Below are 144,179 nucleotides of genomic sequence, written 5' to 3' on the forward strand. Positions count from 1 at the left end.
GAAAAATCTCAGGATGAAGATGATTTTAGGTAGTGGTAACTGCTTAAAAAAGATAAGAAGGAATGATGGGGTGGAGAATGATGGGTGGTCAGGGAAGGCTGTCTGAGCAGGTGACATCGTAGCCGAAGCTTAAATGCTGAGAAGTATTATTCCAGGCACAGGGAACAGCACGTGCAAAGGCTCTGGGCATGTTCGAGAACCATATGACGGCTGGTGTGTTGGGAGTGTGGTGAATAAGGGAAGATCAGTCCACAGAGGCAGGTCAGGCCTTATGGTGGGAAGACTTAACCTATCTTATTCTTGAAGGATCACTATGGCTGCAGTATGAAGAATGAGTCACAGGAGGGCAAGACTGGAAGCAGAGATGCCCATTAGCAGGCTGATGTGTTGTTCAGGCAAAACATGATGGTGGCTTGGGCCAGGGCAGTGCCATGGGCTGGAGGAAAGAGGACAGATCCCGTGTATACTTTGGAGGTAAAGTGACAGGGCTTGCAGATGAATATGAAGCAAGAGGAAGTGAAGATGCCCCCCAGGCTTAGGCCTGAATAACTGGGAAGGTGGCGATCCCATTGGCTGAAATGGGGAAGGCCTGGGGAGGAGTGAGTTCAGACGGGGTGCTGGGCAGGGGACATGCGTGCAGCATTCTGCTTTCCATATTTTGGTTTCAGATGCTCATTATGCATCCAAGTGGAGTATTAAAACTGGCACATGGATACATGATCCAGAGCACAGGGTGGAGTCGGGGGCGAAGATGGAAGGAATGCTTTCCATCTCGTGAGGGGAAGAATCTGAAGCCCAGGGAAGTGGGGAAGGGGCTTGCCTGGGTCACCTGTGGCTGGGAACTGCTGCAGTGCAGACAGGAGCCCTGTCTGATCCTAACACCCAAGCTCTCTCCGCAGCACTGTTCCGGGAAGAGGTACTAGGCCCAGGGTTAGGGGAGGCGGCTTCATTCTCACCAAGTTTGTCGGGATGCGGACACCTAAGTAGACAGGCAGGACCCTTAGTAACTGCACGGGAGCCCCTCAGAGTCCCTCGGTACAAACGAATGAGTGTGTGAGTGAGTGAGTGAGTGAGTGAGTGAGTGGAAGTAGAGATTCCCATTAGCAGGCTGTTACGTTGTTCAGGCAAAACGTGATGGTGGCTTGGGCTAGGGCAGTGCCATGGGCTGGAGAACAGGGAGGAAGATAGGGAAGGAGGGGAAAAGGGAGGGGGGAAGGGAGGGAGGGAGGGAGGGAGGGAGGGAGGAAAGAAGGAAGGAAGGAAGGAAGGAAGGAAGGAAGGAAGGAAGGAAGGAAGGAAGGAAGGAAGAAGACAGACTGTCTAATGACCCAAGGAAGAGTTGGCGTCACAACATTTGGATTCCTGCTGGTGCTCACAAGTCAATGAGGTCATTGCCAAAGTCTTTGTATAAACCACATGGTACCTGGTTGCACTTTCAAACAGGGAAAGTGCTGGGGGTGGAAGAGACCCAGGTGAAGGCAAGTTTGGGCCCTTCTTTGCTTGTACCAGCAGCACCTCCATCCTGGCCCCTTCCCAGTGGGAAGTAGTAGCCTACAGGTGAGGAGGTAAAATAGAGCAAGGGGAGCAGGGAGGCACCCCAAGGTCTCCGGCCTGCCTCTGCTGGCCAGAGAAAGTTTGAAACCTATTTAAAAATGCCCTTGAGGAGTGAGAAGAGGCAGGTAGGGGGCCAAGCCAAGTCCTCTCTAAATGTGTCATACGGAGGAGGAAATGGCATGGAAGAATGGAGAGGATTGCTCCTCCACACTGCTGCTCACAATTGCCTCGAAGTGCTGATGATGGGAGAATGAAGGGGTCCAGGTTTGAAGCCCATCACAGGTGCACTAGGAATGGGTCTCAGATTTCATGTGATGAATATGTGTGCAATCTCTGCTCTTTAATTTATAAAGAGCGCCTGCCCTTTCAGCCTGCAACTCTAGCTTTTTTCACAATAATATTACAAAGCATTTTAATGTTGAGTAGCATACTCATATTTCACCTTTATGGCTTGCATTGTTCAAAATGCAGTTATGAAAAGTATGCTTTTAATAAAGTCACTTCAGTGTTTTTTTTTTCTTCTGCGGCAGCTACAAGCCATATATATATTATTCAGGACTAGCTTGCCTTTGGACCTTCTCCCCTGAGGTAGAAATTCATTTCACCCAGCTGTAAATCAGGCGCGGAGCTACCTTTCATCCAGAGAAGCAGATAAAACATACTTGATAACCCTGGTGTTAGAATACCATAGCAGGAAAATAATTTTCTCTGCAGAGTACAAAGGGGAAGCGTTTCTGTAACCTGTGTGTGGGTGCGCGTGTGTGTTCTACAGCTGCAGGTAAACCTTCCTTTTGATTAGAAATATCACGGCTCCCTTCCCCAGAGTGGAGCAGAGGTGGCGTGATTAACTGGCCTGTGTAAACGCTAAAGGGAAGCCAAGAGGCCAGGCCATTTTTCAATCCAGAGAAGAAGTGGTGCTTGATCACATTTGCATAGAGCCTCTAACAAGATTCCGCTGGCCCCGGTCAGAAAGATTGAGTAGGGATGCTATTTCCAGGACAAGCCGGTCCCCCCAGCAATAGGCATTTTAAACTGTGATCCACCTTTCTAAGCAGCCAAGGACAAGCAATATTTTCTGCTGGGAAAGCCTTAGCTGTGCCTGATACACGGAATGCATTTGTAGGCAAACTGTCGGGAGCTCCAGCCCAGCTGAGTAGCTCGGAACCCGCCACTTAACGTCTCTGGGCCTTGCTATCCACATCTGGGCAGTGAAAATAGGTTGTTCTCTGACAAACACCTCGGCTCTGAGTTCCTCTGTAATTCCCAGTTCTTTCTGAGTAGTTTTGCCTGGAGGAGCCACCTTCTTTGTTTCATCTGGTTAATATGTGACCTGCGGTTGGTTGGTTGGTTGGTTGGTTGTTGGTTTTTTCTTTCCATCTCCACCTGTGGTGCCAGCAGCAGGGTGTGGCCCAGCACGGGCCTCAGCACCGAGGGCCAAAGCTAAAGCTCTTTACCCCCTGGTCAAACCATGGAGTGAGGAAGCTGACACAATGTCCCTGTGACGGGCCAGGGCCATGCAAGTGAGCAGATCAGCCGCCATCCGACTGTTCTTCAGAGTCCGGGCCCTTGGACAGCGTCGGGTGGTGGATGTGCAAGTGTGGCCCACACATTTCACTCCAGACTGGGTTTGACTGAAACAGAAAAGGCCAAGGCTTGGAGGCCAATGTGCGTCAAATCACCATAGCTCCTTGGCACTGTGTAAAGCATTGTATCATTATTTTAAGTGAATTTTTACCTTAAATAACTGTGAGGTAAGCCATCTTTCCCCCATTTTACTGGAGAATTTACAGGCATAAAGGGGGTCAAATATGATTTGGTGCGGGACTAAGAGCTTAATGATGTTCACAGCAAAGGAACACATTTAGCAACCCCAGACCTATCCTCCGTTTCTAGGTTGATTCCACAAAGATAGCGCCCTTTTGGCTTGAAGGATGGATTATGTGTAACCAGAGGTTAGCAAGGAGGTGCACGCAGCACTTAGCTTTTTACTGTAAAGTACAGAGCTTGGGAAATGCAACACTCCATTGAAGGGCATGCTCCCTTTTACTTCCTAATGGTCTCTAAGAGATGAGTAAGATTTCCGTTAAAATATCAGGACAAAGAAAAGCTGTAGATGAATAAATGCAGCAAAATATTGGTAATTGTTGAATCCGGGTGATGAGTGTAGGGTTCCTTGTACTCTCCTCTTTACTTTTGCTTGTTTGAAATTTTTCATAATAAAGATATAAACAAATGGCCATCTTTTCCTTAAAAACAATGAAGCAAATCTCAAAGCAAGTCTTTTCTGAGTGTCTACAGCAGCGGTTGCTAACCGGTGGTGCTAGGACCACTGGTGGTCCGTGAGGCCCGACAGGTTGGTGACCGCTGGTCTACAGTATCTGGAGCACACTTAAAGCTGCTGAGGGAGGGAGAACAGCCTACATAAATAAGCTCCTAATCTGCTTTAAAAATGGAAGTTTATATGTACCCTTCCGTGCTTGTAGACAATAACAAATTCCATCTTTGCCTATGATCTAGGCTGGTGAGTTTTAAACAGTCTTTTTTCTTTTAAAACATGAAGTTGTATGTTCAGCAAACTCTTCAAAAGAAACCCAATATGTCAAATAAGTAGAATGGAGCTGCTGTGGTGGAGGGATATGTGTGTGTGTGTGTGTGTGTGTGTGTGTGTGTGTGTGTGTACATGAATGCATATTGGAGAGTTGCAGCTCAGGCACGACCCTGCCTGCGACCTCCCCCTGCCACCAGGGCTCCCCAACAATTGACTGAGCTGCCCAAACTGGCCGGGTGTAAGACAACTCTTGTTTCCTGCTTAGGCAGAGAAATGGGGCCTGCCCTGCCCTGTGTCTCCGGTCCCGATTGCTTGGCCTTGTTAAAGAAATGAATGAGTCTGGCTGAGCACATCAGAACCTCCACCACTCCCTTTGCCAACAGATATTGATTTCGCCACCCGCAAGATCGCGGTCCGCCTGACTCAGACCAAGATCATTCAGCAGGACGGCGATAACTTCAAGACGAAAACCAACAGCACGTTCCGCAACTATGACCTGGATTTCACCGTTGGAGTGGAGTTTGAGGAGCACACCAAGGGCCTGGACAACCGCACTGTGAAGGTACTCAGCTGGGCGGGCGGTGGTCAGGCGCACACTCTGGAGGGGCCTCCTGTTTGGCTTCACAAAGGGAAAATGACAGCAACAACCTGGAAGGGGGACCAGAATGGACTTAATGATGCCGGCACTAAGCAACATTATCTTAGGGAGGAAGGGGCAAGCTAGCTTCTGCACTAAGCTTATGAGCAAAGGAGCGATTGGAGGGTGTGGCCCCTCAGGGTCTGGCATGGGCTGGCAGGCAAGGAGAGAGGGCCCGGTGGGGTGTCGTCGGGAGGACTCCGCCCTGTGAGCTGAGCAGGGTAGCTTCCTCAGGGGGCAGCCTGCTCAGCACCAGCCACACATTGCCACGAGGGACTGATACCTCATGTTCACAGATTTTTTTTCCCCAAGAGATGTTGAGAATTCATAGGTTTTCATATGAAATATCTCCATTTTAGATGAGCCCCACTGGTTTATTTTTTAAAGAAGAATGAAGTGCATAGCAAACAAAACACTCAGTGTACTGAGTGAAGTCAGGGTTCCCCCGTCCCAGGAACTTCCAGAAGTCTCGGGCAAGTCTCTGGCTCTGGGTTAGCGTCACTCTAACTCCCAGGACCTAATGGAGCAAATCCCCAGGCTTCCGAAGGCCAGACTGCCAGGTGCTTGAGTGGCGTGGGTATAGGGAGGATTCTGAAAGCGAGCAGCCCTGAGTTCACGTGTTATCTCCAAGCGCAGGAGCTGGAGTGCAGAGGAGGCCGGCCCTCACCCAGAGGAGCAGTTTGTAAATAAGGCAGAGAGTGGAAGCAGCAGGGGGCAGTGGGTGGAGGTGGGGAAGGCAGGGGTAACAGCAGGTCCCCTCTCCTCCAGAGTCCACCATGTGGTATCACAGCCTGGTGAGTGATTGTCGCAGTGTTCACACTCACACTCCGTGCGCCTGCCTTTGGTTTTCCAAATCCAGTTACACCTGGTCAGTCCCCACACGTAGGAATGGGGAGAAAGTTAATCTCAGTCGAATTGAAGGATTCTCCCACCCCAACCTTAGCATCATATAAGGACCCCAGGGGTCACACAGTCCAGGAGAGGGTTTCTGGTTGGTCATTTGGTATGACCGCCATTGGCTACTCACTGTCCGTGCCCATGTAGTTTGCATGAGGATGGGCAGCTTGAATATTCATAGCACCCACCCCATTTCTGCCAATGCAGCCACCGGAACTCTGCCCTGGCTCCCAAGCTGGGGAGGTGAGCTGGGTGTCCTATCGCCAGGTACCCATGTTATCACCCCCAGCAGAGGCCAGCCCCTCACAGTGCCAGGACCCTCCACCCTGCCCTTCCTCATTTGCCAGGCACCCCACTCTCCCCGGAGTCCCCCTTCTCTCCTGCTTCCAGAAGCTCTTTCAAAAGTTGGAAGACTCAGCGCTTCCCCAAGTCATGGGCCATGAGCTCTGTCACCTCCCTGGGATTGGAGGGGAAGGTTGTCATCCTTCTTTGCTACTGACATCCAAGCCACGAGAGCGGGCCGTTTTATTTCTCACGCTGTCCTGCGGCACTGTCCTCTCAGCCATCACGTCGAGGCTGAATTATAATCAGTGCCCTCGCTAAGGAAGTCGGACATGAAAGGCACTTTGGAGATGCTTCCGTCAGAGCGGGCCTGGCATGAGAACCTCAGCGTCCGAGCCTAGGATGGCCCCTGCGAAGCCCCACCCGCGTGGTTGAGGGATCCACAGGGCTTTTCTGAACTGCGTGGCTGGGGGGCCCATGCATCAGACACCAGAATTCACAGGAAGATTGGCGCAGGATTTCAGTTGAAAATGATTCATTTCCCCTAGTCTTTGCGTTTTGGTTGAGAAAGAGACCTGTTCTCTCTGACTAGTCCTTGCATCACCATGGATGGCGGAGAACGCCCTCTTCCTGAAATGATCGGCGTCCTATCAGCCCTTTCTGACTCAAATGATTCCCTGCGTTAACACCCACTTTCCTTCTGCCTCTCCGCTTCCCTCAGACCCCACTCTCCCCAGGATCAGTTCTTAGCCCTGCAGGGAGAGGGAGAGAAAGAGGGAAGGGGGGGAGAGAGAGAGAGAGAGAGAGAGAGAGAGAGAGAGAGAGAGAGAGAGAGAGAATGAATATGAATGAATCCCCTTTTCTACTTTTTGTCTCTGCTTGCCCACAGCAAACAGTTGGGTCTCTCTCTCTCTCTCTCTCTCTCTCTCTCTCTCTCTCTCTCTCTCTCTGGCTCTGGCTCTGGCTCTCTCCCTCTCCAGTGGGGACAGAGAAGTACCAGGACAGACTGTGCCCGGCCTCCCGCAAGGGCTGTTCCCGAGAGAGTCAGCACAGAGCAGGTGCCCTCCGCACTACCTCCTTCCTGCGACTTGACTGGAACCCTTCAGCCGGAAGGGGCGACAGGGGGTGGGTGAGCCAATCAGCCACAGAGGGTGCCCGCCCCTCTGCAGTGTGCTATCACTCTTTTATCTTTGACTGTGAGATTAATTGTATCAAAAAAGCCTTCATTTGCATTTCTCTTATCATGAGTGAAGTTGATTGTCTTTTCTTAGGTTTAAAGGCCATCTGCTAGGGTTGTGTTTTTCTTTCCTTGTGTCGGGGGAGGGAACCATTTTTCTGGCCGAGAGCCATCTGGATATTTATAACATCACCCGAGGGCCATACAAAGTTAGCACCTTAAAAACTAGCTGCTCTATTTGGTCAAGCATTTAATTAACTCACTCCTAATGCCGTGGCAGGGCCAGCCCAAATGATGTTCCCCACCCCAAATGTAAGCTGTGGGTTGGCGTCTTCAGTTGAATTTCCTATTAGGTTAATGATCTTTTTCTTACTGGTTTATGGGAGCGCCTTATATAGAAGGGACGCGGGTCTTTTGTCTGACATGTGTTACAGTTATTTTTCCCAGTTTGTTATTCATCTGCAGACTCCGAGGTGTTTTCCCTCCCAGAAATGTTACATCGTGAGACAGTCACATTCATCATCTCCCCCTTCTGACTTGGAATGCTATCTGTCCCATAGGATAAAATGGAAGAGTAGAATTCCTTAAGAGGACAGAACCAGCCACAGCCAGCCGGTTTGGCTAGAATGGCAGGTGTGTGCGGAAATGAGCCTGGAAGGTCTCGGCCGAGGCTGAGGGCTCTGCCCGGTGGCCAGGCGGGAGCCTGGGCACAGCGTCGGGACTGCAGCCGCAGGTTGACGTTCGTCTGGTCCCAGTCAAGGCCACACGGTTGATTTGCTGGAACTTGTCATTGCAGTCGCTGATCACCTGGGAAGGCAATGTCCTCGTGTGCGTGCAGAAGGGGGAGAAGGAGAACCGTGGCTGGAGGCAGTGGGTTGAAGGGGACAAACTCTACCTGGTAAGTCCTGGGTCTGCCCAGCTCCCTGCCTCTGTGCTCACACCAGCTGCCTGTTCATCCAGCCAGGCACCTTGACAAGAAAAATGGCCCTGCACTCCCCTGCTGAGCTCCAGCCAAATGTGTGTGGTCATAGAGTCAGAAAGCCATTCCTGTCTGGCTCAGGGGTCTCCAGGAAGAAATCTAGACGGCCGTTTCTGTGATGGCTGCCGTTAAAATGAAAGTTCAAAATGCTGAGCTAGGGAGCTGAGATCCATGGAGAAATGCAGGGAACCTGTAAAGAGCAGCCGGAGAGAAATGTGAGGCTCAGAATTAAGATGTCCCCAGAGAGGGTGGGCCCAGGCCTCCTCGCAGCTATGTGAGCTTGGAAAAGAGAGGTTGGGGTGCAGGTGGAACGGACAGGGGGCAGCTGAGCCCATGAACTGCTTGTAGGCCTCAGGCATGGACCTCCCATCATAAGCTGTGTCCACCGGATGCCAAACTAAAGCAGTGCAGTGGGTACCATTGCTGATATCCTTGAATTATATCTGTGTAGGTAGCTTACTTTTTTATTCTTCAATCTTCAAGGCAATGTATGGGTCAAACATTCAAACAGTGAAAAATTCTTCACTCCTTCATGCATTCAGTCACTCATTTGTTAAATAAATGGCTCATTCAACTAATGGCACTTCATTCATTCATTCATCTGTGGAGTCAGGCAGGTGCCTGGCCCCAGTGTCAGTATTCAAGTCACCACGTGCCCTTCAGAGCCAGCCTTGCCTCACCTGGGATCTTTATTCCAGAGGCACTGTCAGCTGATGGATGACCAATGGGAGGCATGCACTGTTTTCCATGGAAGGTTTTCCCTACCTGCTCCGGGTTGGATGATGGATCGTTTTAATTGTAGTGCAATACCCAAAGGTCGCTGTGGTGAAGACAACGGATTCATCGTCAACTGCGATGATTTCCTGGCGCTCCCCACACCCATGTTTTTCTCTCCTCCCTTAAAGGGTCATGAGTTACAGATAAGGCTTGAGGGCTCCCTCCATCTCAGTGGTTCTCAACCTTCTGGCCCTTTAAATACAGTTCCTCATGTTGTGACCCAACCATAACATTATTTTCGTTGCTACTTCATAACTGTAATGTTGCTACTGTTATGAATCATAATGTAAATATCTGATATGCAGGATGGCCTTAGGTGACCCCTGTGAGAGGGTTGTTCAACCGCCAAAGGGATCGCGACCCACAGGTTGAGAACCGCTGCTCTATCTGGATGAAAAACTGCATCTTACTGCAGCCCACACCCTTTCATTGCCTGGGCCAAGACCAACCAACGTTCTGATCTCCCAAGGCCAGAAAGCCCACAGGGCTGAGCAACACGGGTCACCAGCAGGCATCTTCCTAGGCCCTTGCCTTCCGAATGCTTCTCCCCACTAGAGCCTTCTCTTCTTCATGGCTTTGCTGCCTTTTATAAATTAGGTGATGTTGCTTTAATCATGAAAGTAGGAGAAATCCCGCCCAAGAGGGTAATTTCTTCAAATTTTTTGTTCTTATAGTTGCTCAAGCTCAATTCAAGGGTCAAAATCAAATCAGGGCATGTCAGCTGATTGGATCCATGAGATGCACTTTGCCCAGAATACGTGTCCTCTTTGTTACAGTCAGCCCCCCCCCCTCCCCCACCTCCCACCCAAATCACAGACAACACGAAGGCCAGGGGCCGGGCAGAAGAAAGACCCAGCTTGTTCATCACTCACCCACTTTCTGATGTTGCAGGATCTGACATGCGGCGACCAGGTGTGCCATCAAGTGTTCAAAAAGAAGTGATGGCCATGAGGGGCCTGCTCCACACTCCCAGTGAAGGGTTCTTCACCGGCTTTGAGACGAAGCCGTGGGGACCCTCCCACTCCTGACAGAGCCTGTTAAGACATCTGGATGGGTTTTACACGGAACGAATGTGTACCAGTGACAAACATATTCTCCCTTCGTTGAAACCTGGCATTAAATGAAAAAACAAAACTCACTCCCATACTTTGAAATCCTTTATCTCTCTCTCCCTGTATTTGTAGAACTGTCAGTTTTACCCCCAAGCAGAACAGGTGACTGCCTGCCTGTGGTTTTCTGTGTGGCTGTGTATTTTAGTTTAGCCTGTTCGTTGGTTTTCTGTTAGTTCATTTGTTTGGCCGGGGAGGGTGTTTGTTTTATCTGGAAATGTTCTCTGGCCAACATAGTATCGCCTCCTAATCCTTGAACATTGCCTGTTTGAGATTCATTCCTTTAGATAGCACATTCGTTTCTCCAAGATTCTATTTTAAGATGCATATGCCTTCTAGTTTGTACTTTGCCTGAGCAGCCATGACAGGGGCCTCCCGGAAAGCTGTGCTCCCCCACAACCACGCATGTTCCTGCGGCAAGAAAGCCAGGGAAGTGCCCGGCTGGGGCCTCATGCTGGCTGGGGACCCGGGGAGGTTGGGGGATCTTCCTGTGGGCTCTGGGGAAGAGAGGAAACTCCTGAGGAGGTGCAGCCCATCCCCTGTGGCAGAGCAGGAATCCAGTGGAGGGGCTGCTGAGGTGGGGCCGCTGAGGTGGGGCCTTTGTCCCCAGCTTCCCTGGAGCTTCTCCGGGTGCCCAGGTCCCCCTGTTGGTGCCCCCGGTCTTGCCCACCACAATCTCAAATGACCCTCTCCTTTGTCCCTGGAGAAAACCTTATTGAATGACATCGTCTGAAAGTTCATTGGGGACCAGCTGTAAAGTATTCCACACGTGTAGGGGGTTGTATTCACTAGTGATTTTTGACCCTAGGGTTTACAAACGTACTCTAGGGTCTGCTAGCCCCCCAAGATTCTGTGACAAGGTTCATGGTCAAATAAACCTCAGGAGTGCTGAGAGCATATCCCCTCCTTAGACATTCACAGTAAGAACTGGTGTCCCGTGGCTGTGCACAGACCTGCAGCAAGCCCAGCCTTGAGCCCTGGGCCCCCTTCACCCTGAAGCATTTCACGCCCACGGGTGTTTTGAGAACACGGTCCTCATGCCTTACGCGTGCACAGCACTTCTTCAATTACAGAGAACAAACAATGTCATTTAAAACTCCCGTTTCCCACGGGGATTTTCTCTGTGTATTTTTCCACAAATGAAGAGAAACGGAACGGGTTCGTTTACATACAGCGTGAAAGGCCGATGGTGGCTGTATTCATTCCGCTGACCATTCCTTTTCAACAAAGATGCATCTGAACCTAGAAGCGGTCCAATCCGAGGTACCTGTTTCAAAGCCGGGGCCGATGTGTGGGGGCCAGGCCTGCCTTTCAGCCTGCGCTCACCGTGGCTGAGGGAGGACAAGTCGCCTCCTATTTCTATTCCCTCAGCCAATTTCAAAACCAAACCATGACAGGAGTGCTCCCCCCGGGCACTGACAAGGCTGGTGGGGACAGAGTGAAAGTGGTCAACCTTTAAAACCCACTGAGGCCCTGGCCAGAGCTGCTCAATGGTCAGAGCACCCGCCCTCTCACCAAAGGGTCTCGGGTTCCATTCCCGGTCAAGGGCACTTGAAGGAGCCCCACTCTAGGCCATGTTGCATGAAGTTCACACGGGAGGTGGGTCGATAACGATGGGTGTGAGCTTGGGGGAGAGGGAGGAGAAGGATACTCCACATGGCTTAGCAGTGGGAAGGGGAAGGGGGTGCGGAGGGATCTGGGTTAGGCCTAGCACACCAGGCAACAGAGCAACAATTGCAAAGGCCACATGCCCTCTCCCCATCACCCACGTCACCCTCCAATGGCTACATGTCACCCCCTTCGGGTTCCCTCCCCTGGCTGGGCTGGGGAAGAAGGAGCCGCCAGGCCTCCACAGACATTTTTGAGGCCAGGAAGCGATGATGTCATCAGGGGGGAGGGGAGGAGGAGAGGGAAAAGTGAAGAAGAGAAAAGAGGAGAAAGGCGGGGAGCGGGAGAAAGAAAAGAAGAGTAGGAGAAGGAAAGGGCGGAGCAGGGGGAAGCGATGGGAGGGGTGGGAGAGGAGGGGAGGGAAGAGGAGAGACGGGAAGAGCCCACACTCACTGCGAGTAAATGCAGAGAAAGGCACTGTCCAGGCGAACCAGGCTGCACAGTCCGCAGCCAGAGCAACAGCAGCCGAGACTCGCCCAGGGGCTTTCTCTAGTTTGAACCCCTCTTCCCCAAAGCACAGGCAGGTTCCTTTAAAGGACTAGCAGGTCAGCGCAGAGCAACTAGGCTTTCAGGCGCTCAGGAGGCTCGGCCTGGGTCCTTGCAGGGTGGTCCAGGTTAGGCTCTTTGTGGAGCATTGTTTCTGTCCTGGAGCTCTTTCTAGGACTATGACAGAGGAGCCCATTTTACAGATGAGGAAGCTGAGGCTCAGACCAGGTCCAACATTCACCCTGACCCCACAGCTGGGTCTGTCTCCACACTCTGAGACCTTCCGCAAAGGAGGGGGCCTGGGCAGGAACAGGGTGGCCCTCCAGACCTACCCTAGAACCGTGGTCGGCAAACTGTGGCTCGCGAGCCACATGCGGCTCTTTGGCCCCTTGAGTGTGGCTCTTCCTAAGCCTTAGGAGTACCCTAATTAAGTTAATAACAATGTACCTACCTATATAGTTTAAGTTTAAAAAATTGGGCTCTCAAAAGAAATTTCAATCGTCGTACTGTTGATATGTGGCTCTGTTGATGACTGAGTTTGCCGACCACTGCCCTAGAAGGTCCCAGAGCCCTGGCACGTTCAGGAGACCACCAGTGCCATGCCCGCCCAGGCATCTGTAATCAGGCTGTGTTTTTCTTAAATCAGTATTCCCCGTGAGTCTCCTTCAAGACTAATTTGGCTACAGGCAGGACCTATTGAGAGTGACTCATTTGCCGTTCCCCAGCCGGGGGTGAGGTCCTGCCTCTGGGCCGAGCCTGCCAGCACTGACGACAGAGCTGGCCTCCTGGAGCCGACCCTTCCACTTGAACCGGCTCTTTATACTCGTGATCTGTGACGGACGAGAAGGGCAGAGGTGGGGTATTTAATTTTGGCTCACTGATTACACTTGTTATGTAGATGGATCCAATTAGAAGCTGGGGCTTGAGAAAACGAATCAGCAATGACCCAAATAGAATCTCCAAGAGCTTTAAAGATTTGGCTGTAGGTTTTCCGGGGCTGGCCCTCACTTGAGTTGCTCCTCATGCTTCTAGATTGCTAAGGAGAAGGCCTGGAAAAGGTGGGCAAAATCCACCTTTTCTGGAATATTCTATCAGGAAATGCGCCCAGACCATAGGAGCGCAGTGAGCTCTTTCCGTGGTCAGAGGCTGGGGACACGGAGGCACCCACAGTCTCCTGTCAGGGAAACAGCCATGCGAGGCCGTCCACGTGGAGGGAATTCACAGCAGGGAAGTGCTCACACAGACGGAAAAGCTTAGAAGCCGCTCAGAGCTTAGCCAGCAGGAGGCTGCCAGGACCACCCACAGGGCACAGAGGATGCAGGAGGAAGGTGGTGTGGTCCGAGCCTCGGCCAGGCAGGGCTGGACCATGGCGATCAGAGGAGACACAGCCACCGCCAAACAAATACCCCCACACAGAGGAGGGAGGGCTCGGTGAACACCCTGGCTCCTTTCTTTCCACTGTCCAACCTCCCAACAGGGCTCCCATTGGTAGACACTCGCCAAAGCCTGCTGCCCGTGAGCCTGGGAAATGTCGTTCTGGTAGTGCCAGCGAGCAGGACAGGGAGGGGAGTGGTCTGATGGCACTCAGGGGAGGGAGCCCAGCCCTGGCCCTCCAGGAGCTCCCAGTCTGACTCAGGTCCGGGCAAGGATGCCCACCAGCACCAGCACTGTCACCTGACCTCAGTGGGACACAGAGAATATGACTGGGAGGGGCAGTCTCCGGGGTAAAGGGCAGAAGGAAGAGGGGGTCGTCGTGAACTGGCCCCTCCTTGTGCCACACAGTACACCAGTGCTTTCCCTACACAGCCTTGCACGGCAGTGCCATCCCCACTTCTCAGGAGAAATTGAGGCTCGGCAGGCAGAGAGGGAAACGTGCCCGGGTTCGCACACAGCCTCACGGAGCCCCGGCTCTTGTTGGCGTTGCCAGCGCAAGTGGCTGCCTTAGTCCAGTCACCCATCCGTCGTTGGGCAAACGCGCCCTTTTCCAATTGCAGACAAACCTCAATCCCAATCTTCAAGGACAGTGAAGTTAATAAAAGAAAGCACTTATCGAATTAGAACCAAACAGACTAGCTAATTACTTTTAACTCCTATTAAGTCTTTACAAGCCCAATGGAAATGTTTTCTTTTATTAAAGTTCATTGTTTTAAGCTTAAAAAGCAATGAAAACCTCTCTAAAACTTCTGCGGAGCCCAGATCCTTGGCGAACCACAGTCCCGCAGGCTAGACCCCGGGAGAGATGGTCTCGGCGGCCTGTGTGCTTAAGTGGGAGTGTGTGGCACCTGGCTTTGCTGTGGTTTGCACGCTGGCAATGATTTGATGAGTTGTGACATTGTGTTAACGTCCTCCTGGATCACAAATTCCACAAGGACAGAGGTGGCTGTAGTTTGCGGCCTGCTCCCCAGAGCATCTGACGCCGGCTGGTGCCTCTCTCCTCGGCCCGTCTGCGCCACAGACACAGTCAGCCTGGCATTTATTGGGCACACATTGGTGCCAGTGCCTGTGACAGAGGCCCAACGTTCTCTCCATCAACCTACTCATCCAGGAGGCATGTATTGATCATCGACTCTGAACCAGCGGCCGGGCACGGAGGAGGCGGTGGTAAGCAAAGCAGATATGTTCCCTCTCCTCACGAATTTTGTTCCTAAGCCTCACAGCCTTGCAAGGCAGGGATCATTCTCCTCATCTTATACGTGAGCCTCCGAAAGGGTGAGGAGGATTCTAAAAGCACATTCCTAAGAAGAGGCAGGGCCAGGCCCCTGGGGATTTTCCCCTGCTGACCCTCGCCCTCCTCCTTGCTGGGTAAGGTGAGAGGCAGAGGGAAAACCTGTCATTCCAGGAGATGGAAAGGCCTGTTGTTTTGTTTCTCATAATAAAAGAAGAAATAAAAGGCCCTTGTAACCCACTAGTCATGGTAAACAAAATGCTGTCTGTAAGGCCCTTAACACGCTGCCTGGTGTGTAGCAGTCACACAATCAATAGTGGCTAAAACAATAGTCCTTAATGACTTTTTCCAAAAAACAAAACGTGACTTTGAAAACAAGACAAAACACCAAAATGGGACAATTCTGACCCCAGGGGACGTCCAGGTATGTTTTTGGTTGTCATCACTGGGGGTGGGGTGCTGCTGACGTCTAATGGGAAAGGCAGGCATACTGCTACACATCCGACAACACACAGGGCGGCCCCACAACCAAGACGATCGGCCCCAAATGTCAATCGTGCAGAAGAGGAGAAGCTGGTCGAGGGGGTCCTTGCCTTGTGTCATCTTGTTCTCTGATGGCATTATTTCCAGGGGATGCAGAGCAGTTGACCACGTGACGATGACCTGGGATATATAGGAAGACTCATTTTTGTCTCACAGTATAGGATTCATCTGCTTCCCCCCCACTTTCCAGGACTTCAGAAGAGTTATAGCTGCCCGCGAGGTTCCTTCACAGACCGGATGTGGGGTGTTGCCACGGTGGCTCCTCATTCTTGTTGGTTCTCTCAGGCACATGGAAGACTTGGCCGAAACCTACTTCTTCGCAGAAAGTCAGGATTCCAAAGATTTAGTCAATATTATTAAGTGATCGCCCTGTCCACGTTTCTTCTCTCCCATCACAGACCTGGAGGTCCCGTCTTGGCCCCACCGTGGCATTTGGGCCATGGGAACCCTGGAAGCCAGGAAAAAATAGTGCTGCTCCCCCTCGTCAGGGTGAGGGTTGGGAGACTGCAAAGGCGTCCGCTGGGAAGCGGGAACGTTTTCTCCGAGTCAGGACCCCCAGTTTATTCTATGCCAAGTGCACCTCAGTAAAGCCCTTTAACGTCAAGACCACAGTGGGAATGTGGTTATAACCCTGACTATAGGGTAAGGACGGAGTTTATAACATTCACAGAACCGGAGCCAGGAGGGGCTTAGTGCCATCGGATCGCCCTCCCCCACTTCTAGAAGCCGGAGAAGGAACCTGCGAAGGTCACTTCCTTAGTGATGGAGGAAGCTGGGGCTCGGATTCAGTGTTATTGACTTCCACGCCAGAGCTCTTCAGTGATGATGGGGCCTAAGGAAAATAACCCCTCACTGAAAGCCATCCCCCCCACCAACGCCCCGGTCTTATTCCCAACTGGGGAGAAATGACAAGCACAGCATTGGGTCAGGGGTCACTAGAAGAGTCACCTTTGCATTGATAACGCGTCTTCCGGTTTGCATGACGTCTTCCTACTTGATATCATCTGTGATCTTCGTAAGAACCAGGAGAAAAGACAGAGAGTATTAAAGTCCCCTTGACAGATGAGGAAACTGAGGCACAGAGGGATTGCTTGATTTCCCGAAGCCACCCAGGTAGCTAAGGCAGAGCAGGAGCTCAGCCACAGTTCTCCCCAACCAGCGGACAAGGAGAGTGTCCCACGCTTCCCCCACAACTCCAGGGCCCTCATTCGTTGTAGACCCAGGAGTCCCTAAAGGCAGAAAGAAGTAGGGTATCCAGAAATCCCTGGTGGGGCCACCCCAGTCTGGGAGACTCCCTTTGAAAAAGGAGAGAAGCAGCCCTGGAAAAGAGAAAGACGCTCCGGTGACCTCTGACTCATGGGCATGGTGGGTGGGCATCACAGAATATCTATCCACACACATATTGATTGATTGATAGGTTGATTGATTGATTGATTGATTTCACAGAGGAAGGGAGTGGGAGAGAGAGATAGAAACATCAATGATGAGAATCATTGGTCTGCTACCTCCTGTCCGCCCCCAGGCATGTGCCCTGACTGGGAATCTAACCGTGACCTCCTGATTCATAGATCTATGCTCAACCACTGAGCCACACCGCCAGGCAAGGGAAGCCTTCTTGACTCTTGTTCTCCCATCAGAAGAAGAAGAAAGAGAAAAAGGCCAATTCCCCCCCATGTCCCTGAACCTCTATAGGAATAAGGTTTAAGCCCCACCAGTCAGCAAGTAGACTCTGTCCCTTGGCTACTTGGAAAACCAGCTTGTCTGAAGTCCTGTTTCCGACTTCTTAGTTTGCATTCAGCATCAACAGAGAAACTTCTTGGGAGGAATCCAACCTTCCAGTGGACCAATGAGTGTGTTTGCCCTAATGGAGTTGGTGTTCCAGCTGGCAACACCTGGGCCAGTCCACACAATCTGCTCAGATGGCTTCCCTGCCATGGTGCCAGGGGGAGCAGCCGCCACCCCTCTGCACAGGCGTGTCCTTCCTCTCTCTCTTCTCCCTGTCCCCTGCCTGTCACACCCGCACGGGGTGGCGAGGACTTTGTCATTCTCTGATAATGGGGAGTCTTGGGACAAAGGTCCCAGGGAGGCAGGAAGGGAAAACATGAACAAGCAGGCCTGTGGGCAGGCAGCAGGGATGGGGCAGGGAACGCCGGTGCCAGAGAGCAGGTGGTTGGCGGCTGAGGACTGAGGGCTGCTGGGAAGTCAAGCACATTGCGGGGTCATTCTTTCTCCTGTTTTAAAATATATTTTTATTGATTTCAGAGAGGAAGGGAGAGGAAGAGAGAGAAACATCAATGATGAGAGAGAATCATTGATCGGCTGCCTCCTGCACGCCCCACACTGGGGATCGAGCACTCAACGTGGGCATGTGGCCTGACTGGGAATCCAACCATGACCTCCTGGTTCATAGGTCGACGCTCAACCACTGAACCACACCGGCTGGGCCAGGTTGTCCTTGAGTGGATTGTTACATATCAGTCCAATCGTAGACAGAACAGGCAACTCAATCACCGCGGGCCTCCTGCTTGCCCTGCAGGCCTCCATAGGACGCTAGACCACAAACAAGCTGTGAGGGGGCAGGCGGGGAAGAAAGACCTGCTGCGGGGCCCCTGCCTGTGTGGGCCTGAGTCCGTTTCTTAACGTCTCTGAGCCCTTTCCTTGCCCACCTCTCAGGGTTGCCGTGGGTCTTCAGGGAGCTCGAGGATGTCACAGTCCCGAGGACCTGGCGTGCCTCCCGGGTGCAGTGTGGGGTGTGTGTTTGTTAGGACCTGCGGGGAGGTAGCTTGGGTACCCAGCCCACAGTCTCCCTGTTCCACTGAGTCTCACACTTGTTCTGGGATCCACCCAGCTCCAGAGGGAAACCATGGTATTGGTCTGAGGGCCCTAAATAGCCCGGCCAGGCTGGAGGGCAAGACTGACACGCATGGTTGCCAGGGGTCCCTGGTGCCCATCCTCCACTCGCCAAGGAAGCAGGTACTTGCCGTTCTCCCCGGCAGCCGTCTTGAGACTGAAGAAAAGCGTCGTAGGAGGGTGCCCACGGCTAGGACGGCAGAGCCGAGACACAGGCAGAGCCTCATTCCTGATGACCTCGCTGAGCCACCTACAGTCCCTCACCCGCAGCCTGCCTCGCCTCTGACCTCTAGAATTGTGAGGGGGAAACCCTATTTTTCAAGCCCCTCTGAACTGGAGTTTCTCTAACTTGCACCCAAAGCATCTTAACTACCCATGGTGAGGGCTTCTTTCTCACAGCAGCCACTGAAGCCGCCACGGGTGCTGCCACACTTCTATTCCCCACTAATAAGGACAGCAGCCATGCGGGGATGGGACAGAGAGAGGCCAAAATCTCCCCCCACCCAGGGTCACCGGTCACTCCCAGCTCCGGCCATCACACAGGCCCCTCCTCCCCGCCTGCCTCAGCTCCTGAAATGCTCACCCCAAACCAGCTTCCTTTCTGTTCCTGAGTCTTCCCTAGACCAGGACGGAACCCTGGCCCCTGGCCCTCACAGACCCCCAGACCCTTTCCAGCCTTACCTCTGCCAGGTGGCTCAGGGGGACCCTCGGCTGCAAGAATCCCTGCCTATGTCCTGTGGTCAGTGGCAGCCACTGAAGGGCTTTGGGTACTAGGAGCCCCATTTTTAGAAAAACCTCACTGGAGGCCACGTGCAGGGTGGATCGTACAGTGGGCCCATCAGCCTGTGCCTCGGCCTCCAGGCCCCAGGTCTAAGCAAGGCGGAGGGGCTGCTGGACCTTCTCTGGAGGCCCAGCCTTGACCCTGAGCCACCCTTTAGGAAGAAATAATCAATCTGTAGTAATAAGAGCTACCAGTTCTGAGTACTTACCAGTGGTAGGCCCCTCCCATGCATGTCCTTATTTCGTTTCTACAGCAGCTCTCTGGAGCAGGTACCATGTTATTCCCCTTTCACAGACAGACTCCCTGCTGCTCAGAGCCTTTAAGTAAGCTGCCCAGGTTCCCACAGCCGGGAAGCAGCAGAGCCTGCAGGAAGCCCAGGTCCCGAAGCCCCCCTGGCTCTTAGGCAAGTGCTGGTTCACGTCCTGCCATGACCATCTGGAACACAGTTCACAGTGCAGGAGAGAGGACGTGCTGGCCGTGGGTGTCCCAGGAACAGCCGTCAGAGAGGCCTGCATCTGTGAATGCTCACTGGGTGCAGCGCCTCCCGGGCTCTGGGATCTGAGCTGCCACTCACGGCAGCAGAGGGCTGTCCAGGAGTGCCCAGTGCCCCCCAAAATCCTGATTCCCCTTTCCCCCTTTTCTGAGCTCAAGGACGTGAAAATGATATGTGAGGGAACCACGGGTATTGAGGGTAGTGCTGTCTTTCCGGGTTGGCAGTGGTGGGCATGGTACCAGGAGGGGAGAATGCCGGAGAAAAGCGAGGTTCTTGCACGTCCTGGAGCAGGTCAGTCCGAGAGACCAGAGACTTAAAGGAGGGAGGGTTTTCAGGTTCTGTCCCCTTCTTGGATTTCTGGATGCCAACAGGAAATGCTGGTAAGACTCCAGCCAGACCTCAGTAATGTTGTTGCATCTCTGGGACCGGAGACTTTGTTCATAGTCACTTGTCTTTCATTTTTGTCCATCCACCAGCTGCTTAGGAAAGGGACCTTTAGCTGATTGCACAGCAATGTCCTGGCTGGAGTCAGTCTTCCCGGCCTGGCCTGCCTCCCCCGGCAATATTTCCTCAGATGGCCCCCCTCGGGCCGGAGAAATCACTGAAAAGGTTGTCTAGCTGAGCCCCCAGTTCCCAGTCACACCCCAGCCCCCTTCAACTTGTTAATTAAGAAAGCAGACTCCGGCTTAATGGAGGGAAACTCTTGTGCCTGCCTCTCAAAAGCAAAGGCACCACAGTCAGAACCAGTTGGCATCGCAACCGAGCCGGGAGGACGCTTTCAAAATGGGCAATTTAACTTAAAGCGATCATTGTGTATTTAACTGAATGTCACATTCCCGTAATTGCGAGGACAGCTAATTGGCCAATTAATTGTTTGGAATCTTTTATTTCTGTTCCCTTTTTCCACTGAATGTGTGTGCACGCCTGCGCACATGCAGGCGCGCCTGCGCAGACACACAGAGTCATTCACAACGTGAGCCAAGTGACTACTAATCCCATGGCTACCAGTGACGAACGTTAGGAAGAGCTTAGTTTTAAGGCTTGACCATTTGGAGGTTGTTAATTCATCAGCATCTTCACTTGCTAATGGTATTCAACTTCATACCCAATCCCTGGAAGCTCCCTCCTCCCGCTCCTCCCACACAGAGGATGTTGGTGAAGGTCAAGATGTTGTCAAGCCCCCTCAGATGTACACCCACCCGACAGAGGTGAAGTTTCTTCGGTCGAGGAACTCTGACTTGAGAAAGTTATGACATGGACCTTCGTGCATTTAAAAATTCTGAAGCCCCTGGCCTACGCACAAGGTTCGTGAGTGTATCCATCTTTCCTATACATTAACCTCAACGAGAAATACAGATGTCCCACAGAATCACAGATGTGATCCGAGGGAGAAATTGTCTGGACTGTGTGCAGATGAGTTCCTCATTCTGCTTAATTCCTGGATTCCACAGCCACACACTGGGGGCCTGAACTGGAACCCAGCTCTTTCAGTTCACTGCTTTGACATACCAGTTGCCATAAAACATTTTTGGTTTTAAACGTTGTATCCAAGCCTTACACAGGAGCAACCTCATTGTGCTGGGTTCCTGTGCTCAGCTGACTTTAGAGAGAATGTTTCCGTCCTACCCTAGGACAGACGGTCCCTCCAAAGACAACATGGAGGGCTGGTTCACTCGTCTTAATTACTCTTTAAAATCCAAATTGCTGGACTGAATACCACAGAAGTAACCAAATGTGCTCAACTTGTGTTTCCGCCCAGGGCAGCAGGCTGACTCTGCTGTCGAATGGAGCTGAAACCCAGAGATGAGAAGCTGGAAACCGAGTCTGTCACCCTGCGGGGAAGTGAAACCCTCCTTCCATTTCAGGAAACAAACGGCATTCTAACCTTTCCTTGCTGATTGCCAGCCTTTTGAGTGCAAAACATTTCCTTTCGTTCTGATTTCCTGACGACTGTTTAATCACATTCTATTCATAGAAATAACAGTAGAAGTCTCTTGTTTCCCACAAATCAGATAAGATAATGCACCAGGAAATCAAAGTTCTTGAAACAAATAGTTGAGAGGTAAGACTCCCACCACTAGTGAAATTCGAATGTGCCAAAGGCTAGATGTGTGGGCATAGATGTGTGGGCCAGGGAGGGTATTTATCTTTCCATAAACATTTCCAAGTAAATTTGCCCTCCACCCAAGGCTCAATCATCACTAAAACGAAAAATCTAATTTTAGCCACACAATGGAAAGACTTTGAAGAGGAAAACGAACAGTTATTGAGTATGTTACATATATTACTTTATCTGATCCTACAATAACCCTATAATGTAGGTTCCATTAACTCCGTTTCATTGACAGAGAAACCGAGGCTAGCGAGGAGAAATAATCACCTAAGATGGTCTAGCCCAGGGGTGGGCAAACTTTTTGACTCGAGGGCCACAATGGGCTCTTAAACTGGACCGGAGGGCCGGAACAAAAGCATGGATGGAGTGTTTGTGTGAACTAATATAAATTCAAAGTAAACATCATTACATAAAAGGGTACGGTCTTTTTTTTCAATAGTTTTATTCATTTCAAACGGGCCGGATACGGCCCGCGGGCCATAGTTTGCCCACGGCTGGTCTAGCCAATAACTTGCTGGCCCCATTCTGCTTCCCAAATCAGTTCATCGGCCACGCGTTCAATGTCCCAACAGCTGCCTGTCCAGCTGGTCATCTGTAGCTTCATGTCAATCAGCTGCGCTGAGACATCCCAAGGGCTTGGGCTGCAGAACTGACTCGAGGGCCAGCAAGGTGTTTGGCCTCTCATTGCAAAGCTACTGGGACTTGGGTTCATTCCATCTGGTCTACCTCACCCGGAGTACTTCAGGTACTTTGCAAGTCCCCTGAGCACAACAAAAGGCAAAGGGAGATACAAGTTTTTTTGGATTTTGTTTTTAATGAAATCAATACATATATGATGTGGTGTGTGTGTGTGTGTGTGTGTGTGTGTGTGTGTGTGTTTAAGTCAACTCAATATAGAAAAGTGTGGAGAAGGGTGAAAAATTAGAAATCCTATCAAAAGTTATAGGAGTAATTGCTAACATCTTGAGAAAACACCTCTTCCAGAACTTTTATGAACAAAAGCACATAATCACAGGTAAGCAGATCAAACATCAAAAGGGTTTTCCTTTACAAGTTGCTCCGTAACAATTATTTTTACTCAGAAATAGAAAATGCAGATCCCAATCTTCACTCTCAACACTGCATTGTATGTCAAGGTACGAATTTCTATGATCTACTCGACCAATTTCTGACTGTATAAATCTTTTTGTTTACTATTGTGAGCAATAGTAGAACCAATATCCCTGAATGTATATAATTTTTTTAATTGTTTGGGGCACTTCTTTGATTTTCTCCTCAAGCAGCCATTCTCAGAAGTAGAGAATTAATCAAAGATCCAAGGCTGATTCTTTCTGTTCTTTTTCTTTTATTACTATAACAATCTGGTGCATAGCCAACTAGACAAAAACATCCTCAAAATGACCGGAGGAAATTTTCTTTTATTCCTTGGGTTTTTTTCTCAGCAGGGTTCTTCATCCACCCTTTATCTTCTACATATTGCTTGCTTTCATGCTTGTGATATGTTCATCTTTATTTTGCTCACTAGAATGTAGGTAGCTCTGAAAAAATTTTTCTTATGGACTCTTTCCTACTGTAACCTAAACATACTTGTCTTCTCCAAGCCCTGGAAGCTGGAGTAATGGAAGTCTTTCCAATTTTTTATATCTTGAGGGTGCAGAAGGGAGAAGTATAAGTCATGTGAAGCCTAGAGGACTTGGGCTCTCTCTGCTGGGATGTAATTAAGCCACAGGCAGCTCCCACAGGTGTTAAAACAATGCTCACCTTCAGGAAGGAGCCGAAGGAATGGTGAGTCCTATTGCCAATGAGACCTTGCTAAGGTAGTTAGAAGCTTCTGCTTGAGGCATTTTTGTTCTGTGTGTTTAAATTTAAAATATATATATCTGCTTAGTATCTCAGTCTAGTGTTGCCAGATTTAACAAAAACAATAATACACTAAATGCTTGATTTTGAGTTCCTCAATTTAATGGACTTCAGATTCAACAGACAAATTTTCCGATTGTTATGTCATATGTGAAAATTAACACCTGCTAATTTTAAAATGCTTTTAACCAAGATTTGCTTATAATTAAACTAGAAGTTATTTTTTGTTATTAATTCACTGTTATGTTTAACAAATTTTAGCGAATAGGCCATATGTTAGAAAAAATACTGTAGTTATTTCACCAACATAAACAAATATTGCATATTAACAACTATAGCCTACATACTTAAATCCAAGAGTCAGCACTCCTAAACAATGTACAGCAAATGATTAGCACGTGATCACACTACATCTGGCGAGGTAATTGCTTCTGTTGTCACGTGGCATGACTTTCTTCAGTTGTTTTAACAGGGGCTGGACAATGTTCGATGTGCGCTAAAGCCATGAGCATTTGTTCACCCTCTGTGACTGGCGAATGCAGGAGATTACTAGGCCTATTCAGTATACATTTAAAATTACTGTAATATATACATATAAAACTTTCCTGTGAAATTAAACTTTCATACATACTTAATTTTAATTACATTGAAGAAAAACAGGTAAACTTAACTAATTTGTCAATTTGTTAACATACTGATTCAGAATACCTACTATCCTATATAATAAAGAGCTAATATGCTAATTAGACTGGACAGCAGCGGAACATCCTTCCAGAGCAACCTTCCAGAATGACCTTCCAGAACAACCTTCCAGAACGACCTTCCAGAACAACCAGAGGGTTGAGGCCAGGGCTTCGAGGGCCTATCCTTGCACGAATTTCATGCATCGGGCCTCTAGTATTACATAACAGACTTTCAGCTTTAATGGACACTCCCTCGCCTGATTTAGTCCGTATATCCAGGTTTTACTGTAATAATAATAAAAAAAATACCAGGACTCCCACATATGTAAAACTTTAGACAATAAAAAAAAAGAATTAGTTATTACTAGAAAAAAAAATACCAGGACTCCCAGCTAAATTTGAATTTCAGATGAACAACAAATAAATTTTAGCGTAGATATTCCCAAATATTGCATGGGCATACACTAAAGAAGTATTCATTGTTCCTGAGAAAATTAATAATTCTCTGGTGTCTAATATCTGGTCCAAATTCACATCTCCTTGACTGTCCCCAAAATGACTTCTATAACTTTTTAAAAAGCAGAATTCCCATTAAGGATCAACACATGTGTTTGGTTGTTATGTCTCTTTGGCCTCTTTTAATCTACAAAACCCTCATCCCTTTTCTTCAATGTTTTTATGACACTGACTTTGTAGAGTCCAGGACAATTTAAAAAAATATATTTTTATTAATTTCAGAAAGGAAGGGAGAGGGAGAGAGAGAGAAATATCAGTGATGAGAGAAAATCATTGATCAGCTGCCTCCTGCACGCCCCTACTAGGGATTGAGCCCAAAATCCAGGCATGTGCCCTTGACTAGAATTGAATCCAGGACCCTTTAGTCAGCAGACTGACACTCTATCCTCTGAGCCAAACAGCTAGGTCCAGGCCAATTTTCTTGTAAAGTCTTCCACACTATGGAGATGTCTTGGTGTTTCCTAGTATGGCCTTTCAGTTATTCCTGTCTCTCTGTAGAAAAAAAAACATTTTCTGCATAAATGTTCTGGCTCTTTTAACAAGCCTCATTTGCTTTCAAACCAGTACTGCATGAGTAAGAAATAAGTTGAACCCACGCTTTTAAAATTTTTTTAATTTATTTTAATTTATTTTTAATTACAGTTGACATACAGTATTATATTAGTTTCAGGTGTACAACATAGTGATTAGACATTTATATACATCGTGAAGTGATCACCCCGATAATTCTAGTGCCCATCTGACACCATCCATAGTTATTACAACATTATTGACTCTATTCTCTATGCTGTACTTTATATCTTCATGCCTATTTTTATAACTGGCAATTTGTACTTCTTAATCCCTTTCACCTCCACTTAAAAAATAAACAAACAAAAAAAAGCCCTGGCTGACTATACTAGCTGAAAAGTGAGATGCTAACTCTGACAGTAGTAGAATAACATCGGTAATAATAACCTAAAGATTTCCCGTCCCTGAGTGCCTGCCGGGTTAGGGGAAGAGGTAAAGGGCCCCAGCGAAGCCCCTCCCCCATGACAGAGGCTCCAGGAGCTGCTAGGCAGAGTGGGGAGAGGCCCTGCCCCCTGGCCTGCCAGCCAACCAGTGTCTGGCTGAGCCCTGGGGATCAGAGCCACGTGTGGGGTTATGTGAATTTCTTGGTAAATAAAGACTCTGACGTGTGGAGAGGCAGCATGATGCCTTAGCAGAGAGCAGAACAGGCGTTCAGACATTCTTAGCCCAACCACTCCTAACCGCAGTGTGCCCCCTGAGCGCGTACACGGGGGAGATGCCCAGGTGACCTCTGTGGTTACCAAAAGGACCTTATGAAAGAGCTCAAGAAAGGATGAGGCACATGACAAGACACACAGCCAACTTGAAGCCAATTCCGTTGGCCAACATGAGAACAAATTGAGAAATAAATTAAATAGTGGATTATAATCATACAAATAATATAAATATCCATGATTTTATACTGATATAAATTTTTACTTGCATAAACATGTGGGGAGGAAAGGACAGCTCTTCTTTACAGAAGAATTTCAATCCATAAATGTAGATGAGAAATATAAAAGAAAAAATCACCACTAGGCCAACATCACAGTAACAATTATTACAGGCAAAATCTACTGCTGGATGCTCAAACTGGTGTGAGAAAGTTTGAGGAGAAAGAGAATATTTGCATAGTCTCAAAGGGTCTCTTTCAAGGTAGTTATTAATTATAAAGGGAAAAGAGCAACTTTACAGTAAAGAAACCCAGCCAACACCACCTTAAACAAGTGATCAAGGTTAATTATCACCAATAATAAGACATATTGACATCAAGTCCCCCCGGATATAGATGCTGAGAAGGTCACAGCACTCTGTGGTATTCCTGCCAAAAATCCACAACTCAATCTAATACTGAGCCACAGCCAACAAAACCCAACTGACAGACATTCTACAAGGCATCTAACCGGGATTCTTTAAGAGTAGCAAGGCCACCAAAGATGAGGAAAGACTGAGGGAGTGTTGCCGATTGGAGGAGACCGAGGCAATTAACTGCAGCCTGGGTGCCACAGTAGTGGAAGAACTGGTAAAATTCAAATTAGGCCTGTAGTTGAATTCATTAATAGCATTAATAGTAACATCCATAGCATCCATGTTAATTTCATGGTTTGGATCACTGTGAGTATGTCAGATGTTAACATGAACATCCAGGGAAGCTGGAAAATGGACACTTTCTTGGCAACTTTTCTGTAAGTCAAAATTCATTTCAAAAGAAAACGTTTTTTAGAAATATAGGTGCATGTGTATGTGAATTAGGAAGGCCCTGGCACTATGGTCGGAGGGACACAGGTGGAACACCCTGCCTTCAACATGTTCCTCTCCGGCCTGTCAAGATGTGTAAAATCCCACCATTCAAGATGCATCACTTTCAACTAAGGCTTGGTGCTCCTACAGGCCCAAATGGCATGCCACAGCTGTTTACTGAGCCCTTTTACGTTCAGGCACTTGCTAGGTATTAGGAATAAGTCATGAAGAAGACCAACAAGACTTCTGGCCCCTGGAATGTATGTTCAGCCATTAGCATCTTCATATGAATTTGCTGGTTTTTCTCCATTTCCTGCAGCAGCCACAAATCAGGGTACGAGGAGGGCAAATTTGAATAAGTAAAAGAGGGGAGGATAGCGTGGTGCAGGTGCCATTTGGAGAAGGTAGGCCTGCATAGGGGCTTCTAGAAGTTCAAAAATCTGAGCATGGCACTGAGACAGCAGGATGGGGTTTGTGGGGGCAATACAGGCCCCTCTCTGGGTGTGAAGCCAGCCAGCTAAGAGTTGAAGACACATGAGGACTGAATTAATCTGAAGTAATAATCATAGCCAACACCTGTATAACAGTCCGAGGCAGGCACAGGTATTTTATTGTGCGTCTCTGTATTACACTTCACAGGTGTTGTTTTTTTTTTACAAATTGGGGGCAACACCCTCTGCCTTAAAAACAATCTCGACTCGAGGCTGGCTTTATCACAGTGCTCAGGAGCGGAACCGGCAAGGTCTCCAAGGACGCCTGCGCCGTTCTCATGAATTTATATGATGACTCAGGTGACCCTCACAGCACCGCTGAGGGGTAAGGTACTATTATTATTATTCTCCTTTACAGATGAACAGGCTGAGGCACGGAAAGTCTCAGAAACTTGCCGAAGGTCTCCTAGCTGGGATGTGGTGGAGCCGGGCCAGGGACCGGGGCAGGTGGGCTCCTGAGCCTGTGCCCCTAACACCCACCTCCCAGAGCGAAGGGAGAGCACCTGGGCGCAGGGAAGAAGAAGAGTGCCACAGGGCCAGGGCCAACGCCATCGCTGGCTCTAAACAAACAAACAAACAAACAAACAAACAAAATCCCGAGGCTTGAGCCTGCTATGTGTTAGGCACAACACCCAGTGCTTTCCAAGTGTTAGACATGTAAAAGCCATACTTCCGAGGGACTGTTTTTCTCACTTCACAGATGAGGAAACTGAGGCTCAGAGAGGGTAATTATTGTGCCCAAGGTAACATAATTCGGTAAAGGTGAAGCCAGGATCGAGCCGACTTGTGGAAAGCTTTAGATTTGGCTCATCCGTTTCACCCTTGGCCTAGCACTAGAGAAGGTCTCTCCCTCTCTCCCTTCCGCCCTCCCTCCTTCTCCCGCAGTAAAGTTAAGGATTTAATATATAATATATGTCTTGAGCAGGGCATTTTGCTGCACCGAGCTTTAAACAGTGCGCATTTAAATACATTTAATCCAATGAATATCTCAAGGAAATTCATCTCTGCAGGGGAAGGGCAGGCTCAGGTTTCCCAGCACATCAGAATACATCGGAATCAGCTGGGAAATGCTTTTCACACTGGGCAGTAGGCTGAGAAAGAATGATTCACTTAAAGGCTTTTAGAACTGACTCCTGGTGCTAACCAGCAAAAATGCTGCCGCTGAGAAGAACGAAGGCACCGCCTAGTGGTTGAAGGTTTTTATGCAAGGAGGGACTATGGCTACCAACTACGGGCAGGCAACACACCTGGCTGGGTGTTTGGAGGGAGTGCCCTGTAAATGTGTGTTGTGTGCGCACTATACTAGTACATATATTTCTATATAACCCAGGGAATGACCTCTCTCACTGCTCCCTTTACCTAGGAATCCTTTCCTAATTTCAGAATCTGGAAGCTTCCAGATGGCTTCCTAGAGCAAGAGCTCAATCAAATCACATGAAAACACCAGACAGGTCTGGAATAAGGAACAGTCACTAAAACAACTGATCTTTAGCCATGACAAGGTCATGAAAAGGCAAGGAAAGACTAAGGAACAATTGGAGCCGGTCAGAGAACAGGGAGAAATGACAGCTAAATACTGTGTGGGTTCCTGAATGGGATCCTAGAACAACAAAAAAAGGACATTAATGGGAAAACGGGTGACGTTTGAATGGGACTTGAATTTGGTGACTGGTATTACAACAATGTTAACTTCATGATTCTGATCATTGTGCTATGTTTATACAAGATGTTTACAATCGGGAGCATAGAGGTGAAGGATATATGGAAACTCCACTATTTTGCAGTTTTCCTATAAGGCTGAAAGTAGTTCAAAATTTAAAAAAAAAGTTAAGTAAAAAACTACTTGCTTAAACTTCTAGGACAGTAGTTCACAATGAATACAAGTTGTTTTACAAATATAATAAAATACATTCTTTGAACCAAGTACTGATCATTTTAATTAAACCTTTTCTTTTAAGGTAATTGTAAATTCACATGCAGTTGTAAGAAAGATGACAGAGGTCTCATGAACCCTTTGCCAGTTTTTCCCAATGGTAACATCTTGTAAAACGATGATCCAATATCACAACTAGGATATTAGCATTGATACAGTTAACATACAGAACTTTACCACAGTGATTCCTAAGGGTGCCCCTTTTAGTCACACCCACTTCCCTCTCACCCAGGATCTCCTTAATTCCTGGTTTCTCTGGGATAGAGCCTAGAAATACAAAGGCTAAGATGTATGGTAGATGCATGTATAGTTTTTAAAGAAATTAACAAACTTGTTTCCTGAGTGGCCTTCCTCTTTGTTAATGCAGGCATTTAGTGCTATAAATTTCCTGTCGGCACGCCTTTAGCTGAGACCCACATATTTTGATATGTTTTCTTTTCATTTTCATTCCATTCAATGTATTTTTTTTAATTTCCCTTGAGACGTCCTCTACGACCTTTTGATTATTTAGATGTGTATTATTTAGTTTTCAAGTGTTTGGGAATTTCCTTCTTATTGATTTGCGGTTTGATGCCATTGTTGTCAGAGAATACACTCAGTATTTCAAATTCTTTTAAATTTTTTTCTTTAAAATGTTTGTTCTGTGGCCAAAGCTATAGTCAATATTGGTATATATATCCTGTGGGCCTTTGGTAATAATGTGTGACCTGGTTTTGTTTCATGGAATAGTCTATATGTTGACTAGATCCTGCTTGCTGTTGGTGGTGTTGACTTCACAGAGTTCTTCTGTGTCCTTGCTGATTTTGTCTAGTTGTTTTATCAACTGTTGAGAAAGTGGGAATGAAGTCTTCAACTACAATTGTAGATTTGTCTAATTCTTTCAGTTCTATCAGTTTTTGTTTCACATGTTTGTGGCTCTATTGTTTGGCACATACACATTTTGGATTGCTGAGTCTTTTTGATGGATTGATCCTATTATCATTATAGAATGTTCCTCTCTGCCTCTGGAAATTTTCTTTGCTCTGAAGTCTATTTTATCTGATATTATATAGCTATTTCTGCCTTCTTTTGACTAATGTTAATATGATATATCTTACTTTATTCTTTTACTTTTAATCTGCTTATCCTATATAATAAAAGCCTAATATGCTAAGTGTCCAGTCAATCAGTAGACCATTCAACCAATCAAAGCGTAATCCTGTATAATGAAGAGCTAATATGCTAATTAGACCGAACAGCAGAACAACCATCCAGATGACCTTTCAGATGAAGTCAGGGCTGCGAGGGCCAAGCCCCTTGCACAAATTTCGTGCATCGGGCCTCTAGTATGCTAATAATACGCTAAGGCCGCTCAACTGCTCAATGCACTGACTACCAGGGGGCAGACACTCCAACTGGTAGGTTAGATTGCTGCTGGGGTCCAGAGGATTGGAACTGAGTGAGACAGGCCGGACATGCCCTGGAGCCCTCCCACGGCCCCTCCCCGGCTGGCTAACCTCCCATGTCTCTCCCCAGCCCCAATCGTACACCGGTGGGGTCCCTCAGCCTGGCCTGCGCCCTCTCACAGTCCGGGACCCCTTGGGATGTTGGAGAGCCGGTTTTGGCCTGATCCCGCAGGCCAGGCCGAGGGACCCCACTGGTCCATGAATTTGTGCACCAGGCCTCTAGTATCATTATATTTGACATGAGTTTCTTGTTGACAGCATATTACTGGGTCAGTTTTTAATCCACTCTGCCAATCCTTGTCTTTTAATTAGTATATTTAGACAATTTATATTTAATAAAGTTATTGATCTATCAAGACGTAAGTTTTCCATATTATTTTTTGTTTTCTGTTTGTTCTGTTTTCAGTTCTGTCTCCTTTTCCTGTCTTCCTGTTGGTTATCTCAACTTTTTAAAGAATTTTATTTTGATTTATTTATAGTGTATTTTAGTATATCTCTTTGAATAGCTTTTTAGTGGTTGGGTTAGGTATTACACTATATGTACATAACATCACAGTCTATTGATATCATTATTTTACCAGTTCAAAGGAAGTACAGAAACCTTATCTCCCTTTACATATTTTTATCCTCTCCCACCTACAATATAGTTGTCTTAAATAGTTCCTCCACATTTAGAACCACATCAGACAGTGGTATAATTTTTGCTTTAATTATCAAACATACTACAGAAAACTTAAGAGGAAAGGGAAAGTCTATTGTATTTACCCATAATTTTGCTTACCACATTCTTTTTTCTTAATGCTTCAAGTTTTCTTCTCTTGTCATGTCCTTTCTGTTTAGAAATGTGGAACAGCTAGTCAGTGTTTAAAGTAGATGACAATAAGGAGAAGGCTGAGAATGGCTGTTGGGTCCATCACCCTGCAGGTTTGCCGGACCCATGACTGTTAACCAGGGCCTCTTCCTTATACAGTCTGACCCAAATCTCCAGGAAATCTTCATTTTTATAAGGCATAGTCACTATGCTTCCATATTTGGAAACTTTAACAATCAATAAGTTTAAAGAAAATTAAACTTAACATCTACTTCATAGCTGGGAATCTGTGAAAGATGTAATATTCAGTATATGGGATGGGAGATTTTTTTTTGAATCCTCATTTGAGGCTATGTTTTTATTGATTTTAGGGAGAAGAAGAGAGAGAGAAACATCAATGTGAGAGAGAAGCATGGATTGGTTGCCTCCTGTATCTGCCCACAACCTTTTGGTGTATGGGACAATATTCTAGTCAACTGAGCCATGAGGCCAGAGCAGAATGAGAGAATTTTTATATTTAAGCGAATGATTTTAAATAGGTTTTTTTTAAAAGCATGATATCATGGACACTATTAAGAGATAATAACCTATATTAGCAGGTTTTTCATGAAACAAAACCATTATAGAGAGATTTGTTAGGAGGGATTGGCTCATGTAATAACGGAGGCTGAGAAGTCTGCAGGCTAGAGACCCAGGAAAGCCAGTGGTGTCATTCAATCCGAGTCCAAAGGCCTGAGAACCAGGGGAGCTGATGGTCTATAGTAAGTCTCACTCTGAGGGCAGGAGATCAGTGTCCCAGCTCAGTCAGGCAGAGAGCAAATTCTCCCTTCTTCCACCTTTTTTTTTTTTCTATTCATGATGCCCACCCACATTGGGAAGGGCAACCTGCCTCATTCAGTCCAATTCAAATGCTAATCTCATTTGGAACACCATCACAGGCACCCCTAGAAATAATGTTTAGATAAAAAGCTAGGGGCACCCCATCATCCCATCAAGTTGACATATAAAATTGACCATCACGGTACCCAACACCCTGAAAATTACAGGAACTCTAACAGTCACATGCAAAGATGAACTGACCACATTCTTTGTTAACTTCAACTAATCTGTTGGCAGGCCAGTGTGTTCTCTGGCCTGTCTAGAGTCAAGTTGCGGGTAGGGAGAAAGAGAGACACACGCCGCCAACCATGGCCAGGGCTATGTGCCTTATTTGGCTGTGTTTTCTTCAGTTACCTGGCATCCAGAGTAGTCAAGCTCAGGTAATTTGACAAAAAAAAAAATCTTCACTCCACGTGGTTATTAATTGCTCAGGGAGTGAGGCACAGTAGAAATAGCAGGCAGGTGTGAAATTCCAAATGTTGGTGAAACTGTATTTAACCTTTCCTAAAGGAACATTAAAGATGCTCTAATACTTTGGTTGGGGGAACCCCAATGGGTGAAAAAAGAAACAGCAGTTGCTGACAGAGTCACTTTCCACCGAAGGAACCGAGCCAGAATCAATCTCTAATAGGAGGGAAGGGTAACGAGAGTGCATTGTGCATTACAGTCACATTCTACATCACATTCTACATCTCCGAACGCTTCTCCAGGCAGACTGTAAATTACCCTGACCTTAAAGAAATGTGCACACGAAGGCTTTGGTTTTTATGAACATTGCACCTGGACGCTCTGACCTGGCTTTAGATAAAATAAGAAATGAGCCAAGAAACCAGCTGAGCCACACAGAGCCAAGGGTCAGGCCTTGTTTGATTATTGATTTTGACTGTTTTCTTGCCACCCATATATCCAGACAGAAAATAGTATTATTTCCATAAAGGACAACCAAACCCCAGGCCAATGGGAATGGTTATTTGCTCTCTGAAACTTGCTTTGACTATGATTAACATCAAGGTAAATTTGTGGCTTTCCTTCAGGTTTCAGAATGACTGTTGAGAGCACCACACCACCTTTTGTTTGTGGGCAGGTTAGTGGAGACTGTGCTAGGCAGGGCTCTTGACTGAAAACAACAGACAGCACCTCCAGGTATGATCAGAAGCATATTGGCTGGGGAACAGGCCAGGCCCTGATCCCACACAGTATCATGGGCACTGCAGGCACCACGGGGATCACTGCCCCAGGACCCTCTCCATTGGCACCACTGCTCTCCATGTCCTGGACATGCCCTCTGTGCTACTGGACTCCACTGCAGGTTATCACCAGCTGCCCTGCCTCTCGAGTTCAGTTCAAACAGCAGCACCTCACAGGCTGTATTGAGGCCATATGGCCATGCGTAAAGGCAGCTGCCAGGGGATAGGGAGTTTTTTCCCATATAGGAAAGGTATACTGCTATACTGGGCAGCCAAAAACAACACCACCCACTGTAGATAAATTAGAAAAAAAAATAGCTACCCCATGGGTAGTGATAATACAAAGTTATATGTGTTTGTGTGTGTGTGTGTGTGTGTGTGTGTGTGTGTGTGTGGATTAACAAATATGTGTAGCAGTAGGTTTGGGTGTCCTGATGAAGATCTTATTTTCAGCTCCTCAGTAATAGGAGACTAGCTACACATCTTTACATGGGGTCTGCACTGGCTCCTCTTCCAGCCAGTCAGGCCGCAGTGATTTCCTCCAGCTCCCTACCCTCCACCCCTCCAGCCCACTTCTGTCTGGCCCTTCTATTAAACATTGACTGCTGAGCTAGGCGCTCTAGTGAGATACAATATAGAAATAAGGGAAGAGAACTAACATTTATTGAGTGCTCATTGATTATTGGGTGTTCTGGGAGCCTAGTTAACATTATCCTTATAACAGGCAGTGCTGTTACTTTAAAACAGTGATCTGGGTTCGAGGCCCAGCTCTACCACATATTGTGACCTTGACCAAGTGACTTAACATTGGTGACCACCAGATTTCTCTTCTGTAAAACGGAAATACTTCAGGGTTGTTGGATGAAGCACCAAACTCTGTGACCACAGCCAACTGTTGTTACTACTGGCGTCAGCTGAAATCCAGCCTACTCTAAGTGTTTCCTCCTCCAAGAAGCCTTCCTCAATCTTCTAAAGGATGGTGGCCCACCCTTCTCCTTTTGTCTTTGGTTTTCACCTTCTTCCTAGAGCTCAACACTGGCAGGAGTGTTGCAAAGCAGGAGTCTTCATTGTATTCTCAGAAGCACCTAACAATTCCTTGCACACAGTAGGTCTTCTATAAAGTCACTGAATGGAAATAGCTACATGGGCTAACTACCCATTTAGCACCTTACATTTCCTAGCTAGTTGTCTAAATCGCCCTTCCTCAACAAAGAACACAATATTTTATATTTAAAATAGAGTTCACACAAGCAAGGTTTGGGTTATACATTTAACATATTATACAAAAATCATGACAAAATAAGCCTTAAAACATTCTTAAGGAAGGAGCCATGCTGGAGACTTTTACTACCTTTCAGTAATTCCAACACAGCCCCTTTCCCTTTAATTATTGATTCCTGGGTTGGTACTAGATGACACAGATGGATTGCACGTAAAGGCATGTGATAGGAAAATCACCTCTTTTTAAACCCCAGAATCTCATTCCGTGAGGGAGCAGGATCTCCTTATTGATGGCACAAGGGAAATGAGGTGTTTTGAAGGAACAGCAGATTCACTTCTACTTTGTGTTCATTCCATGAGAAGGAAAAAGGTACTTTTAATATTATTTAAACAATGTCTTTATTTCTGAGCTCAAATCACTGAATTTGTGTAAATTTAAATATAGGATGTGATTCCACTATGCAGTCACGGGTTCGCTGGTGAATCCCACCCAGGGTTGTGTCGTACACACTAGCTTTTCAGGAAATTGCAAATGCGAGTGCTGAGGGATGAGACAAGGGGAATATATTTGATCTGTGGAAAATGTTCTAAAGAGGCATTAAGAGCCCCCTTCCCTGTAATCTTGACTATTGGAAGATTTCGCTAAATTTCTGGTCTTTCTGGCTTTTCCCCTAATGCCAAATGCAAGGCTGATCTTCCTCCTTATTCAGGGCTCTTAAACGGCAGTGTGCAGCTCGCATATCTCTATGGTATCCTGCAAATGCTTTCTTACTGCCATTGGCCCAGCTCCCTGTGGGAACATGGCCTTCCATGTCCAGGGCCCAGGAGAGGGGCCTCTTGTGTAAGCACTGCTGACACCTGTAGGGTGATCACTGCACTGTGTCCCTCATTCTTCACTTGTTTGGCCATGCGGCTATAGGCCACTAAGATCTGTAGCTAGTCCCTGGCTCTTTTTGCTGCAATTGGAATTTGTAGTTCATCCAAACTTCTTGGGGGTTTCGGTGGTGGTGGTTTTTTTATTTTTAAACATGCAAAATAATTTCATGCCCTAGCCAGTTTGGCTCAGTGGATAGAGAGCGTTGGCCTGTGGACCAAAGGGACCTAGGTTTGATTCTGGTCAAGGGCATGTACCTTGGTTATAGGCTCTACCCTAGCCCGGGCCCTGGTCAGAGCTCATACAGAAGGCAACCAATCGATGTGTCTCTCTCACATCGATGTTTCTCTCTGTCTTTCCCTCTCTCTTCTACTCTCCCTAAAAATCAATAGAAAACTATCCCCAGGCAAGAATTAAAAAGAAACAAAATACTTTCATAAAGTCTCTTCAAAGAGTAATCACTGTGGATATGTTTGTGAGGACAATGTTTTTTTATTATTATTATTATATTATCACTACAGGCCCGGTGCACAAATTCGTGCACCAGTGGGGTTCCTTGGCATGGCCTGTGGGATGGCTGAAACCAGCTCTCCATTATCCCCTGGGGAGTCCTGGATTTCAAGAGGGTGCAGGCCAGGCTGAGGGACCCCACTGGTGCATGATTGGGGCTGGGGAGGGGCAGGGGAGGTTGGCCATCTGGGGAGGGACTGCAGGAGGGCTCCAGGGCATGTCTGTCCTGTCTCACTCAGTCCCAATTGGCCGGACCCCAGCAGCAAGCTAACCTACTGGTCAGAGCATCTGCCCCCTGGTGGTCAGTGCATGTCATAGGGAGCGGTTGAGTGCCCTTAGCATATCATTAGCATATTACACTTTGATTGGTTGAACGGACAACTGGATGACCGGACACTTAGCATATTAGGCTTTTATTATATAGGATAATAAGCTCAGCACTTTTAGGATAGAAATAGTGTCTTTATCTAGTTCTAGAATTCTACATGATTCACAGCACATAATAGATAATCAGGAAATGTTAATGAACTTAATTGCATTGTCTACATCATAGACTTAGTGCTTGGGTTTTTAACATGAGTTCCATGAAGTCTGAAAATTATATGGAAGAGTATGTGCGTATGTACCTATTTTACCCGGGGCGGGGGGGGGGGGGGAGGGGATCCTGCTCTGATCTTAGAATACTGGTGACTGCTGTGAACCTTCCGTCACATTCTGACGCAGGTTCAGGAGGCAGCCGTGGTGGAGAGAATGGAGGGAGAACTTGAGACATGATTGGACAGAGGCTGGTTGGGGAGTCAAGGCTGAGAGATGTTGGGAGAAAATAGGCATAGGAGAAAAATAGGAGGAAAAAAGGTTGGGAAAATTCTTGCCAAATATGTCAAAATGTTATCCTACTATATCACCCATGGACAGGTTCAATTTTCAGGGGCACTGAGACATCTGTCTCACCTCCTATAAAAAATGTAACTTTGGTGTTCTGTTGTGCAGCTCCTTGCCAATTCAGCCTAGGCCTCTTTTTTATTCTAAATCAGAATACCTCATCACCATGATTGTTTTTCACGCTCAGAATGCCTTTATTAAGACCCAGTTATAAATTCCCTACAGGCTTCTGGTTTCTGGTAACAGCAAGCTAGGTTGTTCAGATTAACACACTTGTTAAAAACAACAAAAATACTGCTAAAATAGATGTTTTAAAATCCCCCTACCTTTTCAGATCAAAGATCTGAAAGCACAATAAAGAATTTTCTGGTCACTATCTGGATGAGAGAGCCTGCTACCAAAATGGTAAGAAGGCTATTGGATGATTAAAACCCCAGGGGCATCTGTCAATACTGTTGTGGCCACTAGGGGCTAGATGGGCAGCCAAGGGGCCCACTGAAAATGACGTCTTCCCCAGGTTAATGCACATGTAGATTAATGATAAACCAGATCTAAATCTGCCCCCCTTACCCTGCAATCTCAGGAGACTGCAGGAAGGCCTGCCTTGGCAGTGAGCAAGGCGGGAGAATTAAAGAGAAAAGGAACAAAAGCCTTTGAGAAGTTGTGGCCACAGACCACCCCCTTGTGGGTTTGTATTGTGGGTACACTCAGCCTGAATTACGCTATGAATTTGGTGCAACAGGATCTCAATTGTCATTACTCCAAAGTTCCTGGAAAAACCCAAAAAAAGCCTCTCTGGAAGGGGGCACATCCAAACTAGGCTTAGGAGTACCCCCATAAATAATTTAAGAACAGTGACCAGTCCTTGCATCAAAGATAACCAAGTATCAAAGGAACAAGAACCAGCAAAACAGCAGAAATAGACCCAAATGGATGTCAGCTATTAGACCCAAGTTTAAAAGTAATTATGCTTATATGTTTATGGGAATTAGTGACAACCTTGAAAATAACTATAAGGAATCTATCAAAAGTTACATGCCATATCTGAAAAGGAGCTAAACTAAAAATAAAGAAAAGATAATTGAAATTAAAAACTCAACAATCAGCCTTAGCCAGTTTGGCTCAGTGGATAGAGCATCAGCCCTCGGAATGAAGGGTCCTGGGTTCCGTTCTAGTCAAGGGCATGTACCTTGGTTGCAGGCTCGATCACCCAGCCCTGGTCAGGATGTGTGTGAGAAGCAACCAATTGATATTTTTCTCTTTCTGTCTCTCCCTTCCACTCTCTCTTAAAAAAAAAAAAAATCAATAGAAAAATAACCTCAGGTGAAGAGTAAAAATAAACAAACAAAAACCCGTCAACAATCATATTTGTAACTATTAACCCTATAAGGGAGAAATAATGAACTGGAGAGCAGGGCAGAAGACCTAAGAATGCAGTACTAAGAGAAGAAAATGGGGAATACACAAAAGCATGCAGGAGATGTGGAGAATATGGGTCCAAAGTTCTAACATTGGCCTGTCAGGAAGAGCTGAAAAAGAGAATAGGATAGAGAATTTTTTAGAACTGGTAGACACCTATTCACAGATTTAAGAGACTCAGTGGATTCCGAGCAGAATAGAATGAAACCCGTGCGCAGACAACTCATAATGAAATTGCAGAAAACCAATACATTGAGGAACACTGAAAGCAGCCAGAGAAAAAGAGATTATTTTCAAAAGAGCAACTGACAATGGACTTCTAACAGCAAGTCAGAAAAGGGTAGACTGAGACGGCTTTAATGTGCTCAAGAAAATCAGTGCTAACTTAGAATTCTATGCATCACCGCACACACACACACACACACACACACACACACACACACACACATTCGAAAATGAATTTGGTCCCTTTTCTTGGACTGTGGTCCCCTATAAAATTCTAGGCGCTCCGGGAGAGGCTTGAAACACCCATGTTGATTGATTGCACTTTAAAGTGATGGGCTATGTGATGAGCTCATCAGGCTGGTGTCTGAGAAAATTATAGAACAAGGCCCCGGTAAAAGCTCCGGAGTGATGGGAGAGAGAGGAAGTACCTGAGTTTGGAATTGGCTGCCAAAGACCAACCAGGCCTACCTTATAAGCTGCCCTACTGTGAATATAGCTTGTTGGTGGAAAATGCTTGCTTTCTCCTTCCACTGGTTCCTCACCTAGTGATGATGCGTCGAGGACCTGTTCCTTATCCTTACCTTACGGGTTGATGGAATATTTAACCGGGCTAAGGCACCTGCACTCATCAATCAAAAACCATCCCCATCATCAGACCAGTTGCTGGCTGTTGTACAAGATCTGGACCCTGTGGGGCTCTGTGATATAAGTTGTTACCCCTTCCAGTGGTCGGCAAACTGCGGCTCGGCAAACCGTGGCACACGAGCCACATGCAGCTCTTTGGCCCCTTGAGTGTGGCTCTTCCACAAAATACCGGCTCTTTTACAAAATACCGACTTCTGCGCATGGGCCACGAAGTCTCAATCGCACTGTATGTGCCCTCCCGTACGTGGTATTTTGTGGGAGAGCCACACTCAAGGGGCCAAAGAGCCGCGTGTGGCTCGCGAGCCGCGGTTTGCCGACCACGGGGCCACTAGACTATGGACAAGCCCAGAAGAAGGACCTGATCGGCGTGGGTGGTGGAGACATTCCAGGCAGCAGCTATCTAACCAGTGGTATTTTCATACACGTTAGCAGAACTAATACATACCAGCGAAGATGAGCCCTGCTCACAGCCCTCCCACAGGTTCCTTCTGTTTTCATTCCTCCTCTGCTCCCTGGTCACTGGTCACCTTTCTGAGACCCTTGAAAACTTAAACCTTCCAATAAAGCTATTTCTTTGTCTGGTTCTGCCAGGAGAGTGCCTTCATGAAAAGCCACAGGACAGCGTCCCATCTCAAACCCTGGCTCCGAGCTCCCCGGGAACACTCAGGCAGAGAGGGGGAATTCTCTTTTGCATATTCGTTCCTGGGGATGACGATATCATTTTGTTGCACCTTAAATGGGCTTTATAAAATGAAAATCCAGATTTATGCAGGAAAAAAAGAGGTATTTCTTTGCTTTATAGTCAGATTCAAAATATGGCTTCCTTCAAATGACAAGCTTCTTTGCTACATTTTATAGTTATAAAAGAATTTATTTTCTTTATTACACAGTATAAGTTGATAATAAAAAGCTAGAAAACATAAACAAAAGCACCTGTAATCTCCTTCCACTTCCTTCAGAGATAACTGACTTTACCTCTGTGTGTGTGTGTGTGTGTGTGTGTGTGTGTGTGTGTGTCCCAATTAACTAACATTCACTTGATAGAGAAACCTTTTCAGGATAAAGTTATATGTTCTAAGATACAGCCGTATTTGGCAAAAGAAATAAGTATTCTTCCTGGAGACAATACCTTTATTGGATTCTAGTGAATGGATCAAACACTATCAATGTAAAGTTTCTTTGACATCAAACAAAAACCAATCCTGTAGTAGTGCAACTCAATATGCTTAGGATTATCATCTTCAGTTACAAAAATGTATCAGAAGTTCACAGCCCAAGGACGTCATTTTTAAACCTTGGGGCTTGAGCTACATTTGAATTCAAACTCGGCAATGCCCTTAGATCAACTTGAGCTGACAAATTCTTCAGAAGAAAGTGGAATAAGGCAATTGGATGGAAATTATACTGTGCAGTGCCTTGTCACTCCAGATATTTCACTTTTACATCACATTTTTTTCAATTAATTTGAAAAAAAATAGCCAGATACACAGGCTATTTGTCATTATTATTCATTTATTTATATGCGGCACTGTCATTTGCAAGGACATAATTCTCGAGGGAACATAATTGCTCTAAACCTATCAACTTGCTTATGTAAAACTTTGTAAAACATTTTCTCTAAAGAGAAAGTTACGCTTTGCTTAGCGGAGAATGTTCACTGAGGACTCCTGCTTCAAATGCGCGCTTGGGCCGCTGCTCTGGTCTCTTCACACTCACCAGGCTCTTTGTCCTGAGGCCCAGGACGGTCAGGTTGACACAGTATTGTTCGAAGCATAGTGAAGCCTCAACAAAAATGTGTTGATTTAAGGTGGCTTCCAGAGAAAGAGAGCAATGCACGAAAGAGAATATGTGGGAAGAACAACTGTCAACACATGCACGAAGTAAAAGGAAATGTCTATTAATACTAGTATATCCTGCAGCCACTCCCCGTGCCCACTCCATGTAACCAGAACATAGAGTCACTCAAAAGTCTGAAGCTTGGAATAGCAAGGGATTTTAAAGTTATTTTATCCAACACTATTTTGTAGATAATGAGACTGAGACCCCGAGAGGTCATTCCACTAGACAACCCTGGGACCGAGAAGTCTCCAGAGCCTGCTGGTCATGATGTACCATGGGTGGTCTTCGCACCTCCTGTGTGAAGAGCCAGGTATGGAATGTCTGGGTGTGTGGAACACTATGGAGGTCCCTAAATGACAAACTCCCCAAGCTGTACTGCCTTCTTTACGTGTCTCATAATTCCCATCTGTGAAATCACCTCCATATCATTCAAAACTCACGTTACAAGATGCCTCCTCTGAAAATGTTTATTAAAGCAACACGAACTTCGTACAATTTTTTAAAAGGTAAAACTATGCCCACACCAAAAACATGACTAAAAATCTGGATTTTTAGGCTTTCAGGTAAACAAAAGTGAGCATTCCCTCCATCCCAAATCCCACATCAAACTCAACCGAAGTAAATTTGTGTTGACGAATTTTAAATTCTTTGAAGGTAATCACATGCAGTGCACAGCACACTGTAGTCGATCGGTGCTTTTGCAATAAGTCAAAGCTTTTGCCTCTAAGTGTCAGGCAACTACAAGCTTCATTCTTCTTGGGTGACAGCTTAGGAGTTCTCCAGCTCAATTTAGTCTGCTGATGGTTGGTATGTCATTATGCGGTCAAAATTCTCACTTTCATTCACTGTATGCAGAAACCTGGCTGATAGCGTTAACATTTCCTTTAATGGGAAAGTAACTGACGTGCGATGATGAATCAGTCATGGAGCATAAAGATCACCCGACTTCATTCTTCAGGGGCTCCCTAGAGCCTCAGGATAGAGTGCAGACTCCTTAAACTGACAATCCTGGACCTCCAGGATCTGAGCTTCATCTATCTTTCCAGTTCCATTTCTCAATCCTCCCCTTCCTACTCTCTGGCCCAGGCACACTAGATTACTTTTAGTTCTCTGGAAATATCGAACTCTCACTCTTCCCTCTACTCAGAATGCCCAGCATATACCCTCATGACATCTGTCTGCTTAGTTCCTACTCACACTGTAAAGGTTCATTTAGTTGTTTACACCCATTTGGAGTGTTTTCATAAAATAGTTAATGCAAACTGTACCTAAATATGGGAATATCAATCCACTTTCAGTGAGGCACCATTTGCCTTTTTATTACGCATCTTTTGGTAAAATAGTTTACCCTCACCACCTTCACTTCTTTATTATTTCAATCATTTCTTAATCCCTTGCAATCCTGCTTTCCCTAGCATTAGTCAATTAATATTTTGAAGGCTACTGGTGTCTTCATAACCGTTTAATTTATTGGCAGCAGGTGTTTTTTTTCCATATACCAAGCCCCCTGAACTTCTCTAAAGCCATCTAGACTTCTACTCACCCCACAGTGTCCTCCCTCCCTTTTCCTTCTGTGGCATATAGTTCTCCTAGCTGTCCTACTCTAATTGTCCCTTCTCTGTGTCATTTACTGGCTTCACTTCTTTTTTTTTTTTTTTTTTTTTTTTTTTTATTGTTGTTATTATTATTTTTTTTTTTTTTTTGCTTTTTTTTTTTTTTTATTATTAGTTAAGGTATTACAAATGTGTCCTCATCCCCCCCCCCCATTAACCCCCAACCTCCCCCCCCACACACAAACTCATGCTCCCATCCCCCCGTTGTCCATGTCCATTGGTTTGGCTTATATACATGTATACAAGTCCTTCGGTTGATCTCTTCCCCTTACCCCTGCCCTCCCCTACTTTCCTTCTGGGGATTGATAGCCTGATCGCTGTTTCTCAGTCTTTGGGTCTGTCCCTTTTCATCAGTCTATGTTGTTCTCTATAATCCACAAATGAGCGAGATCATGTGGTATTTATCTTTCTCTGACTGGCTTATTTCACTTAGCATAATGCTCTCCAGTCCCATCCAAGCTGTTGCAAAAGGCAAGAGTTCCTTTTTTTTTACCGCAGCATAGTATTCCATTGTGTATATGTACCACAGTTTTCTAATCCACTCATCTGCTGATGGGCACTTAGGCTGTTTCCAAATCTTAGCTATGGTGAATTGTGCTGCTATGAACATAGGGGTGCATATATCCTTTCTAATTGGCGTTTCTGGTTTCTTGGGATATATTCCTAGTAGTGGGATCACTGGGTCAAATGGGAGTTCCATTTTTAGTCTTCTGAGGTAGCTCCATACTGTTCTCCACAGTGGCTGCACCAGTCTGCATTCCCACCAGCAGTGCAGAAGGGTTCCTTTTTCTCCACATCCTCTCCAACACTTGTTGTTTGTTGATTTGTTGATGATAGCCATTCTGACAGGTGTGAGATGATAACGCATTGTCGTTTTGATTTGCATCTCTCGTATAATTAGTGACTTTGAGCAGGTTTTCATATGTCTTTCTGCCTTCTGTATGTCCTCTTTCGAAAAGTGTCTATCTAGGTCCGTTGCCCATTTTTTTATTGGATTGTTTATCTTCCTTTTGTTAAGTTTCATGAGATCCCTGTAAATGTTGGAAATTAAACCCTTATCGGTGGTATCATTGGCAAATATGTTCTCCCATGTAGTGGGTCTTCTTGTTGTTTTGTTGATGGTTTCCTTTGCTGTGCAAAAGCTTTTTATTTTGATGTAGTCCCATTTGTTTATTTTCTCTTTAGTTTCCATTGCCCTAGGAGCATTATCAGAGAAGAAATTTCTTCGGCATATGTTTGCGATTTCGCTGCCTGTGGATTCCTCTAGTATTTTTATGGTTTCCCGTCTTACGTTTAAGTCTTTTATCCATTTTGAGTTTATTTTTGTGTATGGTGTGAGTTGGTGATCTAGTTTCATCCTTTTGCATGTATCTGTCCAATTTTCCCAACACCATTTATTGAAAAGACTGTCTTGACTCCATTGTATGCTCTTGCCTCCTTTGTCGAATATTAATTGGCCATAGTGGTTTGGGTCGATTTCTGGGGTCTCTATTCTGTTCCATTGATCTATATGTCTGTTCTTGTGCCAGTACCAAGCTGTTTTAAGAACAGTGGCTTTGTAATACAGTTTGATATCTGGTATTGAGATCCCACCTACTTTGTTCTTTCTCAGGATTGCTGCAGCTATTCGGGGTCTTTTTTTATTCCAGATGAATTTTTGGAACGTTCGTTCTAGATTTGTGAAATATGCCGTTGGTAATTTAATGGGGATTGCATTGAATCTATAAATTGCTTTGGGTAGTATGGACATTTTGATGATGTTGATTCTACCAATCCATGAACACGGTATATTCTTCCATCTGTTTATGTCTTCCTCTATCTCTTTTTTCAGTGTCCTGTAGTTTTCAGCATATAAGTCTTTTACCTCCTTAGTTAAGTTTATACCTAGGTATTTTAATTTTTTTGGTGCAATAGTAAATGGGATTGCTTCTGTAGTTTCACTTTCTATAAGTTCACTATTGGTGTAAAGAAATGCCATGGATTTCTTAGCATTAATTTTGTATCCTGCTACATTGCCGAATTCATTTATTAAGTCTAATAATTTTTTGATGGAGTCTTTAGGGTTCTGTATGTACAGTATCATGTCATCTGCAAATAAGGACAGTTTTACTTCTTCTTTTCCAATCTGGATGCCTTTTATTTCTTCTTCGTGTCTGATTGCAATGGCTAGTACTTCCAGTACTATGTTGAACAGGAGTGGTGAGAGGGGGCATCCCTGTCTTGTTCCTGTTTTTAGGGGGAATGGTTTTAGTTTTTGCCCATTGATTATGATGTTGGCTGTGGGTTTGTCATATATGGCTTTTATTATGTTGAGGTATGATCCCTCAATTCCTATCTTGCTGAGAGTTTTTATCAAGAAAGGGTGTTGGATTTCGTCAAATGCTTTTTCCGCATCAATTGATATGACTATGTGGTTTTTTTCTCTCAATTTGTTTATGTGATGTATCACGTTTATTGATTTGCGGATATTGTACCATCCTTGCATCCCTGGGATAAATCCTACTTGGTCATGGTGTATGATCTTTTTGATGTACTGCTGGATCCGATTTGCTAGGATTTTGTTGAGGATTTTGGCATCTATGTTCATGAGGGATATTGGCCTATAATTCTCTTTCATTGTATTGTCTTTATCTGGTTTTGGGATTAGGGTGATGTTGGCTTCATAGAATGAGCTGGGAAGTGTTCCTTCCTCTTGGATCTTTCGACATAGTCTGAGGAGGATAGGTTTTAGGTCTTCCTTGAATGTTTGGTAAAACTCCCCTGTGAAGCCATCTGGCCCCGGGCTTTTGTTTGCTGGAAGCTTTTTGATTACTGCTTCGATTTCCTCCATAGTTATTGGCCTATTGAGATTTTTAGATTCTTCCTGGTTAAGTTTTGGAAGGTTGCATTTATCTAGGAATATGTCCATTTCCTCCAGGTTGTCTAGTGTGTTGGAGTAGAGTTGTTCATAGTATTTTCTAACAATCCTTTGTATTTCTATGGGGTCTGTTGTTATTTCTCCTCTTTCATTTCTGATTTTGTTTATTTGGGTCCTCTCTCTTTGTTTCTTGGTGAGCCTGGCTAGAGGTGTATCAATCTTGTTTATCCTTTCAAAGAACCAGCTCTTGGTTTCGTTGATCTTTTGTATTGTTTTTTTGGTCTCTATGTCATTTATCTCCGCTCTGATCTTTGTTATTTCCTTCCTTCTGCTTACAGTGGGCTTTTTTTGTTGCTCTCTTTCTAATTCTTCGAGTTGTAGAGTTAGGTCATTTATTCTCATTGTTTCTTGTTTCTTGCAGTAGGCTTGTAGAGCTATGAACTTCCCTCTCAAGACTGCTTTTGCTGTGTCCCATAGGTTTTGGATTGTTGTGTTTTCATTGTCATTTGTTGCCATGATGTTTTTTATTTCTTCTTTGATCTCACTGGTGACCCAGTCATTGTTTAATAGCATGCTATTTAGTCTCCATGTGTTTGATTTTTTTGGATTGTTTTTGTTGTAGTTGATTTCCAGTTTTATGCCTTTGTGGTCTGAGAAGATACTTGATATGATTTCAATTTTCTTGAATTTGAAGAGACTTTGTCTGTGACCCAATATATGGTCTATCTTTGAAGATGACAAATGTGCACCTGAGGAGAATGTATATTCTGTGGCTTTGGGGTGAAATGTTCTGAAGATGTCAATTAATTCCATCTGATCTAGTGAGTCATTTAGGATTGATGTTTCTTTGCTGAGTTTCTGTTTAGTGGATTTGTCCAGTGGCGATAAAGGGGTGTTTAGGTCCCCTACTATGATTGTATTGCTGTCAATCTCTCCCTTGATCTTCTCCAGAAGATTTCTTACGTATTTGGGTGCTCCTATATTGGGTGCATATATATTTACCAGAGTTATTTCTTCTTGTTGGACTGCTCCCTTTAGTATTATGAAGTGGCCTTCTTGATCTCTTTTTATGTCCTTCACTTTGAGATCTAATTTGTCAGATATAAGTATTGCTACCCCGGCTTTTTTTTCACTTCCATTGGCCTGAAAAACCTTTTTCCATCCCTTCACCATCAGTCTGTGTGCGTCTTTTTTTCTGAGGTGGGTTTCCTGTAGACAGCAGATATATGGGTCATGTTTTCTTATCCACTCATTTACCCTATGCCTTTTGACTGGGGAATTTAATCCATTTACATTTAAAGTTATTATTGATAGAAACTTGTTAGTCGCCATTTTTGTTCTTTACCGCTGCGTTCCTTCTTTGTTTCCTGTTTTTTCTATTTACAGCAGACCCTTTAGCATTTCTTGCATTGCTGGTTTGGTTGTAATAAACTCTCGTAGACCATTTTTGTCTGTGAAGCACCTGATTTGACCCTCAATTTTGATTGATAGCCTCGCTGGGTATAGTATTCTTGGATTCAGACCCTTCCTTTGCATGACTTTGTATATTTCATTCCATTCCCTTCTTGCCTGATGTGTTTCTGTTGAGAAATCGGTCGCTAGTCTGATGGGGGATCCTTTGTAGGTAACTTTCTGTCTCTCTCTGGCTGCTTTTAAGATTCTTGCTTTGTCGTTGGTGTTTGCCAATTTAATTATTATGTGCCTTGGTGTCGGTCTTTTCGGGTTCATTTTGTTTGGGACTCTGTGAGCTTCTTGGATTTGTGTGAGTTTTTTCCTCCCTATATCAGGGAAATTTTCTGTTACTATTTTTTCAAACAGGTTTTCTATTCCTTGCTCAGTTTCCTCTCCTTCTGGCACCCCTATTATTCGGATGTTGTTTCGTTTAGCATTGTCCCAGAGTTCTCTTAGGCTCTCCTCCTGCTTTTTAATTTTTTTTTCTAGAAGCTGTTCTGTTTGGGTATTTTTTTCTACCTTGTCTTCTAGCTCGCTGATGCGGTCCTCTGCTTCTTCTAGTCTACTGTTGATGCTTTCTATTGAGTTCTTTATGGCAGTGATGTCGTTTTTCAATTCTTCATGGTTTCTCTTCATTTCCTCTTGGTTCCTCTTCATTTCCTCTTGGTTCTTCTTCATTTCCTCTTGGTTCCTACACATATTGTTGAATTGGTCTTCCATTCTTTTCATCCACCTTATGGCCATTACTCTGAATTCTTTCTCTGACAGGTTGCTTGCCTCCATTGCCTCTATTTCGTTTACTTCCTTTTCTGATGATGCCTGTTTTTCTTTCATATTTGGGTTGGTTCTTTGTTTCACCATGATTTCTCTTCTCAAGGTGTTTGGTTATGTAGTTCTCTCTCTGCTGCGCTGATTCAAAGGCACAAAATACAACACAACAAGGCACAACGTACAAGGCAACAAACTAAATGCATTCACGATATTAATAACCCCAAATAAAGGTGACCCCCTGAGCGAAGAGAATTAGGGGACAAAGAAGAAAAAAGAGAAAAAGATTAAAGAGAAAAATAAAAAACAAAAAGGAGTGCTGAAATGAGATTGGGAAAAGGGAGAGAAGAAAAAAACAAAAAGGCAAAAAAAAAAAAAAAAAAAAGAAAGAAAAAAGTAAGAGAATGAAATAGAGGTGGGGAAGAGGCTATTTGTATGGGGAGAGCGAGGGATTGGAAATTAGATATAGAAGTAGGGTGAAATTTAGACAGTGGGTAGAAAGAAGGAATAGGTAAAATCCAAAGCAAGAATAGGGCAAGAGAAACAGGACAACAAAAGGGGAAAAGTGAGGAAGAGAGTTTTGGCTTAAGGGTAAATGTGAGATAGAGAGAAATGATGCTAAAGGAACGATGAAAATAGAGTGTAGAACACTAATCCCAAAATAAAATAAAGAAAAATAAAAAAAAATATTAAAAAATAAAATGACACTTGAAAAAATGGTAAAAGGATTGCAATAATATTGGTTAAAAAAATGTAGTAATTAAAAAGGTAAAATCAGGTGATGAAAAAAATAAAAAATAAAAAATAAAAAAATAAAATATGTTCTTAATGAAATGGTGAAAAAAGAATTAAAAAAAAATATATATATAAAAACATTCGGAAGTGAAGGTGCTTCAAATCTTCCACTCTTCTTTTTGGCACGCCTCAGTCCTGCCAGGCATTCAGGGGAGTGTTGACCTTCCCTGCGATACACTGTCCCTCCGTGCAGTAAACCACAGACCTGACTTTAAGGCAGGTTGTATTTTTTTTACCAGACTGCCTTTATTTGTGATCGCAAAAGAGACAGTTCGTGGCTCTGCCTCTGGGTGGCAGTGTGTCTGGATTTACCTCCAAGGCTCTAAGTCCTCTCTATCAGTAGGGTTTTTTTTTTTTTTTTTTTTCCTCTATGGTATTTGGAACTGATTCGGGAAAGACCACTGCCCAGAGCTGGTTCCTTGCCACTGTCCGCTGTTCCCAGGCTCCCCAAAAAGAGCTTTCCCCTACAGGCTCTGCGAATGACCCCAACTGGGGAATCCCATGCACTGGGTTTAATAATCAAATGCACGGATCTAAGGGGGACTGTAACAAGAGCCTGATAGTTGTGCGAATTCGCAAGCCTCCACCTTCCTGGTCTGCGCACAGTCTCCGCGCGCAGTCTCCGCGCGCCCACTCGCCCCTGGCACCAAGCAGCCAGCAGATTGGCAAAGTCCAAGGCTGCTCCTTTACATCCAGTCCAGCTATGGGCTCATTTTTCGCGTTCCCTTCTGCCAGCAGCCCTGTGGGGCCCCTTCCCCACTCACGGGTCACGCTGGTCCCAAAGGCTGCGGACTCTGTGGGGCGCAGATTCCGCCCCGCGCTCGCGCGAGCTGGGTCCTTCCTCCAACCCGAACTGCAAACCGCACCTTTAGGGGATGTCCAACCTTTCCGTGAGAAGAAGCAGTGCTCGTCTGAGTTCAGGCAGTCACGCGGCTTGAGATCCCTTGTTTCCAGGTTAGTAGCTGGTCTCTGGATGCCGGCAAAGACGACCCAAGATGGCGCAGTCTCCGCTGCTTAGCTGGCGCACCAGGAGAGGCTTCAGCCGCAGTCTCCAACCGTCCTTTTTTTTTCCTGGGGGGTTCTCGGTCTTTCCTAGCTGCAGACAGTCTCTCAGCTGAAAATCCTCTGCCTATTCGGGCTGAATGTTACCCGTTTCAGCTGCTCACCCTTATCTGCTCCAGGACAAGGCACAGGACACGTCTGCTTATACCTCCGCCATTTTCCCCTTCTTCACTTCTTCCTCTAATCCTGTACAATAAAAGTCCAGCTACCATAAGTGTAACAACCGGAATGACCAGAGACCAGAACCACCAGGGCCCCTCGCAGGGCTGGCCCCACCCCCAGCAAGCAGTTAGGGGTGATCAAGTAGGCAGAAAAGTGGTTAGGGGTGATCAGGTAGGCAGGCGAGTGGTTAGGGGCAATTAGATAGGCAGCCGGCCCCTTGCTGGGCTGGCCCCGCCCCCAAGCAAATGGTTAGGGGCGATCAGGCAGGCAGACCAATGGTTAAGGGCTATCAAGTAGGCAGGCCAATGGTCAGGGGTGATCAGGTAGGCAGACGGCCCCTTGCAGGACTGGCCCCACTCCCCAGCAAAGAAAGAGGGAGGCCCAGGCCACCGGCGGTGGTGACTCTGTGGCAGGTATGCAGCTGGCCAGCGATCACCCCGCAGAGGGAGGCCCAGGCCAGCCAAGCCATCGCACCCCATGCCTGTTGCCTGCAGAGGGAGGCCACCAGTGGCAGGGAGGGGGCGGGCAGTGTACACAGATGACAAGCAGTGTCAGCGGCAGGGATGGAGCCAGCTGCCTGCAGCTGGGGGAAGGAAAGCCCGAATAGGCCCTGATCTCAGGCCACGCCTAGCGACCCTCCCCGAGGGGCCCCAGATTGTGAGAGGGTGCAGGTCAGGCTGAGGGACACCCCACCAGTGCATAAATTTTCAAGCACTGGGCCTCTAGTCCTATATAATAAAAGCCTAATATGCTAAGTGTCCAGTCGCAGTCAGCCGTTCAACCAATCAAAGTGTAACATGTTAATGATATGCTAAGGTGGCTCAACCGCTCGTTATGACATGCACTGACCACCAGGAGGCAGATGCTCCAACTGATAGGTGAGTTTGAAGCAAGGGTCCAGCCAATTGGGGACTGAGCGAGACAGGCCGGACATGCCCTGGAGCCCTCCCGCGGTCCCTCCCCAGCTGGCCAACATCTCATGTCCCTCCCTGGCCCTGATCATGCACTGGTGGGTTCCCTCAGCCTGGCCTGCGTCCTCTTGCAATCCGGGACCCCTCAGGGGATGTCAGAGAGCTGGTTTCGGCCCGATCCCGCAGGCCAGGCTGAGGGACCCCACTGGTGCACGAATTCGTGGACCAGGCCTCTAGTTAAAGATATTCTTCTGGGTTCATTAGAGTCAAAACATTAGCATTAGGATGCCTTCCAATCCTTTAACTCACAACAAATATTTGTGTATCCTGTTGATTCTAGCTTCTCAGTGAACACGGAAGAAATAACATTCTAGTAAAAGAGCATTCGTTTTGGAGATAGAATTGAGTTCAGATCTCAAGTCTGTCACTCATGCTAGAGCAGTGTGGCAGGGAACGTATTACTTAATACACTTGGGCCTTAGTTTTTGTATCACTAAGTTGGAGAAAATGCCTATCTTTTGGTGTTACTATATGAAGTGCAGCATGAAAAGTGCTGTTGGGTACCAAAGCTGGGTACATAATAGGCATTCAATAACAGTTATTATTACTGTTATTTCCACACCTACTTCCCCAAAATTTATATAAAGTATTTCACTGTTCCAATCCATTTCTTCATACACATCAACAATAAATATATTTTATAGGGCACAGATATGAACAGGTTTCTTTTCTAATAGTACCCAATTATTTACTGAAGCAAAGCCCAACTCCTCCCTAGGTTAAAATCTTCAGGACCTAGCCCCATCTTTCCTCTCCAGCCCTCTCCCTCACTGCCCTTCTCAATGAATACCATTCTCCAAATGAACTGGACTTTTTCTGGTCTTCAAACATATCACATATTCTTTACCCCAAGGATCAGCGCAAGTTCTGTCTCCTTTATGAAAATTGTTACTTTCCAACCAGGTATTTTGTCCTCTATTATTGCTCGCTCTCTCTCTCTCTCTCTTCTTTCTGGTACTCAGTTATTTGTGCAAAACTGACCATTCCTGCTTATAAAGTGTAACCTCTTCGAAAAGAGAAACTAGGTTCTTATGCTCTTACCATTTTGCTAAATGATGTGGCATGCATATATGTATTTTTCTTTCTTTATTTTATTTATTGATTTATGTATTCACTGGTTGATTGTTGTATGTGCCCTGACCAGTGATCGAACCCACAACCTTGGCATATCGGGACAATGCTCCAACTGAGCTACCTGGCTAGGACTGTATATATATATGTATTTTTAAATACCAAGTAGACATTTCCTTAGAAATTCTTTTCACTTCCTTCTTATGAAGAGGTGGAAATAGAGTGAGGAGGGAAGGGTGTATATTAGGTACTGATATAAACATTGCTGGCTGAACTTCCACTTGGAATTCTCCCAGGAGCAGCAGAAAGGCAGGGTTGAAACAGTCATCCTAGAAATTGATCAGGTAAGACTTTAAGATCTGTTGATCAATTGCAATCAACCTCGTGGGAAACCCTGTACCAATTTGTGAAGCTTGTCCATATTTCTTTTTTTCCCCAGAGCTATTTTCCTAAACTTCCAATTTCCTTTAAACCAAAGAATAATCAAAAGAGTTTATTTTAAACCCACAATTGAACACATAGGAATATACACACATATATGTAGTGCTATTTTATGTATTAGTTCATATTTGAGAATTTTATTTCTTTAAAATGGAATTTCTTTCAACCAACATCCAAGACTAGATTTTTATAGGTATAATTTTCAGGTGGCACCTAGCGTAGTGCTTTGGATATAGTACAGATTCAGTATGTAATGGTTTAAAGAAGAATGGATTTTCAGTGCACAACTGCAGGGCTCAATGATGGTTAACTGCAGTGGGAAAAAAGATACAAAGTGAGTATGATATGTGGGGGCTCAGCCCCTCATCAATACCAGTTCCTTGAGAATAGAGGTGATGTATCATTTTATTTTATACTAGAGGTCTGGTGCACGAATTTGTGCACAGGGGCCCATTGGGCCGAGGGCAGTTGGCAGGCCGGCCCCGCCTCCTGATCGAACGAACTCCTGGTTGAACTCATGGTGGTACTCCCTGTCGAGGGTACAATTTGCATATTAGCCTTTTATTATATAGGGTTACTTGGTACAGTGCCAAGTCTGAAGACACTTGTTCAAGTGAAAGAGCATCCAGGAATCAGAAATACTGCAAGCTCCACTATTCAAGCAAATTAGATATAGTTCATATTATAAAATTTTCAGTTCTTGTGATCTACAATTAAGCTGAGACATAAGCAAAGTATTCAATTATTAGTTTCAATTTACATTTCATAACATCACACTGCTGGCCCTAAAACCCAGTTCTAGACCCACTCTTCTTTCTACTATTGAATATCACAGAAACACAGATTGTCGGGAAGGAAAGGAACTTTAGAAATTACCCAATTTAGTCTTTTTTTTAAATAAGGAAACCTGAGGTCTAGCAAAGCTCCTGTTAAAAGCCAAATAATCTGGTTCAGAGTCCAGACTTCCTCTGAATACCACTTTCAGCACACATATATTTTTATTTTTGCCTTTCTGAAAATCCAGAGGTCAAAAAAATTCGAAGGCTCCCCTCAGGCCAGAGTTACTCATTTACATATAGCCAGAGGGCAAGTTTTATTTGGCCCACAGTGTTTTTTTCTATTTTTTTTTTTTTTTTAAGCAGAAATGTAGGAAGGTGAAGGGTGGTAGGATAATGTTCTCATACTTTATTTTGTAACCCCTTATGGCACAGGTCCCTTTGTCTAGAGCTCAACTACCTTAATGAAGAGATACTTTACTGTTGTAGAAAGAACACAAGACTTATCAGTCAAGGATTAGATTCTGACTGTTATCACTTAATATGCAGCCTTGGCCAGGACACTTCTCTGGGCCTTTGTTTCCTCATTAGTAAAGAGGTAATTCAGATCAGAAGTGAGGACGTATGTCTGGCACCCAGGCGATGCTTAAGAAGAAGTAATCAGGTACACCTGGGGAGTCCCATCTTCTGGGAGCCCCACAACTGAAGGCTCTTCGCTCCCCTCTGACCTCAGAGGCCTGAAACTCGGCCCGGGAGTCCAGCCTGTACCTTCCGAGCCTCAATCAGAAAGGGTCTAGGGCTTGCAGGGTACGGTGCGCTCGCAGCGGTTCTCAACCTGTGGGTCGAGACCCCTTTGGCGGTGGAACGACCCTTTCACAGGGATCGCCTAAGACCATCCTGCATATCAGATATTTACATTAGGATTCATAACAGTAGCAACATTACAGTTATGAAGTAGCAACGAAAACAATGTTATGGTTGGGTCACAACATGAGGAACTGTATTTAAAGGGCCAGAAGGTTGAGAACCACTGGTAGAGTCTTGCCTCGCCTTCCCTCCCCGCCTCCCTCTGCTTAGCCAGAATCAGCGCAGGCCCCACGCGCTTCTCAGCCTCTGCACCCGAGTCCTCGGCGTCCAGCGGGAATTAACCTTTCCGTTTTTCCCATCCTTTTTAGCTCTTGGTTTTCAGATTCTCATCCACACTCAGCCGCGGCAGGCCACACCCCACCTGCCCTCGCTGAGCCGGGAGGGCTAGGCTCCTTGGGGCGGGCCCTGTTGCCTAGGAAACTGGGGCGGGGCTTGAGCAACGTCAGTCCTACTCCGGGTTGGCGCAGGCGCTCGCGTCTTGGTCTCCTATCGCGAGAACTGCTTCCCGGAAGTTCCACGTCAGTCGGTCGGTCAGCGGGTCCGCGGGTCTCTGCAGGGGCTGTGTCGCCGGTTGCAAGTGAGGGCGTCTGGGCTCGAACCGACAGAGCCATGGTAGGTGCAGACCCTGGTGTGGGGAGCAAGGTCCCTTGGGCGGGTGCTGGGGGGGGGCCATTCCTGGGGCTCCTGGACGGGGGGTCGCGGTAAGAAGCCGCCTGGGGTCCCGACGTGGCCGCCGCCTCAGGCCTGTGGGGTCCTGGTCTAGTGCGAGTTGGTGAGGGGGCGGTGGGACCCAGGAGTCCGCGGTGGTTTAGGGCAGCAGCACCTGGCGTGGAGGGGTCTCCGACTCCTCGGGTGCCCAGGGCTTGTGTCAGCTCCTGAAGCCTGCGGGGCGGGGGCGGAGGGGGGTCCGCGGGGCAGGGGATGCAGAGGCGGAAAACGGACTTGGGGGCCTTGGCGTAGTTACCGCGCTCTGCCCTCAAACGGCCTCAGCTGGCCCTGCGCTCAGGTGGGACTTACTCCTGGTGTCGCGTGTGCTGACCACAGACTGCGGACTTAAGCAGAGAGGCAGAAGAGAGAAAGAAAACAAAGTGTGTAATGGAGTCAAAAGTGGAATTTTAAATGCTTTGCGATTATGACTTAGGTTTCTAGGGGGAAAAGAAGGGTGAGAGAGTTCATAAAGCCGGCTTGCCTTTCTGCATTTGCAAATATGGTGCCTGGTAAGAATGGCAGTCGACAGCACTTTTTTTTTTTTTTGGTCATCGTTCTCACCCTCAAAAATGCCCTGAAATACTTTTTTACAGGAGTGTTTAATTAAAAAAAAAAACAATAGTGTGAATATATCCTTTCTGGAAAAAAAAGTAAGGAAGTCAGTATTTTATATTTAAACATTATCCTGTCTTTGCTTTTTTTTTTTTTTTTTTTTTGCTTGTGAAGCACAGGTTCAAAGATTTTGAAGCTTAGGTATTAAGTCCAAGTTCCTCATCTGGCAATTAGAAAATTAAACTTGTAATTAAGTTTGTACGAGGGAAATTGAGACAGAAGTACAACAGAGATTGATTCCGTGGGTAACCTGGTGCAAGTATAGCTACTCCCAGAAAAATGCATAGAGAAGCACAGTGCTGCATAACATTTCAGTGGGTTTGCTCATGGACACCCCATCCCCAATCTCATCCATGAACTTGCTTGGTCCCCAGGTTAAGAGCCCTGAACAAGACTTCCAGTCACTTAGTTACACCACCTCATATTGCCGACGACCTGCTTGGGCTTGTGACCTTTTTTGGAAAAGGCCCTTGGCTCATAATTTAATTTTCTTTTGCATTTAAGAATGTATTTTTATAGTGAAATATTTCCTTCATTTTTTAAAATATATTTTTATTGATTTCAGAGAGGAAGGGAGAGGGAAAGAGATAGAAACATCAATGATGAGAGAATCATTGACTGCACCCTACTGGGGATCGAACCTGCAACCCGGGCATGTGCCCCTGACCGGATTTGAACCCGGGACCCTTTAGTCCGCAGGCCGATGCTCTATCCACTGAGCCAACTGGGCCAGGGCTCCTTTATTCTTTAATACATTTTAAATCTTTTGTGTAATATCCAGAATGAATTTATTCATTTACTCCTTTACCATAAAGTGTTTACTATGTTCCATGCACTTTGCTAAACTTTTGCCTCCTAATTCTCATAACACTAAGAAACAGATAATTGTATTATCCCTCTTTTTTTTTTAATATATTTTATTGATTTTTTATAGAGAGGAAGGGATAGAGATAGTTAGAAACATCGATGAGAAAGAAGCATCGATCAGCTGCCTCCTGCACATCTCCCACTGGGATGTCCCCGCAACCCTGGTACATGCCCTTGACCGGAATCGAACCCCGGACCTTTCAGTCTGCAGGCCGACGCTCTATCCACTGAGCCAAACCGGTTTCGGCGTATTATCCCTCTTTTACTTGTGTCCAGCCTGAGAGAAGCTAGGTAAACTTGCCCACTATTGCACGTTTTAAATGAATGGTGGAACTGAAATTTGATTTCAACATGATTCTCTAGACCTGGATTGTAATGTCTGTTCCTAAACCCTCATACCTAAATACAGGCATACCTCATTTTATTTTTCTATATTGCACTTCACAAAAACCGGGTATTTTAAAAATTGAAGGTAAGACTTTCCACCAGCAAAAAGATTACAACTTGCTGAAGGCTCAGGCGATGTTTAGCATTTTTTTAGCAATAAAGTATTTAAATTATGGTATTGTTTTTTAGACACAATGCTGCTATTGCACACTTAATAGACTACAGTATAGTGTAAACATAATTTTTACGTGCACTGGGAAACCAAAAAATTTGTGTGACTTGTCTTATTGCAATGATCTAAAACCAGACTGAAGTATCTCCGAGGTATCCTTATATACTTATATAGGGTGCTGTGGAGATAAAGTCATGAATAAGCAATGATCCTACCCTTAAAGAACATTTACTCTAGAAATAGAGACTGTATTATTTTTAAAGGTGAAAATTTAATCTACAGGATCCCATAGGAAAGGTTACTTCTAGCTAGGGTAATAAGAAAGATCATACTGGTGACAGAAGGATTTCAGCTGAGCACTAAATGAATCCAGCTTTGGGAAGATGGAGGGAGTAATTTAGAATTGAGGGTTCAGTTCGAGTGTTTTAATCTTTGTATTCCAGAGTGCCTGGTACAATGTCTCATTCCAAGTAGTCACTTAAATGTTGGGAGAATTATAGCAAGAGCTCTTGGCTGTGCTTTTGAAACTAGAATTTGTGCATTGGGCATAGGTAAAGGTATATTAGGGTTGCCGGGCCAGTGTGGCCCAGTGTAACCTTCGACCTACGAACCAGGAGGTCAAAGTTCCATTCCCTGTCAGGGCACAGGCCTCAGTTGTGTGCTCTGTCCCCAGTAGGGGGCGTTCAGGCAGCAACTGATCAATGATTCTCATCATGGTTGTTTCTATCTTTCCCTCTTCTCTGAAATAAAAATTGTATTTTTTTTTCAAAAGTGTACTGAGGTTGCTCAGTCCCTTGTCTCACCTTCCTGGAGCACTGTTTTTTAGATAATCAGTTATTTAAAACCTTTTAATGATAAAATATACACAGTTTGTAAGTGTCCAATTTCCTCATTTAGTAGAGGAAAAATAGGAGATATGCTGGCTTAGTGAAAGCCCTCACCATGGTTCCTGGTACATAACAGACACTTCATGTTTGTTGACTCTGAAGAGGTCAGAAAAAGTTAAAAATTTGTGATGATAATTAATGGGGCAAAATTCAGAAATGGATGTAGTAAAAGGTTCTGCTTCCCTAAATGAGCAAAGAATGTGAAGGTGATGGTTTGAAAGTAGAAAGTTTGAGATGGAGAGGAAGGTATGACAGTGGAAACATGGTTGTGGTGATCATAGAGAAGAGCCAGAGAACTCAGATCTTTTAAAGTAAATTAAGAGGTACAGATTGGTGGTAAAAGTGGAAAGGCATGTATAGACGTAAGAACACGGTTCGAAGTAATCAGTGACCCAAATTTGATACAGATGCCAAAATATGAACAAAAGCCTTGTGAGGTGTTTGCTTTGTCTCAGGAAATTCTCTCTGCAGAAATTATCTAGTGATCTTCATTTTGTGTTGAAAAGTAACCTTAAATTTCTGTCCCGTTCATGAGCATCATGGATGTTCACAAAAATAAAAATTTGATGGTAACTCACCTTGCCAGATAAACTTTTAGTTTGTGTTTAAGACCTGTTGAAGGGGAAATAGATTTTAAATCAGTCTTCCTCAATTTGCTTTTAAAAGAGAGAATTAAGGCTACTGCCATAAGGCATCATGTATATAATGAATTAACTTTTCTCCTGGAATGGTACCTTTTGGAGAATTAAGAAATTATTTAAATCATTTTCTGTTCTGTGGTTTAGACAAGGAATCCAGGTTGAAAAAGACAATTTTAAACTATTAGTATTTTCTGGCTTGAGAGGGAGTATTTTAGTTCTTGTTTAAAATTGTTCTACGTTCCATTAGGTTCCCGTAACTTAAATTCATTAAAATAATATAACCACTCCCATTTGACTCCAAAGGCCTTCGTGGACATAGATATAACCCGTATTGATTACACATTACATTGTCTAGCATTATTGCCAAAATAAATCTACTTTCCTCTGAAGAACTCGATTTATTTTTGTTGAGGTATAATTGACATATAACACATTAGTTTCAATATATAATTGAAATATAGCAATAATCACAATATAGTGATTAGATATTTGTATATACATGTTGTGAAATGATCACCACCACAGTAAGTCCAGTTAATATCCATCAGAATACATAGCAACTTTCAAATATGCAATGCAGTATTATTAATTATAGTCATCATACTGTCCCCATGACTTATTTTATAAGTGGAAGTCTAAACTCTTTGACTTCTTCACCCATTTCACCAATCCCTTATTCCTTGCCCCTTGCAACCACCAATGGTTTCTCTATGAACAGATCTATGAGTTTGTTTTTATTAAATTCCACGTATAAGTGAGATCATACAGTATTTGTCTTTTTCTGTCTGACTTCACTTAGCATAATGCCCTTAAAATCCATCCATGTTGTCACAGTGGCAAGCTTTCATTCTTTGAATGACTGGATAAAATTTCATTGTGTGTGTATGTGTATCATAGTTATTTACCCATTGATGGGTGCAGATACCTTTCTGAGTTGGTGCTTTCATGTTCTTCAGATAAATCCCCAGAAGTGGGATTGCTGTATCATGTAGTTTTATTTTTTAATTTTTTGAGGATCCTCCATACTGTTTTCCATAGTGGCTGCACCAATTAATATTCCCACCAAGAGTGCACAAGGGTTCCCTTTTCTCTGTATCCTCACCCACACTTGTTATTTCTTGTATTTTTGATTCAGCCATTCTAACAAGTGTGAGGTTTATCTTATAGTGTGGTGGTGGTTGTGTGTGTTTTTTTAATTTGCACCCAAGAATATGTTTTATGTATGTATATATGTATGTATGTATTTTTATTTTTAAATCCTCACACAAGGATATGTTTTTATTGATTTGAGAAAGAGAGAAACATATCTATCAGTTGCCTCCTGTATATGCCCCAATTGGGGATTGAACTCATAACCAACCTTTTGGTGTATGGGATGACACTCCAACCAACTAAGCCACCCAGCCAGGGCTCTTCTGTGGTTTTTGACTTGCATTTCCCTGGTGAGCAGTGATGTTGAGCATCTTTTCACATACCTGTTGGCCATATGTGTTCTGTAGAAATATGTCTATTCAAATCATCTGTCCCATTTTAAATTGGATTGTTTTTTTTGTTTTTTGCTATTGAGTAGTAGGAATTTTTAATATGTTTTGGCTATTAGCCCCTAATCAGATATATAATTTGCAATTATTTTCTCTCATTCAGTAGGTTGCCTTTTCATTTTATTGATGGTTGCCTTTGCTGTGGAGAAGCTTTTTAGTTTGATGTAGTCCCACTTATTTATTTTTATTGTCATTGCCTTTGTTTTTGGTATCAGATTAAAAAATAATATCTGTGATGGATGTTGAGGAGCTTTGTTCCTATGTTTTCTTCTAGGAGTTTTATGGTTTCTGGTCTTACATTGAAGTCTTGAGTCAATTTTTATGGATGGTGTAAGATAGGAGTTCAGCTTCATTGTTTTGCATGTGTTTATCAGTTTTCCCAACACCATTTATTAAAGAGACTGCCTTTCCCTGTTGGGTATTCTTGACTCCTTTATCACAATCTAGTGGCTTGGTGCAAGAATTCGTGCACATTGTTAGGAAATTAATTAGAAGGTGGCTGGTGGGGCGGGACTGGGCAAGATGGGCTGGACACGCCCTGGAGCCAACCTCCCATGGTCCCTCCCTGGCCGCACCTGGGGCAGCGCCGCAGCTCGAAGGACGTCTGCGGAGTGAGTGGGGTCCCTCCTGTAGGTGGGGTCCCTTGGCCTAGCCTGCGGGGATCAGGCTGAAACTGGCTCTCCGACAACCCCGAGGGGTCTGGAAGTGGGAGAGGGCACTCTGCAAAGTTGCTGTCGCTCAGCAGCTCCTGCGTTGAGTGTCTGTCCCCTGGTGGTCAGTGCACATCATAGCTACTGGCCGGTTGGCCAGTCTCTTAGCCTTTTATATATATACTAGTGGCCCTGTGCATGAAATTCGTGCATGGGGAGGGGTGTCCTTCAGCCCAGCTTGCACGCTCTCCAATCTGGGACCCCTCGAGGGATGTCTGACAGGGTTCGGGCCTAAACCGGCAGTTGGACATCCCTTTCACAATCCCGGGCTGCTGGCTCCTAACCGCTCGCCTGCCTGCCTGCCTGTCTAATCACCCCTAACCACTCTGCCTGCCGGCCTTCTCGCCCCCAACTGCCTCCCCTTGCTGGCCTGATCACCCCCAGCTGCCCCCCCGCCAGCCTGCTCGCCCCCAGCTGTCCTCCCCTCCTGGCCTGATCGCCCCTAACCGCCTCTGCCTCAGCCCCGCCACCATGGCTTTGTCTGGAAGGATGTCCAGAAGGTCTCCCAGTCTAATTAGCATATTATCCTTTTATTAGTATAGACAATAGAGGCCTGGTGCATGGTTGGGGGCCAGCTGGTCTACCCTGAAGGGGGTTCTGGATCAGGGTGGGGGTTGCCTGGCCTGGGTGAGGGGCCTGGGGCAGTTTGCAGGCTGGCCACCCCTGTCGTGGTGGGGGTTCCCTCTGGGGGGCATGGCCAGCCTGGGTGAGGGGCTGAGGGCCGTTTTCAGGCTGGCCACACCCCCTTCAGGGTGGGGGTTCCCCACTGGGGGGTGTGGCTGGCCTGGGCAAGAGCCTGAGGGCCATTTGCAGGCTGGCCATCCCCCATTGGGGTGAGGGTCCCGCGGGGGGCGTGGCCGGCCTGGGCGAGGGGCTGAGGGGCGGTTTGCAGGCCTGCCAAGCCCCCAGCTTTATCTGGAAGGACATCCAGAAGGTCTGCGGAAGGTGTCCTGGTCTAATTAGCATATTACTCTTTTATTAGTATAAATAGAAGATTACTTGACTACATATATGTGTAGGTTTATTTCTGGGCTCTCTATTCTGTTCCATTGATCTGTCTGTTTTTATGCCAATACTATACTGTTTTGATTAATACTATAATTTAGTGTTACTAAGACTTCATGAATAACACTTAAGAATATTTTCTTGTGTGATACTAATGACATGGGCAAGAATTTGTGATTTAGTAGATATTTTATATTTATTTACTAGATAGTCTATAAACCCAGGGTCTGAAAATGTGATCTATGATCTCGTAGGAGTCCCCATATTTTTTCAGAAGGTCCACAAATTAAAAATGTTTCCTAATAGTAAGACACTATGGGCCTTTTTTACTGTGTTGATATTTGTAACATATATCTGATGCTGTAAAAGTAATGAAAGGTGAAATTGCCAGTGTCACCAAATTGTACTGATAGTGTATTTCTTCACTGTCACACAATTTTATCTAAAGAGCCAGTTTCATTAAGAATGTCATTGATGAAGCAATAAAAATTATTAATTTTATCACATCTCAACACTGTGTATACAACTTTTAATTATTCTGTGTGATGGAATGGGAAGTATGCATGAGGCACTTCTGTTGTGTTGCTAGCTTTACTTGTAATAGTGGCTGACAAACTGTGGTTGCTCAGACTTGATTATTTGGCATACATTTTCTAAAAATTGAAACAAGTTATTTGATCCCTGACAGTATTTGTTGCTAATAATAAAATTAGAGCTTTTCAGTGAGTTAGAATTTTAGAAAACTTTTATCACTGACCTTAACAGATTTGTAATTCTTAAAAAATCAGTTGAAGTTGGTGGTGATGTTAATGAATGTGATTCTGATACCATGTAATGAACTATGTCAACATTTGGAAGATTTGCATAATTCAGTGAAGCAACTGTTTCCAAATGATCAGTGCATGATGTTACAAAATGATGCATGGATCTATTCAAAATAGATCAATGGGTTTTAAGTAAAGTGTAAAAAGTTCATTTGTATGGTTTCAGATTTTACATTGCAAGTGACCTTTAAAAAACTACCACTTGTTAAGTGTTGGTATTGTTATCAAAGAAGAATATCCACCGTTATTTGAAAAAAAGTTAAAATATTTCTTTCTAACTAAATATCTTTGTGAGGCCAGATGTGTTTTCATATGCATCAACCAAAACAACATATTGAAAACCTAAGCAGATATGAGAAAACAACTATTCTCTATTAAATCAGAATTTAAAGTTTTGTAAGAATGTGAAACATTGCCACTCTTCTCACTAAATTTTTTTGAAAATATAATTATTTTTCATAAAAGTGTGTTATTTAAGTTAACATGAGATGGGTTTATTGTTATTTGAACATGACTTAATACATAAATATTTTAAGTTGTTAGTTTTAATTTTTAACATGGTAAATATCAATAGATATAACCCATATAAAAGCTTTATTAAGATACTTTTTTAAGTGTATAAATGTGTCCTGAGACCAAAGTGCTTGACAACTTCAGCTATAAATTTAAAATTTTTAAATATTTATATTTTTTGTGTATATAAGTGAAGAAGTAGAAGAATTTACCTTGTGAATTTCTTTGCTTTGCAGGTAACATGTATTCTGGGTTTTTGTTGTTGTTTTTGGTCTACTTCTCCATCCAGACGTTTAGACTTGAAACTCTACAATTTAGCAAAGCAATAACTGAATTGTTTTGTAAGCCTGTTGTTAATACACTGTTTTTAGCTACAATCTCAAACATTTTATTTGGCATAGCAATTTACATTTTTTTAAATGTTGTTTCTTCTTAGCCTCTACGACTTGATATCAAGAGAAAGCTAACTGCTCGGTCTGATCGAGTTAAGAGTGTGGATTTGCATCCCACAGAGCCATGGATGTTAGCGAGTCTTTACAATGGCAGTGTGTGTGTTTGGAATCATGAAACACAGGTAGGAATTTTTAAGGACTTTATTAGAAATGCTGTGTTAGACTATGTTTATAATGAGAAAGAAGAACTATAGCAGAGTCCAGTAGCTATGTTCAGATTGCTTTCTCAAATTGTTACAAAGTATTTTCAATAAAGAGGAACATAGGAGATACTGTTCTGGGCTTGTATTATGCAGTATTTAAATGTTAAATTATTATGTATGGAGCATTAGTTTTTCTTTGAGATTAAGGAAACCGACACCAATGAGTAAGTAATTAATAGTACTTAATTTTCCATTTATTGAATATTTTAACAATCTCAAGAATGGGATTTTAAATTTTTTCTCCCAGTGCTTAATATGGTATGTAAATAACTTTCAATCAGCCATACAAATTTTAAATTACATCAGCGAAATATTTGTAGTCAGCTTTTGATTACGCATATTAGAATATGCATTTTACAGAATATTTACCTTAAATGCTTGTTTTGTTCTCTTTTTCATATGAGTAAATAATGTATCCTTCAAATTAGTTTATCTCATATTTTCTAATCTTTCTTGACCATCCTTAATCTTTTTCTTTCAAAGTAAAGAACATATAGTCAGCACTTTACCATACAGTTATGTCTGCTTATACAGTAATTATCCGCAGTGTCCAAGATTAAGTTATTAAATACAGATGAAAATTCACATATTCACATTTGAGGAATTTAAGATAGCAAAATAGGCTTCGTCAACCAAGGTCAGGAGTAAACAGAAAAATACTGTTACAGCTTATATCACTGAAATGAAGCAGTAATGACTGCACACTAAAGGCCCCATTGGTGACATTTTATGCACATTAACACTTAGTTCTCTGCTGCGTCCATGTGCCTAAAATATTACCTGACCCATTGTAAGTGCTCAATAATTATTTGTTGAACTAATGAATAATAAACATTCCATTTATTACTGTATTACTATTTCTTGATCTCTGTCTTCTGCAATTTCAGATCTTTACCTTGTGAATTCCTTTTGCCTTGATGCAGATATCTGCATTCTGTTTCATATGGTTTTCTTTTCTTTTTGGTCTACTTTTTCATCTAAATGTTTGAAACCTTTCTGATTTTATGCTTAACAGATTTGCTGATGCTTCCCCTCACCCCCACCACACTTCCTACTTCTTTCTAGGGATCCCCTCTGTCAGCTCCATTTAGCTACCTCTCAGCTCTGTACTAATTTCTAAAACCTTGGTGTATTTCCCTTACCCTTCTCTAGGCTTTACTGTAACATAATTCTACTTTAGGCCATCTACTTTGCCTTGATTTTCTCTTTTGTACCCTTATGTGCCCTGCAAGGCCATCTGCTTGTGCTTTAATAATTTATCTCATCAGTAGTAAATTGTTTAATTTTCTTTTTTTCAAGAATGGAGGTACTATAAGGGCAGGGATTATCCTAGTCTTAGTTCCCACTATTGCTCCAAGCGCATACCTGGTAGTCAGGCTCATTGTGCCTACTCAGTCTTTGTTGAATGGTTGATCTATTTTTGGTTTTTCCTGATTGTTTTTCTTTCCTGTTTATCACCAACAGGAGTCACTTTACCACTCATGTATAATTGGAAGCAAAATTCTTGAAAAAAAATAAAAAGGGTTTTGGAAATAAATTCAAATGTACTTGAACTTCAAATAAGAAGATATTATATATTTTTTAAGGTGGTACCTACAATGGTTAAAAAATCAGTATGTTAGAATTTGAAGCCATCCTGCTAATTAAATGATATGGGCAAGCCTTTCAACCATGTTGAGGCTCAGTTTACTTATCTGTAGTGAAGATGAGATTGTTTCCTTCCCTGCATCACAAGCTTGTCAAAAGGGTTAAATCAAATTAGGTAAAATTGTGTATGAGACCTGTGTGTTGGTCATTTTTTTCCTAACTTACATTGGGTGTTTATATGTTGAATGTGTAGTTTTTCCCTCTCTTTAGATTGCTTAGCTTTTAGAGTAAAGAGACCAGCTCTCATGTCATCTTAACCAACTACAGCATTTAACGTGGACCTGAACCTTGACTATTGGTTCTACAGCTGTTTTATTTTTACTGCTCACCAGATCCCTGGATTTGTTGGCTCCTCGTGAGTTTTAGTGAATTTGTCTGTGATCTTATAGATTGTATTTCTATGTTCTCAGTGTCCCTGTCACAGTTAACTGGTAGCAGCTGTACAGGTTGGAGTTAATGTCCCCAATTATTCAATATTTGAAGAAGCTTCCCAAAGCAGGGTAGTAGGCTTAACAGTTTTGATGAACTAGTCCCTGTTCTTTTTGTTTCGTTCACATGGTTAATCAGTCAGTAAAATGTGCTGTTTTTATTACTCTATAGTACAAAAAAAGAGATTGAAAAACGGTAGTTTGATTTTTCAGAATTTTAAAGAACAAGGAATCACAGTGGGAGAACAAAGAAATGCATTCATCCCTGCTCTTTCTAGGAGTGTCTCCTAGATTTTTACCTTTATCCTGTGTATATCACTCCTTTTGGAGCAGCTTGAAGGAACATCTACATCACTGTTTCTCTTTAGTTATTTCACTAAAAGAGATAAATAACATTTGTATGGAAGCATACGCTAAAGTGTACAAAAGAATTGTTTCTTGTTTGTGAGTTTATTTTATGAGTTTATGGGTTTCATTTTAAAAAGAAGAAACTAGGAGCTAGTTCATTAAACAGATACTTATAACACACTGGTTGTTTTCCGGTCAGTGTTTTAGACTCGGGAATATAGTAGTGAACAAGATTCCTGCCCTCGGAGAGCTTGGCAGGAAGGATTGATATTAAACACATAATTATAGTGGTGCTAAGTTATAATAGGGAAGTATAAGAGCCGTTGGGCGGGTTTTCAGGCAGAGGGAACAGGAGTAAAGGTAAGTTTGGGAGTAGCCAAAGATGAAGCTAGAGAAGTAGGGAAATGCGGGAGTACAGAGGATCTGGAATTTCATCTTGTGAGCATTCACTTTCTTTTATTTTTTTATAAGTATTTTAATTTTGAACCTGTTAAAAAAATGATCTATTTCCTTTTAACTTGACTGCTGAGCTTTCATATTTTAGCCTAATAATATTTTTAAATTAGATGTTTAAAATAGAATAGATTTTTCAGTTATTTTCCCATAACTCAAAGTGTATATTCTTGTTAAATTTTAAAGACGCTGGTGAAAACATTTGAAGTATGTGACCTTCCTGTTCGAGCTGCAAAGTTTGTTGCAAGAAAGAATTGGGTTGTGACAGGAGCGGTAAGTAATTATATGAATTTCTAATCCCATTTTCTGAATTGGTCAAAGATTATGTAAATTAGTTGCAGAATTCTGATTTTTGATTTGTTTTGTAAATTAGTGCAATGTTTTGAAGCATAGGCTTTATACCCCGAGCGTGTAGTGTATTTTTTCATGCAATTTACTTCATAACAGTAATGATAGTTTTTAAATTTCCATTTCTAGGATGACATGCAGATTCGAGTGTTCAATTACAATACTCTGGAGAGAGTTCATATGTTTGAAGCGCACTCAGACTACATTCGCTGTATCGCTGTTCATCCAACCCAGCCTTTCATTCTCACTAGCAGTGGTAAGAGGTGACCTCTTTTGTTCATGTGCATCTCTTAGAGTAATTTATTTTCATTCACTGAGACATGCAATTCTTTACTGCTGCTACAAGTAGAGTTCTAATTCCAAGCAGCCTTTAAACTATTTAAATCCATTAACTTGATATCAATGCTGTGTACTTTTTATATTTTAATGAAACATCAACTCTATTTAGGATTTGTATAGCAGAATTGCTTCAATTCCTGTCAGGGAAGATCTGAAGGTCTAGATGCTTAAACATCTGAGCAGACAGCTCATTTACATGCTGATGAGGGAGCTTTGGGCAGATTGCCATATACCCTAGTCAGTTTTACCTTTATGTTCAGACTAGTTTGCTCCTTGGTATTATGTATAAAACAGTGGACCTTTTGGAGGGCAATTAAAACAAGTTGCACTGAATTGGTAATATCTCTTAGAAACATTTTTAAGTTAAAAATTGAGAAGTAATTCAAAACTTTTAAAACCAATCTTTTAGCATAAGAGAACTGCTTATTCCCTAATAGTCATTGCCATCATTGTTCAGTCATATTTACATTTTTTTTTTAGTGTTTTTATTAATTTTTTTAGAGAGGAAGGGAGAAGGATAGAGAGATAGAAACATTGATGAGAGAGAAACATCATTGATGGGCTGCCTCCTGTACGCCCCCCACAGGCGATCTAGCCCTCAACCCAGGCATGTGCCCTGACCAGGAATCGAACCAGTCACCTCTTGGTCCCTAGATCAACACTCAACCGCTGTACTACACCACCCGGGCCATACTTATATTCTAATCAAACTTGCATTACCCTTTTGTCATCCTGTAAAGTGTCTGTCTTAAATTTTTTCATGAAATTTTTATATTTGTTATTAGTAATTTCTCTATTTTATCTCTACTTTCTGAAGAGAGTTAAGTTTATTCTTAGAATAAATGAGGATTTTGAAATATCTACTCAAATCTGACACTGTTTCTGTAAGTCATAAAATGATTGTTGTTCTGCCTTAAAAGGCTCAGAGATTTCTTATTTCTGAATGAAAGAAACAGAAATTGCAATTAACTTGAGAATTTCTTTTGGCCTAGATGACATGCTTATTAAGCTCTGGGACTGGGATAAAAAATGGTCTTGCTCACAAGTGTTTGAAGGACACACCCATTATGTTATGCAGATTGTGATCAACCCCAAAGATAACAATCAGTTTGCCAGCGCATCTTTGGACAGAACTATCAAGGTAGGGTGTTTACTATTTGTGTCAGTTATGATTATTGGTGAAATACAGTGGTTTTAGGTATTGTACTCCTTGCTGCCCAGAAAGTTGTTCCCATCTTTGAAGTTTCTCTCAGTAGCTCATTTTGAAGTCAAAACAGGACTTCATTTTGATCCAGAAAGGCATATTCTGTTTAGAAAAAATATTGTGGCAACTCAGTGTTCTTAATGAAGAGATGTTTTACCATGTGGAAGCAATATTTTGTAAGACTTTTAAACCTCTACAAACCCAGAATTTTAAAAATGCCCACATCTTCTCTTGGTTACTATTTCCTCTCCTTTTAGTGTATTTGTTGTTGACCTTTGCTGATTATGAATCTGTTTATTATTTAAATTTTATCTGCCTCCATTCTCTTTTTCTTACTCTATTTCTCCATACTGCTGCCAGTTAACTTTCTAAAACATGGACTCTAGCTTACCAGTTGCCAACCTAAGGATAAAATTCAAATGCCTAATGTAGAATACAGTGGCTTCTCAGCTAATATTAGAGATGTCTCTTATAACCCTGGTCTAGCCACCATTCTCTATACTAGTAGATACCATGAATATTCACAGAACCTTACCCTATTTAGCTATTCCCTGTGCCTGCAGTATGCTTTACTCTCCCTTTCTGATTTATTTTCCTCTGGTGAATTACTCATCCTTCAAGGCTTAGCACAGTTATTTACTCTGAGAAGCTCTCCAGACATCCATGCTCATCCCATTCATTCCATTGCCTTTTGCCTCTCCTAATGGCCTTCACATTGAATAATAATGTGCCTTTGGAAATTTTTATTCCCTGAAATGTTGATGTTTGGGGCAGGAACTGTGTGTCACCCTCCTTCCCCAAACAGATGCTAAAAATGTATTGCAGTGAGTGCACTCATATTCCTTTTTCCATTACAATATTTAAAATATCTCTGTGCATAGATTTAAAATGACATATTGCATTAACTTTTGCTTACATGTGTATGCTTATATAACATTTTTTCTTTTATGCATAACTAGAGGCCAGTGCACAAAAATTTGTGCACTCTGGGAGTGGGGGGGGGGGGGTCCCTCAGCCCAGCCCTGTGCCCTCTTGCAATCTGGGACCCCTGGTTTAGGGGATGTCCACCTGCTGGCTTAGGCCTGCTCCCTGGGGGGGGGGGGGGGGGGATGGGCCTAAGCTGGCAGTCAGACATCCCTCTGGCAGCCTGGAAGCCCTTGGGGGATGTCCACTAGCCAGCAGGGAGCAGGCCTAAGGTGCAGTTGGACATCCTTAGCGCTGCTGAGGAGGTGGAGACTCCCATCACCACCGCTGTGCTGGCAGCCGTCAGCCTGGCTTGTGGCTGAGCAGAGCTCGCCCTGTAGGAGCACACTGACCACCAGGGGGTAACTCCTGCATTGAGCGTCTGCCCCCTGGTGGTCTGCCCCCAGTGTGTGTCATAGTGACCAGTCATTCCCAGTCATTCTGCTGTTAGGGTCAATTTGCATATACCTTTTTATTATATAGGATATTGTATGTTAATTGTTTGACAATTTAATTATTATTAAATGTTATATGTCTGAACATCTTAGGGTTTTGACCTTACTCTTTTTTCCTTTCATTGCATTGTCCTTGCTTTTGATATGGATTGGAAACTTTGAATTAAATTTAGTGGTTAATTTTTTTCACTAAATTTGGTATATCTTGAGAATAAGAATTGTCTTGTCTTTGGCTGTAGTAATTTGTTGTATACAGTACTTGGCAAACATTTGTTTACACATCTGTATTTCTCACAGGGTCTCCCAATATATTTGGCACTTATTAAATATTTGTAAAGATGAAGTCAATACTAATGTTTGACTACTTTTACATACTTTCACTTAAGCTGTAATTTTCTCCTTTTAATAGATCTTATTAAATTTCATTAGCTTTATATTAAATCTCTCATAAAATCATTTTCTACCCTTAAAGTTGTTCTCAAAGTGTAGCCTGTGGGTCACCTGGTGTGTCTGTTAAAAATCTAGTTTCCTGGGCTCATTGTAGAGCCACTGAATCATAATCGCTAGGGATTAAAGCCTGGAAATTGGCATTTTCAGATTACACCATAATGATTCTGCCTCCTGGAAATTCAGGTAAAGTGAGAAAGAACAAAGACAAATGGGTGGAAAGAATGAATATTCTTTAGCTTCTCTCTCCTGGGCTTTCACATTTTACGTACGCTTTCACATTTTACGTACTTTGTCAGAGGTATGGTAGAGCTATCTCCTGAATAGCAAGACCCCATACTGACTGGCGGTGCTGTTGCTCTCTGAAGGTGTGGCAGCTGGGCTCTTCATCACCAAACTTCACTTTGGAGGGACATGAGAAAGGCGTGAATTGCATTGATTACTACAGTGGTGGCGACAAACCATACCTTATTTCAGGTGCAGATGACCGTCTGGTTAAAATATGGGACTATCAGGTACATTTCTTTTATAACTTTACTTGACATATGTAAGATGTGCTTCTTACTGTTTCTTATAGGACAGTTAAAACTTGGATTGTTGAACTCTGTTCATAGTGTAATAACTTAAGGCCTTAGTATTTTACCTAAACTGTGGTCCCAGAATCTCCCATAAAAATGAAAACAAATGTCTAACACAGTTTAAAAGTAAAATGCTGTCATGTTTATTTAATAGTAGAAATTAGAAATTTTGGGATCCTGGCTGCCAGAGCGCTCTCATAGGCACTCAGAAGTCTTCACACGGGGCACTGAGGATTGCAGTGCGTGTGGCCCCAGCAGCTGGTGTGGGATTGAGTCAGTTGTGAGATCCAGAGCTGCTGACCCAGCCGGTAGCCTGCCAACCCAGGACATAATGGTGGGCGCTGGGATGTGGGAGTCGTGAACTGGCCACATCATAAGAGCTCGGCCAAGCCATAGCCCCCATAGTCTCCCGTCCCCAGCCAGCAAACTGCCCCCACGGCCACGCCCCTGACCCTGTCCCTGCACTGCTCTGCACTGTCTGATGGCGTCTGCCTCTGGTGCCGTGGCGGAGCACGAGCAGATCCTGGCCCTCCACCTTCCCACAGAGCTCAGCCATTACAGAGGTAGGCACTACAAATCTTAAGTTGGAAATCCATCCGCTAGGATACTGTGTGAGGCCCAGCAGTGGAATTATTGATCCGGGCTGATTGTGATCGTTTCAGTAATGCTGCAGCCTTTTCACTGTGATCCCAATGAAGAGTAAACACAAGTTTATGGTACAATTTTTGCTCCACCAAACATTTCAGATGTAGGCACTGTGTGAAAAGAGGCAAAAACCTAATGAATTAATGGATTCTAAATTGAGGTGTGTTTTTGAAATGCCAAGGAAAATGATAAATTGAATGATATGGAACCTAGCAAAGCTGTTCCGCTGAGTGCATCTAAACAAGATGGACCCATGCCAAAACCACACAGTGTTTCATTCAGTGATACTGAAACAAGGAAATTCATGGAAGTGTAAAAGACTTCAGGGAGAAATGATGAAGCTGTTAGAGGAAAATCGACAGCTGAGAGATGAAGGCTTAAGGCTCAGGGAAGTAGCACACTCATCAACCTGGGTCAGCCGCACTGCATCCTTCAGCGATAACGCCTCCAGTCCTTTTCCTTGACTTCTTGTAATTGCAGCCACTTTCATTGGGTTCTTTCTAGGGAAATTCATCTTGTTGAGTGAGGCATGCAGAGTGCTATTTCTTTTATTTTCTCTTGACCAGATAAAGCTTGGTTTTCCTAACATTTCACTGGTAATGTGGCCCCCGGTGACCACTTTTTATGTGTGTACAGCATCATATAGGCTTTGCTTTTAATCTCTTACGGTTAGAAAACACAATAAAAACAAATTGTGTATTACCAGATCATCACTAGCAGATGTCAGTTGCACATTTAGTCATTTATGAAATTCACAAAAAGAGAATTGTTCATTCTTAGTGGTTTTAATAAGAGTTCAAGAATTGTTCAGTCTTGTAGATATTATTTTAATAATCCCTTTAAATTTTATCTGTTGCTCTTCTCAAAATATTATTTATTTAGATTACTAATTTCACTCATTCAGGAAATGCCAAGAGGTATTCTGTGAGGAAATGGTACCTCTCACAATGTAACTTTTCTCCTTTATCTTCGCTAATATCATGGCAGAATTTTTCTTTAATATATTTTTATTGATTTCAGAGAGAGAGAAGAGAGAGAGAGAGAGAGAAACATCAATGATGAGAATCCTGCACACCCCCTACTGGGGGTGGATCCTGCAACCGGGGCATGTGCCCAGACTGGGAATCCAACCGTGACCTCTTGGTCCATAGGTCAACACTCAACCATTGACCCACACCGGCTTGGCTGCAGAACTTTTCTTATCCCTTGTGAGGCAGTTATTGACTAAATTTTCCATCCTTCTAATCCTGTCCCATGGTATTTCACATTAAAAGAAATAAAACTATTAACAGATTTAAAAAAAAAATTTTATTATAATTAATGTGAATTCTTAAATCCTTTAGTATCATCCTGGGCAGGCTTCTGTTTATATTTGAAAACTAGCAGATGAATGAATGATGTCATGATATAGCCATGAAACAACCGTTTTGCCACATAGGCTCTTATAAGCCTAGTTATGAACTCTTGTTACTATAGTTTTTATCTTCAAGATTTTGTTACATTTATTTATTTTTTGCTTCTCACATAACAATTTCCCTGAGCAGTTTAATAAAATGAGACCTAGAAACCATTTTTGTATTTAAATACAGGATAAAAGCATTCAAGACACTTAAGAATTTTGGGGAAAATACTCAGATGCAAACCAGGATCATGTATATGTGTGTGTGTGTTCATTTTTAAATGTGATATTTACATTTACATTTGCCTGTACTATGAAATAATAAGAGGAAATATGTATACACAAGATAATTCTATTTCAAGAATGTCTATACTGAAAACTATTTAGATTGTCATCACTACTATAATTTATATGTCTATGCACTAGCAAAATTAAGGATGAGATAGTTACTTGTTTTTCACTACAGAATAAAACATGTGTGCAGACACTGGAGGGACATGCCCAAAATGTGTCTTGTGCCAGTTTTCATCCTGAGTTGCCAATCATCATCACAGGTTCAGAAGATGGTAAGTTGGAAATGTATGCTTATAATGACTAAGTGGATATTTAGGTCAGGTAGACCCCTGCATTGTAATTGGAATATTCCAATAAATTTTAATATTTTTATTGGAGTAGAATACTTAAACTATAAAAGAGTAAAGGAACGGCATCATCATCCTAATGTGTTTTGACTCTTATTACTCAAACAAGAGGACATCTAGAAGTCCTAGAGAAAAACTGAACAAACCTGTGCTTTGGTGCATAAAACCTGGAGTCAAATTCAGGTTCTGCCACATCATGGATATGGCTTGGGTGAATTATGAATTGGGAATAGACATACCCACCTCACAGGATTACAGTAAGAGGATGAGGAGAAATCACATGTATAAAGCACCTGGCACACAGTAAGCACTGTAGCCAGCAGATTATTAACTCACATTAAAATGACGTTTCTTAGTTGATTATTAATTTTCTATTACTAATTTATTTATGTCACTTTATAAAAAGTTAAGCTACCATGTCAGGAAGTGTTTCCTGTTTGCATCTGATTCACCTGACACAGTTCATTGTTGGTTATTCAAATTAAAAGCGAATGTTCACATTCTTCTTTTTAGGAACTGTGCGTATATGGCATTCAAGCACGTATCGCCTCGAGAGCACATTGAATTATGGAATGGAGAGGGTGTGGTGTGTGGCCAGTCTGAGAGGGTCCAATAATGTCGCTTTGGGCTATGACGAAGGGAGTATCATTGTTAAGGTAATCACTAATTATACTGTCTCTGAATAGGTGAGCATCGGGGAAGCAATCATTGTTTTAGTGCAGTCATTTTCCAAGTCACCAGTTGTGTTAAACTGCTGCTGCTTTTATTAAGCACAAGAGAGTAAGCACTGGAGGTTTGAAGCGGAAGAAGGGAAAAGTTTTGTTGTGGTTTTGCTTTTCCTTTTCATTGCTGAGAGTCATTTGTCATTCTTCCAGCTTGGTCGGGAGGAACCTGCCATGTCCATGGATGCCAATGGAAAGATAATTTGGGCCAAGCATTCAGAAGTCCAGCAGGCCAACCTCAAAGCAATGGGCGATGCTGAAATTAAAGATGGAGAAAGATTGCCACTGGCAGTAAAGGATATGGGCAGTTGTGAAATATACCCTCAGACTATTCAGCACAATCCTAATGGGCGGTAAGCTGTCACCAAAATCTCCTTTTGAACTTGTGTGTGTGCCAGAGCAGGTTTGAGGAGCCACAGAATGTACACTCCTCCCTGTGGTGGGCATCCCTCACTGAGCTCTTGCCCTGGCTGCACAATGCTCAGCACAGCTGCCAGCAGCCATACCAGTGGATCGAGGTGGCATGCCAGGTAACACATACTTGCCTTCCTGGCCTGGTCCCACCACACAGTTTTGAACAGTTACTCTTATTCAGATGTGTTGGGTTTGTGTCCTTGTGGTCCTTTGAGAGCAAGGGTCATGTCTTACCCTGAGGCGCAGTAGGTGCCCTCTCAATATTTGCTGACTCAGTGCTCTTAAGAAGAAAAGCTGGCTCTGAGATATATATATATATATATATATATGTATATATATATATATATACATACATACATACACACACGCACATACACACACACACACACACACACACACTAGTACGTCTTTTGAAAAGTTTTGGGATTGGCAATAACTTTTTCTTTCTTTTTTTTTTTTTTTTGTAATTTGAACCATCAGTTCTATTTCTCTCGTAAGATTTATAAATCATCAAACATTTTATGAGAGAAGAGTTGCTAGCACAATGAATTTAAGCCTGTGGAGCTTTAAAATTTATTTCAGCCCAGCAGGTGTGACTCAGTGGTTGAGTGTCAACCCATGAATGAGGAGATCACAGTTCGATTCCTGGTCAGGGCACATGTATGGGTTACTGGCTCGACCTCCAGTAGGGGACATACAGGAGATAGCTGATCGATGGTTCTCATCATTGATGTTTCTATCCCTCTCCCTCTCCCTTCCTTTCTCTGAAATCATATAAACATATAAAAACATATAAAATAATTATTTTACAGTAGATGTGGGCATTTTATAATGTCCTGAGTATTAAAAAAAGACAAAGTATGTAAACCAAGTATGCTGCCTAGTTCACTAAATGGTATTTGTAAAAAAGTCTTTTTATGAAGATTAAGAATACATTATATATTTTCTTTTTAATATCAAAAGACATTTTTTGCTGTAAGTTTTGCATTCACCTTTGGCAATCCAATAACAGCCAATACAGTGTTCTAAATTAGAAATTTTAAAGAGTTGCTTTATATCTATTGAGAAAATTTTGACTATGCAACATTCTATTTATACTCATTATTGAAATGATAGAATATCCTGTTTATTTTGATAAATTTAACATTCATTAAAAACTGCAGTGAGATTTTTTTTATTTTTTTATATTTTTATTGATTTCAGAGAGGAGGGGAGAGAGAGAAGGAGAGAAACATCAATGATGAGAGAGAACCATTGATCAGCTGCCTTCTGCACGCCCCCTACTGGGGGTCGAGCCCGAAATCTGGGCATGTGCCCTTGACTGGAATTGAACCCCGGACCCTTCAGTCCACAGGCCAACACTCTATCCACTGAGTCATACCAGCTAGGGCTGGAGTGAGATTTTTTTTCATTTGAATGATCAGGGGTATTTTGGTTTTTTTAAAAATATATATATTTTTATTGATTTCAGAGAGGAAGGGAGAGGGAGAGAGAGAAACATCAGTGATGAGAGAGAATCATTGATTGGCTGCCTCCAACACGCCCCCTACTGGGGATTGAACTGCAACCCAGCATGTGCCCTGGCCTGGAATCGAACCTGGGACCCTTCAGTCTGCAGGCCGATGCTCTGTCCACTGAGCAAAACCGGCTGGGGCTGAATGATCAGTTTTAAAATGAAGATAGTCTTGCACAAGATAGTGCCTTTTTTTTTTTTTTAATGTTTTCTTACTGATTTTTATAGAGAGGAAGGAAGAGGGATAGAGGGACAGAAACATCAATGAGAGAAACATTGATCGGCTGTCTCCAGCACACTCCCCATCGGGGATCAAGCCTGCAACCCAGGCATGTGCCCTGACTGGGAAATGAACCAGTGACCTCTTGGTTCATGGGTCGATGCTTAACCACTGAGCCACAATGGCAGGGCAAGATAGTGCCTTCTTATGGTGTAAATGTAATGAGCAAAGCGCTAGGCGTCTTGGTGTGTAACAAATACTGGTTAAATTATTGGAACCCTCCCTGTGCATCTCAGCTATTCTCATCCTCTGTTGATAAGAGAAAGCCACTACAGCAGTAACCCATCTTCATAGTGGTTTTTGGATTTGTTGGGTAGAATATATCTAGCTCTGTATTCAAAGAAATGTATAACTTTAAAAGATACTAGGTTCAGTTGTAACTGTCAACTGAAATAACATTTGTTATTAGAAATATTTTACGTAAATATGAATCATTATTTTTTGTACATGTCATTGGTCCTCTAATTCCCTTCCTGGCTTCCATAATTTCTAGATTTGTTGTGGTTTGTGGTGATGGCGAGTATATCATCTACACAGCAATGGCGTTGAGAAACAAGAGCTTTGGGTCTGCCCAGGAGTTTGCATGGGCCCATGATTCCTCAGAGTAAGTAGGCTGTGTGATTCCAGCTTGCCCTGATTGCAAATGCTGTTCTGTTGTGGTTGGGCCAGAGAGGTTCTTGAGGGCAGTGTGTGCTTTGCTTCTCCGTGTTAAAGAACATCTCTCACCAGAGCTGCCTGGAAGGGTAGATTCAGAGGCAGCTGTGCAGCATGAGTGCCTTTGCCCTTTCTATGTGCAGTACTGAGCTGGCTCCCCTCAAACTGACCTAATCATCCCATTAACCGGGGATCCAGTACCCATTTCCTTGATGGGAGCCCATTGCCATGCCTGGTGCTTATGGGTGCAAGGCACAGTAGGCCCTCAAATCAGGTCTTTGGCAAGTGACCTGGGGTGACCCTGTGACCTGGCGTCCCAAGGTGCTGCTGCCCCTCCTTTATGAGCTGCCTGAGGGAGATGCTATAATCTGCTGTCATCTTGACGAGAACGTCATTGAATCTTTTTAAAAATACATTTTCTCTTATTTCCCGTTCTTAATAAAACAAATTCCATCTTAATTCATATTGTCCATAAAATGTTCTCATTAAAAACAGGAAAAGAAAACACTTAACTCTGAATTATTATACTAGAAAGTCTCCGACCGGTTCCTTTTTTATTCCAGTTTGGTGCATGTGATAAACATTAGGGCTTTGTCGCTGTTAGACCACACACGGAATTGTATCTTCAGTTTTCTTAGTTTTGTTTCCCCATATTTTGTGTTGCCTCAGTATTGTGTAATAAGATGCATTAAAAAAAATTTTTTTAACAAAAAAGATTCACTGACAGATAAGGACTTGTTTTGATCTTTTCAGAAATTTTCTAAATACATTTATTCATGAACAGTTCCCTATACTAAAAGGTACTTTGTTATCATCTTAAGCAAAATTATAGTTCCTGAATTACCTTACCTCTCTCAACATACCGCTGCCTCTCGGGTGGTAGTTCGCCTTTTTCAGCTTTATCCAGCCAAGACACTACACTGTTCAGTATCTTTTCTGTCTTGAGCACAGCAGTTGTCAATGAATATTCTTGAATATCCAGCCACGGCCACAGCCCCTCTTTTCAAGAGGCCTGAATATATGCAATTTTCTTAAGTTTTTGCCAAGCATGGTTGACTAGTGAACCACTTATGAAAGTTGTTTTTTATTTTTTAAGTCACTTTTACTGAAGTATAATTTATACAAAATATTTTAAGTATACATTTCAGTGAATTTAAACTGATGTATGCAGACTTTAACCATCAGCACAATCAAGATACAGAACATTTCTATCACCTCAAAAATGTCCCCATGTCTCCCTTAGCAGTCAGCACTCACCCCTTCTCCCAAGCCCCAGGCAAATCCTGATCTGCTTTTTTGTCACCATATGGATCTGTCTTCTTTAGAGCTTTGTCTAAATGGAGTTACATGGTGTACACTCCCTTGTCTGGCTTCTTTTACTCAGCAGTGTTTCTGAAATTCACCATGGTTTCATGAATCAGTAACTGGTCATTGTTTTGCAGAGTAGTATTCCATTGTACAAATATACCACAGTTGGTTCAGTAATTCACCTAATGGTGGACATTTAGGTCTTTTTCAGTTTCTAAAATAATTTGTAAGCCCTAGTAATCTGTGTAATAGTGTGAAACCCATTCATAATTTGTCCAACTGTTCACGGAACTCTTAAGGAAAAATTATATTAGCAAGTCTTTAAATATTTTATATATATGCATAACTATATTTGAAGATACTTGTAACATTTGATGGAATTATGATTTAGTATATAATATGCTATGTTTGCCTTCTGTTTTTCCTCCCAGGTATGCAATAAGAGAGAGCAACAGTGTTGTAAAGATATTTAAAAACTTTAAGGAAAAAAAATCATTTAAACCAGATTTTGGAGCTGAAAGTGAGTGTTATTTTTATATGATACATTTTTAGAAGCTTTGTAATGGCTCGATTACCATCTAAGTAAAAACCTTTTTGTTCTTTTTAGGTATCTATGGAGGCTTCTTATTGGGGGTCAGATCTGTAAATGGCTTAGCTTTCTATGACTGGGACAATACAGAACTCATACGCAGAATTGAAATTCAGCCCAAACATGTGAGTTCCCGCCATTGTTTTGGGAATGTGTGTCTCTGGGTCCCTGTACCCTGCAGTCCCTGTTCCATTGTGTTGGGCATAGCACCATTTACCCCAGGACTGCTTAGCAACTCGGAGTTGTGGTATTAAAATAAGGCAATAGCTGTTGGATATTTTGAAAAATATAAAGTTATACCAATGCCAAGCACTTTTCATGTTTTAAATGGCTCCTGCCCGAGTGAGAAAAGCATGCTTTGAAGACAGAAGGTCAGAGAGTCCTTCGCTTGGGAAGGCCTGAGAAGTCCCACTCATTTCAGAATGTCTTTTCCTCCTTTCCCCGATAGTGGCTGCTTGAACGCTAGGTTACCGTCTCCAGTGACAAAGTTTTCTGCTTTAGAACTGCCTGCTCCTTTGACAGCTTTCGTTGTCAGGAAATTATCCTTGGCAGCAAGTCCACCTCCCTCATCATGTTTCTGTCTTCTAGAGCATGCACTTTCAGTAGGCAAAGGGGCAAAAACCAGTTTGTGAGGGGTGAAAAAACTTAACTTTCTATCTATAAAGTGTAAGTATGCATATGTATATGTATGTATTGTAACCTGTATACCATGTGCATGCATTATAAATAAACGTACCGACAGTAGTATCTGTGGTGTTAAAATTTCATAGGGGAAGGTGATTATGAAAACTGTCTAAAAAGTTCAGGGGGGAATTGAAAATTGATAATGCGGGGGGGTGGGGGGCGGGGTGAGAAACACTATTCTAGAACAATAGGGAATGGGTTTCTGCTCCTCTAAATTACAGCACATCTAGTGAACACTGACACTCTCCTACCTGTCTCCCTACGTCTGTCCATTTCTAGGCTAAATAGAACAGCACTGCCCTGCCTGCCTTCTCAAATGGATGTATATGCACACTGTATTAAATTGCTAAGTATATACTTACTATAAGATAAATCTTGTAAGACAGAAAGTGTATGCAATTTATCATATCTACTCAGAAACCCAAAATCATTTGTTTGTGTTTTTGTCATGTTGCAGATTTTCTGGTCTGACTCTGGAGAGCTAGTCTGTATTGCCACTGAGGAGTCATTTTTTATCCTTAAGTATCTGTCGGAAAAAGTCTTGGCTGCACAGGAAACACATGAGGGAGTTACTGAAGATGGCATTGAAGATGCCTTTGAGGTAATTGTGTCAGCACAACTTTAGTTTTGCTTCTGAGTGATTTATATTCTTAGAACTTCACTCATTTTAACATTTTAGTATAAATTAGGTTTGGGGGAACTAAGCATTAAGGAAGTTACAGTAAAATGTGAAAATTAAAATATTGGCTTAGAGATCAGAGTCTAAAAGTATTTATATTTAAAAGAAATTTGTGCTTTGATTTTAGGAAATCCTTAGACTAATTTAGATTATCTTTCAGTAAAGAAATTTAGAAGGTGTTTTGGTTTTAAGACAGTTTGGTCACAGTGATTTAAATGAGCTCTCAAATGGTAAAGATAAATAATCTATTGTGGAGATGTCCTGGAAGATTTTATGAAATACTTATTATGCTGGTTTCATGTGTGTTAGGAGTTTAGATAAACACTTTTTTAATCACAGCTTTGACACAACAATGAGATTTTACATTACAAATACTCATCCAGGATTCTGTTCTTAAATGGAGAAAGAAGATAGAAATTCCAAAGGTAGATTTTCTTTCTTTTTTTAAAAATACGTTATGTTGTGTGTTTTTTATTGACTTCTTAGGGAGGGAGGGAGAGGGAGAGAGGAATAGAAACATCAGTAATGACAGAGGATCATTGATCAGCTGCCTCCTGCATGCCCTGTACTGAGGATCAAGCCCACAACCTGGGCATGTGCCCTGACCAGAATCCAACTATGACTTCTAGGCTCATAGGTTGATGCTCAACCACTGAGCCTCACCGGCCAGGCTAGATTTTCTTTCTTGAAATAGGATTTTGTTTTTACTCTGCCTTATCTTAATTATATTTTTTTTGTTACAGGATTTCTAATGCTGAGTAAGGTAATAATAGACTTTTTTTTTTTTTGTAGGTTCTTGGTGAGATTCAGGAAATTGTGAAAACGGGGCTGTGGGTAGGCGACTGCTTCATTTACACAAGTTCTGTGAACAGATTAAATTACTACGTTGGAGGAGAAATAGTCACCATTGCCCACTTGGACAGGTAGCTGAGTATTGTTTTGCTTTTGCCTTAAGCATCCTAAATTTAAAAATATACTTTTTAAACAAAACCTATTGCTGGCTTATAGGAATGATGGGCCTGATTTTTCAGTGTTATAGTTTTAGTGGGTTGGCAATTGCTAACCAGAATTACATCAATCAAATGTAAAGATTTTGCGCTAGAGGCAAAATGTGGGTGTGTATCTGTGTGTACTGATTTGGGCTAAATTAGTTTCTGTTTGTAATACAGAACGATGTATCTCCTGGGCTATATTCCTAAAGACAACAGGCTTTATCTGGGGGATAAAGAACTGAACATCGTCAGCTACTCCCTCCTGGTCTCAGTGCTGGAATACCAGACAGCTGTCATGCGGAGGGACTTCAGCATGGCTGATAAAGTCCTTCCCACCATTCCCAAGGAACAAAGGACCAGAGTCGCACATTTTTTGGAAAAGCAGGTAAGAGGTCCTATTTGCTTATTTAAGTTTTGTGTGTTTTTTAAAACCAGCAATTAAAAAGAATGTCAGTATAAATTGGAAAAACTTTAATTGCCACTGATTTCCTTATGGCAATGGAGTTTTCCTGTAAATAGAAGTCACTGTTACACTCTTTCTTCTCCTTCCCCTACATCCTTGGTACCCCATTTAAATGTTGGGGGTGATTATCAGTCTTTCCTTTCTGTAGACTTCTTTTCCATCCTGTTACTATTTTCATTTCTATACTAGAGCTTTCTTTCCTAACTGGCATTTTTTTTTAATGGTAAAATACACATAAAATTTAAAATGAGTGATATGTCTTTTTTTTGATGTGGTGTTTTAGTAACCAAAGTTATATGGGCATGAAGCTTTACAAGGCTTATGAAAAAACAGCCTTCCCCTCTCTCATTTCTACTTTCTAGAAGTAATCACTTAATTCTTTTAGCTGACTCGGTATTTATTTCCATGCTGTTTCTCAACGTTAGACATTTCCTGTGACTTCCCACTCTAGCTAAGTATTTATCTTTCACCCCGTCTGCTTCTCCCACATACATGACACTTTCCTAGTCCTTATCCTTCCAATATAATTATATCATGAGTTTGAATAGACCAGTATCAATGTTTACACTATTATGGCTATCTAAACACTGTTCATAGCTGATCCATGTGGTATATTGTAGCTTTCTCTTCCTGCAGTTGTTTTCCCTGAAGTTAATAATTCTTTTTTAAACTTTGTTTTTTTTTTTTTTTTAATGTACTTATGATTATTCTCACTACTCTGCTGGTTCTCCAGATTTTCCTAACATCACCTTTCAGTATGTTTAGTCAGCTTCAGTCTGAACTGGTTTTTCTGCTCTCATCATGGATATCCCCCTTCACCATCATGTTGGGGCTCCCCTTGGCCTCTCTCTTGAGTTGGATCTATTGTTTCCTGTATCCCCTGACTTCTTGCCTGGTTTTTATGTCCTCATTTTGCTGGAGCATGTCCTTCAGTAGTTTCCTGAGAAAGGGTCTATTGGGAAGTAAATTTTTTGTGACCTTGACTGCTTGAAAGTGCCATTGTTCTACCCTTTACCATAATTGACCACTTCACTGGATATAGAATTCAAGGTTGGGGTAGTTTTCTCTCAGAATCAAAGATATTGTTCTATTGCTTTCTAACTTCTAGTTATTATTAAAGTCTAAAGCCACTTATATCCCTGATTCTTGATACCTGATCTGTGTTTTCTCCCTGGAAGCTTTTTTTGGATCTTGTCCCTATTGTTCTGGATATCATGATGGTGGGCATTGAAAGGGGTCAATTATTATTCATTTTGCTGGATATTAGATGAACTTTTTTAACTGGAGTTTTAAGACATTTCTTACTACTTCCCACTCTAGATGAGGAATCATCCTTTTCATTTTTGAGTTTTAAAAATCATTTTTCCGATGATTTCCTTTGTTTTATAGTTTCTCTTTGTGGAATTGTTATTCAAGTGTTGGATTTCCTGAACTGGTTTTTTCATTTTGTTATTTGTGGACTTTTAAAATCTTGTTTATGGGTAAAGTTTCTCTTCTCTCTCTGAGGATATGGTAGTTTCTCTTTGTTGTAGTTTTGAAGTTTTCTTTTGCCCTACGTGGTAGGTTCCCTACATGTTAAGTTACTACTGTTGGTTCATTTTGATCTCGTTAGGGATTTTCCTCAGGTGTCTGGTGATCCTTGGGCATTAATTTAAGAGTACAGGTGTAAGAAGCAGATCAAAAGATCTGAGTTTGTGGGTGGGCTTATTGGGTATGAACTCACATGTGATGTGGCTGGGCCATTTGATTGGGGAACCTCAATGTCAGTACAGTGGGGCCTTGACTTACGAGTGTCCCGACTAACGAGTTTTTTGAGATACCAGCTGTCTCAGCGGATTTTTTGCATTGAGTTGACAGAGTAATTTGAGTTAACGAGCTCCTTAACGAGCTCTGTCTCGGATCGAATTAAACTCGTAAGTTAAGGCCCCACTGTATCTTCATTTAGTGAATTTAATGACTCATTTATTCATTTAATGAGCACTTAGCATTGTGCCACGCACTCTGACATGTAGCCCTCACTGACATTTTAGTGATTTTAGTATTTTTAGGTCATACCCCTTGGGCTGGTTATAGTTTACAGAAAAGCTCCCCAATCACCACCATGCTGGGGGTTAAGTAGAAAACAGTTTAGTGTCTCAGTATTTAGTATTTCATTTAGTCTCCACATTCATTTTCATAACCTGTTCCCTTTTGATACTCAAGATTCTTTCCTCCAGGTGCGCAGGGTATCTCTCAGACGAGATCCTTTCCAAAAAATAAACCTCGTGTTTCGTGTGTATGTCAAAGGGTATGAGGGAGAGCAGTGGGGACCTGGGATATCTAACTGCTTCTTATGTGACCTTTCAGGCAGTTTTGTTTTAGCACTACCCTTCACGAGACACCTTTGGGGGTTCTGGGGTGTAAATTGGGTGGTTTTCTATGCTGTGTTCACTCCTGATTGAGGATTTTCTCTAGTGTTTCAGCTGAATCTTTATACCTTTCCACCAGCTTTCCAGATTCCAACATTTTGCAACTAATGTCTCCTCTGCCTTTGTATGTGTTGTTGCGAGCTTATGCCTTTAAAAAAAGAATCCCTTTAATGTCATTTCAGTGGGGATTTGGAGGAAAACAGAGGGTATTTAATCCACCTGATTTCACTGCTTTGTCCTTGCCTTTACCTGACTAGTTCCATAGATCTTCCATCCTCCTCTCTCAGACTTTATATTGTCTACATTAGTGCTAGGGAAGAAGAGAGTACCGCACATTATCCAGAGTGCTTGTTTACTCTCTACTCATGGGCGAAGAGCTTGTATAGTCTGAGGAGTTAAACATTTTAAACAGGACGGTACAGCCATTCTGAAGATCAGCCAAACAACTCTGAAAGCTCTCCAGTTCCTCCGCGCTGACCACCTCGTAACAGCATTCTCCCTCAGTCCGATGAAGTCGGAGCTTCTGTCTAACACACCACTTCTCTAGAGCTGAAGAACTTGCCCATAAGACAGACCTCTCCGGTACTGTTTGTCTTGGGAGAGAAGCTAATTTAGAAATTACAATAGTTGGTTTAAACACCTGTTTCTGATGACACGAGTGGAGCAGGAGAAGGGATACTTGCTGATGAATACACTGGACATGAGACCGACACTAAAAGCATAAGTAATGACAACGTCAGGAGCTGGAAGCAGATGTTTGCTAAGTGACCTGCAGGTGTTAGAAAATAGGAAGGTTTTACCTTTTACTTTTTTCTTTGAGGGACTGGTCTAGATGACCTCTAAGACCCAGTTTAGTGAGATTACAAACACCTAGGTCTGCCCCACTGTCTGCCTTTTTAAGAAATGACTGTTGTTCTTTCAACTTCCTGAAATCCATTTTTTTGACACTTCTATTTACTTTTGCATTTCTGATTTTACGTTGTTTTACTTGAGTTTATCTAGCATCTGTTAGCTTCCACTGCTGAGAGAACAGTAGGCATTGTGTGAATTTTCTCTGCTGGGGTTCTTGTCAGTTAATGATTCCTCCATTTTTTTCCTGTCTTCTCATTGGAGTATTTTGTTACCTGTTAGTTTTGACTCAAATGGGCTTTCTGTGTCAGCAGGGATATCTATTTTAGTTTGAAAGGAAGTGGATGATTTGCTGAATGCATGTGTTTACATACAGATTACACACGCGTTTTTTAATCTGTTCAGGGCTTCAAGCAACAAGCTCTTACAGTATCCACAGATCCTGAGCATCGCTTTGAACTTGCTCTTCAGCTTGGAGAACTAAAAATTGCATACCAGTTAGCAGTGGAAGCAGAGGTATGTACTAATACCTGATAGGTCAGTATGTCTGTGTGTTTAGTATAAATTGCAAATTAGACTCATTTTGCTGAGGTTATTGTCTCTTTGGTCTTGTTTAAGAATATATTATGTTAATCTTTGCATAAGTTACATGCATTATATTGGCGATATTCTTAGCATTCTAATTTAAGATATTAAAACACTTTAAAGTCTTTACAGATCTGTTTTGGAAGAGAAGGAAAGATGTAAGATAGTAGGTAAACGAGTATGAGAACTTTAATAAGAGCGCAGGTGTAGCAGTAATTTGCCAGTATCCCAAACTACTGAGAAAGATGTTGGTTTTAAAGAAGGGTTCTGATATTTTGATAGTTTAGTGACATTTTATGAATCTTTGCAAGCTGAGGGCTTCTAGTTGTGGTTAAGTCTAGCATTTACTGGTAAATTCTTTAGTTACATTAATATCACCCAAATGTGTATTTTATTTGTTTTTTGAGAAGCTACAAATGACAATATTATTAAATATTTAAGGACATAATTTTGTAATCTTTCAAAAAATGGTATTAAATCACTCATTAAAATTGTAATCTAATTACCTTAAAACTTCTATTAGGTGGTTTATTTTCACTGCAATTACAAAATAAAGATATAATGGGTTAATTATTCATGTATCATTAAAATTGATTTGTTTTAATTAATTTTGTATGTGAATAATTTCCATTTCCTCATTATACATTTTGTCATTTCATTTTATTTTGATTGATAGAACCAGTTTAACAAGCACAGCTCAATATAGTGAGGCAAAAGGTTTACAGTTGAGTACATGAAACTTTATTCTTGTATTATTTTTTATTGTATTTTCCATATGAATTCCTATAAACCTACTTTTGCCCCACCCTGTGATCGCCCATTGTCAGCACAGAATTGTTCAGGTTAATAGGATAATGTTGATGTTGGAAATTCTAATGTTTATTTCCAAAGATAATTTAACATGGAAACTTTCTTACAGTCGGAACAGAAGTGGAAACAACTTGCTGAGCTTGCCATCAGTAAATGTCAGTTTGGCCTCGCCCAGGAGTGCCTGCACCACGCACAGGATTATGGGGGTCTGTTGCTGTTGGCCACCGCCTCTGGAAATGCTAGTATGGTGAACAAGCTAGCAGAGGGTGCGGAGAGAGATGGCAAGAATAATGTGGCATTCATGAGTTACTTCTTACAGGGCAAGTAAGTATTAATCCAGGGTCTGAAAGTAGAGTAATTAAAAGCACTCTGGAGCCGTTTGTGAAGAATGAACCCTACAGAGAGCTGATGCCTGGCCAAATAGTGTTGCTAGTGGTGGCAGTCAGGAGGACAGTGCTACCTGGTGGCACACACCTTCAGCGAAGGATGCTCTTAACACAGTTGGTCTAAATGTTTGAGGAAAATGAGCTATTCAGGAAGGCTCAATTAGGAGAAATTCCTCAACAGCCCTACCACTTACTGGCTGAACCATTTTATGATGGCAGGAGGTTACTTGTGTTGTTCCAGTTAGTGCCTGAATGGCAGATGATTTTACCCAAATTGGGTAATTCTGATCTGTTCATGGCAATAAAAGATGAAGATACCAGTTAGATTTGAGTCCAACTGTAAAGCATAAAAATGTCAAGTCAAGTCTGGCAGTTAGCGCAGACCAAATCATTTCAACACTAGTTGACCATGTTATGAAATAAAACACAAAAGTATTCATTAACCTTGTCTTATATGCTTAACTTTTTTTGTTGTTAATCCTCACACGAGGATATTTTTTCCATTGATTTTTTTTTTTTTTTTTTTTTGAGAGAGAGTGGAAGGGAGAGGGAGAGACAGAGTATCATGGATGTGAGAGAAACACATTGATTGGTTGCCTCCCGCATGTGCCCCACCCAGCCAGGGTCAGCAATGAGCCTGCAGCCGAGGCATGTGCCCTTGACCAGAGCTGAATTCAGGACCCTTCAGTCTGCAGGCCAACACTCTATGCACTGAGCCAAGCTGGCTATGGCCTACATACTAACCTTTTAAACCCCACACTGACATAAAACCTTCCAATGTGCACCCCTTCCCCCATTATATATTTATTGTATATTTTTAATATTTGTGTTTAAAGTAGAAACTATAAATTTACATACCTGTAATAGGTCCACTCTTCTTTACCCATAATTCAGAAATCCAAAACTATTCTGAAAATGGTTTTTATAACTTGATTTCAAAACATGACCTTAACTCTGAAATACTATTAGTTACTTTCATAGAATTTAGTATTTGTTATTGCAGAATATTATGATTTTTGATACTGATATTAGGTAATATATAGTATATGTACTGTATTACTTTTCTAAAATCCAAAGAATTTGAATTCTAAAACACATTTATCAAACTTAAGAAAATAGACACTGGGTATTTTCCCACTGGACTGTCCAGCACAGCCCATATTGGAGACACTGCCCTCTATCTCCTAAAGCCTTTAAAAGGTGCTCATCTCAACTACCTTAACGTGTCTTGAAAAAGCCCCTTTTGATTCTCCTTAGGAGTTGTTAAAAGTTGAGGTGGAAAATGGTCACAAAAGCTCTCACCCATCACAACTCCTGGAGTCCACGGATTGTGGAACACACAGGTGGTGACAGGTTAAATGGCTCAGTGACACAACAATGAGGAGTATGTGTGGGAGTTGGGGAGGGAATGCTGACTTTCAAACACTAGGCCCATGCTTCTTTAAGTGTGAAATGCCGGGGTTACCGTGTTTCTTCTTAGTAACAGTGCCTCTCCTTTTCCATCTTCAGGCTCGACGCTTGCCTAGAGCTCTTGATCAGGACGGGACGACTGCCAGAAGCTGCTTTTCTGGCCCGGACTTACTTACCCAGTCAGGTTTCAAGGTACAGACTTTTTATTTTAGGAAGAAATGTTTCAAATAAAAACAGCCCACTTACTTAGTCTCCCTTTGGTTCCATGATATCTATATCAGGGTGGTTAAACTCTGGAGAGAAAATCTCTCAAAAGTCAACCAGAAAGCAGCGGAATCCCTTGCTGATCCAACAGAGTATGAGAACCTTTTTCCTGGATTAAAAGAAGCCTTTGTTGTGGAAGAATGGGTGAAGGAAACACATGCTGACCTGTTGCCAGCTAAGCAATACCCACTTGTCACGGTGAGTGGTCAGGGTGCCAGGCCTCATCTGTTGTGACTACAGGGTGAGTGCGCACTCACGACACAAGGTTTTGAACTGTATTGCATGTTATTGTTGGACTAAGAGCTAATGTCTGAGATTTAAGCCAACTTCATAGATGAATTACAACTTCAAAATATTTCATTTTATTCTTGCTTTATTCTCTGATAGCCAAATGAAGAAAGAAATGTCATGGAAGAGTCAAAAGGCTTTCAGCCCTCAAGATCTGCACCTCAACAGGTCAGTAGAATGCTACATGAAATAATCTGTTTGAGATTTGTTGAATAAGTACTCTCTCCCACTTCCTAGTCCTTGGGGGAAATCTTTGAATTCCTGAACAAATTACTATTTTTATATGTATCTCCACTTGGGCTTTCAGGAACTTGATGGGAAATCTGCTTCTCCTACTCCAGTTATCATAGACTCCCACACAGCCAACAAAGAAGAAAAGGTATGATCCCCAAACTTCCCATTTTAAGTGATGGGATCAGTTTCCGAGCAGGGGCTTGGAAATGGGAAGGGACCCTTTTTGACAGACTACAGGCATGCCTCATTTTATTGCACTTCACAATTACTGCATTTTTTAAAAATTGAAGGCAAGCCCCCTAGCAAAAAGATTACGACTCACTGAAGGCTCAGATGATGGTTAGCATTTTTTAGTAGTAAATTTTTTAAGGTACATACATTTTTAGACATAGTACTATTGCAAACTCAACACATTGCAGACCAGGAGTTTTATTGCTATTGAACGAGTACAAAAAACGGTGTACATAAATGTTAAAGGCACACTTCAAAATTAAATAACTTCAAAATGCAATGGGTATTTATTACATGTTCTTACAAGCTAATATCTTTTTAAAGAATTCTCATGACCCATCCACAATGTGTTAATAGACTACAGTATAACATAAACATAACTTTTATATGCACTGGGAGATACAATTGATGTGACTTGTTTTATTGTGGTGGTCTGGAATTGAACCCGCAGTAGCACTGAGGTGTGCCTGTATTTTAGATCTCTTTGGATCATACATCAGAGCTAACTTTTCTTTAACACAGTACTATATGACTCTTTCTTTGTAGAGTTTACTCGAACTAGAAGATTTGGATAATTTGGATTTAGAAGATATTGACACAACAGATATCAACCTGGATGAAGAGATTTTGGATGATTGAATGTAACGTTTCCCATTTACATGACTAAACAGATTATTATGGACAGGTATTAATTGTTGCCCTGACCGCAGTGCTCTGGGACTCTGAGAAGAAACTCCTTAAATTGTATGTAAACACTGTGCTGTGCCCTCCTGGTCTTAGGAAGTTTGTGTGGCATCTACATCACTGTGTGTTTCCTTGTCTACCAAAATAGACATGGACTTTGATTTTTTTCATACTGTCATTAGACCATATCTCATAAAATCTTTTGAGTTAATGAAAACTCTTCAAGCTTCCTTTCTAATTAAGAAAATAGCATCTACTTTAGGCTGGGCCAAAACTATACCTCACCAACCAGATCAGCCCACATTCTCTTTGCATCACTAAGCTGTATTTCACATACCATCAACCACATTTTCCTTAATCTCATTGCGTCACTCCCCTCAGTCTTGTGTTGCTTGGGCTCTTCTGCTTTGCTCTGATTTTGTCTCGTAGCTGCTTGTTTCTGGAAATCCAGGTCTAAAACCAGAAGGCATGGTACTTTTTTTCTTATACTGCACTTACCTTATGTGATTAGGGAAACTAACATCACTTCTCCAATATCTCTTGTGGGGTAATAAGTTTTTCTTTGTGGTAGGGCCACTATTTGGAACTCCAAATCGTAAGTACCTTGACAATTTTAAACACTCAGCTCAATCGATATTAACAGAAAGCTAGTTAGTATTTAGCAAAATGAAATTTATTTGAAAAGTATTTTCAGGAAGCTACAGATTGGCTAATGGAAGCTTCTTGATAAGCTTGTAGTGTTAATTCTATATATGCTCCGTTCTGTGCTTCTGTTTTTGCAAAAACCTGTTTAAATGGAAAAAAAAGTTTTTAACTTTATACTAGTTTTGAGACATTTCTGTAATAGCAGAGCACCAGTTTAAAAAGCCTTCCAAGTTTCACAATTTTTTTCCTGATTATAAAGCAATAAGCATACTGCAGAGACAGAAAAACAGTATCCAGCACAGTTCAAGCAATACTAATTCTAAACACCAGAAGTGCCCTACTACGGCTGCCCTCTTTCAGAAAACCTGACATTGCACCTTCTGCTAGATAAAATGAAAACCATTATGTTCAAGTTTCCCTTGGGTCAGAAAATTTTTTTCAAGAGAAATCAGAAGAGAATGTTTCTAGAAAAGCATTTTGCTTTATCTGGCTTATCACAGAAAACCAGTGTTTGTACTGCGGTCTCTCTCTGCTACTCTTAGACTGTTCACATCCCTGGTTGCTTTATCTTAGTAATAAGCTGTATAACTACTTTGCACATGCATAGATAATGTTGGGATAGAAGCCAGAGCCACAAAACAATGTCTATTCTGAGCATTAGAAGAGATGAAAATTACACAATGATCGCCCCTTCCTAAAAAATTTTATCAACTCTCAACATTTTAGAGACATCTGCAGTTCAAAACAATAATGCAACTAAGGCTTGGTACATACAAGCACCACCATCTCCCCTTCTGGACACCTGAATAAGAAGGTGGCCCATGCACTGGGGACATGGTGATTTCATCAGATGATAGTACTTCTCCAATACCACCTGCAACTTCCTCAGCCCATCAGTGTTTCTAGTGTCCAGGCTGAAGAAATAACGGGGCTCTAATCACTGTTCCCAGACCACAGACCTGGTGAGTTACCATTACATATGACGTACTTTAGAATTCTTCCCAACTTAGTTACCACACAACAGTTAGTGTGGAAAAGTCCCTTTACCTTAATTAAATGTAACCCCTCAGCAGCCTGCTCCTTGGCCTCTTGAGCTGACTGGCCATCTGGATGGAGGATGTGGTACAGCTGGACCAAGCTGGTGGCATCATCGACTCTAGAGAGAAAGGGTTTATTCTTTTTTCCGTTTGCTCCGTCCTATAAAAGGGTGTGCCTGCTTAAACTAAATTATATGTCAAGTTTCCCGTGGGCCAGAAAAAGTTTTTTAATCCTTCAGTTTTCTATTTTCAAAGGCGTTTTCAGGGAAATTAGCTAATTTAGGGTTCATACCAATTCTGCAGTAGGTAGGGCAGGAGTCTACAGGCAGTTCCCAATTTATAAAGTGAATGTATTCTAAAAGTGGCTGTATTCTTGGAAGCAGCATCATTTTTCATAGAAACAACATTGCAATGGTAGATGATTCCTAGGCCAGCCCCCTTCACCTGCAGATGATGTAATCCAACTCAGAGGGCAGGAATATACCTTGACCCCACATGAGCCAGAGGCTGGTGGTAAGGGATGCTCAAAGCCACTGCCTGTAAGTATTAGTGGTGACATCTACTAACAAAAAATTTTCATTGAGACTCAACTGGTAGATAAATGCCTCTATTAGAAGCCTCCTAGGAGTCCAAGGAAAGACTCAGGAACCCATTAGTTAAAAATTAGCATCCTAGTGAAGCAAATTTGAAATTATGCACATCAGATGAAGGAAAGCCAGAACAAGAATTCAGAATTGTACTTAAATTTTCATCAACATTAAAACTTCCCTATGCTTCACCAAACAGTCACTAACTTCTCACATAGTCAACAACTTCCTCCTGTTTGCCACCTCAAAGCCAAGCGGATATTTAAAAATAACTCTTCTAATATGCTTGTGCTTTGAGGCTCTGCTGTGTACTGGCTTCTGGCTGGGGTGGAGTGAGGACACCCTAATGCAGTGATCCTGCTTTCCTATTACCTGAGCTGGGGGGTAGAGGGTGGGGTGACTTCGGTAAGGCTGCTGGTAAGGAATTCCTTAAGCCGTAGAGAAATGCTCAGGGCTTATCCCAAGGTCCATCCACCCTAAATGCCGTCCCTTGGGGGAACTGAGAAACCAGACCTGCTCATATAGTAAAATTTTCCAGGGAGAAAACATTCAGAAATGTTCATTATAAATCTATTCTGCTTGTTATAGTCTAACAAAGTTCAATAAAGATGACAACAAAATATTTCCTCAAAATATAAACTTAATTCCCATTAGAGCTTTGTATATGTTAGAATCACGTTTAGTTTTTGTATAGCAGAATCATGTTCAGGGCTTCATTACATTCATGCTGAAGTATAATTCCTATGTGCCACAGAATGATTTAGCTTCACACATAGCCCATATTTGAAATTTAAAAAAATAGTGTACATGTTCAAAAAGATTTTAAAAGACTCTCAATTCAAAACTAACAATGGGCCCTGGCCAGGTGGCTCAGCGCATTGGACACACCAAAAGGTCATGAGTTCAATTCCCAGTCAGGGCATGTACAGGAGGCAAGTGATCAATGTTTCTCTTTCTCTAAAAATCAACATGTCCTCAGAAATGTTTGCAGATTCCAAATTCTGGCCTGGGCTCCATTCAGTGAGGGCATGCACCCTCTACTGGCTCACCTGGGATTTGCAGCAAGCTGTTCAGAATCCCACAGAAGTTATGCAGAGTAGCAAAGGTTAACTCAGTACACAACACTCCTTCCCCATATGCAAATAAACTGCCCCAGATGTCATAGTGATATCACTATATCACATATTAGTACACCTTGACAAAAAATGTTAATTTTCAAAGGCATTTCTGTGTTGCTCTAATGTCCTATAAAAAAAAGTTATATTGTTTCTGTAGTAACATATTTTCAAAATGATTACATTTCAGAAACTAAGAAAATTCATTCACAGGTGATGTCAAAGCTAATGCACCTAAAGGCAGTTCACTTGAAGCATCCTCATGGCCACCAGCCAGGCCTCTGCTTATGTGGGATAAAGGTGTGTATAGTCCTGCCTTTTATACTGGATTGCACGACACATGCTGAAGTGTGCTGGCTGGACATCACCTCCGGTTAGGAATGCTGTTTCTATGAGAAATGATGCTGATTTCAAATATGGACTGCACTTCTTAGACAATGCCTATGGCACCTTCTAATTGCAAATGCTTTACCTTCGTACGAATGGTTCAGATTACACGGTGGATACTCTGGAGTCAAAACACCTTAGTCTGAAGGTAGCAATAAACCACCTTCTGAGTTCAGTAAAGGCTTTTTGTGGAAAGTTGACTGACTTATTAGTACAGCCATGCTGGTTTCTTTTCCTTGTTATTTTGGCCTTTCTAACCCAATCAACAGAAACATATCCCCCCAAAAATTTCTCTTCAATTCTATAAGTTAGAAAGTACACTATTATTTCAGCTAAGAAGGCTGAGCGCATACCAGTCTACATGCTAAAATACAACAGACATTCATTTCATCCGACTTTGAAAAATACAACCTTTCAATGCCTTAATCTTACAAAAGCAAGATATATAAAAAAATAAGAGTATTTCCATAAATTAAGTGATGACTTTTACTGAAAAGCCCCAAGAGGAATCCTACCAGAAAACAAGCACAACCAGCCCTCTTCCCCCCAAACCCCCGAGCACCGGGCATGCCGGGTATCAGTCAATATCCAGGGCACACAGAACACATCAAAGCCACTTACTTTTTCAAAGACTCTAGCTCTGTTTACACAACACAGAAGCAAACCCAGAAAACTGGGTTGTGCTGGAAGAGCAAACCCATAAACAAACTGAGGTAAGTGAAAGCTATTTGTCACTGGACAGTACACTTATCACTGAAAAAATAACAGCTTAAATACAGATTCACTTTAATGGTAAGAATTTACTTAGGAATTAAGATCATACTTACAAATCTCTCTGAATCTGGTCAATCAGTAAACCATCAATCTTTTTCTTATTTACAAAATACCAAGCCATTCCACCAAAGTGTCTTGTTGAACGTAAAAGGTCATATTTTCCATGTTTATCTATATCTTCATAGGTCTGATGATGAACCTGTCCACATAAGATGTGGGGTTTTTTTAGAAAAATAAAAAGTGAGTGGCATTACTAGATATACATTTACTAGCCTGAGTACTGCCCAAGAAAGTATCAGTAAAATCAGGTCTACTTAATCTGTCTCCACTATCATTAACCAAAAGATGATTTAGACCAACTCCCTCCACTGCAGACACAAATGGCAGCCTGGAACAAGTGTGCCAACCATTTATAACCAGCGCAATTACTTTTCAGCAGCCAAGCACTATTTATGAAGCACACATATAGAGAAACCACTGGAAATAATGGACCATTATTTCTTGGTCAAGAACATTCTTTCACTCCTCTTCCTTCCCCCCATCTCGTCAACTACCCTATCCCATCAACTACTATATACTGTCCATCTTATTAACTAACATTCCTTGAGTCCTTGATCTTCCGAAATGAAGACTTTGATGAGGGCATTCCTATGTTCAAAGGCTTTCTGCTGACTGAAGTCCAGGTTCCTCAGCCTAGCATCTAAGGTCACCCGTGATAGGGCCCCACCTACCCCTCTAGTCTAATCCTGAACACCCCCTACATACACACTGTGTATACAGCCACACCAGATGGTTGGTCATTTCCCAGGCATACACTGTTTCCTGCCTGTTTATACTGTACCCGCTACCTGAAACCCCTCTCCTCACCCAACTCCACCCACCACAATGTCCCTGCCCTTTAAGAAACCTGTGAAGCCTTTCCCGACAGCACTTTGTAACCTCTTAGCACCTAACGTCTTGGACTACGGTGAAAATTACCTGCAAGCTTATGTAGCACCCTTCCCCACAGTCCTTTCTGGACTGCAAGCTTTGACACAGCACACAATATCCTAGCTGATGTCATCATCTGTACTATCTACAATACTACCTTACACATAAAAGGTGCTTCAGTGATTAAACACACTGCATTTTGGTAAATTTTAGTAGGTAACTTTGTTCCTTTATGATAAACTGAAAAAAGAACAGACTTTGGCCATCACTCACTAGCTGTACAACTTTTAGCAAGCTACTTTAAAAAAAAAAAAAGTATTTTATTGACTTCAGAGAGGCAGGGAGAGGGAGAGATAGAAACATAAAAAAAAAGAAACATCAATGATGAGAGGGAATCATTAATCAGCCGCCTTCTGCACACCCCCTATAGGGGATTGAGCCCACAACCCGGCATGTGCCCTTACCGGAATCGGACCCAGGACCTTTCAGTCCGCAGGCCGATGCTCTATCTACTGAGCCAAACCGACTAGGGCAGGCTCCTTAACTCTTCGAACATAAATTTTATCATCCTTAACTCAAGGGTATTGTAAGGATAAAATATCTGTTAAATATCAGGTCCTTCCTTGACAGGTGTTCAGGTATTTCCTTTCTCTTCCCCCCATATCAAAGCTTATAACTTCACTCATTTGCTATATTAAAAACCTTACTCATAACCATACTTAAGCTCATACTTTAGAAACTAGAAAATATATACTCACTTTGATATAGTCAGCAGAATCTGGCTCAAACTGGGCCACGCAGAGATTAAGGACATCAGCATGCCGGTCTTGACTGTACATGGTCTAAAACCACACAGCAGAGTTGGAATTAGATGAGAAGAACATGAAAGTTCAACACTTATCCTGATGCCATGACAGGCATGCCCATCAAGAGGTATCCAGAAATAACACAGGCTTTGTGGCTGTTACATCTGCATTCAAATCCCAGCCACTAGATAAATAACCCTAGTTGAGTTATCATTGGAAATTTTTATGTGTTTATCAAAGCAAAATGCCAAGGAGCACCAGAGTCAACTGTTTCAGCAAAGAATCCGTCACCACTGACTCTTATGAAACCAAGTCGCATTACCTTAAGATTTTCTTCCTTGAAAATTATTGGTGTTAAAGTTTTCCGACCTTCCTTGGGGAAATAAACTTGTATCATCCGATCCCGTTCTTCCCAAGAGGCTTTGCGTAGTGTGCCACTTGGTTCTCTGACGACGATAAAACGCTCCTGAAATAGAAAATATAATCAAGGATGAGTTTATGAGGATTTATTTTCAGTTGTAGGGTCCCACTAAACACCATAAGGTACAACTGGGAAACATGAAATGCAATCATGTGCATATTTCAATGATAATTTCAAACCTCAAAGACTTGGCTAAGATTTGATACTTCCTTCACTAATTACTGCTGGGCCTCTGCCAATCAGAGATCTAAAATGAAAGTATGACTAAGTGCCAACCAGGTCCTAAAGTGAGTCCAATACATAAAATGCTTCAACTAAAAATTTCTGATCTGAGATTCATCTAAATGCACTTCAGATGAAAAAGTGCTATGAAGCCTTTTCAAATTGTTTCATTTCCCTATGCCAGTCTCTCACTTAAACAGACTTTCCTACTGTATGATCTACATTGAAAGTCCTGGGAATAAAAAGAACAAACCCAAAGATGTGTCAAACTGACGGGTCCACCTGCCTCTGGTCTCTCCACTCTTCCAACTGCCAAGTCCCAGACCATGGGATCACTTCCTTCTCTGAATTCCACTACGCTCTGTACCACTCAACTGACAGTGTATCCTGTGCAAGATTCTTAACACCTCTCAGATATTGTTAATATTGTTAGTATTGTAAAAGGGCAGGGATTTATGTGGTCATAATTCTTTGCAACACCCAGAGTGACTTACACAGAGTTTGCATACTATATAGCAGAAAACTGATACATATCTAATCAAATTAACCAGGTGGTACTGACTCATCTTTTCAGAGTCAGTAAAGAGTATCTGAACATGTTTTGAGGATAATATAATTAAAACTTTCATCAAGAACTAGAAATAGAAAAAAATAGATGTCAAAATAACAATTATTCCTCAAAATTATTTTGGTAATTTGAATTCCAAGTTCCTTTTTCCCTTTCAGGTTATAGAATGCTCCCACAAACTAGTCTTCATAGCACTGCAAATATTTATTAAAGCACCCCAAAGCAGAAATTATCATTAAAATGAAACTCTGTGATGTGTACAGATCAGGTATATGGTGGTTCATCTACTAACATGGACACTGCTCAAATCCTGTTTTCTAACTATGACCATGTATGATAAAGAGGCTAACATGGGGTAGCCCTTCCCCAACCCTCCCATATGTAATACTCCACTGCATTTTGTGGGCTGAACTGTAAATGCCTCTTTTTACTCTTTACTTGAAAAGGCTCAAAGACAAAACTGATAAGTAGCAGAGTCTCCTTTTGGAATTGACAGTCGAGGGAAGAGGAGGAAGAATAAAAACCACAGCACAAGTGGTGCTGTCTGGGAATTATCTGGGGAATATGCCATTCTTACTGCGAATTCTGAAAAATGAAAATGCTTTGGGCAGTCTGGGTTTTTGGTGTCATCAGGTACTTACAAGAAAGAAACACTCCCATCTTTTCAGACAGCGTCAGCTAAGGAAGCCAGTCTAACCTGGGCAGAAAGGATCTCCCTGCTCCCATTGCCTTGAAGCCTCTGCCCTGGTTCTACCAGCACACCTGTCTCCTTCCTTGCAGTCAACCTGGAATATCCTGTGCTCGGAATTTGTAGGGGAAGGGTAACATGATGTGGGGCTGCTCTGCATTCCTCTTCTTCCTTAAGCTGTATCTTCCGGAAGGTTCTCCCGTCACAGAAATTCTGGTTTGGAAGATTCAAACTGGGTCACATGATGTTGACCCTTGTCCTTCAGTCCCATCTCCACATAGTATTTTCAAACAGAGATAATTTCTTTATGAGACATATACTCACCCGGTGTGGTATGTTATATGATATATCGGTAAACACGTATTTGGCTGTTTCTGTTCCTTCCAAAATCTTATCTTCAGCTAACACGTCATTTATTGGTGTACGCTCTTCCAGAACCGGTGGCATTTTTAATCGTATTTTAGCTGCCTCAACCGCCTGTCTTGTAGCCTAATGAAGTAAAATATTTCTTAAGGAAAGCCACTTGACTACAGACCAAAGGACCATCTGACAAAAGCGGACATTAATCAAAAACACTACGGACTGCAAAGAGAAGAAGCCAGAGCCATGAATCAGTGAGTGGGCTCCGGGGCCCTGGCTTTGCCTCTGTGGAATGGCTGAGAAAACCAGCTATAGGCTCAACCATTCTCTAAACCAGCGGTCGCCAACCTTTGGGACCTCACGGACTACCAGTGGTCCACTGGTTGGCGACCACTGCTCTAAACAGCAAAGGAATGCTGAGGCAGAGCCAGGCCACAAAAGCTGCTTGAAATAGGATAGAGCATCTCCTTTATTGGGCTCTTGCTATGTGCCAGATATTGTTCAAATACTCTCAATGTATTTGGCCCACAACTACATTACGGTACTATTGTTACCTCATTTTATGAGCAAGAAAACAGGCACACAAATGTTAAGCAAATTGCTAGGAAGTTGCAGCACTGGGATTTGAACCTAGACAACTCAACCCCAGAGTCCATGCTCTTAACCACTGACCGCACTGCTCCACTGTTACCTGTTAACAATGGTTACCTCTCAGAGGTGAAAGGGGAACTTTCACTCTTTGTGTGATATGCCACTGGATATTTGAATTTTTGCTATGATTATAAATTACTTTTGAATTAGAAATAAGAGCGATTGTGCTTCATGTGTTCATACATCGAAGCCTTCTCCACAAATACCCAGGACGCCAGGAGGACCCTGCTGCCCGAGCAGGATGCTATTCAGAAGGATCTCATAATCACACCAGTTTCAGCCTCAAAGCAGTTCACGACAATTGCTTCTCCAGGAAGGAAGCTGGAGCAAGCAGGGCAAAGGGAGAATGCTCAGGCTGGTTTTGGGGCAGAGGCGGCTCTTGCTTGAACACCCAGATACCTGACCCACATGCCCCAGTCTGCCTAATTTTTGGCCATGTTTCCTGATCCTCCACCTGCCAGCTCATATTTCTTTTCTCAGTTCTGTGCCTAGAATTCCCCCCTCATTAGTGCCTGTGGAAGAACAAGTATCATCTGGAGGGGTCTTTAAATACCTCTTAGCTCTTTAAAGAAAGGTAGTCTACCAATATTCCTGCATTCATGTACCTCTTCCAACTGCTCCTGAGTCATTAGCTTGTAGGTTGGTGGCTTCAGTTCTTGGATAGCTGGCTTAAAAGTCTTCTGCAAATTCAAACCTGTCATCTTGGTGAGTATGCTCTGGACTTCTTCATCCATAAATGTAGGTTTCTTGATCTCAGAGCTACCAGATTCTGTTAAAATGATTTTAGCAAATAAGAAATGGAAAAAAATGACAAGCCAGCAAGACCTCTAAATAAAAAAGTTAAAAATAAAAAATGATTAACACAATGTCTACCTCAACACATAATGCTAGTACTTATGATATCCATTTATTGATTCATGCCTTCATTTAAAATTTACTGAATATTCACAATGATGAAGATATAGTTTCTGCCATTTAAAAGGTACTCAAAGTCTAGTGGAGGAAGCAACAGGAAAAAAGTAATGAATGTAATAATAATAATAATAGTTGCTTTCATTTATAGGTTGTCTCCTATATGCCAGAATTACATACATTTTCAGGAATGCTTATAGCAGCCCACAAAACAGGCACTGATATCCCAATTTCATAAATGAGGATACTGGAGCATGCCTAAAGACCTAGCTATTAAGTGATAGAGCCAGACCCTAAACCAAGCCTACATGAATTCCATCGATTGTGGTGCTCCTCAGTGTAAGACTACAGACTAGAGAGGCATGGTGAGTTGTGTGACTACTGAGGAAGGAATTCCACATAGCCTGGGAGCATGCAGGGTGTGAAGGGATCAAAAGATGGCTTCCCAGGGGCCTCAATAGGGCCAAGAAAAAAGGGAAGAAAATTCTAGGCTGAGGGGTTGCGCTAGGAAAGAGAGGCCTGGATTGGGCATGACACTGACGAGGCCATCTGGTGTCATGGAAGAGCCCTGGACGAGAGAGGAGACCCAGATCTCAGTGCTGCCCCAGGCAGTTTTCCTATCCCGTTGCCTAACCCCCATTTCCACTTTCATTAAAAAAAAAAAAAAAAAAAAGTCATTCCTTCCCAGCCACTTCTTCACTGCTCGTCTTGTAAATGCTGGTATCCTGAGGATTCTGAACTACACCCTTCTTCGCTCCCTTCTCATTCTCAGTGATGACCTCCTGGCTTCTGTTACTTCTGTATGCAGGAGACTCTCCAATCTGAATCTCCAGCCAAGAACATCTTGCATCCACACACCCAATGAACACTGCACATGCATTTCAATATTATTGAAATCCTGTCTTAAACCTGCCTTTCCTTCATTCCCTGTCTTACCACCATCCAGTAGGTCCTGTGAGCCAGATACCTTATGGTCATCCCTGACTCACGCCTTGCCTAAGGCCACCGCGGTAACAGTAATAACAGCTAACATTTGTTGGGTATTTACTATGGGCCAGGGCTTCCTGAGCTAAGTACTTAGCACATTTAATCCTCACAACAACCTCGTAAACACTATGATTATCCCCATTTTACAAGAAAGGACACTGACACAGAAGATACTTCCTATCATACCTCATAAATTTTCTTCAATCCTCCATTTCCATTGCCTCTACCCTAGCCAAAGCCATCCTCATCTCTTGCCTTAGCCTCCTTACGTCTCCCTGTCTCCTTCTGACTCCACTATAAACCATTCTCCAAAGAATACACAGTAAACTCTTTAAAATGCAATCTAAACAATAGAAAAGATGAACAAAACAACAACTGATTATTTGGCAAGATAAACAAAATTGACAAACCTTTAGCTACACTAACCAAGGAAAAAAAGAACCCAAATCAAACTGGACAACCTAAAAGAAATGGAAAAATTCTTAGAAATATACATCCTAGATTAAATGAGAAAGATAATCATACACTTTACAAACTGTTCCCCTGATAATTCCAGTACCAACCTAGCACCATACATAATTATTGACTATATTTCCTATGCATTTGCATCCCCATGACTATTTTGTAACTACCAATCTGTACTATGGTGTACACCTGAAATTAATATAAAATAATATTAAGTGTAAACTGTAATTGACATTTTAATTTTAAAAATTCAAAAAAATCAGAACAGACCAATTACTAGTAAGGAAATTGAACCAGTAGTCAAAATTCTTCCATTGATGAAAAGTCTAGGACCAGATGTCTTCACAGGTGAACCTTACTAAATTTTTAAAGAATTAACGCCAATCCTTTTCAAATTCTTCCCAAAATTGGAGAGGAGGGAACATTTCCAAACTCATTTTATGAAGCCAGCATTATCCTGATTAGTAAGCCAGAAAAGAACACTAACAGAAAACTACAGGGCAATATTCTCTGCAAAAATTCTCAATAAAATACCAGTAAATTGATTTCAGCTGCACATAAAAAGATCATTCACCATGAGCACGTGGGTTTTATCCTTGGGGTGCAAGGACGGTTCAGCATACTCAATGAAATACATCAATGTGATACATCACATTAATAGAATGAAAGAATCACCTGATCCCTTCAATAGATGCAGAAAATGCATGTGACAAAATTCAACATCTATTCCTGATAAAAAGTCTTAACAAATTAGGTATAAAAGGAACATACATCAATATAATAAAGGCCATAGATGACAAACCTACAGCTAACATACTCAGTGGTGGAAGGTTAAAGGCCTTTCTTCTAGGATCAGGAACAAGAAAGGGGTACCACCCTCATCTCTGCTACTTGTTAGTACAGGAAGTCCTAGCCAGAACAATTAGGCAAAGGGGGGGAAAAAGGAAGGAAGAAAAAAGAGAACTGGAAAGGAAAAAGTAAAATTGTCTCTGTTTGCAGATGACATGATTGTATATATTAAAAATTCTATACATATAGAAAATACACCAAAAAAGGTACATCTAATCAACAAATTCAGTAAGTTGCAGAATACAAAATATTAAAAATCATCAGCATTTCTATACACTAACAAATTTTCTGAAAAAGAAACTTAAAAGTGATCCCATTTATAACAGCATCAAAAAGCAATAAAGTAGTAAGGAGGTGAAAACTAACAGAAAACTACAAGGCAATATCCTCTGCAAAAATTCTGTAGTTTTCTATACTGAAAACTATAAAACGGAGGAAAGAAATCGAGGAAGACACAAATTAATGAAAAGGTATCTGTGTTCATGGATTGAAAGAATATTGTTAAAATGTCCATACTACCCAAAGCCATCTATAGATTCAATGCAATCCCTATCAAGATTCCAATTGCGGGGGGTGGGGGTTGGAGTGAGGGTGAGCTGGGGGGAGGGTCAATGGGGGTAAAAAAGGGACACATGCAATACTGTCAACAATAAAGAATTATTTTTTTTAAAAGATTCCAATTGCATTTTTTTACAGAAACAGGAAAAATCCTAAAATTTATACAGAACTACAAAAGACCCTGAACAGCCAGAGCAATCTTGAGAAAACAAAGTGGGAGGCATCACACTTCCTAATTTCAAGCTATACTAAACACCACTGAGTATGTTAGCTGTAGGTTTGTCATACATGGCCTTTATAGTAATCAAGCCAGTATGTTACCAGCATATGAACAGATACACAGACCAATGGATCAGAATCGAGAGCCCAGAAATAAGCCCAGCATACTAGTGCCTGGTCAGCTAACATTTGACAAGGGAGCTAAGAATACGCACTAGAGAAATAACAGTCTCTTTAATAAATGGTACTGAAAAAATGCATAATCACATGTAGAAGAGTGAAACTAGACCATCTTATACCACTCACAAAAATTAACTCAAAATGGATTAAAGACAAATAAAAGGCCAGAAATCATAAAAGAAGAAGAAAATGTTGGAGAAAAGCTCCTTGACATTGGTCTTGGCAATGATTTTTCTAATGACACCTAAAGCCCAGGCGGTAAATTAAAAAATAAACAAATGGAACAAAATCAAACTAAATAGCTCTGCACAGCAAAAGAATCGATAACAAGAGAAAAAGACAACCTACGAAATGAGAAAAAAATATTAGCAAACCATATAGTTGTTATGAAGTTAATATCCAAAATATATAAAGAACTCATACAACTCAATAGCAAAATACAAAAAAATCCAATAAAAAAAAATGGGCAAAGGATCTAAATAGATATTTTTCCAAAGAGGACATGATATATAAATGACCAATAGTACATGAAAAGATGCTCAACGTCACTAATCACCAGGGAAATGCAAATCAAAGCCACGATGAGCTATCACCTCACCCCTGTTAGAAAGGCTAGCCTCAAAAAGACAAGAGATGAACAAATGCTGGCGAGGATGTGGAGGAAAGGGAGCCCTTGTGCACTGTTAGTGGGACTGTAAACTGGTGCAGCCTCTGTGGAGAACAGTGTGGAGGTGCCTCAAAAAATTAACTATGGAACTGCCATTTGACCAAGTGATCCCGAAAGAAAGTGTGCACCCCTATGTTCACAGCAGCCCAACTGACAACAGCTAAGGTCTGGAACACCCAAGTGCCCATCAGTAGACCAGCGGATAGGAGACTGGGGTACATTTACACCCTGGGAGACTACGCGGCAGTAACAGCGAATTCCGCCCCCTTCCCATCTTCACCGCCTCCACCGCCATTTCCCCCTCACCTGCCCCCCTCACCTGCCCCTCACCTGCCCCTCCAAAAGCTGCTCCTGCCGTGAACCTTGTCTTGGTATAAATAGCATCGCTCTCCACTCAACTGCTCCAGCTAGAAACTTGAGCGACAACGCTATTTCTCTTTTTAAACCAGTGGTTCCCAACGCGGGGCACATACCCCACAGGGGGGCAATTTGGTTTTTAAGGGGGGCAATTCGAAAATAAGTTATTAACAGTGAATTTTTTGTTTCTTATGGTTCTAGGGGCCTCCTATACAGTCTATAAATATATATTGCGACATATTTATGCATTTCAGTTCTCTATTATACGTTTTGAAACTTTATTTGCTATTTTTTCATATCGCTTCATATTATTTTTTTAAACAATTTCTTAGTGATTTCTTCCTCAGTGCTTCAACTGTCCTTTGGTTGTTTCAGTTTTCTCTTTCATGGATGCCGTGCTCTTACACAGGCACCGCTGCTTGTTTAGAAAAGTTAATAGCCTCCTGGCTTCCTCCATGTGAACAGCAGTTCACTTTTTAAATAAGAACTGTATGTCCCGGGGTGGGGGGAAGGCATCCGTATTTTAGAGATGCTAGGTGGGGCATGGCCAAAAAAAAAAGGGTGGGAACCACTGTTTTAAACCTAGATCCAAAGTCATAACGAACCCTTCTCATCACTCCTGCCTCCGAAACTGGGTCCCAAACTACCTGTGCTGTCTTATTGCCGGACTTTATGCTGTTTCCGCCCCTTGCGATGCTTCTTTCTTTTCTCCCTCGTATGGTTAACCCGGTCTCCGCTTTGGCCATAGCCACTCCGGGAACTAAACACTTTCCGGGACCCCCTCCCTGCCCTCCCGCCCTGGTTTGAATCCCAGTCTGACATGCGTCCCCCGGTCACAATGCCCGGCCACTTTCCCAAGGGGCCATGAGTTCTCGGGGAAAACCCGTGCAAAGCGCTGCTGGTTACGTGGATAAACCAGCGAGCTAAAGCCGGAAACGACAAACCCTGCCGTTACACTGAGCGAGCCGACAGGTGTGAGCGCGCCCGGCGGGAGGCGCGGGGCGGGGGAGGTGGGGCTCCGCGTGGGGCTCCCGGACGCGCCAGCCGACCTCGGGCAGGTCACTTACCGGCCTCGGAGCCGAGCCGACGGCAAGGCATTCCCGCCCCGCAGGGCCCTGGCAGCGGCTGGAGCAGGGCGCCAGGCTGGGGCCGAGCCCGGACCCGAACACAGACCCTTTCCGCGCCCCGAGAACCTTTCAGGAGGCTCCAAGGAAACACGGACGCTCTGAGGGCCGCCATAATTATCGGGGCGCTGGCGCCGGAGGCTGCTGGGAGCGACCTCGGTCTCGCGCGGTTTCTACGGCATTCTGGGAAATGTAGTCCGGAGGAGGAAGCCGGGCGCCATGCAGATTCAGGGCCTTTACAGGTTGTTTCTGTAAACTGCTTGTTCACACGTGAAAGTGTTCGTGTCCTTCTCTATGCCTAGAGCCCTCTGTGCTCTTTTTCCTGGGCCTCCCTTCGTTTCCACGGCTCTAAATAGCCATTTCCTACCCAAACCTTTTCCCAGACCCAGTTTAAATCCGAGTGTCTATTCAGCTTCTCCATTCAAACTTCTCACAGACCCCATACCCGCAAACAGAAGTCCTGGTCCAAGCCCTGATTGCCACCAGCACCATCCATCATCTCCCATCAACTCATACGCTTTACTTTGTCTCTCGGAACCTTACTCTTTCCTTCATAGCCCTTTCTCAATTTGTGATTATTTTCCTCGCTTATCTGTACTTTTTTCTCACCCATGAAGTTAGTGACTTTCTATATTTGATTATAACATCACCTAGCTTGGTACACCTATGTCCACAGCAGACACTTGTCAAATAAATGACTCGATGAATGATTAAATGATCCTGTTATTTTCGTTCCTGCTGTCCAAGATGTGCAGGTCTTATTACCCCCTGGACATAGGTTGCTGCCCGGCTAAAGAAGGGTGTTAAGTAAACACTTGTTTGAATTAGCGGAATGGATAGACGCATCTTCTAATCTTACCTCCATTCTCTGTTTATGAATTCATTCCCTGTGGGTGGTGAAGGACAGAGCCCCAGGCTGGGTGCTGCATTCAGGCTTGACTGCTGCGCTGTGCTTCCCAACACTTCCTTTGCACCTCAGTGAAGACAGGTGTCAGGGGAGTGGGATGCAGGCCTGGTGTCTCCCAGCCTGGCCCTTTCTCTGAGGATCAATCACCTCCTTTCCCAAAGCCACTGATGAGGGGACAGGCCTCAGTGGCTGTTTCCTACTGACATCCCCCGGACAGAACTGATTAGATAATGAGGGGCACCTAATGCAGGAGGAATGGGCCTATTGCTGTATTAGTTCCCTACAGCCACGGTAACAAATGTGGTGGCTTAAAACAACAGGAATTTATTCTCACAGTTCTTGATGCCAGTGATCTGAAGTCAGCATCACTGACTCAAAGCATAGCAGAGCTGAGCTCGCTTTAGAGGCTCCAGGGGAGAATCTGTTCCTTCTCTCTTCCAGCTCCTGGTGACTGCAAGCATTCCCTCGCTTATGGCTGCATCACCCCAATCTCTGCCTCCATCTTCATATTTGCCTCGCTCTGATACGAATACATATGATTACTAGTAGGGCCCATCTGGTAATCCAAGATAATCTCCCCACCTTAGAATCCTTAGCTTAATCACTTCTGCAAAGACCCTCTTTCCATAGAAGGTAACATTCACAGGTTCCAGGGATTAGGAGATAAATATCCTTTGAGGAGGAAGAACATTTTTCAATCTACCCCAGCTTTCCAGGCACCGTGCAGATTTTCTCTCAATATTTCAAACTAAGAGACACAGAAGCTATAGGTGATGGTAAAAGTTTAAGCGAGTAACCAAATAGAGTTTGTAGCAGCCTTTTTCAGCAATATGTTCTCTGCAGAGAAAGACAGGCAAATGGAGAAGCAGAGAGGGCTAACTATGAGGTCTGACAAAAAGAGAGAGATGGAGGAAAGTGCTATCCTGGCCAGAGCCCCTCCCACTTTCCTTTCATTAACCTCCTTTACTTGGGCTACACAAAGTTTTACTGACATGGAGTAACCAAGATTCCTGGTTCCAGCTGGAACCTTGGGCAGATGCCCACATCTTTCAAAGCCTCAGTCCCTCTCCTACAAAAAGGGTATCATGGTAGTCCTTACCTTGCAGACTTTGAAGATAAAGTACTTTCAGGATCTGATGCGTGGAGCAAGAAGAGGGTGCAAGAAGGTCGTGTGGCGGCAAGTCGGCAACTTGTGAAGATCTGCAGAGGGAGAGCTGGAGAGAGTTACATGTTGATCAGTTAATATGCTCTTGTAAGCAGCAGACATCTTTCCTGCCTAAAACAGAGATGGAGCTTATTGGAGAGATGTTGGGTATCTCAGAGTTAAAGGGGAGGCTGAGCAGCCAAGCCTCAGGAAGTACGCAAAGACTAGAAGCTCCAGGGTCCCCAGAGGCAAGACTTCAAGAGAAATCTCTCCGGAAGGCTGCTTTCAGAGGGACTTGGTTCCAACTACAAGCTTCCATCAAATTCAAGTTCTGGTGAGAGAAGCCGATTGGCCTGGGTGGGATCCTATTCACCGGGCGGAATAGGGAGAGCTGGCCCTCTGACTGACAGTCCCAAAGACACCTGCTGCATCTCCTGCTAGGACTCATCGGGCCACATCTGGGAGAGGGTCTGCGGAGCAAGAATGGCTCCTGTTATTTGTAAAACAGGAGTGTGGTGACTTTCTCATTACCCAACTGTCAGTTATTTTGCTGGGTCAGAACACTTCATTGCTTCCCCAAAGGGACTAGGATTTTGCCCTGGGCTTTAGAATTCTTCAAGATGAGGGTGTGGGGATAGAAGTTCAGGAGAGGGATGGAGAGAGAAAAGACGGGACTTGAGGGAGAAGGGTGACAGTCTGGACTAGCGGTCGCCAACCAGTGGTCCGTGAGGTCCGACCGCTGGTCTGGACTACCAAAGAACCCTGGGAACCTTGAGCAACACCTCGCAACTTCTATGCCACCTTCAGAAACCTATCTTTGAAGCCTTCACCAAGGGCCACATCTGCCCCCTTTTTACCCTCACCCAGAGGTAAAATTTCCCCCTGCTCCTGTTTGGAATCCAAATGCCCAGCATGTTCCTACAGACACAAATTCCATGGCCAAAGCCCCTCTGTGGGCTGAGAAGGGGCAGGCAGCAAGGGAAAGAGTCAAGTGAGAAGAGACAAGAGATGATGGGAGGTTCCCAGGGAGGCTGCAGGGAATGGGACCCTAAGTGGGGACATGGGCCATTGATGGGAAGGGATGCAAAGATTTAGAGATGGGTAGAGAGTGGATAGGTCTCCAGGAGGGAATCCGAGCACCTCCCTGCCTCTCTGCCTCTGGTCTCTGAGGAATGGAAAGCAAAGCGATGGGCTGAGAAAGGTGGGGTTGTGCTGGGAGCTGCAGGAGCAGGAAGTTTGAGGCGGCTGCTGGGGGCTGAGCCCGTGGCTACGATGCGAGAACCTGAAGCATCTCCAGCCCTGGGAGAAGCAGACAGCCGGCAGCAGTGCAGGAGATGAGGGGCCGGGCTCCGGGAGCCAGGGGACTTTTGGACAGTTCCGGAAGGAAATGGAAACGAGTGATGGTGCGCCTGGAGGCCCATGAAGGCTGTGTCTGAGCAGAACAGCCTGAGCAGTGGTGAGGGCGCTGAAGGGTGAGCGAGCGCAGTCAGCACCCTCCTCCCGCAGAGCACACCGTCTTCTCCTCAGTCCTGCTGCTCTTCCTGGCCAGTCGGTGGGACAGACGGAGCAGGCGCCGAGACCCCATCTTCTGTGCGCAGTGAGGCTCCGAGGTGAACGGTCTCGCCCCAAACCACCCACTTCATCCAGGGCAGAGACGGGCTGCCAGCTGTTATGGTGGAAAGCTCTGTCCACAGGGCTCATGGGGTGAGGAAGAACACGGATTCGCCCAGAAATGATGCAGACTGTCTCTGAGCCCAGAAGGTGGCCCCGAAAGACAGCATCAGGGAGACCGTCCCCCGCCAGGAGCCGGTGGGGGTGGATGAGTCTGCCCCTCCAGCGGGAGTTGCAGTGTATCTCCCAGGTCCCGATGGCACGCTGCCTCTGCCCTGACAGCACCTGCTCACCGGCAGCTCTGCCCCAAGCTGACCACCCGGCACAGAACACACTGCCAGAGGCCACGCCCCTCTGTGGCTGATGACAGGCAGACTGTCCTGCAGAAGGGACATAACGGTCAAAGGCCCTCCGCCGGCTCCTTCCAGAGCTCCTGCCATCCCAGATGCTCCCCCAGTGACGCAGGCCCAGGGTCCCCCCGCCCCCCCCCCTCCGGCCCTGCCGGGTCACAGCCAGCGTGGATGTGATCTGTAACAGCCGACACTTGGCTCCCCGCTCCCACGGGCCGGCGCTGTCAGGATGGTATGTGAACGTTCTGTCTGAGGGACGTGCTGGCCTGGGTTGAAAGCGATTCCCATCGGCTCAGAACCGGGTGGTCTGTCACAAGGTTATTTTTCAGTTCGATCTAGACTCAGGAAGTCCTTCGGAGCGAGAGCTGGTATTTTCAAAGGTTAACAAGCCTGTCAGATATCCTTTCATGAGAAAATGTGTTGCATCTGATGGCCCTGACTTCCATGCAGTTCCCAGATCGGGGCCCGAGCACAATTTCACTTTAGACTCAGGGCTGCAGTGTCCTGGGGATGCCTGGGCTCGGGAGGCCGGCGGCACAATGCTCTGGTCACTCCTAATGGGGAGCCAGACCAAAAGGGGAGAATGTCTGTTCTTAGAGTGTCCGAAGTGTGGGACTGTATGTGTCATGAAATGTGTGGCCATATGTTTCTGTTTGTCTGGGGGGGCATGTGCGTATGTTTAGGCGACCATTTCCATGCATGTAAATGTGCATGTGCGTTCAAATATGTGTGTATGCATGTATAGGTATGGTGAGCATATGTGTGTGTGTTCTTGTGTGTACAGGTGGACATGCATGTGCTCACACATGTATATTGGCCTGGGAATGGGGGCAGTTGAATAGTAAGAGCTTTGGTGGGTTCAAATTCTAACCCCACAGTTCACGAGCGCGTGAGCCCTGGCTACTCCCCACCTGGCGTTCTCTCTGAGATGGGATGACACAGCTTCCACGTGGGACCGGGAGGCTTAACAGACTCGAAGCAGGTGGTGCTTTGGCCCACGGTCAGTGCCCACCAAGGGGCTGACAGATTGTTACTGTTACTGTCCCTGTCGTCATCGTCATCGTCGTCTCTGTCCTCCGTGTGTAGTCATCATCGTCGGCTCCTGGTCCCATCTTATTCCCTGGAGCTGCGGCAGCCTCCATTCTGTCTTCTGCAAAACCCACCCAGAGCTGAGACAGTTCAGATGGAAATGAGTTCCACGAGCAGTCCAGGGAAATGAGGGACCAGGCCCACTCCCCCCACCCCTGGGAACCTGGCTACAGCAGGAAGTGACAATTTCCCCATCAGCCAAGTGGCAACGCAAACATCCTTGCTCAGTGAGTCTTCTTTCTACACTGGTATACCCTGCAGAGATGAAGGCAATCAAATGGTTGCTGGCACCTTCTGCTTACCCAGGCCTGGCAGAGGCTTGTGGAAAATAGGAGAAGAGAATACACATATCCCCGACCTCAGGGATTTCCCGGTGAAGCTGGCATCTACAATAATAAAAGCATAATATACTAATTAGACTGGCCAGCCAAACGACCTTCCAGACGAAGCCAGGGCTGTGAGGGCCAAGCCCCTTGCACAAATTTCATGCATCGGGCCTCTATGTTTTATAAATAAACAAGAGAGCAAACCATCTTAATCAGGTATAACTGGAACACAATAAACAGCACATATTTAAAGCATATAATTCCATGTTTTAACCTACGCACACACCATATAACCGTCACCACCATCAAGATAATGAACATGTCTATCACCCCAAACATTTCCTCGTGCCCTGGTGATCCCTCTGTCCCTTTCTTCCTGCACAGCTCCCTCCAGCAGTCAGCCACTGCTTTCTTTCCCTACAGATTAGTTTGAATTTTCTAGAGTTTTAATTAAAAAGACATCAGAAGTATGTTGGAATCATAAAGTCTGTAGCCTTTTAAAACTGGCTTCTTTCACCTAATATTCACTTTTCTACGTCTTCTTGTGACATGATAGCTTATTTCTTTTTATCACTGAAAAATATTCCATCGCATGGATGTACCACTGTTTGTCCAGCCATCCAGCTATTGAAAGACATCCTGGTTGCTTCTAATTGTAGGTGATTATGAATAAAGCCGCTATAGACAGCAAATCCAGATTTGTGTGTAGACATAAGTTTCAACTGACTTAAGTAAATGCTTAGAAATACAATTGCCGGATCACATAGTCAGAGTATGTAAGTTTTGTAAGAAACTGCCAAACTGTCTTCCAAAGAGGCTGTACCATTCTGCATTCCCCCCAAATTACCTTTAACATATTTTCAAATGTATGCTTTTCCAGGTGCGCTTCACTGACTGTGTAGATGTAGAGTTTCAGCTGGTCCTTAGGAGGTGCTTTGGGTTCCCGTCCAGCACCCAACTCTGTGGGGTAGTGGGACACGCATTCTCCCTGGCCGACACTAGGTGGCACTGTGGGACCGCTGCTGGGACCCAGACCTCAGCGTCAGGTCCCACTAAGGCAGCTCAGCCCTAGAGGAGCCCTCCCGGCCTGGCCCTCCTGCCAATGGGGCAGCAGCCTCCGCTTCCAGCTTTTCTCTGAGTGACAGTGTGTCCTCCCTCTTACGCAGCCTCTTGGTTCCTTGTTCACCAGCCTGTGTGGGTAGGGCGGATCTCCACCCTCCCTCCTTCCTGCCAGAGGCATGGCATCTCCCGAGATACAGGAGGCAGTGGGAGCAGACAGGAGCCCGGCTGGGGAGAGGCCACCATGCTACAGACCCTGTCTACCTCCTAAAGCCAGCGCCCACACCCAGGCACCCCAACCCCTCTTCCTCATTCTGGAAGCTTGGAGAGAGATCTCTGCAGCCCTGTCTCTGGGAAGACTTGCTTCTCTGCAAGGGTCTGCTTCATAGAGCCAGAGGGCCAGCCCTCCTCCCGGCACCTAGGAGCCCCTGCCTGTGCCAGGAGGCTTTGCTGTGAGCCTGTGTGGGGTGGAGGCGAGTGTGAGCCAGGACACGCAGGCCTGCAGAGCCAGCTCAGCCTCCACAGACCGGTGCTTCCGAGCCAGAGTACGCAGTGACTTCTCTCTGCTTGTCTGCACGTGGGGAGCGAGTCCCCGCGGGCAGGGCTGCAGCAAGGACGACGTGAGTGCGGCTTATGGACGTGCTTTGTTGGCTGGGAAGCCCCGGGCACCTGTGAGATGTGGTTATCACAAAACGATAACAAACCCGACAGAACATGGCCGGTGTGGGCAGCGCGCCAGAAGGCCAGGAGAGTGGAAGGGAGAGATGGGCCTTGAGCCAGTGGCGAGGATGAAGGGGCCTGGGTCCGCAGGAGGACGGGGACTGGAGAGTGGGGGTGAGTGGGGCTGGTCCACAGGCTGCGAGGCGAGGACAGACCAGGTGGGGGTACTGAGTGCCTGGCTGCTGCCCAGACTGACATTCCGGCCACTAGGGAACTTCTACCCACGGAGGGCCGCCGTGGAAAGGCCTGGCAGAGTGAGATGAGAGCGCTGGGAAGCTGGCCGGAGGCCATGGGAAGCGTGTGCACGTCACCCGGTTCTTAGCTGTGATTTTGGAAGCATGGTTCCTCCTCTCCCTTTTCCTGACCGTTGCAATGGGTTGAGCGTGGAGGCTCACGCTTCTGTCCCACCTCTGGAGGACAGCCTGGCCAGGCCACAGCGGGCAGCACTTGGCCGATGACCCGGGGCTGTTCACACACGCGTTTCTGTCTGCGCTGACGCCATGAGCGGTGTCCCCAAGGCTTCCCCTCCCGCCCCCCGGCAAGGCAGGCAGCCCAGCTGAGGCCCAAACTGTCTCAAGGAGAGAGGCTGGTTACAGAGTCCATGGCAGCACCACCCCAACACACACACACACACACACACACACACACACACACACCCTTGGGGAACGAAATGGACGGAGGACAAGGACAGAGTCATCTTCCCTCTGGGGGAAGCCATGCACCACTGGGCTTTATCTCCCCTGCCACCCACCAGAGCAGAGGTGCTGCGCCCCAGCCCCTCCCACAGTGTGGTGCGACCTGCTTCCCTAGCGGCTCCCTCCACAGTGGCCTTATCACCAAGCCTGGGAACTGGCGGCCAGGAGGCCTGGGCGGGCCAGAGGCCGGGGCAGAGGCTCCTCTGTTGGGGGTGAAGGGGCAGCGGCAATAGCCCCCCTTCCCTTGCCTGCGGCTGGTCATCTGTCTGAAATACCAGCGCTCGCAGTTCCTATCGTTGCTGGTGGCTTTGGCCGGAACGTCCCTTGAATGTTAACTCTGAACCGGGCAGCAGAGCAACCACCGGAGGAGGAGGAGGCAAGACGTCAGGAAGGGGCTGGCCGGCTGGCCTGAAGAGGGACGCGGGGCTACCTCCTTGGACGCAAGTTCGAATCCGTTCAATTCCCTGTGTCCTGAGCCTGCCTCCTTCGTGAAGAAGGACAGAAGGCGGCAGAATCTGCGACGATGGGAGCCCTGGTTGCTGGGTTCTGGCTTAGTGAGATTTATGTTCTGAGATCCAGGAACGACTCCCCATGTCGCACGGTTGTCCCCTCCCCATGGGAGCCTGGCAAGACCTTTCAGCCAGAAAAGCGGCTGAGAAGCCAGCCCCCTCTGTGCCCTGACCAGCCTGCACAGTGCTTCGTGCTGTTTCCATCTGTAATGTGGGAGCAACAGCACACGAAGGCAGGGCATGGGGGTGCCGTGAGAACTAACCAGTAGATGTAAAAGCTCCGGGAAAGGGCCGAACTCCACTTGGTGAAGGTGGTATTTCTCCCCGGTGGGAAAGAGGCAACGTCTTCTCACTACACACAAGTAAAACCTCCGTCCCCAGAGCCGAGTGAGTCCAAGAAATGAAGCCAACAGCAAACCTGGGAGGCTGTGGCTGGGATTCTTGGGACGAGGCCTTTGAAGTGAGGCTCTCCCTCCCTCCAAGGGCTCCGGCAGCTCCCCCCCACCCCCACCCCGGCCACGCTTGATGAAAGGGAAGACGGGCTCTGTTGTGGTTTGACACATGCCCCAGATGTCAGGTTGCAACTCCATTTGGCAATTAGCTCTCCGAGGGGGCAGCGTGGGGAGTGGAAAGGGCCGGGCTTGGGGTCAGGTACACCGTGCCAGTGCCAGCCATGCCCCATACACGCCACCTGTGCTCCCAGCCTTTGTGGGTAGGATGGGGATGATACCAGCACGGGCTCCTTCGTAGGGTTGCCAAATTTAGCAAATGAAAATATAGGATACCAGATCAATTTGAATTTTAGATAAATGCAATATGTAGGACATACTTAAATCACAAAAGATTTTTTTGATATTTATCTGAAATTCAAACTAATTATATGTCTTGTATCTTATCTGGCAACCCTACTCCCTCAAGTGACTTTACAAGGGGTCATCTGGGTGGAAGACTTGTACGGTAAATGCTTTGAAAGAACAGGCTGAAAGGAATTTTGGGAAGATGGTGGACAGTAACTTTAGCAACCAACATGGTCTTTCATTTTGAAACTCCTAAGGTCCCCCACCCATTCCCATCTCTGCCCCCGCACCAGGGGGGTCTCTGTGTCTGCTACACACCCGCCCCGCTCACCCCAGGGTCCTGGAGAAGCTCACTTGGGTTCTTGGAGGCTGAAGTCACTCTCTGCTCTGGGTCCTGTCCACCACGGTCAGTGTTGTATGCTGTGGCTTTGGCCTCAAGGAGTGTGTGGTGCAGTGGGAGGCTTCAAGCCCATTCAACCCCTGGCTGGAGTGTGAGCTCTGGTGCAGAAGCAGAGGCCTTGGACAAGCTGCTTCTCTCTGAGCCTCAGAGTCCCCATCGGTACAATGGGAATGATGCTACCTTAGCTCATCTTTAAGGTGGGAACCTGAGATAATGCCAGGAAAGCACCTAATATGGTGCCAGGCACACAGTGGGACTAGTCAGTGTACCTGCTAGTACCTCTACCACCTGTTTACCGCCCTCCGCCATGCCGGCCGGGCCCTCTGGCAGTCACCGGTGTGCTCTGCCTGAGGGAAGGCTGTCCCTCACCGCTGCCTCCCGCCTCACAGTCCCATACTCCCGGGACGCCAGGCTCCTGACCTTGCTCGCTGCTGTCGCCTATGCCCATCTGTCAGCCCCTCCCCGGGCCTCACTGGATATGCTCTCGTATGACGGGAATGTGGTCCCTGTCCCTGTTCCCCAAATGCAGCAGAGAATCAGACCAACTCAGCTTACACTGCAGTGGGCCTCAGTCCACCACCAGCCCATCCCCTTCCCTCCCCTAACAAGACCTTCCCGAAGCCCAGCCACCTCAGGGAAGCAGGCAGGTAACTGAGTGCAGCTCTCTGCTCTGGGTCCTGGGGATGTACCTGGGGCTGGGGACAGAGAACAAGGAGCAGTCGAGGCTGAGTGTCCCACTGGAAGGGCAGGGTTAACAGGAGCCCGGGCCCATCCCCTACCCGCTCTGGGCTGCAGGAGAGAGTAACTCCCATGAATTATTTACTCATTCATCCAACACACAGTCCTCTGGTGGGATTGGGGGGACACAGAGGTAAAGGACACATCCCTGCTTGTGTGGGAACCCCTAGGCCCGAGGGAGGGGGGCAGAAGTGAGGCAGATGCAATGCCGGCAGGGAGAGCCAGGATGGAGGAGGCCCGGGGCTCTCGGGATAGCATAGGGCAGTGATGGCGAACCTATGACACGCATTTCAGAGGTGACACGCGAACTCATTTTTTTGGTTGATTTTTCTTTGTTAAATGGCATTTAAACATATAAAATAAATATCAAAAATATAAGTCTTTGTTTTACTATGGTTGCAAATATCAAAAAATTTCTATATGTGACATGGCACCAGAGTTAAGTTAGGTTTTTCAAAATGCTGACACGCCGAGCTCAAAAGGTTCGCCATCACTGGCATAGGGGACAGGCTCCCAGTGTTGTGCGGACAAATGGGGTCTGGAGAATATGCAATGTAATGTATCAGTTGACAAGATGTTAACGCTGGCCGTCTCCAAAGTTGGCAAAGATGTGGAACAACGGGAATGTGGGCACCCTGCTGGTGGGAGGCTAATTTAGTACAACTACTCCAGACGCAGGGGAAATGCCCATCCCCGCTGCCCCCCAGGGGAATCTACTCCCAGAGAAACACATGCAGGCGCACACCAGGGCGCGCACTGCCCACCACAGCCCCAGACGGGGCGGCCCAAGGCCTCGGTGCTGGAATGCGCCCTGCTCACAGACAACACTACGCGGCGATGAATGCACATGAGCTAACTGCACCCTGTAGTAGGGACGAATCCACCCACGCAGACACAGAGTGCATGCGTGACTCCATTTTACCGAGTTTTAGAACAAGCAAAACAAAACTGTGGCTTCAGGGATACCCACACGGTGACAATAAAACGCTGACTGTCACCAAGTGGGAATGGTGGCTTTCCCCGTGACAGGACTTCTTCACTGGGGTGATTCTGCACACGCATCCGCCCCCAGGGGTGTCTGGCAATGTCTAGAAAGTGCCTGATTGTCATGACTGGGGAGGATAGGGAGTGTGCTATTGGCCAGGACACTGCGAAACATCCTACAGTGAACAGGACACCCCCCAACCCCATTCCACATCCCCCCAAGGAATTATCCTGCCAAACGTCATAGTGCCACTGCTGACACACCCTGATCCAGGAAACAAGGGGGCTGCTCACATGGGGTCTCTAAGACGCTGGCCACAAACAAGGGTGGTCATTTTGTGTCTATCCCGTAAACTCTGCATAGTGTCTTATACTCCAAAAATATTGACAGAGCGCACAATTTGGTGTTTGGGAGATTGTCAAGGAGGCCCATGATATGATGTGAGCCTTGATTTCTAGCTGCATGGGGAGCCCAGGGACCAGGCTGTTGCTGGGACACCCCCAGATGGTATTTGCAAGACCTGAGCAGCCCAACACATGCCCTCAACACCCCTCTAAGAAGCTGGAACATGGAGGGCTCCCCACGCCAAGGACACGTGCCCTGCCCAGTGAGGTGAGTTCTCTGGGCTCCATTCCATTGCATGTGCAGCAGAGAAAGTGAGGGGCCAGGTGAAGAGATGGCCTGGCCAGCTACTACCCCTTCTCTCTGCTCAGGAGGGCCTAGGGGCCCAGGGCTTCGTTGAGGCATCTAGCAGGTGCCAGGAAACACATCTTTTTCGTCCTTGGGTTCCACAGGTGGAGGTACCACCCAGACAAGTTCCGAACTTTGAAGCCCCATGGTTAGTAAGGAAGTGCGGCCGCAAGGTGTGCTGGAATCAGACTGGTACCCAGATTCGAATCTGGAATTGCCAGTTTTAAGAGGGATGACCTTGGACAAGTTACTTAATTTTGCTGAACTCAGCTTCATCATGAAAATATGAAAATCGTGGGGTCTCAGTCATGGTATTGGCATGAGGAAAAGGTGAAATAACGTAGATAATCTAGATGGCCAGACCAGCATGAGGACATAGTAGCAGCTGTTAAGTGGTAGCCATGACGGTGGCCACTGGAAACCCCATCACCAGCCAGACTGGATCGTGTGGCAGGCAGTGGCTACCATGGGCCCTCCAACCTGATCTGTGTCACCGGCAGTGGTTCATGCCTCTGGTGTCCTCTATGTTTCCCTCCTAATGTCCCTGGGTATTAACTAATTTTAAAACTATTAGCCCCTTTGCGGAACCCAGAGAAGGAATTTGGGTCCCAGGCTAAGCCAAGGCTTTGAAGAACTAGTGCTTTCTTGACTATAGATGTAAAAATTCTCAACAAAATAGTAGCAAACCAGATTCAACATTACAGTAACATGATTATATATCTTGACCAAGTGGGATTCACCCCAGGGATGCAAAAATGGTTCAACACCCATAAATCAATCAACATGACATATAAAATTAACAAAATAAAGAATAAAGCCATACAATCATCTCAATAAATACAGAAAAAGCATTTAACAAAATTCAACATCCTTTTATTTAAAAACTCACTTAATAAAGTGGGTATATAGAAAAAACATATCTCAACATAATTAAAGAGTATATATGATGAACCCACAGTTAGCACCATACTTACTGGTAAAAGGCTGATCTTATTCCTCTAAGGTCAGGAATAAGACAAGGATGGCCACTATTACCACTTCTATTCAACAAATTTTTGGAAATCCTAGCCAGAGCAATCAGATAAGACAAAAAAATAAAAGGCATCCAAAACAGAACGGAAGAAGTAAAACTCTCATTATTTGCAGATGGCATGATCCTGTACATGGAAAACCCTAAAGATCCCACCAAAAACTATTAGAAGTAATAAATGAATTCAGTAAAGTTGAAGGATATAGAATCAACATACAAAAACCTGTTGTATTTTTATACACCAATAATGAATGATCAAAAACAGAAACTAAGGTGGGCTAGAAGGAGTCAATGGGAAATAAAGGGGGACATACATAAAATTTTCAACTTAGAAAAATCTCATTTACAATTACATCAAAAAGCATGAAATATCCAGGAATAAATGTAGCCAAAGAGGTGAAAGACCTGTACTCTGAAAACTGTAAGACCTTGAAGAAAGAAAGGTGAAGAAGATACAAATAAATGAAAGGCTATACCTTACTCGTGGATTGAAAGGGTTAATATTGTTAAAATGTCCTTATTATCTAAAGCAATATACAATTCAATGCAATCCCTATTAAAATCCCAATGGCATTCTTCTCAGAAAAACAAATCTTAATTATATGAAATCACAATAGACCTCAAATGGCCAAAGAAATTTTGAGAAAGAACAAAGTAGAAAGTATCATGCTCTCTGATATCAAACTGTACTATAAAGCCACAATAATCAAAACAGTATGGTACTGGCATAAAAACAGACATATAGAATAATGAAATAAAATAGAGAGCCCAGGAGTAAATACTCACTTATACAGTCAATTCATCTATGACAAAGGAGGGAAGGATACACAATGGGGTTAAGACAGTCTCTTCAGTAAGTGGTTTTGTGGAAACTAGACAGATACACGCAAAAAAAAATTAAACCAGACCACTTTCTTATACTATATACAAAAATAAACTCAAAGGCTTAAATGTAGGACCTGAAACCATAAGACTCCTAAAAGAAAACATTGGTAGTAAACTCTTTGACATCACTCTTAGCAATATCTTTTTGGCTATATCTCCTTGGGCAAGAGAATCTAAAGAAAACAATAAACAAATGGGACTACATCAAACTAAAAAGGTTTTTCACAGTGAAGGAAACCATCAACAAAATGAAGACAACCTACTGTTGTCTTTTGACAACTTAATGAAAGAAGATATTCAACAATGACACCTGATAAGGAGTTGATACCCAAAATATACAAGGAACTCATACAACTTAACACCAAAAATATCCAAACAATCCAATTTAAAAATGGGCAGAGGACCTGAATAGACACATCTCCAAAGAGGATATACAGATGGTCAATATCACTAGTGATCAGGGGAATGCAAATTAAAACCACAATGAGATATCACCTCCCACCTCCCAGAATGCCCCTCATCAATAAATCAACAAACAACAAGTGTCTGGTGAGGATGTCAAGAAAAGGGAACCCTTGTACACTCTTGGTGGGACTGTAAATTGGTGCAGCCACTATGAAAACAGTATGGAGATTCCTCAAAAAATTAAAAATAGAGGGTGCCATACAATCCAGGAATTCCACTTCTGGGTATTTATCCAAAGAAAACAAAAACACGAATTCAAATAAATATGCACATACCTATGTTCACTGCAGCATTACTAGAAATAGCCAAGATAAGGAAGCAACCTAGATGTCCACAACAGATGAATGGATGAAGATGTGCTCCAGGCTTCCGGTCAAGATGGTACAGGTATAAATGCTGTACCTGCCTCCTCCCACGACCACATCAAAATTACAAATAAGTACAGAACAATCGTCATTGAGAGCCGCCTGAAGTATAGCTGATCAGCAGTCCTATAACTAAGAATACACAGAAGAAGCCACTGGTTGGAGGGAGGGAGGTGAAGACAGAGCTAGTCCCACACCCATGTGTGGTGATTAAAAATCAGAGGATCTCTCGGTTGCAGAGGAGCGAGGAGTCCGAGCCCCACACCAGGCTCCCAGCCCAGAGTTCCAGTGGCAGAAAGAAGAGGCCACACAACTCTGGCTGTGAGAACCAGCAGAGGTTGTGGCTGAGTGAAGCAAAGGGCCTCTGGAGTCCCAGGAGATCTTCTTAAAGTGCCCGCACATGGACGTACTAGCTCAGACTCACACTCTGAGCTCCAGCGCTGAGCAGCAGCTCAAAAGGCTCCAGGGATCAATGGAAGGAACTGAATTGTCTAGCTTCAGGGTGAGGGCTGGAGGCGCCGTTTTCTCCAAGACAGAAGTGTTGGCAGAGACCATTGTTTCTTTGTTGAGCCCTCCCCCTGCAGGTGCAGGCACAGGTGGGCACCGTATCTTAGTCTCCATCAACCTGGCTCACACTGTTTGCCCTGCCCTAGTGATTCCCTGAGACCTCCCAGCACCCAACTTGCAGGCTCACCCAAGCTTTTCCATATAAATAGCCTACCTTGGCTCATGCTGCAGACTTTCCTAAATAAGTAGTGTTTGTCCTCTGTGTGCCCCATATCTCTTCCTAAGCCCCAAACCCAGCACTAGTTGACTGCAAGCCTAAGTCTGCAGCTTAGCCTTTCCAGGCACCTGTAAGACCAGAACAAGTGGCGTCCATCTCAGATCACTTTGTAGCTCATACCAAGTGGCCCCAGGGGAGGCACAGGTATCAGCTAACCATGGTCTGCACTTCCCAAGAGGCCTCAGAACAAATACACCCAGTGGCCAGCTTTAGACCACACCAGGGCGCCACCCGAACACCTCCACAAACAACATACTCAAAAGGCAGACTCAGCAGGCACCAGGACCCTACTAAAGCCATTCCTGCTCCAGAGGGTCAGCCCCTGCACAACAGCTCCCCCACTGTAGTCACTGCCAGTCCTCACGGCCAACCAGCCTGAGGGTCAATCCCTCCCACTGATGTGCCAACAGCAATCAAGGCTCAACTACAACATGAGGGCACACACAACCCACACAAGGGGCACACCTGGAACACCTGGCTCAGGTGGCCGGGGAGACCGTGCTTGGGGCCCCACAGAACACCTGCTACATAAGGCCGCTCTACCAAGACCAGGCGACACCGTAGCTCTACATAATACATAGAAACAGGGAGGCAGCCAAAATGAGAAGATAAACATGTCCCAAACGAAAGAACAGAACAAAACTCTAAAAAAAGAACTAAACAAAATCTACCTGATGCAGAGTTCAAAACACTGTTATAAGGATTTTCAATGATCTCAGTGAGAATTTAACAAAGAGATAGAGAACATAAAAATGGAGATAGAAAATATAAAAAAAGAACCAGTCAGAAATGAAGAATACATTAGAGGGAATCAACAGTAGACTAGATGAAATACAAAATCACATCAGCAATTTGGAAGATAAGGAAGCAGAAAACACCCAATCAGAACAACAAAAAGAAAAAAGAATACCCCCAAAATGAGCATAGTTTAAGGGACCTTTGAGACAACATCAAGCATACCAACATTTGCATCGTAGGGGTACCAGAAGAAAAAGAGAGCAAGAAATTAAAAACCTATTTGAAGAAATAATGACTGAAAACTTTCCCAACTTGGTGAAGGAAATAGATATACATGCCCAGGAAGTGCAGAGTCCACCTCCCACCCCATAAATCTAAAGACCTAGACTTTCGGAGGAGGGGCCCACGAGGCTGGGATGCGGGCCCCTGAGAGGACCCGATGGGGAGGGAGAGTGGAAGGAATGGACAACCAGAACTGGCAGCTGCTGCTCCAGTGCAGGGTCACACTGATGGGATCAGGGAGCAGATGTGCAGGCCCCTCTGGTGCTGCTTCTTGTCAGAGCCTAGCAGGGTGCCACGGGCAAGGCATCCACCTGATTTGCAGAGTCCCACAGCACCACCGAGCGGGACGGAAGGGCAGGCTTGGAGCTGAGGCAACAGCTTCAAAAGCAGCACCACAGATCATGTCACTTGCCCAAGTGATACAGCTGGTTCGTGATGGAGTTTTCATCCAGGGCCATGTGGCTCTGAAGCCAGTGCCCGGCTGGTGATTGAGAGAAAATACTTGACAAATGCCAGTCCTGGGGGCCATACCAGAACCCAAAAAAGTTTGATGTGTTGGGCACTGGGACCTGAGCAGAGGGCTGGAGAAGGTCCAGCCCGAGTAGTCACCAGCGGAGACCCCTCCCAATGGCTCTCCTCCTGTCTGTCAGTCCTCCCCTGCATGTGCAGCCGCGGAGCCTGGGTTCCCACCTGTGGACTTCCTCTGAGCCAGCCTCCCACGGCGGAGCCCCGTGCCCCGAGCTCCCAGGCCCCATCACCACCTCTCCTCTCTGAGGACACACCCAGTCTCATCTCTGAGCAGTGGTGCAGCCAGGGATTGGGGACCAAGCTTGGGCTCACACAGCCGTGGGCTCAGGTCCTAAACCTGTGCCACAAATTGGGCAGAGCACTCGGTCTCTCTGCCCTTCATTGTGGTCTTTGTCAAACAGGGAAGCACTCGTGTTCCCATGCCCGAGGCCTGTCAGGAGGACCCGCGAGGCCAGGTGTGACAGCTCTGGCAGGGTGCCAGGGCCGTGGCTGGTGCTCCAGCAAGGTAGCTGCTGTAATGAGAGGTGGCTTCAGATTTGGGCTTCGGGGGTCTCCTTCGGTCCTCCTCCCACCTCCCAGGCATAAGCCCCATCCATGTTTCCCAAGTTCCCACCGAGCCCGGCGGGCTGCCCCTCCAGCCTATGGCCTCACCCCACCAGCCCCGCTGGTTAGGGCACCAGATTCCAATTCCCAGGCCCGGCCAGAGCTGCTTTGACCTGGTTTCAGACAAGAGGAGTCACTGACCCACCTCACACACCTTGGGCCGAGCGCCACCCAGGTGCCTATCTGGCCAGCAGCTCATGGACAGCACCCCAAACCACTGCAGCAGGGCTGTCGGCCTGCACCCCAGCTGGCTCTCCCATGTTCTGCTCCCGCGTCCACAGCCAGAGGGATGCCTGCCTCCTCCGCTTTGATCAGGACAGGGGGGTGCTTGGCAGTGGGTCTGGGACCATCTCTATGATGCATTTTGACAGCCTTGGCCGAGCATATGCTTTAAATCCTCAGGAGAAGGGTCTCTCTGAGGGGAGGGGAGCCCACGGCAGCCTTCAAAGGGCTCCCCGGACCCAGTGGTTGGCCGAAGAAGCGCCTGGCTCTGCATCCCCCTGCTGCCCGGGGCAAGCTCACTGTGGCTCAGGGAGGAGACCCCCAGCCTGTCCTTCAATCCAAACGGTGACAGGGGAGCCGACTCGCGGCCTCACTCAGTCTCCCCTCCACAGGGTTCGCCCTCCTGACCCTCTTCTCCCAGGTGGCCTGCCTCCTGCTCCCAGCAGTCCCTCTGCACTGCCCCCGGGCTCTCCATCGTGAACCGCCTGAAGCAGAACCTGCACCTTCTAGTGGCTCCAGAAGGAGTGGGAGAACTGTAACCTTCACACCTGGGAAAACTTGATGAGATTTTAAACTCAGCACTTCTGAAAAAGCAATGGCATCCAGCCACGAGGACTCGGAGGTCAGACCGACGACTCCAAACAAAAAGGTCCCCCTTTTAGTCTCTTGTTGTTCCTCCCCGTGTCCCAGGCGACAGGATCATCTGGATGCAGCCACCCCCTTGGGGTCCCAGCTCCGTGGCTGACAGCAGGCTCCGTCTTTCTCCCCGAAGGTGCTCAGAGCCGGACTGGGCCTCCAGGAAGGCAGGGAAGGAACCAGCCCTGGAGCTGGTGCGTCCTTCTGTGTTTAATTTTCCCCTAAGTCAGCTCTGATTAAGGGGGATGGCCTCATGTTTCGTGCATTCAGAGCCAAGTTCTGAGAGCACCTTGAGCGGGCGGGGCGGGGGGAGCCCCCCTGGCTGGCAGGCAGGGGCAGAGGGGTAGCTGCTCACCAGGTCACCCCCAGCGCACACGTCTGCTACCTATCAGACCTCATTGGAGGAATGATCCGCCGAAAGCTGAGGTCACCTGACAGCCTCCTCCTAATGAGGCCCAGGGCTGCTTCCAAGCTCCTGCGGGAGGCGGGCAGAGAGGGACCCCCACCAAACTGGAGAAGCACCTCCAAGGGCAGAAGTATTTCTCCTGCAAAGATTTCTCTGTGAAAACTTCAGAAGTAGCTGCTTTCCCGCTCCAGTGTTCACCTGGGACAGCAGTGTCCCAGGCCCCTTCAGGCAGAGACAGGAATTTTCAGTATTTACCCATGACAACTGGCATCTCTGCTGCTGGCTCGCTCCAGGCAGGGGCAAGAGGGGTGAGTTCAGTTCTCACCTCCAAGAACTTGCAGCCCCCCTGGGGAGACATGATGGATGCCCACAGAACAGGGGTGTCAATGTGCACAGAGGTTCCCGTCTGAAAGCATAAATCAGATCCTGCGTTCCCCCGCTGACGATGCTCTACGGCAGTGATGGCGAACCTTTTGAGCTCGGCGTGTCAGCATTTTGAAAAACCCTAACTTAACTCTGGTGCCGTGTCACATATAGAAATTTTTTGATATTTGTAACCATAGTAAAACAAAGACTTATATTTTTGATATTTATTTTATATATTTAAATGCCATTTAACAAAGAAAAATCAACCAAAAAAATGAGTTCACGTGTCACCTCTGACACGCGTGTCATAGGTTTGACATCACTGCTCTACGGCATCTCCTATCACTTGGAAAAACATCCAGACTCTCTCCAAGACACTCCAGCCCCTGCCCAGCCAGGCCCCAGCCAGGGTGGTTTTCTTTAGATTTTCAAACGCTACCTACATCCCCGCCGCCCCCCCCCCTCACCTCACCCCCAGCCTGCATCCTTGCTGTTCCTTCGCCTGGAATTCTCTTCCACCAGATAGTCACACAGCTGTGCCATCTCACCACTCAGCCCAAGTGCCACTCCTGGGACCTCTTCCAAGCCCGGCCCATGAAAACAAGGCTCTCTACCCAAGCCCTCATGGTGGCACCAACATGTCACAATGTCCTACTTAACCCTCACCATAGTATCTCCCCTATTAATGGATTGCTTTCTAGATGATCCCATACTTCCCACTAGAATGTAGCTGCAGACGAGCAGAGACCTTGTCTATTCTGTTCCCCACTGTACCCTAGAATGCGAGGCTGTTTGATGAGTCTAACAGAGGAGACTTGGTTAAATGTTGTTGACTATGGGATGGAAGAGGGAAGAAGGACTCCACACACAGCAGCTGTTTTGAATGCTCCCCACAACCCACACCAGCAGCCAGGGTGGTGAAACAATGACCTCAGTGCGACCCCCCGCCAGCAGGGGGACTGCGTCTCCGTTCCCTTGTAAATAAAATAACAGCATTGTTGTGAGGATTAGGGTGGGCTGCTTAGTAAGGATCAGGCGTGGTGCAGAGTAAGTGCCCCATCACTTGTGGCCTCATGGCCACCACCATCACCACTATCATCTACACTGCAGTTCAGCATCTACCCGGGCTGCTTAGTAAGGATCAGGCGTGGTGCAGAGTAAGTGCCCCATCACTTGTGGCCTCATGGCCACCACCATCACCACTATCATCTACACTGCAGTTCAGCATCTACCCATTTTAATTTCTTGTCTCCTCTTAGCTTTTGCCACATGAAATTTCCTACCCTGGCTCCCCCTCCTTGCCTGGTCTCACTTGAACCATTGACAAACACTGTTGGTTTCTTGGCCCAAAGTCATCCCAACCTTCCCCCTGCTCACAGAACCCTGAGCACTGGATGATGGATGTCTTGATCTTAGGAAAGGTGGGTGCAGAACCTGGTCTGGAGGGGAGACACATGAGCCCTCCCTGGTCAAGTTTCTGGGAGAAGTTCTCCTACCAGAAAAGAGAGGCCCATGAGCTGGACGTGGACAGTTGTGTGAGAATGTGAAGTCGGGAGCTGTGGCAGCTATATTGTGACCGTGAGGCAACATGCATGAGACAAAAATGCTGACCTGCTGAGGATAGGGAGATAGAGAACCAGAAGTAGCCTTGCTCCTTGATGACATCCTTGAGCCACTGAGCTGACTCTGGATACACCTTCCTTCAGTCTTCCTGTTAAGTATCTATATTTTCTTAGTCACCCTTAGTTGTGACTTATAGCCAAAAGCTAAGATGGCAAATATCATTGCAGGCTATCTACAATGCTCTACCTGGCACTCCTCGCAGCAATCTGTACTCCCGTGGCCATGTACCCTCCCTATGGGACACCAACTCCGCTGGGCCCACTGGAGAAGCCATCCCTGGCCCGTCCCCTTCCCCACAGAAGGAAGCACACTGGAGGGTACCCAGGAGCTGGAGTGGAAGAATAAGAGAACACGGCAAGCATTTCCCACTGGAAGGGAGGGAGGAACGGGGTCCAATTTCTTCAAAGGTCTCTGTTCTGGGTATTTAAAAGGATAAATGATAAAATGACCTTAAATGATAAATGGCAAATTCTCCGAGAGAGTACAGAACAACTTCACAGGCGACTACCATGCTATCAGCATAACTTTATGGCCAAGCCTCAGATGAATCTTGTTTCATGGTCAAGAACTTAACACGTCACGCACTGAACTATCCCCACAGGGGTAGGGTATAATCTGCTCTAGCAGGACAGCGAGGGAAGCAGGGGCCACTGCATTTCACAATGACAGGAATCCCAGTCTCTTTCAGATTAATACTCAGTCTTTCTCCCTTTCTCCACTTCTTCCCAAACAGCTCCTAAGGACAAGGGGAAGCTTATGCGTCCTCTTTTGGTGGAGAAAGGGGTCTCTGGAAAGTGAGAGGTAAGCCGTGGGGGTGTTCTCTCAACCCACTCCGGACCCCCTCTGACGGGGGTCAGGGCTGAGAACTTCTGGTCTGCCCTTCAGGATGGTCAGTGCCCATGGGGCTCCCCTACCTCGACCCCTGGTCCCATCCTCAGCGACGCTGCAAGTGTCTCAGCCAGATGCACCACCTGGGTCCGCTCAGCCTCCCCCTGCCTGGCCTCTCCTCTGGGGTCACCACAACCACCACAGTGGCAGCCCCTGGCGGCTCCGCCCCCTGCTTCCCACATCTTCAGTGGGAACTTGGGGACACACCGGATTCCGCTAGGGGCCAAAGGAGATGGTCCACGGCTTGTGTAGCTCCCTGTCCGGTCCCTGCCGACTCTCCTCTGGGCAGTGGTGCCAGGGAGCACTTCGCTAAGGGGGACCACACGCTGCTCAGCCCACCTCCCCAGGAACAACACATCGGCCCTGAAGTCAGAGACACTGCCTGTATCTGCCTACACCACAGCTCTCCTTGGTTTCTTGGGGGGAAGGCTTGTGGGGGAAACTGGATGACGTAGTCTGACACGTCCCCTGCCTTCCTCCTTCTCCCTCCTTCTAAAGCAGGAAGAGGCCTTCTTCCCCTGCAGCTGATGGAGTCCTCTAGGCCAGGGGTGGGGAATGGCCGGCCCGCGGGCCGTGAAATCATCTGGTCTGGCCCTGCCAAGGCATTAGGGGTGAGTTTATTAAATGTCTGACCACAAATAGCAGGCTAATTTTTAAGGGGATGGTTTTATGTGGCCCGAGAATGATGTTATAAATAGCCAAATGGCCCTTGGCAGAAAAATAAGGTTCCCCACCCCTGCTCTAGGTGGTTCCTCACTCCCTGCCCCAGGGACCGCCATTGCCTGGGCTGCAGCTGCTCACTCCTCCCCTGGAGCACAGGCCTCCGGCTTCAGTGGGCAGCTGGGCTTTCTGAGGAAAAGCCCAGCTGACTTGTTTTAGAATATATGTGAAGAGGCACTTTAAAATAGTGTTCTGGTTATAGGCACCAACTGCACACGCTTCCAGGAACCGCTTAGTTGCTGCTCTTTAGCTAGGATTTATTTCAGTGAGAAGCCATCGGCAGCTCCTCCCGCTACTCGTTCAGTAGGTGGCAATGGCTCCTTCTCCCTTCCCTCTCCATGTGGGTAGCCAGCCGTTTCTGCAGGGCCTCCAGGCTGTGCTGTTCTGCCCAGTGGAGCACCCAGGGTGGGTCAGAGTCCCCCTGCACACAGCCGGGCAGGGCCACCCTGAGGGTGTGATCCACGTGGCTGGACTAGACCAGAAACGCTTCCTGGGGGGATGGGGAGGGGGTGGGAAGTGGCTAAGCTCAGCCCGGATGGGCCGGTAAGGATCAGCCTGGGAAGCGGACGGGGACAGCTTTCTCGGTGACACAGAGGCAGGATGCGCTTGGTGAGAACAGGCACCTGCCTTGGGGTCTCCTTGGTGCACCCCTACTTGACCTACAAGCCTCAGAGCCAAAGGTCTCCAACGTTCTGTCAACATTGCGACATGTGCTCTGGGCCAATCATGGGAAAACACAGGCCCTCCCTGACCAGACGCACTGCCTACACCCGGCCGCTCCAGTTACATTAACGCCCCGAGTGCAGGCCTGGTCCCTGGGTCCTGGTCAGGAAGGCCTCTCTGTGGCCCCTAAAACTCCTCCCCTGGGTTCGCATGGGCTGACCTTGCACTGCCCAGCGGACGGCTCTCAGCTCCAGCCACTGGGAGGCACAGCTGTCCTTGCCCGGGCCCAGGTTCCCACAGTCATCAGTCTGCTGTGTGGCCTTGGGAAGTTTCCTCACTCATCATGCATCCCTGGCAAGCGTCTGAGGAGTACATATGTCCGTGCATGTAACATTCTTACATGCATGAACATATGAACATGTGTGTAGCATGTGACCAGCTAACGGCAATTATTACTGTATTTCTTCACACCTCATCGTTAAGGCAGGTCCTTAAGAAATACTTCCTTTTCTTTTCTATGAGTCCACACACGTCTGTGCCGGGCTGCGGCAGCCATGACAAGGATGTCACAGAGGAGTGTGTCTCCCTCTCAGAGACCTCACCCGTCCGGGGGCTCCGGTCTGTCTGGACCCTGCTGGGACCCCTCCTGCTCGCTCCACTTCTGTCCCTTGTGTGGTGCAGCTCAGAGCCCTGTTCTGTCATCACCCTCCATTCCTTCCGGCTCACCTTGTGCTCGTCTCCCATCGCTGCCCCACCACACACTCACACGTATGCCTGTGCATGCACACACATGCACACAATCACAGTCACACATGCTCTCGTACACATGCACAGAGGCACATAACCACAGGCTCACTGATGCATGGTCTGACCTTCCGGAAACCACAGGCTGATTTCTGGCCACACTCAGACGCCTTAAACACACAGTGAAAAAAGAGCTCACATGGCACTCAGAGATAGAGGGGCCCGGGCCCTCACCTGGGAAGCCAGGATTCATCAGGGGGAACAGAAACAGTGGCAAGACAGGAGGACGGAAGCTGACCTGGGAGGCAGCCTAGACACAGAAGAGCAGGTCCGAGTGACACCGGTGCCCCCATCATGCAGATACAGGGGCACACATCGCTACTCTGTCATTTTCCAGTTGTGTGGCCTCTGGTAAGTTACTCAGCCTCCCTGGGTTTCCATCGCCTCATGTGAGAAATGAAGACAACAGGACCCCCCTCTGAGCAGGGCCGGGAGGCCTCATGCAGATAATGTATATAAAACTCTGCACGCAGAGCAGGCACATTGCAGGGACTCGATACGCAGACAGCTTTTTATCAGCATCGGGCCCTCGAGACTAGGACATAAATGAAGGCCAGAGGAGCCAAGGAGGGCTGCGTGGAGGGCTGGCTGCCAGGAGGGCTCAGGGAGGTGATGAACACAATGTGGGCACAGGAACGGCACTCTCCTGGTTAGAGAGGGTTTATCCTGTGGGTTGGGGCATTCAGAGGACATTCTAAGCCTGGAGTAAGTCCTATTTTACATCCTCTCGTCCTAAACTCCTGTGGAACTAGTTTGGGGGTCTTGGAATCAGTGAGCATCTTTGGATATGAGACAGTGAGCAGCAATCTGCACGGTGTGGTGGCTCAGGCCCAGGCCCCGGCCCCATTGTCCAATCCCAGTGGAATCCAGGACAGCAGACTTGCTGGAAACCCAACTTCGATCCCAGTTCCTCACTTACTGGCCACATGAGCCTACACAAGGCAACGCGCTTGTGGTGATGGGCAAACAGCAGGTACTCAGTGTGGCTGCTGGCCACCACCATTCCAGAACCAGCCCGCCTCCCAGCTCTGTTTCCTGCCCCAGCTTTTAACCCCCTCTCTGAGGCCCTCGGTCCACGGTGTCCCTCCCCTCCATGTGAATGCTGATGCTCCTCTCCTCTCCGGAAGAATTCAAAGGGCCTGGAAACTTGTTTATTAGGAAAAGCTGTGGGAGTCTGTCCTGCTCGGTGGAGGCGCTGACCTCTCCCATCCTTCCCTGCATATTTCTCCCCAGTGACATCTTTTCATGTTCCCTGGCTCACTTGGGTGAGTCACAGATCTGTAAATCCCGACCACAGAATGCTTGGCAAAGTGTGCTAGGTGTTTATTGGAAAGGGAAGGAGGCAAAGGATCAAAACATTGGCTGTGGCTCTCATCTCTGAAATTTGCAAGAGCAAGTTCTAAAAAATCTATGTTTGAAGCATCTCAACGGATTCATGGAGCACTCTTTAAAAAAACACACATAAAACAACAATGAGAATAAGATTGTACGTACTCCTTGTACTCCTCAGATGCAACGAGATCTTTAGGCTGCCTTTGTAGGATGCCAGATATTCAAGAGAAAACCCAGGAATGCAATGTAGGTTCGGGTTTCCCTCTTGATAGAGACATTGTTTAGACACAGCCTCACTGACACAAACACAGGCTGGAGTCCTCTGCACACTCCCATGCTGATCCATGCCTGCCTCTGTAGCTTTGCACATGCTGTTCCCACTGTTTGCAACTCTTTTCCACTCACCTCAGGGAGCACTGGTTGTTACTTTATGCCAGGCCCTGGGCTGGGCACTGGGACGTACAGATGAATCAGACCAGTTTCTGACCTCAAGAATTAGTGAGGAAAAGAGGCTAACAGAGGAGGAGGCCCAAGTGGGTGTTGAAGGATGAGTAGAAGTTCTCCAACCCGACAAATAAGGGAAGGCCCTTCTCATGTGAGCTTCTCATGTGAGACACAAGGCCCAACTTATGTTGCCTCCTCTGGGAAGAGGGCCCTTTTGTTGAGTTGGTGACTTCCTCTCTGTGACCACACTGTACACTCTCTCCCCTGCCCACCTCCTGGGTTATTTATCTGCCTGGCGGTCTTGGCTGGGCTTCGGAAGAGTAGACATTATTTCCTCTCTGCGTCTCTGGGGCCCGTTCTGGACTGCTGCATGGCGGGTCCCTTCCGAGTCTGGTGTGGTTTTTAGCTGAGCTTCACCATGATGTGCAGGTGAGAACTGAAGCAGCCCCAGGCACTGAGAGCGCTGACTGCTGCTGTCAGAGAATCCGTACATGAACCCCCGTTGCTTCAAGCATCTGAGCCCTGAAGGGGTCTGGGTGGGATTAACCCCAGGATCCCAGCCTCATTCCAGCATCCTTGGTTGGGTGGTGGTAGTGGGGGGTGGGGGGGGCGGCCTATTCAATCAAGGAAGAAGTATGCTTTGAAATGAAAACACTTCTCTTTCTGATCTGCCTGGCTCTGGGTTCCCCTGCCTTCTTACTATGCATGAATTCAGACCCCATCTCAAGCCTCACCCTTAGCATCTTCTCCACCCGGATGGGGCTGGAGCGGGCTCCCTCCCCCCACCCCCTCCAGTCCTCTCCAAAGACAAATTGCTTACATCTGTCAAGGCTTTTCTGATTAATAGAGGAATACGCCATGGGATGTCATCAGGGGTTCAGAGGCTTTTGATCAAAGGGGGAGGGGGGCCAGGCCACACAACCCAGTTGGTTCATTTATCAGGTCAGTTCAGCACCTTTCCTCCCGAGTGCCCCGGCGAGGGCACACCCACCAGCCCACCACCGGCTCCCATGCCCCCTGAGGGAGGGGGGCAGAGAGGAAATGTGCTCCAATGAGGGGGCAGTGGGGAGCCAGAGGCAGGGAGAGAGGAAGAGACACAGTTCGGGAGCCCAGCCTGGATACTGACCCTCAGGGCAGCAGGCCCCCAAGGTTTTTTCATTTCTGGGCAGCCACTGAGACAAGCATCTACCAGGCAATGCCCCAAAAGCATGGAAATGGAAGGAGGGGGGGAGGGACCAGTAAATGAATAAATCAGAAAGAGGATGAGGGAGTGAGGGAACCTAAGAAAAGGATGAATAGAGGAGGGGAGGAATGGTTGAATTAATGAGTCACTAAATGTCTAATGGGTGAAAGAATTAATGATTCACAATAGTCCTTCAAAAAGTTGGATTTATGGTTTATCTCTTATTTCTTCCAGTCACCCATTGGTTGGTGTCAACAAGACACAGCTTGGAGGAGTAACTGTAAGGCAACTCTGGAGGAATTGCGACCTCATTTCCACCCCAGCTCCTCCCCGCCATGCCTCTAATAGGCCCTGTGAGCCAGGCCTGAGCAGATGAGGCCTGGGGCTGCAGGGTGACCTTCCCAGGGGCAGGGCAGCACAAGAGCCAGGCCTGCCTCTCAGCTCACAGCCAGGTCCCTGAGGCGTGGCTGGTGTCCATCACAGGCCCTGCCCGTCCTTAGGCTGCGAGGTCACTGCCCACCGCGCTGCCCGAAGCCCGCCTCTGCGGGGACTTCGCCATGGCGCCTGGGAGGGCCATGGAGGGTAAGGCCTCCGCTGGCCTGGACGCTGCTAAATTAGGCGCTGAGGACTCAGATCAGCCTTACTTAATGACACGGACGGACGAACGGCTGGATTGAAGTTCCAAGTTTTTGTCTTTCAACTTGCTCAACAATTATTTCCCTCAAGTTGGTTGCAGATGCAGCCTGCCCAGGAATTATAATCCGTTCCTTACTGAGCACAGGGAGAGCAGGGAGGTGCTGGCCACATCCCCACGCATGCCACCCAGGCAGGGGAACCAGAGGGCAGGCAGGGCCAGGGGCTATGTCTGCGCCACCAGTCAGGAGTTGGAGGAGACACACAGAGGGTCTCCCTGGGCTGGGCTGGCTGTCCAGAGGCTGGCAGGCAAGACACTCCATGAAGATGTAGCCGGCTGGCTCCCGTTGGGGTGGTGATGGGCTCTACCCCCTGTTCTCGGCCCGAGGGAGCATTGCCACACAGACATAAAACACACACGCATGCAGTCAGAAAAGGCACATCTGGGCACATCCAGGAGATGACCCACACGGACCCTCAGTCACAGACACATGTGAGCATGCATACCTATACAGCACACACCCAAACCACCAGAGACAGACACACACATGCACAGTCATGCCAAGCCCACCTACCCTAACATCCCTGATCCTAAGCCGAGCCGGGGAGACATACAGGTACACAGGCCAGGGCATCACTGCACCGCAGGGCTGTGCGGGAGGAGACTGTGGAGTCCTGAGGAGCCCTGGGTATCTCTGACGTCTTCCCAGAGAGGGGATGCCTGGAGCCAGGAATTAGATGAAAATGGCAGGAAGGGTATTCCTGGCACAAGGAGGAGCCCAGGCCAAGAGCAAAGCATCCTGGGAGAAGCTATGTTCAGAGCAGACAGGCTCAGGCAGTGCGGCCAGTTACAAGGAGAGCAGCGGAAGGGAGTCAGAGCCTGGTCTTCCTGCCCCTGCCAACCAGCCTCACCTAAACCCATTGATGCTGCTGTGATTTGTATCATTTCCCAGGCGTGAGCGGGTGAGCAAGAGATCCAAGACAAGTAGTTTCCACTCTCTACATGGGGCCAGAGACGGGTTTTCCTTCTGAGCAAGAACATCTTACATTAGTTACACCTTTCAAAGAACGCACACCCCCAAATAATCCCATTTTTAAATGGGCAAGGGGCCTAAATAGACATTTTTCTGAAGATACACAAACAGCCAACAGGTACATGAAAAGATGCTCAACATCGCCAATCACCAGGGAAATGCAAATCAAAACCACAATAAGGTAGCACCTCACACCTGTCGAACGGCTAGCATCAGACAGAGATAACAAGCGCTGGGAGGATGTGGAGAAAAGGGAGCCCTGTGCACTGCTGGTGGGAAGGCAGGCTGGTGCAGCCGCTACAGAAAACAGTATGGAGGGTCCTCCAAAAATTAAAAATAGAACTATCATGTGATCCAGCAATTCCACTTCTGGGAATCATCTGAGGGAAATGAAAACACGATGTTAAAGAGCTTTCTGCACCCCCATGTTCACAGCAGCATTATCTACAACTGCCAAGACATAGACGCCACTTAAATGTCCATCAGCAGATGACTGGATAAAGAAGATGTACACACACACACACACACACACACACACGCAGCACGCACACACAGAGGAATAGTATTCAGCTACAAAAAAGAAGGAAATCCTGCTATTTGTGATAACATGAGTGGAACTTGAGGGCATTATGCCGAGTGAAACAAGTCAGACAGAGGAAAGCAAATACTGTAGGATCTCACTTGTACGTAGAATCTTTTTTAAAAGAGGGAAAAAAATACTCAAGAGAAAAAAGAGATCAGCTTTGAGGTTAACAGAGAAAAGGGGGTGGAGGGAGGGGAAACTGGATGAAAATGGCCAAAAGGCACAAACTTCCAGTGATGACGAAGTACCAGGGATGCGAGGTACAACAGGATGACACGGTTGACATTGCTGTGGTATATTCGAAAGTTGCTAGGAGAGTAAATCTTAACAGTTCTCATCATAAGGAAAATAACATTTTCTCTCTTTTTGTATCTATATGAGATGATGGATGTTAACTAAACTTACTGTGGGAATCACCTCACAGTATATATGTAAGTCAAGATATTATGCTGTACACCTTAAACGTATACACTGTTGCACATCAATTATCTATAATAATAAAAGGGTAATATGCTAATTAGACCAGACATCATTCTGGACATCATTCCGGACAAAACTGGGGCAGAGGGAAACCCAGGTCCCAGGTGCCTGCCGGCGGCAAGAAGCCAGTGCTGACAGCTGGGGGAAGGAAGGCCTACTCTTGCACGAATTTTGTGCATCGGGCCTCTAGTATCTCAATAAAACTGGGGGAGAGGAGAACCCCCACCCTCTTCCACTGCAACCCAGCCAGGCCCCGGCCTGTAACAACCATGCTCACCACTGCCCCCCCATCCGTCATGCTCAGCCTCCCACGTGGCACGAGAGTGGTGCCTGCCCTAGACCTGCACCTGCTTCCACCAGCCAGTCCTCCCTCACCTCCCGTCACTCTGCCTCGCATCCTTAGGCAAGTTCCTTCACCTCTGAGTCTGTCACTGCAACTTAAACAGGAGTGACAATGTGTGGGTACAGCAACAACTCCTTCAAGAGTTGAGGAATGAATGAGTGATTCAAAAATATCTACTTCACAGGGTTGTTTGGAGGATTAGTGGGAATATGAGGAGGGGCAGAGTACCCAAGAAGCACTCAGTAAACAGTAACTACTGTGTAAAGGAGGGGGTGGTCTGGAACATCGCAGGGACTGGCCTTGCCATCACAGCCAACATGTCTTACCTTTTTTTTTTTTTTTTTTTTGGCGTAGCTACATCTCTGTCTGATCTAGGTATTGAGAAACAGTAACAAATAAAACACAAAACCAAAACAACCAGCACCAAGTAACCCCATAACTGCCCCTGTGATCACACACATGCCAAGCATAGCTTAGCGGGCCAGTCCAGCACCACAGAGAGGACGACATCCTGACGAGGACCAGCAAGAAAACTCAAGACGGTGCCAGGGGTGTGAGTCAGACCCCAGCACGGAGCCCAAGGCAGCCATGAGCAGGGCCCGCGTGAGGCCGTGCACCCCTGCAGCTCTGGCGCTGGACACACCACCTTGGCCCAGGAGTCTGCGGGTGGATGGAGTGGAGGTTCTGGGTGAGCAGCACACAGGAATCACAGGAAGGGAGAGGAGGGCCCTGGAGAGCTCAGGTTCCCCCACGGGGAGCCTCGCTGCCCACCTTGCCACGTGGAGGCGTGGCTCTCTGACTCCTCTGGGTCTTCTCAGCACCTGTGGCTCTCCTGGGAGCCACTCCTCCCCACACCGGCCACTGTTTATGGTTGGGTCCCAGGCTGCTCTGACTGTTCATCCTACTGACATCTGTCGGGCCATCTGGGTAGTTCCAGGGGCGCGGCCCACAGCAAGACAAGCACTCCACGGGTGGGAGTACCGTCACTGCTAACTCAGCCAGGGTTTGTGGAGCCCGTCTAGCGGGAGCCGCCATCTGCTGTGTGCACGCTTGGCCCACTCACTCCCTGAGCCCGTGGCCTGCCTGGGATGCAAGCCACTTGCACCCTTAGCTGCACAGGAGGTGGGCGTGCAGGGGGCACTGTGGCCTGGATTTGGTGGACCCACAGAGGCCCGGTGCTCTGAACCCTGCAAGGCATCCTGGCCCTGGAGGAGGTTTCCCAGACCCCCCAGCCATCCTGACGGACATCAAACCAAACCTGAACAGAGACAGCCTCCAGCCCAGAGGCGCTGCTGTTTCCTGCCACTCAAAGCACAGCGCTTTCCAGGCAACACAGGCCTGGTTTGGCTTTGCAAAGGGCATGAAGGGAAGTATCAACTCTCGGCCACCTGAGTCCCCCTCTCAGTGAACCTGCTCCTTCCTCCAGGGGTCAACTGTGAGGCCTGGAGGGGCTGGGCCCTCCCTGAGCCATGGGCAAAGTCAGCTCAGCTGGCTGCGTGGACCAAGTATCACCCGATCCCCACCCCATAGTCCTCCCTCCAGTGAGGGCGAGTGCAGTGCCACCCACACTGCAGAGTGGTGAGCTGTCCAGGCCAGTTCAGAGCACCAGTGCCCAGGTCAGTCCCTGAGCCCTCCCCTCCCCGCAACCTCCCATCCTCTCCCCTCCCAGGGCCCTGGGAGCAGAGAAGGTGGGTGCTCCCCCTGCCCTCCCAGTCTGGAGAGGCACCATTTATTGTTGTGGCTGGTTGGTTGGTTGTGTTTCCCAGCTATACAAGTCACCCTAAATCTGTAGAAAATTGTGCAATCAGAAAATTGCAGAGAGGCAATCAAATTTATGAAATTTTTCCTCCCCGCGCCCCACCCCCCCAAACACTAATTGTTGTTCACATAATGGAGATCCTAAAGTATTCAGCGTTCTCCATTCCATGCCCAGTTCCCCCACCCCACTGCACCCTTTGGCTTAACTTTATATGAGCAGGATTTTTCTCATTACATCACACACTCTTTGTAAGCACTATATATATAACTGATTTCAGAGAGGAAGGGAGAAACATCAATGATGAGAATCACTGATCAGCTGCCTCCTGCATGCCCCCTACTGGGAACCTAATCTAACTGCAGCCTCCTGGTTCATGGGTCAATGCTCAACCACTGAGCGGCACTGGCCGAGCTAAACATCCTTTTAGAGCAGCAGTTCTCAACCTGTGGGTCGCAACCCCTTTGAGGGTCGAACGACCCTTTCACAGGGGTCGCCTAAGACCATCGGAAAACACATATATAATTACATATTGTTTTTGTGATTAATCACTATGCTTTAATTATATTCAATTTGTAACAATGAAATTGGGGGTCACCACAACATGAGGAACTATATTAAAGGGTCACAGCATTAGGAAGGTTGAGAACCACTGTTTTAGAACCTGCAGGGTCTTCCTGCACTGGCCTGAACCAGGGTTTATGTGGGCGTTCCCCTAGTGTAAGCTTCGTTTATTCATTGTGTAGTGTTGCAACAGTCATGGCATGAAAAGCTTGGCCTGCATTCCAAATGATTTCCTTGGAATTTCTAGAAGCGGCACTATTGGGCAAAGCACAGGAACAGTGTTAGGATTCTTGGTCTCTGTTACTCAATCAAGACTTCGACACACTGTGCTCAGAGCCAGAGATAGAGGACCCCTCAACCACAGACCTTGCTGCTTAGCATGCAATTATCTTGCCACCACTATCAACTGTGGGGTTTCCAAGTACCAAATAGTCCCCCTGTTTCCCTACCCTCAAAGGCCACCTTCCCCACAAAATAAAAGAACGTTAAACATCTTTGGAAAGAGTGCTGGGCCCAGGAGATAAGAGAATAGGTTCCACAGCCTCTTGGCCACCAGTGAGCTGGGTGAACTCAGGCTTGAACTGAACGGTCCCCAAGGTCCCCCAGCCTGTGGCACAGGCTGGCCGTGCAGGAGTTAGTGGGCCAGACTGGGGTGTCCAGTTGCCCTGGCTTGTATCCCAACTTTGCCACTTGCCAGTGGCAGCACTCTCTAGGGCAAGTTCTTTAACCATCCTGAGCCTTAATCCTATCATCTGTGAATGGGAACAGGAGAAATTCAATTACCTATCAAGGCATCATAAGAACTGGATGTAACTGTACACTCAGAAACTATATATTAAAAAACAAAACAAAGAAACAGCTCGGCTCGAGTGGCTCGGTTGAGTGTCGTTCTGTGCACCAAAAGGTTGCAGGTTCAATTCCTGATCAGGGCACATGCCTGGATTTTGGGTTCAATCACTGGTCAGGGCAGGTAAGTAAGGCATCGGATCAGCGATGTTTCTCTCTCACATGGATGTTTCTCCCCCCCGCCCCCTTTCCTCTCTCTAAGTATGTCCTCGGGGAAGGATTAGGAAGAACAAAACAGTGGCCGGCACAAAGTAAATACATAAAGGGTTTGATGCTATCAAGTTTGCTTGCTGTGGACTGAAACCATGACACAACGGAAGGGGGTCCTAGCCCACAGTGGTGCGAGTTACCCAGCAGCTGCCCTACCCACCTCTGTCCACCCAGAGACCCCCAGGCTGGCTGCTCTGCACCAGGACCTTCCGGGAGGAGTTGAGGCCTCTGCGCCAGGTGGTTATCAAAGCCCAGCTGCCTCGAAGGCTTGGGAACATAATCTCCGGAAAGAGATTGTCTGCACTCGCTGGGCAACAAGGACACTGGACTCAGATAAGCCTGTGGGGCAGCTGCGGGGGATTGTACCTGGGGATGAGGGAGGCCCCGGGGACTCAGCCTCGGACGTTTCCTTGGGGCTTTGGTGAGACAGAACCCTCTCTAGGTGGCTCTAGGTGGTGGAGGGTGGCGGAGAAACCAGGTGAGAACAGAACCCTCTCTGGGCTGAGAATGGAGAGCTACGATCAGAAGCAGGCCTGTTGTCAGGGGCCAGCCCGAGCCTGGCATCCAGCCACCAGGCCGGGACCTCCCAGGATAAGCGGTGGTTGGCTCTGGGGCTCTCGCAAGGAAGGGGTCACAGCTCTGATCAGTGGGTGTCCTTAGCATCCCGGTCAGTTTGCGCAGCAGCAGTAGGAACCCCTCATTCCAGGACAGGATGTTCTCCCAGGGGAGCTGGGTGGGAGTGACGATCGGCATTTCACAGATCTCAACCGCACGCCACGGTTGACAGCGGTCAGAGTATGTGCCTAGAATGACAAAGTGAACCAGGGGCCAGCAGCACGTGAACGCAAGTCTCCCACATGTCCTTGTTCTGAGGAGGGCTCACGGATCCCCAGCCTGTACAACGGGGTTAGGAGCCCCTGAACCAGTTACTGATGTTTTAAACAGTCACCGACAGAAACCAAGCGAAATGACCCCGTCATAGGAATTACAGTTCTGCAGGCAGCAAACTCTCTGTGCTTCTCAGTGGCATGAGCAAGTAGCCACTAGAAGGTATTTATTTCTCCTCTCTTAATGGCCTTGAAATGCAACATCCAGGCAACAATCATTAATGTCCGTTCCCATGGCTCCTGTTACTGATCAGGCATCCACTCCTACTCTTTCTCTTGCTGAACAGAAAACCCTTATTTTGTCCAGGTATTTGCCTCCCTCAGGCCTGGCTCCATGGAGGCACAATAATTACTCTAAGAACATAGTTCCCAAACCACGCACCAAGGCACCCCAGGGTGTTGCAGTGAATTCAATGGAGCACCAGGTGATATTTTAAAACTTCAAGGAAAACACAGTGACATCTGTCAGAATCCTGAGGACTATGAGCTCACGGTGCTTCACGGTTTTAACATTAATGATACCGTAACTGTGTAAAGCCAGGTTTTCAGTGGTCGCTGGCATGAAAAGCCAGAACCGCGCAAAAATCAACGTAATTAGGAAAAGGGACGCGGCATCAGTCTAACTCCCAGGTCTGAGACGTTGTGCAGTGCCCCACAAGCACACACATCCCATTAGAAATGACTGCGGTTAATTAGGAATGATAGGAAAAGAATTTTTTTCCATTGATGAGTGGTTTTTACAAATGGCTACTACATTGTTAGGATATAAATACTTACTAAATTGTTTGTGCCCGACTAACTAATAAGGAGAACTGTTAAATATTTCTTTTGGTCTAGAATACCATGGAAAGTTCCCGAGGCGCTAAGGGTACCAGAACCAAGGAAGTTTGGAAACCTCCGCCTTAAGCTAATGAGAACAAGCATTTGCCCGGCACCTACCCGTCCACGGTCCAGAGTGGGCCGCTGTCCCCACCAGACTCGGGAGAAGGGCACATGTGGCATGGCTGGGGGCAGGTCCTCTCACCTCCCGCGGGGTGAGAAGAGAGTGGCACACAGACCCAGGGCCACCGTGTGATCTCAAGGAACTACCCTTAGCATGGCACCCGTGCTGAGGACCACAGAGCGGAGGGACAGGGAGACCTGGGTCCCTGAGCCATCACTAAACCTCTGGCGTCCTACAGAGTGAAACATGACATTCCTTATTGACTGGAATAGCATGAGTCATGGGTTGTGTTACTTGCAGCCCAAAGCATTCCAGGTATACATTTATACCGTGAGTACGAATGCACTTGCTGTGACTCAGGCTGTGCTAGGAGGAGCTGGGGAAGTGGAGAGGGGCAAGCAGGCCTCTGACCTTGAGAAGCCTTGGGGAAGAGGAGGCACCAGGACTCCCTGTGGCCAAAGTCTGCACACAGCTCCCCTGGGACATGACTAGGAGCTCTGGCTCTTCCCGGGTGAGGGTGAGGGCTGTGACGCAGGCATCTTCTAGGGGGGCACCCCCCATCACCCAGACACCACCCACGCACTTACTGCACCGGCGTCACCGTTCCCACGTCTCCTTTCTCGCATGAGCTCCTCAAGAGCAAGATCTGAGCTCCTGGGAGCCCGCCTAGCCCAGCCCAGACACACCTAGGACCCCCCACAACAATGAACCAACCAAATGGAAAGGACGGTAAGGACAGGGGGGTCAGGGGGCATCGAGGGCTCCCAGGAGGGACCAGCATGGTTAGAGGCGGGAATATTACTGACATGAGTAACATGGGCCCGGCAGCTGCTGGCTCTGGGCATTAGTCCCTTCCCTGGGGAAGCTCCGAGCCCGGGAGCAAGGCAGCCTTAATAGAGAGTATACATCTAATTCCAAATCGTGGGAAAGAAGAGGATGCTCTGAGGGAGAATAACAGGGAGCCTGCTTTAGACTGGTGGTCAGAGAAGGTGCCACTCAAGCTGAAACCTGAAGGACGAGGAGCAGCCGGCCAGGCAGCGCCGGGGGAGAACATTGCAGGTGGGGGGCAAAGAGCAGCCAAGGCCTGGGGTGGCATCCACTCAGCAGCCAGGGGACAGGGAGAGTGCAAGCGAAAGCTGCCAGGCTTAGTCACACTTTGCATATAGGCGCGCACACACACACACACATTAAATTTGAATTTCAGATAAACAAATACTTGTTTGGTATAAGTATGTCCCAAACATTGCAAGGGATATACTTATACCTGCAAAGCATTCCCGCATGGCTTGTCTAAAGTCCAAATTTAACTGAGCGTCCTTATTTTATCCAGCAACCCAGTCCAGCTGACCAGAGCAGAGCAAGAGGGAAATGGCCTGCGAGAGATCAGAGGTGGGGCCCTGGGCACGTCCTGCAGGGCCTGACTGGTATTCTAAGCGCAGTGGAAAGCCACAGTTGTGGCATCAGAAGAGCCCGCATGGCATGGTGGCTAACTGCATGGACTCTGGGCCAGGAGATGCTGGCTTCCGGTCCTGGCTCTGCCACTGGCACCTATTAAGCTACTAAGTGAGTTATCGAGCATTCTGTGTCTCCGTTTCCTTCTTTGTAAAGTGGGCCTGATGGAAGCGACAGTGCCACCCCAGCAGGCTGCTGTGTGCAGAGGACCTGAAGAGCACCTCAGTCAGTCTCTGCTGCTAGCGTTGCTCTTTAACTCGCTCGCCCTGGCTGCTGCATGGACTGGTGTGGAGTGGGGGGGGGAAAGAGAGGAGTCAGGGATGCTGTGCCAGTCCTCCAGCAGAGATGACGGCGACCTGAGGCGGAGGGAGCGACTGGAGCGTGGTCGGAGGTGCCTGTCGGGAGGAGTGAAACCAGGCATCCACACTCCCCAGACTTCTCGAGGCTTCTCCAGGGAGGCAGGATGAGGCTGCCCTGCCCTGAGGAAGGGGCCAGGTGGGATGGAGGTGGGCTCTCCCAGAGGCTGGGGCCCTGGCCAGCTGAAGGGTGGGCCCTGCTCTCAGAGGCTTCCATCCCTCTCCCGTTCCTGCAGTCAGGACTCGGCTCTGGGCACTGCCATCTCCGTGGACCAAAATTGACTCCAAATGCAAACCAAGAAGGAAATTACAACAACGTGAAGCCAAGACTTGCGTTCTATTTCTGGCACCTCAGTAACTTTAGAACGTCCTGAAAGATTTAAATGGTTTGTCATTTCAGGAAAATTCCACCCCCTTTCCAGAGTGAGGCCAAGCCTTCCCAGCTCCTGCCCGAACAGTCAGACCTCGCTGATGTGCACTGTTGCCAAGAGGGTGCAGATGGGAAACCACAGGCACCGCTTACCGCTGACACCCGGCCGGGGGTCCTGGGCAGGCCTGTCGGCAGCCCAGCCCCTCTCCCTGTGCTGGGGCTGGATTCCAGGTGCACCGGCAGCTGCCAGATTCGGAAACCAACAGGGGGCACCAGAGACTGTGTGGGACAGTGAACAGAGTGGCCTGAAGGTGGAGGGAAGGCTCCAGACCCAGAACCTGGTCCGAGGAGCAGCAAAGATGAAAATCATTGTAGACTCACAGTGAGCCCTTTCCCCCACTGGTCTTAAAATAAAAAGTATAGAGATACATGCTCTCAAGTATGTGAGACACACAGGGTGCATCATCATCCCCACATACAGAGCATGTTATGACAGCTTCCAATCCCCTCTTGGCCACCAGGCTGAGATTGATTAGCAATGTCTGCCATGGACACAGGATAGGAGGGTGGGGGGCACGTACTTTCCACTCATGGACTGGACTAACCTTCCTGAAATACGAATGTTATTAACATTCGCTAGTTCAAAGAGCAACCACGATCCCTACTGCCTCCAGAGAAAGCTAAGCTTGATATTCAAGGCCCCTCACAATCTGTACCCCACATCCCTGGCAACCTCAACTTCCACCAGTAACCCTGTGCTTCAGCCAGGATGGCCGCCTCACTGCGGGCCTCCGGCATGCCTTCAGACTCACGGGGTCTGCTTGACTAGAACAAACTTCTTCCCCTTCCCAAAGTCTCTGAGCCTCAACTTGAGGCCAACGTAGCCATGATCACCCAGTCCACGTGGCCCAGCTTCCACTCAGCCTCTACAGCATCTAAGTGTGGCCTTCGTTAGCCACTGCTTTTTTAAGGCCTGGGAGAATCACTTGTCTTTTGTGCACATGGAGTCCGTCTCCCTACCTACACTATCCACTCCCTGCCTACACTATCCACTCCCTGCCTACACTATCCACTCCCTGCCTACACTATCCACTCCCTGCCTACACTATCCACTCCCTGCCTACACTATCCACTCCCTGCCTACACTATCCACTCCCTGCCTACACTATCCACTCCCTGCCTACACTATCCACTCCCTGCCTACACTATCCACTCCCTGCCTACACTATCCACTCCCTGCCTACACTATCCACTCCCTG

At 45.4% G+C, this 144,179-nt stretch overlaps 3 protein-coding genes and 1 pseudogene across 4 annotated transcripts in view; 3 read left to right on the forward strand and 1 right to left on the reverse strand.

The window, feature by feature from the left end:
- Nucleotides 1-9,974, forward strand: part of RBP2 (retinol binding protein 2) — a 14,848-nt gene extending 4,874 nt beyond the window's left edge. The window contains exons 2-4 of the mRNA XM_081105588.1: nucleotides 4,486-4,664; nucleotides 7,892-7,993; nucleotides 9,743-9,974. Of these exons, the coding sequence (XP_080961714.1) occupies nucleotides 4,486-4,664; nucleotides 7,892-7,993; nucleotides 9,743-9,793 (332 nt within the window). The 3' untranslated portion in view covers nucleotides 9,794-9,974. The remainder of the gene's footprint in view (nucleotides 1-4,485; nucleotides 4,665-7,891; nucleotides 7,994-9,742) is intronic.
- Nucleotides 9,975-54,611: 44,637 nt separating this feature from the next.
- Nucleotides 54,612-90,184, forward strand: COPB2 (COPI coat complex subunit beta 2). Its single transcript, XM_081105738.1, has 22 exons — nucleotides 54,612-54,715; nucleotides 63,407-63,544; nucleotides 66,688-66,774; nucleotides 66,979-67,105; nucleotides 68,181-68,329; nucleotides 70,626-70,772; nucleotides 73,346-73,445; nucleotides 74,034-74,176; nucleotides 74,396-74,595; nucleotides 76,943-77,053; nucleotides 78,843-78,931; nucleotides 79,019-79,125; nucleotides 80,142-80,285; nucleotides 81,156-81,286; nucleotides 81,533-81,740; nucleotides 85,481-85,591; nucleotides 86,580-86,794; nucleotides 88,366-88,458; nucleotides 88,548-88,728; nucleotides 88,918-88,986; nucleotides 89,126-89,197; nucleotides 89,830-90,184. Exons 1-22 carry the CDS (start codon nucleotides 54,713-54,715, stop codon nucleotides 89,920-89,922), a joined length of 2,718 nt encoding a protein of 905 aa, XP_080961864.1. The 5' UTR covers nucleotides 54,612-54,712; the 3' UTR covers nucleotides 89,923-90,184.
- LOC308530090 (vesicle-associated membrane protein-associated protein A-like) lies at nucleotides 71,317-72,708 on the forward strand (annotated as a pseudogene). The gene is made up of 3 exons: nucleotides 71,317-71,398; nucleotides 71,439-72,002; nucleotides 72,698-72,708. The product of its transcript is annotated as a vesicle-associated membrane protein-associated protein A-like (transcript).
- A 436-nt stretch (nucleotides 90,185-90,620) lies between the features above and the next one.
- Nucleotides 90,621-105,600, reverse strand: MRPS22 (mitochondrial ribosomal protein S22). The gene is made up of 8 exons (XM_081105739.1): nucleotides 105,420-105,600; nucleotides 99,764-99,927; nucleotides 98,472-98,636; nucleotides 96,571-96,714; nucleotides 96,201-96,284; nucleotides 94,566-94,711; nucleotides 91,660-91,768; nucleotides 90,621-90,753 (listed from the first exon to the last, which is right to left on the reverse strand). Exons 1-8 carry the CDS (start codon nucleotides 105,589-105,591, stop codon nucleotides 90,658-90,660), a joined length of 1,080 nt encoding a protein of 359 aa, XP_080961865.1. The 5' UTR covers nucleotides 105,592-105,600; the 3' UTR covers nucleotides 90,621-90,657.
- Between the last annotated feature and the right edge of the window lie 38,579 nt (nucleotides 105,601-144,179).

Source organism: Myotis nattereri (assembly GCF_964212035.1).
Source record: "Myotis nattereri genome assembly, chromosome: 14".
Classification (NCBI taxonomy): Eukaryota; Metazoa; Chordata; class Mammalia; order Chiroptera; family Vespertilionidae; genus Myotis; species Myotis nattereri.

Coding starts and splice junctions, on each gene's coding strand:
- COPB2 (XM_081105738.1), top strand. Junction 77,054..78,842: donor TGGGCCCATGATTCCTCAGA/GTAAGTAGGCTG, acceptor TTTTCCTCCCAG/GTATGCAATAAGAGAGAGCA. Junction 85,592..86,579: donor AGTTAGCAGTGGAAGCAGAG/GTATGTACTAAT, acceptor ACTTTCTTACAG/TCGGAACAGAAGTGGAAACA.
- MRPS22 (XM_081105739.1), bottom strand. CDS start 105,591: ATGGCGGCCCTCAGAGCGTCCGTGTTTCCTTGGAGCCTCCTGAAAGGT. Junction 91,769..94,565: donor GACCAGATTCAGAGAGATTT/GTAAGTATGATC, acceptor CTTTCTCTCTAG/AGTCGATGATGCCACCAGCT. Junction 90,754..91,659: donor AGGGGTTACATTTAATTAAG/GTAAAGGGACTT, acceptor CCATTTAAACAG/GTTTTTGCAAAAACAGAAGC.